Source organism: Lithobates pipiens, unplaced genomic scaffold, assembly GCF_037356315.1.
Source record: "Lithobates pipiens isolate NorthernLeopardFrog02 unplaced genomic scaffold, aLitPip1_a1.2 Scaffold_23, whole genome shotgun sequence".
Taxonomy (NCBI): Eukaryota; Metazoa; Chordata; class Amphibia; order Anura; family Ranidae; genus Lithobates; species Lithobates pipiens.
Genome location: NW_027507785.1, coordinates 217,522,293 through 217,647,840, shown reverse-complemented (window position 1 = coordinate 217,647,840; position 125,548 = coordinate 217,522,293). Strand labels below are relative to the sequence as shown.

The 125,548-nt window shown below is 44.0% G+C and overlaps 1 protein-coding gene across 2 annotated transcripts; it reads left to right on the top strand.

Moving 5' to 3' along the window:
• Window positions 1-19,372: 19,372 nt before the first annotated feature.
• On the top strand, window positions 19,373-124,484 carry ALG14 (ALG14 UDP-N-acetylglucosaminyltransferase subunit). 2 transcript variants are annotated; one of them, XM_077452858.1, is made up of 4 exons: window positions 19,376-19,581; window positions 26,392-26,543; window positions 45,085-45,207; window positions 123,828-124,484. In XM_077452858.1, the coding sequence occupies exons 1-4, from the start codon at window positions 19,437-19,439 to the stop codon at window positions 124,056-124,058; spliced, it is 651 nt and encodes a 216-aa protein (XP_077308984.1). In that variant the 5' UTR covers window positions 19,376-19,436; the 3' UTR covers window positions 124,059-124,484. The 2 variants fall into 2 exon arrangements, with proteins under 2 accessions (XP_077308985.1, XP_077308984.1); XM_077452859.1 differs by lacking the exon at window positions 45,085-45,207 and having other exon boundaries at window positions 19,373-19,581.
• The last annotated feature ends 1,064 nt before the right edge of the window (window positions 124,485-125,548 follow it).

The following is a 125,548-nucleotide window of genomic DNA, read 5'->3' as shown; positions in this document are numbered from 1 at the left end:
AGCCCAGTCTTGCCACAAAGAGTTAATCCAGCTCTGAGCAATCCTCTTTTATTGTTCAGTGAGATAAATCTTGACAAACAGAGAAAAACTTTGCCACCCCCTCCCCCTTGCTGTGAGTGACAGGTGATTTGCATATCTTGTGCACTAGCCTAAAGAGATATAAGTTATTTTTTAATTCCCTCCCACTCCTTTCTTCAGCAGCCCTGCAAGGATTGGCTGTTCCACACCTCAGCATGATTTGGCATGCTGAAGTCATGTGGGGACTTTTCTGGGTTTTGACTGGATGTTAGTGATCATAGCAGAAGTTTAGTGTAAGAAATACACAGGAGAAAATGCATGTTGATAAGGGGAGTGTAGAGGTGGGCGGGGAGTCTACTGACATCACAACTCCACCCACTGAGCCCTGGAAAACAGACCCACCCACAAAATCTGCAGTTTTTCACGTCTCATAGCAGATAGAGGGGAGATATTTGACAGATAAGTATACATACAGGAGGCATGTATATCCTTCTAGATAACCAATATTGCAGTAGTTTAGAAAGGATGAGAGTGGGTTTACATCCACTTTAAGGCCTCATGTACACTGCTGCTGCTAAACAGACGTTTAGGAGCAGTTGGGCATTTTTTTCAACTGCCCTGAACTCTCCTCTATGTTATCTTATCTGTCCATGTACACAGGGTCTTGTGAAATGGAATGATGAAATGGTTCATGCTTTTGTATATCTTAAAACTGCTATGGTAATGGCTCCTGTTCCAGGATTACTGTAAAATGATTCTTTTGTTTGCAAGGGACAACTGTAAAACCATGGCTGGGTTCCATGCACAAGAGCATGGAGGAAAGCTGAGACCTGTAGCCTTTAGTTCTAGAGTAGTCCCAGTTCCGGTACAAGGCATGCCAGCCTCTTGTGCCATGGCTGTAGAAATGGCTACATCATTTACATTAGGTCACCCTATGGAAGCACACACACCGTACTGATGACATTTCAAAGAAAAATGCACTGGCCACCACCGCTGCTAAACAAGCTGCTTTGACGGTCCCAGCTTTTATTCAAATGTCCCCCTTACACCCCCAAATTTGCCCTGGGACCAGGTTTTGCAGCTCACAGTGGCATAGGACATAAAGGATGGTGTCAGGAAAGGTTCCCTCCGCTGGTAATATCAATCATTTGGCATGCAGTACTGCGATCCACCAGCAGGTGTCTCCTGCTGGAATTATGTAATCTTTGGTCCGCAGTACTGGTGTCCACCAGCGGAGGGATCCTGGCAGTGTGGAGCAGGTTTTGCCTTCTATAGTCAGGCATCACATGACTGACAGCAGCCATTATAAATACCCGGCAGGTGCACACACACCTCGCCTTGGTATTGTTCCTTGTGCCCTGACCTGCTGCTGGCGATCCTGAGTCTGAACCTATTCCTATTCCTATTCCTATTCCTATTCCTATTCCTATTCCTATTCCTATTCCTATTCCTATTCCTATTCCTATTCCTATTCCTATTCCTATTCCTATTCCTATTCCTATTCCTATTCCTATTCCCTGAACCTGTGACCCGTGGTTCTGATCCTGTTTCCCTGTCCTGGTCGCTACCCTGTCCCACCTGTTACCATTATCCCTGTCCTGCAGTCTGATCCGATCATCCTCTCCCTGTCCTGTGTTCCTTACCCCATTTGCTGATCTCCCCGTGTATGACCTTGGCCTGGCTTGTGACTCTGATTCTGGACTGCCCTTGTTTATTTGCTGATCCTCTGTGTATGACCCTGGCCTGCCTATTGTTTACGGTCCTTGCATTTCCCATTTATTGTACATATCTGTCTGTTGTTGTTTGGGGGTCTCTGTTGGTTGATTTATTGCACTGTGTGGTTGTATTTATATTATTCACTTTCTTTAATAAATCATATTTCACTGATACACGTTTGGGTTTCCTCTGTTGCAGTCCACACAGTTCTGGTCTTATCTGATACGTGACAGAATACCAAGACCATCCCTGACCAGAAGTGGCTACACAGAGGAACCATCTTGGTTCAGGTTGTTTACTGAAATTAATTTAGAAGTGATTCGTTATTATGCTTTGTTGGCTCTGAGAGTGGTGACTATCTCCGCCAGACACTGAAAGGGTGGACCAGTGATCAGCTGTTGGAAACCATTCGTTTAGCTCACTCCTGGGTTGATCAGGGCTGTATGTTGTTTGGGGATGTTCAGCCGTTAATTCAAATCTGCACAGAGCTGGCCCTGCCCTGCATCCCAGGGGGCCAGGATGATTTTTCTCCCCCTTTCAGTATTAATCAAGTCACATCACTGGTATGGCTTTTGGAAGATGATTCCCCTTACTTTTTTGAGCATTACACAGCCTGTTCCCAACAGATGATAATAGAATGTGTTGATTCCATACAATCCCTTGTTAGACAGGCAGTATGTAACCCGCAGTTTGTACAACCACTACTTTTAGCATGGTCTGGTATTTTGCAATCAGCCACAGCCAGCCCAAAACAAACCCTCTCTGCTACCAAACACCTGCCTGCCCAAGAGTCTCTTCCTCCATCACCTATGGCAACCTCCTTTTCAGCCCAATATACTCTACTCCCCACCAAATATCAATACCCTGTTTCTTCCTGCTGCACATATCCTGCCTTTAATCCAACTGCCTCTTTCCCATGGCCCATTATCCCTCAAGAACTTCCCCCAGCCACTGTTACCTCTTCCCTGCCATATTCCAACCCTTCTCTCCAGTCTGCTTCATCCCCTACCTATAGATCCTACCTACAGGCCTTCAGTAGCTAAATCTAAAAAGAGACGGAAGTTCTTTCCTACCCATTTGATCCTGCCAGTAACGCAACCTGCCTCCACATCAACCAACCTGCTCCAGTCTGCCTGCATGCCAGCTGAACCTGATCACCCACCTGATTCTGCCAATCATCTGCCTGCCTTCCAGCCAGACGCCTTGCAGCCTGATGTCCCTGCCTTCCGGCCAGACGCCTTGCAGCCTGATGTCCCTGCCTTCCGGCCAGACGCCTTGCAGCCTGATGTCCCGGCCTTCCGGCCAGACGCCTTGCAGCCTGATGTCCCGGCCTTCCGGCCAGACGCCTTGCAGCCTGATGTCCCGGCCTTCCGGCCAGACGCCTTGCATCCTGATGTCCCGGCCTTCCGGCCAGACGCCTTGCAGCCTGATGTCCCGGCCTTCCGGCCAGACGCCTTGCAGCCTGATGTCCCGGCCTTCCGGCCAGACGCCTTGCAGCCTGATGTCCCGGCCTTCCGGCCAGACGCCTTGCAGCCTGATGTCCCGGCCTTCCGGCCAGACGCCTTGCAGCCTGATGTCCCGGCCTTCCGGCCAGACGCCTTGCAGCCTGATGTCCCGGCCTTCCGGCCAGACGCCTTGCAGCCTGATGTCCCGGCCTTCCGGCCAGACGCCTTGCAGCCTGATGTCCCGGCCTTCCGGCCAGACGCCTTGCAGCCTGATGTCCCGGCCTTCCGGCCAGACGCCTTGCAGCCTGATGTCCCGGCCTTCCGGCCAGACGCCTTGCAGCCTGATGTCCCGGCCTTCCGGCCAGACGCCTTGCAGCCTGATGTCCCGGCCTTCCGGCCAGACGCCTTGCAGCCTGATGTCCCGGCCTTCCGGCCAGACGCCTTGCAGCCTGATGTCCCGGCCTTCCGGCCAGACGCCTTGCAGCCTGATGTCCCGGCCTTCCGGCCAGACGCCTTGCAGCCTGATGTCCCGGCCTTCCGGCCAGACGCCTTGCAGCCTGATGTCCCGGCCTTCCGGCCAGACGCCTTGCAGCCTGATGTCCCGGCCTTCCGGCCAGACGCCTTGCAGCCTGATGTCCCGGCCTTCCGGCCAGACGCCTTGCAGCCTGATCTTCCGGCCAGACGCCTTGCAGCCTGATGTCCCGGCCTTCCGGCCAGACGCCTTGCAGCCTGATGTCCCGGCCTTCCGGCCAGACGCCTTGCAGCCTGATGTCCCGGCCTTCCGGCCAGACGCCTTGCAGCCTGATGTCCCGGCCTTCCGGCCAGACGCCTTGCAGCCTGATGTCCCGGCCTTCCGGCCAGACGCCTTGCAGCCTGATGTCCCGGCCTTCCGGCCAGACGCCTTGCAGCCTGATGTCCCGGCCTTCCGGCCAGACGCCTTGCAGCCTGATGTCCCGGCCTTCCGGCCAGACGCCTTGCAGCCTGATGTCCCGGCCTTCCGGCCAGACGCCTTGCAGCCTGATGTCCCGGCCTTCCGGCCAGACGCCTTGCAGCCTGATGTCCCGGCCTTCCGGCCAGACGCCTTGCAGCCTGATGTCCCGGCCTTCCGGCCAGACGCCTTGCAGCCTGATGTCCCGGCCTTCCGGCCAGACGCCTTGCATCCTGATGTCCCGGCCTTCCGGCCAGACGCCTTGCAGCCTGATGTCCCGGCCTTCCGGCCAGACGCCTTGCAGCCTGATGTCCCGGCCTTCCGGCCAGACGCCTTGCAGCCTGATGTCCCGGCCTTCCGGCCAGACGCCTTGCAGCCTGATGTCCCGGCCTTCCGGCCAGACGCCTTGCAGCCTGATGTCCCGGCCTTCCGGCCAGACGCCTTGCAGCCTGATGTCCCGGCCTTCCGGCCAGACGCCTTGCAGCCTGATGTCCCGGCCTTCCGGCCAGACGCCTTGCAGCCTGATGTCCCGGCCTTCCGGCCAGACGCCTTGCAGCCTGATGTCCCGGCCTTCCGGCCAGACGCCTTGCAGCCTGATGTCCCGGCCTTCCGGCCAGACGCCTTGCAGCCTGATGTCCCGGCCTTCCGGCCAGACGCCTTGCAGCCTGATGTCCCGGCCTTCCGGCCAGACGCCTTGCAGCCTGATGTCCCGGCCTTCCGGCCAGACGCCTTGCAGCCTGATGTCCCGGCCTTCCGGCCAGACGCCTTGCAGCCTGATGTCCCGGCCTTCCGGCCAGACGCCTTGCAGCCTGATGTCCCGGCCTTCCGGCCAGACGCCTTGCAGCCTGATGTCCCGGCCTTCCGGCCAGACGCCTTGCAGCCTGATGTCCCGGCCTTCCGGCCAGACGCCTTGCAGCCTGATGTCCCGGCCTTCCGGCCAGACGCCTTGCAGCCTGATGTCCCGGCCTTCCGGCCAGACGCCTTGCAGCCTGATGTCCCGGCCTTCCGGCCAGACGCCTTCCAGTCTGATGTCCTGGTCTTCCAGTCTGATGTCCTGGTCTTCCAGTCTGATGTCCTGGTCTTCCAGTCTGATGTCCTGGTCTTCCAGTCTGATGTCCTGGTCTTCCAGTCTGATGTCCTGGTCTTCCAGTCTGATGTCCCGGCTTTGCAGTCTGATGCCTTCCAGTCTGATGTCCCGGCCTCGCAGTCTGATGTCCCGGCCTCGCAGTCTGATGTCCCGGCCTCGCAGTCTGATGTCCCGGCCTCGCAGTCCGACTCCTTCCAGTCTGATGTCCCGGCCTCGCAGTCCGACTCCTTCCAGTCTGATGTCCCGGCCTCGCAGTCCGACTCCTTCCAGTCTGATGTCCCGGCCTCGCAGTCCGACTCCTTCCAGTCTGATGTCCCGGCCTCGCAGTCCGACTCCTTCCAGTCTGATGTCCCGGCCTCGCAGTCCGACTCCTTCCAGTCTGATGTCCCGGCCTCGCAGTCCGACTCCTTCCAGTCTGATGTCCCGGCCTCGCAGTCCGACTCCTTCCAGTCTGATGTCCCGGCCTCGCAGTCCGACTCCTTCCAGTCTGATGTCCCGGCCTCGCAGTCCGACTCCTTCCAGTCTGATGTCCCGGCCTCGCAGTCCGACTCCTTCCAGTCTGATGTCCCGGCCTCGCAGTCCGACTCCTTCCAGTCTGATGTCCCGGCCTCGCAGTCCGACGCCTTCCAGTCTGATGTCCCGGCCTCGCAGTCCGACGCCTTCCAGTCTGATGTCCCGGCCTCGCAGTCCGACGCCTTCCAGTCTGATGTCCCGGCCTCGCAGTCCGACGCCTTCCAGTCTGATGTCCCGGCCTCGCAGTCCGACGCCTTCCAGTCTGATGTCCCGGCCTCGCAGTCCGACGCCTTCCAGTCTGATGTCCCGGCCTCGCAGTCCGACGCCTTCCAGTCTGATGTCCCGGCCTCGCAGTCCGACGCCTTCCAGTCTGATGTGCGTGCTGTCCAGCCTGATGTGCCTGACGTCCCAGTGCCTGACGTGCCGCTGCCCGCCTTCCAGCCTGACGTGCCGCTGCCCGCCTTCCAGCCTGACGTGCCGCTGCCCGCCTTCCAGCCTGACGTGCCGCTGCCCGCCTTCCAGCCTGATGTGCCAGCTTCCCGGTCCGATGTGCTTCTGTCTGCTGCCCTGCTTGAAGTGCCCATTACCCAACCTGATGTGACTTTGCTCATAGCCCAGCTTGACACAATGGACTTTCCCCAGCAACTGCTAGTTGGAGCGTCCGGAGGTCGCTCCTTTGAGGGGGGGTACTGTCAGGAAAGGTTCCCTCCGCTGGTAATATCAATCATTTGGCATGCAGTACTGCGATCCACCAGCAGGTGTCTCCTGCTGGAATAATGTAATCTTTGGTCCGCAGTACTGGTGTCCACCAGCGGAGGGATCCTGGCAGTGTGGAGCAGGTTTTGCCTTCTACAGTCAGGTGTCACATGACTGACAGCAGCCATTATAAATACCCGGCAGGTGCACACACACCTCGCCTTGGTATTGTTCCTTGTGCCCTGACCTGCTGCTGGCGATCCTGATTCTGAACCTATTCCTGTGACCCGTGGTTCTGATCCTGTTTCCCTGTCCTGGTCCCTACCCTGTCCCACCTGTTACCATTATCCCTGTCCTGCAGTCTGATCCGTCCATCCTCTCCCTGTCCTGTGTTCCTTACCCCATTTGCTGATCTCCCCGTGTATGACCTTGGCCTGGCTTGTGACTCTGATTCTGGACTACCCTTGTTTATTTGCTGATCCTCTGTGTATGACCCTGGCCTGCCTATCGTTTACGGTCCTTGCATTTCCCATTTATTGTACATATCTGTCTGTTGTTTGGGGGTCTCTGTTGGTTGATTTATTGCACTGTGTGGTTGTATTTATATTATTCACTTTCTTTAATAAATCATATTTCACTGATACACGTTTGGGTTTCCTCTGTTGCAGTCCACACAGTTCTGGTCTTATCTGATACATGACAGATGGAAAGCTACAGCTGAAATGTTAACACAAGACTTTGCAAATACAGTGAAAATTCCACATTCCATATCACCCACAGAGTTCAGGTATAGTGGAAAGAATGAATCGAATGATTAAAGATAAAATAAGGAAAGCTATGGGTGGCCCATTTGCCAAATGGAAAACTGTGCTGCCTTTTAGCAGAAATAAGAATGACCCCTTCCAAGACCAATCACTTGTCCCCTTTTGAGATTCTGATGGGTTGACCATTTCCCAAGCCCTGGATTAAGAAACCCTTGGTAATAGAGCAGGGAGATCTGAGTTTGATGCAGGAAGAATATTGTAGAAACTTGATAATGAAGTTGAATGGCATCTACGGTAAAGTATTCTCTTCCATTACCCTCACAGGGACCAACACATGAGTTCCAACCCAGAGATGTGGTCTTAATTCGCCAGCTGAACTGGACCAAGAAGCAAGATTACCCTTTTGGCCTGCCCACTTGCCTAGTTGCAGTGACCAGAACCGCTGTCCTCACAGAACAATCCGGAGCCTAGATCCACGAGGAGAGGATAGAGATAGTGCCACAAAGGACCCTGAAGCAAGACACAGATAAAGGAGGTCAAGCAGGTGATGCAAATCCTCGAAGAGTGAGTAAAACAGATGATAAAAGACTCTGAAAAAGATGACCTTACTTCTCTCACCACAGACTTTTGGGAAAGCTTTGTGCCTACTCTTTATGTTGACACCGATGGTGTTTCTGCCCACATGGCCTATCATTAACTGTATCTATCACCCTGAGGACTTGGGCACCCTAAAGGCCATATGCAGCCCCCTTCTAATGGAACAGTAACTAGACAAAGGAGGGAATCCAATGTGGAGGGCCCAAAGGACTTATGCCCCCTACTGATAAAAAGTTGTTACTTCAGTATAAATATTCTTATGTTCAGAAGTCAGGTTATGACAGATGTTGGGTATGTAGTAAATTGCATCCAAGCACACTCCAAATTCCTCTCTTAGCTGTCCCTGTAAATATAACCCAGAACTTAATACAAATTTAAATACCGTCTTGAATAGGGGAGCTGGTATGAACAACCCTGTGAGTTTCATTTTGAACCAGTAGACCATGGCTGTCGTTTCAGGATACTATAAGCCAACGATCATTTTCCCTAGGGAATAGTGTATATGTATGTTGCGGCAAAGAATGCTATCCATGGATACCGGTTGTTACCCATGGGTGGTGTTATTCGGCCTCATTGATTCCCGTTATGGGAATCATAGAGGATGAAAAAGGAAAGCACCAACATCTTTTGAAAGCTTGAGCATACCCCAGGTACCCCCTTAAACACATAGAGAAAAGAGAGTTGTTTTCTGATAAAGACCAAGCCTGGGCATGGTTTTCCTCATGGGCAGGATCCTGTGCACTTCACAGGCCCAATCCACTAGAGAGGGAAACACTGGTTGATGCCAAGATCTAGCAATAACTGGATGTGCAGCAGTCAGCAAATGGCGAATTAAGCTCTTCTTCATTTGTTTGTATTACCCCGGTAACATAGATAAGACCGTTAAGCGCCGTTCATTAGGATATTTTTCCCCAACAAGTTTGACATATAGCTGGAGAATCTTGTCCCAAAAGGGGGTAACACGCGGCCACATACCCCTAATGTGTGTCATGTTACCTGGGGCCTGCAAGCATCTCCAACATATGTCCGAAACATTAGGATCAAGCTTGTGAAGAATAGTGGGGCACCAATACTACCTAGAGAATATATGATAATTCCTTTCTTGGGCATGAGATTAGATAGATCATTTAAAATCATCCGGGACAAGTTCATCTCCCTCTCCCATTTTGAGAGGAATGTTGTGGGTTTAGATAAGAGACCTGAATCAGTATCGGATATATCAGGGATAGTGCATGCTCTGGTCTGTCCAACTGGGATAACAATGGCTCAAAGGTTGCATGTGGTCTTGTCAAATCGCCAATGTTCAGTAGTTTCTTTATAAGGTGCGTTAGTTGAGTGTGTTCAAGCCAAGCCATGGAAGGGTTGTGGCAGAAAGAGAGCATGTCAGGTAGGGAATAGGTTTTCCAGCACTGAGCGTATGTCTTAACAAAGGGGCCTCTGTCTTTTGCCAAACAAGAAATTTAGGTTTAGCACAAGTAATAAAGGAAAGGACAGAATTGATATCAAATAATGGAGTCAAGGGACTGGGTCTTGAGGACAATACACCTTTGGTAAGCTAGGAATTGCCTGAAAAAATGTATACAAATTTAGGCATAATGTCCATTTTGATGGCATTCATTCAGCCAAACCGTGAAATGTTTGGTTTATCATAAGATTCAAGACAGCATGTTCACAATGTTCTTATTAGGAGTGTTTAGTTTAAATCTGTCAGGGAGGGCAAGGAGGTAGAAATTTGGATCCCTAGGTATTTGACAGCTTTTTGTTGCCATTTAAATCCAATCCATGTGAATGCCTCGACAATGGCTGGTATAGAAGTGTGGGGCCTGGTGACGTATAATAAGATGGCCATTAGAAAGATCCTGAATGTTGGGGTTGTGTCGTATGGCCGTGGCAAGATATTCCATAGTGAGCATGTATAGTAATGGCGACTGGGGACATCCCTGGTGGGTTGCATTACAAATACATATTGGGTTGGATAGGAGGCAATTAGATTGTATCCTTGCCATAGGATTATTTTAGAGAGCCAGGATCTTGCATGGCATGTTGGGCCCCACTTGTTGATGTGTTCTCTCTAGAAATTGCCAGTGAACCTGGTTGAAAGCTGGGATTTGGCATTTTTGGGCATATGCCATCAGGGAAATGGTTTTAAAGATATTGTCCCTGGCCTCCCTCCTGGGGGTAAACCCCACTTTGTCCAGGTGTATCAGGTTGGGTATAGTTGGAAGAAGGCGATTGGGCATTAGTTTGGAGTATAAGTGAATGTCAATGTTGGTGAGGGAAATGGGGCGAAAGCTACCGCATAGTGTAGGATCTTTCCTGGGTTTAGGTACGACTATGATATGCACTTCCAGCGCTTGTCTCAGGAAAGGAGAGTCCCTGGAGATGTCATTCTACATTTTTATGAGAAGTGGTATAAGGGAGTCTCGGAAGGATTTATAGAAAAGGATCGAGTAGTCATCCGGGCCTGGGCTTTTGTTAGATTTGAGGGAGGATATAGCCAGAAAAAGTTTGTCCGTTGTAAATGGTTGCTCAAGATCCTGCACCATATCTGTAGGGATAGTCAGGAGTGCTGTGGTAGCAATATATTCATCAATTTTAGAATGAAAGTCCTCAGGCGACATGTTTGGAGGCCATGGTGGGAGGTTGTATAATGTGTCATAAAATGAACAAAACAATTCGTTAATGTCTTTTGGATGATGGGTGAGCTGTCCATCAGGTCGTTTGAGTTTAGGAATAAAAGCTATACTATTTTTAGCATGTAGGGCTCTGGCTAACATTCTACCTGATTTGTTAGCTTTGACATAAAGCAGTTTACGTGATTTGTCCTTAATGGACAGTGATTTCTGTTCGAACAAGTTCAACAATTTAAGTCTGGCATCGGATAAGGCAAGTTGGGTGGTCGGAGATCGGATACGTTTATGGGATCATTCCCGGTCATTAATCTGATGAGAAAGTTCCTGAATCTGGGCAAGACGGATTTGTTTGAGTCTAGAGCCGTGTTTAACCACTTCCCGACCAGCGCACGACGATGTACGTCGACAGAATGGCACGGGCAGGCATATTGGCGTACATGTACGTCCAATATTCATTGCCGCCGTGCCATCGGGAGCGCGCCGCCGGCGGCGCGCTCCCGCGCTGGTCGGGGCCCCCGTGAGTCCGGTCGCGGGACCCGCGGACTCGATCGCCGCGGGCATCCCCGCGATCGTCTCACGGAGCGGCCGAATGGAGGAAATGCTGTATAAACAACATTTTTCCATTCTGCCTAGCAACTAGTGACGCTGATCTCTGCTCCATGTGATTGGAGCAGAGATCAGTGTACACTAAATGAAAGCCCAACCCCCCCACAGTTAGTAACACACCCCTAGGAACACTTAACCCCTACACTGCCACCCACTGGTTAACCCTTTCACTGCCAGTGTCATTTACACAGGAATCACTGCATTTATATAGCAGTGATTACTGTATAAATGACAATGGTCCCAAAAATGTGTCAAAAATGTCCGATGGGTCCCCCACAATGTCGCAGTCACAATAAAAATCGCAGATCGCCGCCATTACTAGTAAAAAAAAAAATAATAAAAAATTATTAATAAAAATGCTATAAAACTATTCCTATTTTGTAAACGCTATAACATTTGCGCAAACCAATCAATAATCGCTTATTGCGATTTTTTTTTACCAAAAATATGTAGAAGAATACGTATCGGCCTAAACTGAGGGAAAAAAATGTTTTTTTATATATTTTTGGGGGATATTTATTATTACAAAAAGTAAAAAATAATGCGTTTTTTTCAAAATTATCGCTCTATTTTTGTTTATAGCGCAAAAAATAAAAACCGCAGGGGTGATCAAATACCACCAAAAGAAAGCTCTATTTGTGGGGAAAAAAGGACGTTAATTTTGTTTGGAAGCCACGTCGCACGACCGCGCAATTGTCAGTTAAAGCGACGCAGTGCCGAATCGCAAAAAGTGGTCTGGTCTTTGACCAGCAAATTGGTCCGGTCTGAAAGTGGTTAATAAAGACCCTGCGTAATACGCATTTCAATGCCTCCCATTGTATCGGGGCAGAGGTATCATAATTACCAAGGTCCAAGATGAGGTTGGATATAGTGGTCTTTATATCTGCAGAGCATATGTCGTCTTGTAATAGTGAGTCATTAAGACTCCAAGTACAGTCATGATGGGTAGACCATAATATGTTCCTGATCCTACTATGGGGATGATATGTCAGTGCATAGTGGCGGATAAGAAAAAAATCAATGCGGGAGTAGGAGCTAGGAGCTGCAGAAAAGAAGGAATAATCCCTATTTGTGGGTTGGAGGATGCGCCAGATATTTTATGCGATTCGCACTTTTTGAGATTCGGCACTGCGTCACTTTAACTGACAATTGCCCGGTCGTGCGACGCTGCACCCAAACAAAATTTAGATCCTTTTTTTCCCACAAATAGAGCTTTCTTTTGTTGGTATTTGATCACATCTGTGGTTTTTAAGTTTTGCACTCTAAACAAAAAAAGAGCGTCAATTTTGAAAAAAACTCAATATTTTTTACTTTTTGCTATAATAAATATCCCCCAAAAATATATAAAAATATATATTTTTGTTCCTCAGTTTTAACCGATATGTATTCTTCTACATATTTTGGTAAAAAAAAAAAAAATATATTGCATTAAGCGTATATTAACTGGTTTGCACAAAAATTATAGCGTCTACAATATAGGGGATAGTTTTATGGCATTTTTATTATTCATTTTTATGGGGACTGCGACATTATGGAGGATGCGTCAGACAATTTTGACACATTTTTGGGACCATTGGCATTTTTACAGCGATCAGTGCTATAAAAATGCATTGATTACTGTAAAAATGTCACTGGCAGTGAAGGAGTTAACCACTAGGGGGCGATCAAGGGGTTAATCTGTTCCCTAGTGTGTGTTCTAACTGAAGGGGGGAGGGGACTGTGTAGGGGAAAAGATAGCTTGCTGTTCATACTCTGTATGAACAGACAATCTGTCACTTCTCCCCTCTGAGAATTGGAAACTGTGTATTTAAAACACACAGATCCTGGTTTTCCACATGCCCCGAGCGATCAAAGGAGCCCATCAGTAATCGTGAATGCTGGGCACACACATCGGCTCCGGGGGGCAAGCAGCGGGTGCAGGTGCCCCTAGTAGCCACAGCACGAAGCGACCTTATATAACGTTGTTTTGCCCAGCCGTGCCATTCTGCCGCAGTACTACTATGGCGGCTGGTCAGCAATTGGTTAAGGAAGAGGACTCGCCACGATTACAGTGGCTAAGTCATTTAGAACCCTTTTACATTTAAGGAAACAAATACAATAGGTAAACATATCCCAGCTATGTGACTTGTCTTATTGGATTCACAAGAGGGGCATCCTGGTGAGAGGCAAAAATCCTATTATAGTTTTTTAACTTTGTTCTGTGAGTATTTGCTCAATACATTTACTATACACCAATACATGCTTTATTATGCGCTTTCTTACTTTCATTTTTGGGCACATTACCGCTATCTGAAAATCGAGTGGATCATTTTTGGATCCTGTGCAGAGATTTGTCATTTTATCCCAGAGAAAGAAAGGAGTTCCTGTGCCTGCAGTGTGGGAGAGCGTTTATGCTGGAGCTTGGAGACACCTCTAAGCCCTTGTACACACGGTCGGAAATTCCGACCACAAAATCCGTCTGATTTTTTTCTGACGGATTTTGTCCGAAACTGGTGTTGCATACACATGGTCTAACAAAGTTGTCGGAAAATCTGATCGTTCGGAACGTGATGACGTTCGTTCGTTCCGACGGGACTAGGTTCAGGCTAGTAGCCAATAGCTTTGGTCTCGTAATTTGATTTGAGCATGTGTGACACTTTGTCCGATCGTAATTCTCTACAAACGATAGGACAAAGTCCGATTGGATCATGTTGTCGGAAAATTTTATATCCAGCTCTCAAACTTTCTTGGTCGGACATTCCGATGGAAAAAGTCTGATGGAGCCCACACACGGTCAGATTATCCGACAACGCGGTCCGATTGGACATTTTCCGTTGGAATGTCCGACTGTGTGTACAAGGGCTAACATCTATGCCGACAGGTTTATGTTGATCTGCCTTCTAGTAAGAGTATTTTAGAAATGCACTATGGTGTGATGTGTTGCTGCATACACTGAAGCTGGTGCGAGGGTCTTGCCTTTTCTACTCATCGTCTCCCCTGGACTTCAACTTCTTCTGACATATTTCTACAGCGCTACATAGGAACTTTTTTGTATTTATGTCATATTGTCTTCAGCATTATTTATGCTAGCCACCAATGTGTATTCATACGCTGTTTATGTCTTTGTTTTCTATTTTGCTAGCGCGGATATTTTTACATTTGTTTATATGTTTTACTAAACAGTTTCCCAAATATTGTGCAACATAAAAAATTGCAACTACTATCTTTTTTATGCTACAGAGTCTCTGCTTTTAAAATACATATCATGTTCTGAGTGTTTTAAGAGCTTTTTAACCAAAAGTGCTGATTTTTACACATGGGCAGAAAATGAAAAAAATAGCTGTAGAGGCGAAGCGATTAAAGCAGAGTTCCGCCGACACTCAAAGCCGATCTGTCCCTCGGCTCTCGGGTGGAGGCATCGCCATCTTCGGTAAGGGGATCAGGAGGAGGCGCCAGATATAGCATAGATATCTGCGGATACTGCGGCTATCTATGCCCGGAAATGGGAGCAAATACCTGGATTATACAGGTATCTGCTCCCCCCAGGTGCCAAATGGGACTCCGGAAGGAGGGAGGATTCCAAAAAGCGGAAATTCAATTTTTGAGTGGAACTCCGCTTTAAGTCAGAGGATTACCATAGGTAAGTGAACAGGAGGTGCTGGATACACATTTGTATATTATTATTGCTATCTATGGAATGTCAATATTGTGCATTGGTTAATAAATAATGTATAAATATATATGAGCTACTTAATGCTGAATATACACATGCAGAAAAAGCCTTTTTTAGAACCAATTATTTTCATGTATAGGTAATAAAATATTTGTTTCAAAATAAAAGAATTTGAAATAATTGAGTTGTATTGATCTGTATCAGCCTAACTTTAACTTTGATATCTAAGTTTTATGTACAATTGTGATGCTAAACAAAAATGACATTTGGAATAAAACTCCTGAATCTGCCATCAGGCTCAGTCTATAAATGGGATGAATCAAAGCTGAGCTCTGGGCACAAAAATATTCATTTAACCACTTCAGCCCCAGAGGATTTGGCCGCTCAATGACCGGAGGACTTTTTATAATTTGTCACTGAGCTGCTTTAACTGGTAAATGCGCGGTCATGCAATGTTGTACCCAAACAAAAATGCATCCTTTTTTTCCCCAAAAATAGAGCTTTCTTTTGATGGTAGTTGATTGCCTTTTTTTTTTTTTTTTTTTTATGTGATATAAACGTAAAAAGACCGAAAATTTTGTAAAAAATAATATTTTCTACTTTTTGTTATAATTTTTTTTTAATAAACTCAATTTTAGTCATACATTTAGGCCAAAATGTATTCACCCACATGTCTTTGGTAAAAAAAAAATGTCAATAAGCGTATATTTATTGGTTCGCGCAAAAGTTATAGAGTCTACAAACTAGGGTACATTTTCTGTAATTTACCACATCTTTTAGTTTATGGCTGCCTATCTCATTTCTTGAGGTGCTAAAATGGCAGGACAGTACAACCCCCCCCCCCCCCCCATGAACCCATTTTGGAAAGTATACACCCCAAGGAAATTGCTAAAAGGCATGTTGAGCCCATTGAATATTTTTATTTTTTTGTCACAAGTAATTGATACTGATATATTGCTCACAGATGCCATGGTTATATGTGAAATTACACCCCAAAATACATTCTGCTGCTTCTCCTGAGTATGGGGATACCACAAGTGTGAGACTTTTTGGGAGCCTAGCCGCATACTGGGCTGAAAACCAATCACTACCTTCAGGATTTCTAAGGGTGTAAATTTTTGATTTCACTCCTCACTACCGATCAGTTTTGAAGGCCATAAAATGCCAAGATAGCACAAAACACCCCCAAATGACCCCGTTTTGGAAAGTTGTCACTAAATTATCTATTGCTCAAACATGCCATGGGCATATGTGAAATTATACCCTGAAATACATTCTGCTGCTTCTCATGAGTATGGGGATACCACATGTGTGGGACTTTTTGGGAGCCAACCGTATAAAGGACCCCGAAAACCAATCACTGACTTCAGGATTTCTAAGGGCGTAAAATGGTAATTTCACTTCCTCGCTATCTATCACAGTTTTGGAGGCCATGAAATGACAAGATAGCACAAACCCCCCCCAAATTACGGCATTTTGCAAAGAACACACTTCAAGCTATTTGCTGAGTGGCATGTTGAGTCCATGGAATATTTTATGTTTTGCCACAAGTTTTGGGAAAATTAAAACAGGGGCAGAAACAGGGGCAGAAACAGGGCAGAAACAGGGGCAGAAAAATTGGGCCTTAGACAGTGGTGGTGGTGCCATGAACCAAAAATATTCTTGAGAAAAAAAAAAAAAAAAGGAAGGCGCACTGACCTAGTGCATTACCATAAATAGAGCTTTATTGAAAACAGAACAAATAGCAAAATGGCTACTCACAAACGAGTATTGATAAAAGGCATAATCAATACAATTGGATCCATCGCACCGAACATCGACACTTCCAGATCTGATGTCAGATAAATTGATTAATGAATACCCCAACGTAAACGGCTGACACGTTTCAGGGGAGAACCCCTTTCCTCAGAGCCAAACCAGGCTATGGGCTATTTACCAAATGCACTAGGTCAGTGCGCCTTCCTTTTTTGTTTTGTTTTTCTCCAGTATTTGAATACCCAATATTCTAAGGAGGGCTGCAAGACCTTTTCGACACTACCATCTTAAACCGTCAGTATCACACTTTGAAGACCGAGACACCAGAGCGCAGGAGAAGTTGTCTTTTTCCAAAAATATTCTTACCGTAGAAGCTATCATGAAGATTGAGGAGGAATAGGATAGTCACTCAGCATAGGCAGTCTTTAAGGGATCCCACATCTGTTGCTTCTCCTGTGTATAGGGATACCACATGTGTGAGACTTTTTTGGAGCCTAGTTGTGTACAGGACCCCGAAAACCAATCACCGCTTTCTAAAGCCATAAAATTGTGATTTTACTCCGCACTACCTATCACAGTTACGGAGGCCCTGAAATGTCCAGATAGTAACAAAACCCCTTAAAATGACAGATAACAGATTCAACTTAAGAACAAACCTACAGTCCCTATCTTGTTTGCAACCCGGGGACTGCCTGTATACTGCTGTTCAGAGTATATAGGGCCTGGGGGCCCCACGGCTTTTTTTTTTTATTTGGGTGCGGGGTTCCTCTCAATATCCATACCAGACCCAAAGAGCCTGGTAATGGGCTGGGGGGGGGGGGGGGGGGACCCATGCCGTTTTAGTCAATATTTACATTCTCAATAAATATAAATATCCACAATAAATAACCCATACATTTATTATATTATTAGAAATAACATGCAGCAGCTCAACGGGTACACATATGTGGCTTGCACAGATACACAGGTGTTCTAGCTAGGGTTGCCACCTGTCCGGGATTCACCTGGACAGTTTGGGATTGGAATCATGCATCCGGGTTTAAGACTGCCTGAAACCCAGACACGTTATTCAGACTGGACTATGGCTTCCCAGTAGGGTTTCTGGCTGCAGTTTCTAAGCTGGGAGTGTCTGTTACACTCTCTTTCATGCTGCCCAAAGCCAGCACTAACAATCCCCCCCTCCCCCCACACCGATGGGAGAGGAGAGAGGGCTTGATCTGCACCTCTTCCTCTCATCCCCCACCGCTCTGTGTCTGCCCACACTCCTTAGAAAAGGAAAGTGTGGGCTGGAAATTTGAAGTTCAGCAGCCTCAGATACATCTGGATGAGAGGTGATGACTGCAAAGGGGTGAGTGAGCTCACCATCCATCTCTGTCTGCGACTGAATTCTCCCCCTTCTATCTCCTGCCTCTGAGTGAGTACACTAAGGTAAATCAGGGTTCTCCAGCACCCCTTACTTTAGAGTTTCCCTTTACACCAGAGGCCACAGGTGTTCCCCCTTCAGTCAGAGTCCTCTCCATACATCAGAGTTTTCAGTGTTCCCTCTTAAATCAGCGTTCCCCGCACATCCCTTATGTCAGAGTCCCCAGAGTTCTCCCTTACATCAGTCTGCAGAGTCCCCCCTTACAGTGAAAGGGAACTCTGTGAGTTCAGATGTAAAAGGGGAACTCTAGACTCTGATGTAAAGGGTGATTCTTGTTATTATTAGAGGACGAGAGGAAGAAGTGCAGATCAAGCCCTCCCTCCTCTCTCGTCTGTGTGGGGGGAGGGGGATTATTAGTGCTGGCTTTGGGCAGCATGAAAGAGAGCTTAAAGCGGAGGTCCACCCTAAAGTGGACCTTCCGCTCATTGGAATCCTCCCCCCCTCCGGCGCCACAATTGGCACCTTTCAGTACAGTACAGGTATCTACACCCACTTCCGGCATAGCTATCTGCGGAAAGGGGCGTAGATTCTCTACGCCCATTTACGAAAGTCCCCCGCTGCCTGCTGGGAAACACACAGATCCCAGAGGCAGCGGGACCATCCTTATTGCGCAGCGCGACTCGCGCAGTAGGGAACCGGGAAATGAAGCCGAAAGGCTCCACTTCCTGATTCCCATACCCAAGATGGCAGCGGCAGCACCCGAGAGACGATCGAGAGATCGGCTTCGGGTGCCGACATCGGGGGCACGCTGGGCGGGTAAGTGTCCTTATTTTAAAAGTCAGCAGCTGCAGTATTTGTAGCTGCTGGCTTTTAAAAAAAAAACGGTGGAACTCCCGGCGGACTCCCGCTTTAGAAACTGCAGCCAGTAACCCTGCTGGGAAGCCATAGTCCAGCCTGAATAATGTGTCTGGGTTTCAGGCAGTCTGAAACCCGGATACATGATTCCAAACCCGAACTGACTGGGTGAATCCCGGACAAGTGGCAACTCTACCGCCGTGTCTCACAGCTGCTTCCTGTCCTGAGATAGCTGGGCGCAGTCCATTGCAGGAGAGCCTCCTTGAGATATTTCCAGTGCCTAGAAACAGCAATGAGGGGCAGTGACTACATTTCTTTTGGTTGTTTTTTTTTTACTTTTGTTTCTTTGCAAAAAAAATTTTTGAGCAGGGGATGCTAGAAAGGAAGTGTACCTCCAATTTTCATGAAAGGTCTGCTAAGGTTTGTGTAGAAGAAAAAAAGTGGAAGTGTTGTCACTGGCAGTCAATAGCACACTTTCTCCCTCATGTTTATTTTGTGTATTAGGACCAGTGTTTTCATTATGTTGTACAGGTCTTTGTCTACTGTACTGAGTAAACAAGCAATTTTTAAAAGCGACAGTAGGGGTCAGCATTACACATGGCGATACACAAGAGTGATGAATGAAATGCACAATAGAGAGTGAGGAGAAACACTTCCGGGATAAATGAGGAGGCGTGTCCTATTGACCGTCACAGGCAATGGCTACCAATGAGAGCAGTCTTTGTCCCTATGGTAACATGCGTCTATGAAACGTCACTAATGCGGAAGTTTTCCGGTGAGCACGGCGGTGTGAGGATCCCGGAAGGCGATGGGTTTGCTCCTCCAGCTCATTGCGGGCTTAGTGCTCCTGTTGCTGGTATTAGTAGTCAGGATATGGCTGGTGCTGAGGAGCCCGGACACACACCGAGCTGCCAGGAAAGGCCATGTGAGCCTGCTGGTGGTGGCGGGTTCTGGTGAGTTGTGTGGAGATGGGTGCTCTCTATTCATCCAGCTGCTGTCTGCGTCTATAGCGTGGGAATGGCGGGGTGTAAAGGGGAGCTAAAGGCAAAACTTTGTTTTTTATTTTGAATAGAGTAAGAGAGGGTTATTACCCCTGTCAGGTTTTTTTGCCATCTGTGTCCCATTGGGAAGATTTCCCTTCACTTCCTGTCTCATAGACAAACAGGAAGTGAGAGGACATTTCTAAAAAGAGAGGGAATCCTGAGGTGTCACCAGAACTAGTGTCCCCATCGGAAGATTTCCCTCCTATTACTGTTCTGGTGACAACCCTGATTTTGGGATCTGCTTTCAGTTTTACTCTCTGTGGTAATGGTAAATGTGACAAAGCAGGTGATTTCTCCCAATGGGCTCTTTTACATGGGGTGGTAAAAAACAGATTGCCACCCACCAAAAGGCTAACGATACCTCTGGGCACTTTATAAGGCTAGTGTCGGGTTGGACCCCCCCCCCCCCCCTTTTGCCTTCAGAACTCGCTTAAAGTGGTTGTATAGTCAAATTTTTGGCTTTGACCTACAGGTAAGCCTATAATAAGGCTTACCTGTAGGTAAAAAAGAATATCTCATAAACCTGTACGGTTTAGGAGATATTCCCCTCGCGATGCGCCGCTGACTTCAGCGGCGCATGCGCACAGGGGATTCTCGGCTGAAAGTCTGGCAGACGCCGGACCCTGCTGGGAAGAAAACTCCCACGCATGTGCGGGAGTGACGACATCACGGCTCTGGCCACTCACAGCGCTGGGGCCGCGATACCCGGAAGACACGCCGAGGGAACATGTCAGCTCCCTTGGCGTGGACCGAGTGAGATGCCAGCGCCTCGTTCTAAGGTAAGTATTTCATAATGAGCTAGTATGCGGTGCATACTAGCTCATTATGCCTTTTCCCTTACAGGTGTAAAAAAAAAAAAGTCAGCGGGTTTACTCCCGCTTTAATTCTTCGTCGCAAAGATTCAACAAGGTGTTGGAAACCTTCCTCATAGATTCTGGTCCATATTGACATGATTGTATCGCTGCAGATTTGTCGGCTGCACATCCATGATGCAAATCTCCTGTTAACCACATCCCAAAGGTGCTCTATTGGATTGAGATCTGGTGACTGTTGAGGCCATTGGAATACAGTTTCTTGTCATGTTCAAGAAACCAGTGGTGAGATGATCTGAGCTTGGTCACATTGTGCATTATCCTGCTGGAAGTAGCCTTCAGAAGATGGCGTCATAAAAAGATGGTCAGCAACAATATTCAGGAAGGCAGTGGCATTTAAACAATGCAGAATTGGTACTAAGGGGGCCCAAAGTGTGCCAAGAAAAAAATTCCCCACACCATTGCATCACCACCAGCCTGAACCATTGATACAAGGCAGATTGGATCCATGCTTTCATGTTGTTTACACCAACTTCTGACCCTAACATCCGAATGTCATGGCTGAAATCAAAACTCATCAGACCAGGCAATGTAAACCTTAGAGATGGTTGTGTGTGTGTGAAAATCCCAGTAGATCAGCAGTTTTTGAAATACTCAGACCAGCCCGTCTGGCACCAACAACCATCTCACGTTCAAAGTCAATTAAATCCCCTTTCTTCCCCATTCTGATGCACAGTTTGAACTTCAGCAAGTTGTAGCTCATGAAGTGTCCGGTGAGTGTACATGCCACAGACACATTGCTTCATGGCTGCAGCATTTTTCACTCTCTGCAGAGTTTGTCCAGCAACACTACCTGTCAAACTCAACCAATGAGCCCCATGCATGCATGCATGTGATTGCAGCACAGTAATGCAGCATTACTGTTAAATCGGGCAGTAAGAAGGCGATACAGCACCCTCTTCCCTGCCTGTCAAATACTTTCTGAAATGAGATCTAATCATGGACCACTCTTCAGAGGGCAAGCAGACAGCAGTAAAAACCTGATGTGTGTTCCAATCCCTCTCTGTATCCCAAAGAAAAAAAAAAAAAAAAGTTTTGCCTTATAGTTGTATGTTAATGCAGGTCTTGTATGAGGGCAGAGATCTGTTTAGGGTCTTTAAAGAGGTTTGTAAACCCCTTCAAATACTCAAGTGACTGGCCTCAGGTGATGGAGATTAAACAAATCCTCCTACATAAGTTGTACCTGTTTGTCTGCAGCACAGCACTCCCTTCTCTACATCTGTTCAAAGTGCTGAATTATGAAGCTTGTCTGAGAGTTTAAAGGGGGGAGGGGCAGAGCTCAGTTTGGACAGCTCTGAGATCTGATTGGAGGTAAAGGACACCCCCCTTTACACAGGAACAGAGCTGAGGCTGTCTATCAGCTGGAGGTCCCTCCCGTCACCATTTTTCTCTTGGTGTCACGAAAACCTGTCAGAACTGACTTCTGTTGGTAGCAAAAGCATGAAGCAGTAGACAGGACACGTAGTGCTCCTAATAGAGACAAGTACACACTATTATTATTATTATACAGGATTTATATAACGCCAACAGTTTGCGCAGCGCTTTACAACACGAGGGCAGACACTACACTCCCAATACAAATCAATACATGAGGCATCAGAGGGCCCAGCTCATTAGAGCTTACAATCTAGGAGGGAGGGTCAAGTTGAAACAAAAGGTAATAACTGTGGGAGATGAGCTGATATAGAAAATGAAAATACAACTGTTAGGTGTGGGTAGGATGGTTTCTCTGAAGAGAGGGGTTTTCAGGGATCGTCTAATAGCTAATAAAGTAGGAGATAGGCAAACAGATTGGGGTAGGGCATTCCATAGAATTGGAGAGGCTTTGGAAAAGTCCTGGAGGCGAGCATGGAAGGAGGTGACAAGGGAGGTAGAGAGCAGAGGTCTTGAGAGGAACGAAGAGAATGAGTAGGTTGGTATTTAGAGACTAAGCTAGTGATTTGGATGGCTTTGTACGTAGTTGTTATATTGAATTTAATTCTTTAGCCAATCGGAAACCAGTGGAGGGCTTGACAGAGCGGAGTAGCAGACACAGAGCGATTGGTAAGGTGGATGAGTCTGGCAGCAGCATTCATGATGGATTGAAGAGGTGATAGACTATGTAGAGGTAAGCCAATGAGAAGGGAGTTGCAGTAGTCGAGGTGGGCGATGACAGCCAGTGAATTAAGAGCTTTGTTGTGTCATTGGTTAGAAAGGGGTGTATTTTGGAGATGTTGCTGAGGTTGAGGCGGCAGGATTTGGACAGTGATTGGATGTGTTGCTTGAAGGAGAGTTCAGAGTCCAGGACTACACCTAGAACCTTGGCATGTGGGGATGGGCTTATGGTTGTGCCATCGATTTATTGGTATTGGAAGTCATGGGAGGCTATCAAAAGCATGAAGCAGTAGACAGAAATAACACTTAGTGCTCCTAATGCCACGTACACACGACCGGACTTTTCGAGGGACTAGGTCCGACGGACTTTCGGCGGAGTTCTGACAGAGTTCTGACGGACTTTCCGAATGAACGGTCTTGGCCACACACAATCACACCAAAGTCCGACGGATTCGAACATGATGACGTACGACCGGACTAGAATAAGGAAGTTCATAGCCAATAGCTGCCCTAGTGTCAGTTTTTGTCCGTCGGACTAGCATACACACGAGCGGATTTCTCAGTAGGAACTGGGTCCGGCGGAAAAATTTGAAACATGTTCCATTTCTAAAGTCTGACGGATTTTTGCAAATCAAAAGTCCGCTGCAGCCCACACATGAACGAATGGTCTGCCGGAATCGTTCCGTCAGACCTTTGATGTCAAAGTCTGGTCGTGTGTACGCGGCATTATAGAGACAAGTACACACTATAGAGGGATATGCTTTGTTCATGTTTCACGTCTGAGGTTTACAAACACTTTTTAAGAGAACCTGTCATCAACTTACGGAGGAATTCTCCCTATCTAACCAAAATGAAATGGAAAATTCCCAACACTTCGCCATGTGTAAAATGAAAATAAAAAAACCCGACAATCTAGTCTGTGGAGCCCAGCATTGTCTTCCTTGCAGGTGAAGTACTTGCACTGCTTTGCTCCCATGTTGTCATCTTGAAACAAGATCCAGTGCATGTGCAGGCACACCATTGGTCTCTGCCAAGTGCCATAGACCTGTCAGAGATCCGCAGCATGTCTGAACTTACACAGCATTCGACAATCTACCGTCTAGGATTTGTGATATAGACATTCTCAGGAGGCAGTGGGTGGTCAGATATCTCATCCCTTCAGTGTGAGGATTAAGGAAGCAACGCTATAAAGAAAATGTAACACCCAACTTGATTCTTTTTGGGTCAGGTATGGATTTTAAGGGGAACCCCACCCCAATTAAAGAAAGAAAGGGACAAAAATAAAGCGTGAAGTCCCATCCAAAATCCATACCAGACCCTTATTTGAGCATACAACCCGGAAGGTCAGTAGGGGGGGGGAACAGAGTCTTCCCCCCCCCCCCCCCCCCCCTTGAAGCATACAACGCCGCATTCTGTCAACATAGGGGAGGCTTTGGGGCAGAGTGGTGCATGCTGGGTAGGTGATATCATGAGGGGTGGGGTCACCAGGTGGTCCTGTCCCTTACCTTTTTTAAGAACTGTCAAATGGCGGAGGAGGCATTCTGAGGTTTGCCTTCGAATGCGGAGCGTTGTTATTTTTTTATTTCGGGTCTGGTGGTCATCGGGCGTCAAGATTGACAATGGATCTACGTTGGGGGGCACTTAATTTTTTTTATTTTTATTTTTTTTCCTTTTCTTTTTTTTTTTTTTTTTTTAATGGTTTTTCAATAAAGGACTTGTCAAAAACCTGTGTACTGTATTTTTATTTATTTTTGATATTATTATTATTATTTTTTCTTCATTCAACTGCAGACACCCACAACCACCAGCCAGAGTTGTGGGAAAGAAGCCCTTGTCCCTATCAATATTGGGACATGGTGCTATGGGGTGGGGGCAGAGAAAAGCCCCCACCCCTCTATGCTGAGGGCATGTGGCCTGGTATAGTTCAGGAGGTAAGGGGGAGCGCTCACTCATTCCCTGCCCCCCCTTTCCTGCCCTGCCAGGGTGCATGCTCAGATTAGGGTCTGGTATGGGGGGGGGCCACAACGTGTTGTGTGTTTTTATTTTTTTTATTTTTTAAAGATTTTTGTATTGCCGGTAATTTTTTCAGCTGCCAGAGGGGAAGCTGACAGCTGATGACTCATTAATTTTTAAGGACACGGCGGCTGGCTGTGCTCTTGGCGGGTGATGGTCGGGCCAAACTTTTGCTCGACCAGAACAGTTTGCCCAACACTACTGTTTATTGGCGATTATTATCTTGACTGAAACTGCAACCACCAGATGTCTACTCAAATCGAAGGCCGTTAACTCACTCAGATCCACGCTATAGCCGAATGATGGCTACAGCGCGGATCTGCTTTGCCAGGAGGCTGTCAATAGACATCCTCCCCTTTGCATGCTGGCGGCGCCCCCTGAAGGGCATGCGTGGTACGGGCTCTGATCACCCGAGTTAATGAGACTCGGGTGATTGGAGTAAGTGGTTCGATCTCGACCCCTTACCATGTGATCAGCTGTCAGCCAATGACAGCTGAGCACGTGATGTAAACAGAAGATCGGTAATCGTGTTTTTTTTTTTTTTGTTTTTTTTTTTTTGTTTTTTTTTTTCAATTCTTTTTGTTCTTATTACGCTGACACCCTGAGGAGAGAAAAAAAGCCAACCACCAGCTTCTGTTGAAGGGACATCTGTTCCGAAGAGGTGAAGCCACCTCATATGTGCTCACCAGTACCGCCTGTCAGTGCCCACCAGTACATAAGTGCCAGCAATCAGTAGTGCCATCTAGCAGTGCTGCCCATCACTGCCACCCTTCAGTGCCCACCAGTACTGCCTATTAGTGCCCATCAGTGTTGCCTTATCAGTGCTCATCAATGCAGCCTATCGGTAACCATCAGTGTAGCTTCATCAGCGTACATCAATGAAGGAGAAAATTACCTGTTTGCAAAATGTATAAACACTTTTTTTTCTTTAAAAAAAATTTGGTCTCTTAATTTGTTTAGCAAAAAATAAAAAACCTGATCCGGACCCCTTACCACGTGATCAGCTGTCAGCCAATGACAGCTGATCACGTGATGAAAACAGAAGATCGGTAATCGCTTTCATTTTTTTTATTCTGTCAGCGTGAGGAGAAAAAAAAGCCGATAACCAGCTTTTATTGAAGGGGTATCGGTCCCGAAGAGGAAGAGGCAAGGCCGCCTCATATGTGCCCACCAGTACAGCCTGCCAGTGCCACCAATCAGTGCCACATATCGATGCCCACCAGTGGTGCCAATCAGTGCCATCTAGAAGTGTTGCCTATCGGTGTCGCCCATCAGTGCCACCTATTAGTACCCATCAGTGTCACCATATTAGTGCTCATCAATGCAGCCTATCGGTGCCCATCAGTGTAGCTTCATCAGCTTACATCAATGAAGGAGAAGAATTACCTTTTTGCAACATATAAAACGGTTTTATATTTAAAAAAAAAAAAAACATTTTTTAATTTGTTTAGCAAGAAATAAAAAACCCAGAGGTGATTAAATGCCTTCAAAAGAAAGCTTTATATGTGGGGGAAAAAAATGATAAAAATTTCATTTGGGTGCAATGTTGTATTACCGTGCAATTGTCATTTAGAGTGACAACGCTAAAAGCTGAAAATTGGTCTGGCCAGGAGGGGGGTTTAGGTGCCCAGTGTAAGCAAGTGGTTTAAAAAAAATAAATAAAAAAGGCACGTACTAATAATATATTGTAGAATGTCTGTATGCAAGTTTCTGCATCTGATATTTTTTGTCTACCCTTCAGGTGGTCACACTACTGAAATCCTGAGATTACTAAACAGTCTATCCACATCATATTCACCAATTCACTATGTACTTGCTGATACGGATAAGATGAGTGAAGACAAAATTCGCTCTTTTGAAAGTGCCAAAGTCAATGGGATCCCCAAGTCACTGGTGAGTATGCGGTTTCTTTTGGACTACATGATTCTCGAAGCTTAACCACTTCAGCCTCGGACCAATAAATACCTTAAGGACCAGAGGTCTTTTTGCAATTTCGCACTGCGCTGCTTTAACTGGTAATTGCGCGGTCATGCAATATTGCACCCAAACGAAATTTGCGTCCTTTTCTTCCCACAAATAGAGCTTTCTTTTGATGGTATTTGATTGCCTCTGCGATTTTTTTTTTTTGCGATATAAATGGAAAAAGAGCGAAAATTTTGAAAAAAAAAGATATTTTCTTCTTTTTGTTATAAGAAAAATCGAATAAACTAAATTTTAGTCATACATTGAGGGCAACATTTATTCAGCCACATGTCTTTAGTAAAAAAAATGTCAATAAGCGAATATTTTTTGGTTTGCGCAAAAGTTATAGCGTCTACAAACTAGAGTACATTTTCTGGAATTTACACAGCTTTTAATTTATGACTGCCGATCTCATTTCTTGAGGTGCTAAAATGGCAGGGCAGTACAAATCCCCCCCAAATGACCCCATTTTGGAAAGTAGACACCCCAAGGAAATTGCTGATGGGTATGTTGAGCCCATTGAATATTTATTTTTTTTGTCCTAAGGGATTGAATAATGACAAAAAAAAAAAAAAAAAATTTTTTTTACAAAAAGTTGTCACTAAATGATATATTGCTCACACATGCCATGGTTATATGTGGAATTGCACCCCAAAATACATTCTGCTGCTTCTCCCGAGTACGGGGATACCACATGTGTGGGACTTTTTGGGAGTCTAGTCGCGCACGGCACCCCGAAAACCAATCACCACCTTCAGGATTTCTAAGGGTGCAAATTTTTGATTTAACTCCTCACTACCTATCACAGTTTCGAAGGCCATAAAATGCCAAAATAGCACAAAACCCCCCCAAATGACCCCATTTTGGAAAGTAGACACCCCAAGCTATTTACTGAGAGGCATGTTGAGTCCATGGAATATTTTATATTTTGCCAAAAGTTGCGGGAATATTACAAACTTTTTTTTTTTTTGCACAAAGTTGTCACTAAATGATATATTGCTCACACATGCTATGGGCAGAAGTCAAATTACACCCCAAAATAAATTCTGCTGCTTCTCCCGAGTACGGGGATACCACATGTGGGGGACTTTTTGGGAGCCTAGCCACGTACGGGACCCCGAAAACCAAGCACTGCCTTCCGGATTTGAATATAAAATGCTATAAAAAACAAACTAACCAGAGTCACCCGTAACACTTATACGGTGATCAGTGGTGAAAGGGTTAACTAGGGGCAATCAGGTGGTTCAAATTTTTATTAGGTAGTATATGGGGGTCCCTGGCGCTATATAAAAACCTGACGGGGAACCTAAATAACTAACTGGCTAACCAGCGTCACCAGTGACACTTATACTGTGATCGCTGGTGAAAGGGGGTGAAAGGGTTAACTAGCAGCAATCAGGGGGTTAAAACCATTATTGGGTAGTATATCGGGGTACCTAGCGCTATAAAAACCTGGCGGTGAACCTAAAAAAATAACTAGCTACCTAGCGACACTAGCGACACTGATGCAGCGTTCAGAAAAATTATCGCTTAGTGACACTGGCAAAAGGGGGTGAAAGGGTTAACTAGCGGAAATCAGGGGGTTAAAACCATTATTGGGTAGTATATCGGGGTACCTAGCGCTATAAAAACCTGGCGGTGAACCTAAAAAAATAACTAGCTACCTAGCGACTGTAGCGACACTAATGCAGCGATCAGAAAAACGATCGCTTAGTGACACTGGCAAAAGGGGGTGAAAGGGTTAACTAGCGGCAATCAGGGGGTTAAAAACATTATTGGGTAGTATATCGGGGTACCTAGCGATATAAAAACCTGGCGGTGAACCTAAAAAAATAACTAGCTACCTAGCGACACATGCAGCGATCAGAAAAATGATCGCTTAGTGACACTGGCAAAAGGGGGTGAAAGGGTTAACTAGCGGCAATCGGGGTTAAAAACATTATTGGGTAGTATATCGGGGTACCTAGCGCTATAAAAACCTGGCGGTGATCCTAAAAAAATAACTAGCTACCTAGCGACTGTAGCGACACTAATGCAGCGATCAGAAAAACGATCGCTTAGTGACACTGGCAAAAGGGGGTGAAAGGGTTAACTAGCGGCAATCAGGGGGTTAAAAACATTATTGGGTAGTATATCGGGGTACCTAGCGATATAAAAACCTGGCGGTGAACCTAAAAAAATAACTAGCTACCTAGCGACACTAGCGACACATGCAGCGATCAGAAAAATGATCGCTTAGTGACACTGGCAAAAGGGGGTGAAAGGGTTAACTCTAGGGGCAATCAGGGGGTTAAATCTTTATTGGGGGGTGATAGGGGGCTACCCTGGACCTAACACTAACTGTCCTGACAGTTTTTACTGTCACAACTGACACTGAATGCATTGATCAGTAAAGAAATGATCAATGCAATCAGTGACACTGTGACTGGGGGGGGAGGGGGGGCGGGGGGGGATCGGGGGGGGGTTTGTGTGCCTGTGTGTACCTACATGTCAGTGTAGTGTTGGTGCACACTTACTTTTACTGTTCTCCTCGTAGTCCGGTCAAAAAGACCGCCCCGAGGAGAATGACATCACTTCCTCCTTCCTGTGTAAACAATACACAGGGGAGGAAGCTTTTCATTGGCCAGGAGCGATCCAGAGGGGGTGGCCGAAAACCAACGGCCATCCCCTCATCACGGAGCGCTCCTGGATCGAACCGGACCGCCGTATCCAGCGGGAGGGGGTCCGATCGGACCCCCCACCCGCTGGAAGGCAATCACGTAGATGTACGTGATTATGCCTGCCTGTGCCATTGTGCTGACGTACAATGGCAATACGGCGGTCCTCAAGTGGTTAAAGTGTTACTAAACCCACAACAGTAAAATGTGTATATCAACATAGCATGCTTGTTATACTCACTGTAGAACTTAAGGGGTTAATCCTCTGCATTATGTGAAAAGGCTGTTTTATCCAGTATGCATAGATCCTCCCCTCCTGCACTGTCTAGGCCAGCTAACACAGGCAGAGTAGCCGACCTGCATTTGCCGAAATATTTGTTATAACAGAAACACAGGAATTTATTTTTAATCATCTTCCTTTTTTTTTTTTTTTCCCCCATTAATGACTTTCAGCCCCAGGCACTTCTGATACTTCCCACATATATGTAAAAAATTAGCATTTCTTTTTTTTTTTTTTTTACAAAATTACTTACATCCCCCAAACATTAAGTGGATGCCCTAGAGAATAAAATGGGGGGGGGGGGTCCCAATCTATGTCACTTGGTATTTGCGCAGCGGTTTTTCAAACGAAAAAATACACCTTAAAGGGTAAATGCTCCCACCCTTTGCTCCCCTCCACCTGGCTGCAATCACCAATACTTTTTCAAGACACTGTGTGTGTGTGTGTGTGTGTATGTATATATATATATATATATATATATATATTGCATGTAATAGTTTGTCCCCTCATGTGCCCCCCTAAATATGAAAGCTAGAGATGCCACTAACTGTCACCACATTTCTGCATTTAAAAAAAGACTGCCATTACTGTGCAGGCGTGGGCAGCATTGAGATGACATCATTTCTTACTGCCCACCCTCACTCTGGGACAGCAGGGATACTGTCACTGGCAAGTGACAGTCCGCATCTGGTGACAGGCGACTGTGGCAAGTGACAAGCTGCATCTGGTGGCAGACAACAGGGGCAAGTGACAAGCTGCACCTGATGACAGGCGACATAGCAAGTGACAATCCCAATCTGGTGGCAGGTGACGATGGCAAGTGACACGTTCAGGGCTCCCACTGATTCTGCGTTATGATGATTTGAACTATTTCATTATACATTACAATGCAATATTAGAAATAATGCACTTCAATCATCCTGACACCATACAACCACAGTGTCGTAATGATTGAAGCGCCAACACCAGCCATTGCCCCGACAAATTGCCCACAACATTTTTGACAGTGCCCCTCCTGAGATTAGACTCTGGATCCACCCCTCCGTCCATGTGATGGTGCTTACCCATCAGAAACCCCAAAATCCATACTGGCTAAGCATTATGGACACAAGATTAAGCCACGGGGGTTTCAACTCCCTGGACTGGTGAAGCAGCTTGTCGGTGTCTGACGGCAATGAATCATGGCAATCTGGTACAACAGGACTGGGTGGGATAGGTAGGGGTCCAGTGCAAGGTCACCTTACAGATTTTCTGGAAAAAGTAAACTTCCACTTTAATGAATTTTAGTGCACACAAACAAAATTTTTTGTAAAATATGAAAGATTACATTACACCGAGTTAAAGTGGTTGTAAACCCTTACAACACACTTTGACCTATAGTTAAGCCTAGATTAAAGCTTACCTGTAGGTCCAAGAAATATCTCCTAAACCTACAGGGTTTAGGAGATATTTGCCAAAAGACAGACACCGCTGTCTATGGCGCACTGAGCGCAGCACCATCAACGGCGAATATGCCGCGCGTTGTGGCTCCCGTGCATATGCGCGGGGAGTGACGGCTTCGCCGAATGACAGCCGTGGAGCAGCGAGACCCACCGAGAAGATGGATGCGCCAGACTACAGGGAACAGCGGTGACATCGCTGGCTCTTGTGTCAGGTAAGTGACACATAATGGACTACTATGCAATGCATAGTAGTCCATTATGCTTTACCTTTGCAGGGAGACAAAGAGGAAGTAAACTCATCAGGGTTTACTTCCTCTTTAACAAATACCAAAAGTGTCATCCTTTAACCACTTCAATACTTGGCACTTTTACCCGCCCAGGCCAACTTTCCGCGCTGTTTCACTTTAAATGACAAATGCATGATCATACAACACTGTACCCAAACTAAATTTTTTGAATTTTGTTAACACAAATAGAGCTTTCTTTTGGTGGTATTTAATCACCGCTGTTTATTTTTATTTTTTTTGCTAAATAGTGTATATATACTAGTGTATATTATTTACTTTGGAGGAATAAAGCTATAAAGTCCACAAACTATGGTATATATGTGAAAATGGATCAATCCTGATGTAGTCTCATTTCTTGAGGCCCTAAAATGCCAGGACAGTAGACATACTTTTTGGAAAGTAGACAGTCCAAGGTATTTGGTAGGAGGCATGGTGGGTTTTTGGAAATTGTAATTTTTGGGCAAACAGAATATTTTTTTTTTTTTTTTTTTTTACTCTTTCTTTCTATTTGTTTATATACTGTAACCAGTGCAGTACAGCATCGTCATAGAACTGGGGTGGTGGTGTTCAGGGACACTGACTGGTGACCATACAAGAAAAAAGTTAAAATGTTTTTGTGTGTGTATATGTATGTGTGATATATATATATATAAAACCACTTGCCTACTGGGCACTTAATCCCCCCCCCCCTCCTGCCCAGACCAATTTTCAGGTTTCGGTGCTCTCACACTTTGAATGACAATTACACAGTCATGTAACACTGTACCCAAATGAATATTTTGTCTTTTCTTTTTTTTTTTTTTTTTTTTTTTTTTTTTTACATACAAATAGATCTTTCATTTGGTGGTATTTGATCACCTCCTGGGTTTTCTATTTTTTGAGCTATAAATAAAAAAAGACCGAAAATTTTGAAAAAGAAAAACGCATGTTTCTTTGTTTCTGTGATAAAATTTTGCAGATTATAAATTTTTTCTTTATGAATTTTGGCCACAATTTTTACTGCTACATAGCTTTGGTACAAATAACCCAAATTGGTGGATATTATTTGGTCTTTGTGAAAGTTAGAGAGTCTACAAGCTGTGGTGTAAATCGATCACACCTGATGTACTGGTGGCCAATCTCATTTATTGCGACCCGAACAACCCAGGAAAGTACAAATACCCCCCAAACTACCCCTTTTTTTAAAGTAGACATTCCAAGGTATATAGTAAGAGGCATGGTGAGCTTTTTGGTGTTGTCATTTTTTCCCACAATTCTTTGAAAAATGAAGATTTATTTTTTTTCCACAATATTGTCATTGTGATAGGTTATTTCTCTCACATGGCATGTGTATACCACAAATAATGTCCCAAAATACATTCTGCTACTCCTCCTGAGTATTGCGATACCACATGTGTGGGACTTTTCCACAGCCTAACCACTTAGAGAGGCCCAACATGCAGGGAGCACCATCACCTCTTCTAAGAGCATAAATGACACATCTAACTTATTGACTACCTATTACACTTTTGAAGGGCCTGGAGCACCAGGACAATGACACGTGGCACTGATGGCATGTGACACTGATGTGACACAGACAGATGGCACTGATAGGTGGCACTGGGGTCAGGTGGCACTGATGGGTGGTACTGGGGACAGGTGGCACTGATAGGTGGTACTGGGAGCAGATGGCACTGATAGGTGGCATTGGGGACAGGTGTGTGTGTGTGTGTGTGTGTGTGTGTGTGTTTTTTTTCACTGTGTGAGTGCTAACTTCTCACTGACGCTGCAGCATGGAAGATCTCCCTCCTCACACGCTGTCTCTGTGTGAGGAGGGAGAGCATCTCATATGTTTACATATGAGATTACCTCTCATTGGACATGCCGATCGAGTGCTAAACGGCCGCTGTGGTTGGCCATTTAGCATGATCTGTGATTGGCTGTGTCCAAGTAAACAGGAGGACGTCCACCTGGCAGTTGGTGTCCGTGCTGTAGCCGTCTTTTGGCTATATCGCCGGCATAAAGTGGTTAATTCAGTCTATTTTGCTGTGATTTGGTGAAAGCAAATCACATGGTACAAATGGGCTGTGATTGGCCCTGTTTGTACCATGTAATCGAATTGACCAATCACAGCTAGCAACACATTTGTACACATTGGAGGGCTTAAAAGGAAGTCAACCATTGTGTACAGCTGTCATATGACCTGCTGTGATTCAGCGAGCCGGTACTCAAATCGGTCATTGGTGGTGTAACATGGACACGGCCAGTGACAAATCTCACCGCTGCGTGGCCCTGCAATCAGCGCATCCTGACAGGACATATAACGCCCAGTCAGGATAACTAAACCACTGTCCAGCCCTTATTTTGTTATTTGCACATGTGGAACGATGACAAATGATGGTACATTAAATTATCCATAGGTGACGCTTTAAAAGCCTTTACAGGTTACCAATTTAGATTTACACAGGAGGTCTGGAGCTAGAATTATTGCTCTCAGTCTGATGTTCACCGTGATGCCTCACATGTGTGGCACGGAAGCTGTTTACGTACGCATGCAGGGCCGACATGTGTGTTCGTCTTTGTACGCGAGCATAGCGCAATGGGGGCACTTTTTAAATAAAAACCTTTCATTTAGTTTTTTAATTTATACACTTTTTTTTAATTAGTTTTTTTAAATTGGCTATATTGCTATAACAAGGGAAGTTGTTCATCCTTTGTCATAACATGGGCTGTGACAAGCTCTCTTAACTGAGAGATCTGGGGTCTGTTAGATCGGTTTGATCCAATGCTTTCACAGGCCGGTAACTGCCTCTTTACATGCTGGTGGAACCGCTGGCTTCAGTTCTGGGCTTCCCAGTGGGATGGTAGAACATGGAAGGCGGTGAGAGGACCCCCTTCTGCTGCCTGTAAAAGCAATCCAGCCCAAAAAAAAAGAAATCGGGATGATGCTTGTAGCTGCAGGCATTATCCTGGTATAACCCCCATCAACCTGACCACGTACGGGTACATCGCGAAGGCTGACGTGGTTACATTTTTTATTGCTGTCTTTTTCTGCCATTGTAATGTTTACTTTGAGCACTCTAACCTCTCCCTTTCCCTCCTCACTTCCATTTGCAAACTGTGGCCATGTGAACTGCTCTATGCACATTACAAATCCCATAGTTCATCTCAGGAGGAAATAAGAAAGGATGGCTACATTTCTATATACATGCATTTGGAAGCATCTGGGAGCAATGGAAGGCTCTTTTTAGAGTTAAGAACACATAATGGAATACTTCTCAACCAGAGTTTAGTGCCACTTTAAAGTGGTTGTAAACTCTCCCCCACAACTTTGTCCCATGTAAATCAGAAATAAAAAACCCTAATGAACACTGCTTGTAGATATATCCTTACTTAGTATTGTTGTAATCTTTTTTGTTCTTTAGAATGACGTCACTGAGCATGCCCAGATCTCCCCTGATTTACGGCCCACTCTCTATGTGTTTGTCTGTTATCAGGACTTCCTACTGCACAACACTGAAATCCCGGGAGGCTGCATAATCACTCAGAGCTTCCTCCTACACACCGTGTGGCATCACAGTCACAGTCTTACTGCAGTCTTGTCAGCTGAAGCTGATAAGACAGACACAGGCAAACATTAGACAATCTGCACAAGTAAATACTATGAAATAAAACAAGTTGGCTATGAACAGGGAAGCAGGGTTGCCATAGAAACGTTGGATTGAGAAGGAGGCTTGGTTAACAGTACAGGAAGTGCTCAATGTAAGAGCAGAAATACACTCCACTGTGGACTCCGAAAAACAATACTTAAGATGGCACTGCCTAACCCCTGGAAACAAGTTTTTTTTAAAGTTTCTTTAACCACTTGCCGCCCGCCCTATAGGCAATTGACGGTGGCAAAGTGGTTGCATAATCCTGATCGGACGTCATATGACGTGATCAGGATTTCGAGGCGCGCATCGCGGCGATCGTTGTTGCGGGGTGTCAGTCTGACACCCGGCAACTACGATCTCAGTAAAGAGTCTCCGACTGAGACTCATTACCATGTGATCAGCCGTGTCCAATCGCGGCTGATCACAGTGTAAATAGGAAGAGCTGGTGATCGGCTTTTCCTCACTCGCGTCTATCAGACATGAGTAGAGGAGAGCCAATCGGCTGCTCCTCTGATGGGGGGGGTGGGGTCTGTGCTGATCGATTATCAGCACAGCCCCCCCGAGGATGCCCACACTGGACCACCAGGGACTCCACCAGACCACCAGGGATGCCCAGCAAAAGGTAATCCTCCCTAGACCACCAGGGATGCCAGTCAGTGCCACAATGGATGCCAATCAGTGCCCATAATGGATGCCAATCAGTGCCCACAATGGGCATCACTGATTGGCATGCATTATTTGGCACTGGCATCCATTAGTACAGTATAACATAATACAATGCCGCCTATGAGTGTCCACCTGTGCCGCCTATCAGTGCCCACCCATGCCCATCTGTGCCGGCCATCCATGCCAATCCGTGCCAGCTATCAGTGCCCATCCGTGTCGCCCATCCGTGTCACCCATCCGTGCCACCTATCAGTGCCCATCAATGCCACATCTCAGTGTCCATCAATGCCACCTCATCAGTGCCACTTCATTGGTGCCCATCAGTGTAGCCCCATCAGTGAAGGAGAAAACGTACTTATTTACAAAGTTTTGAAACTGAAACAAAAAAAAACATATTTTTTTTTTTTAATTTTCAGTATTTTTTTATTTGTAGCGCAAAAAATAAAAACCGTAGAGGTGATCAAATACCACCAAAAGAAAGCTCTATTTGTGGGAAAAAAATGATAAAAATTTCATTTGGGTACAGTGTAGCATGACCGCGCAATTGTCATTCAAAGTGTGACAGCGCTGAAAGCTCAAAATTGGTCTGGGCAGGAAGGTGTTTAAGTGCCCAGTAGTGAAGTGGTTAAACAGTAAGTAATATGTGATTTGGGCTGGATTACAGTGGCTATAGTCTGATAATTACTTATTATAATGGACTAAATGAAAAGAAGCATCAGAGTGGGAGCTTTTACTTCCTCTTTTAAACCTTTCATAAGCAATGAAATGAATGAATCTTGTTAGTTTTACTAAGCATTTTGCATCTCTTTCAATTGATGAAAACATTGTCTCACTTCAATAGGGCTAATCGATTAATCGACAACTGATCGTTTACCAAAATTGTTGACAGCTATTTTGATAATCGATTAATCGGTCAGCCTGCATACAGAATGCATTATTTGTTTACATATCAGGAAATACAGTGCAGCACACATAAAGCTCAGTACACCATCTTTAGATGTCAGTAAGTGACTGAGAACATTTGAATGTGTGAGGAGCAATGCCTCATGGGACATGTAGTCCTGGGCAGGAAGTGAGTGGTTCTAAAGTCAGAAGTTTTTTACCTTGCCATAGGAGCACTGTATATTACACATTTCAGCTTGCTATTGGGGCACTCTGAGGGCAGGAGGAGCCAGAAGTGTCGGTGGGGGACCCCAGAAGAGGAGAGCCAGGGCTGCTCTGTGCAAAACCATTACACAGAGCAGGTAAGTATAACATGTTTGTTATTTAAAAAAAAAAAAACACTTTAAAGACTCTGTGCCTCCTCCCTCCTCTGGAAAGATCAGAATCTGAACCCAGATAAGGAGGAGGCTGATAGAATGAAGGTAATAAAAGGCAAATACATTTAAAGTGAACTTTTACCAGTATTGTGCTTTATATTTAAAATGATCATAGCCATACAAAAAAAACCTCTGCTTTTAATACTAATTTAACCACTTCAATACAGGGCAACCTACACACCCTTCCTGCCCAGACCAATTTTCAGCTTTCAGCGCTCTCACAATTTGAATGCCAATTAGTCATGCAACACTGTACCCAAGCAAAATTTTTATCATTTTTTTCATACAAATGGAGCTTTCTTTTGGTGATATTTAACCACCACTGGGTTTTTTATTTTTTTATTTTTTAGTTTCTATGATAAAAATTTTGCAATTTTAAGTTAGTTATTTTTGTTCATAAATTTGGGCCAACATTTATACTGCTACATCTCTTTGGTAAAAATAACCCAAATGAATGGATATTATTTAGTCTATGTGAAAGTTAGAGTCTACAAGCTATGGTGCAAATTATTGAAAATTGATCACACCACATCTCATTTCTTGAGGCCCTGAAATGTCAGGAAAGTGCACATACCCACCAAATGACCCCCTTTTACAAAGTAGACAGTCAAAGTTATTTAGTAAGAGGCATGGTGAGGTGTTTTTTTTTTTTTTTTTAAGTTGTAATTTTTTTCCCACAATTCTTGAAGAATTTTTATTTTTTTTCCACAAAATTGTCAAGTTATTTCTCACGCACAGCATATGCAAACTTACAATTGCACCCCAAAATACATTCTGCTGCTCCTCTCGAGTAAGGCGATAGCACAGGTGTGTGACTTTTACACAGCCTCAGCACAGCACAGCACCATCAGGAGTTCTAGGAGCATAAATTACTCCTCTAATTTCCTAGCGACCTATTACATTTTTGAAGGCCCTGGAGCACAAGGACAATGGAATTACCCACAAAATAACCCCATTCTGGAAAGCAAATACCCCAACGTCTATTCTTTGAGACGTAATGAGTCTTTTGAAAGGTTAATTTTTCTTTTTTTTTTTTCCACAAGTCTTCGGAAAACGTGGAAAGAAAATTAAAACGTATTATTTTTATTTTTATTTTCTTTTACATAAAGTGGTCAGTTTATAAGATATTTCTAACTCAAGGTATGTATATAGCAAAAATTACAGCCCAAAACACAGTAGAGTCGGCTCGGTCTCTACTGTCCGACTATCCCCTAATCTATCCATCTTTAGGCGATCCCTGAAAACCCTCCTCTTCAAAGAAGCCTATCCTGCTTCTAACAAACACTGTTTTACTTCCTCCATCAGCTCATCCCCCACAGCTATTACCTCTTGTGCCAAATTGTAATGTAACTGTAATGTCTGCCCTCATGTTGTAAAGCACTTCACAAACTGTTGGCACTATATAAAACCTGTATAATAGTAATAATTTTATTTATAATATAATAATATATATACCCCTTTTATAGTAGCGATTATCTGCTCTTTTAGTACTATAAAGGGACAATTTTATTTTTTATTTTTTTCTGCCTAGCGGTGGTGGGACAGAGCAGAGTGGTTGCTGGTCAGGTTTGGTGACACAGGCATCTCCCTTTTGAAAACATTGTACTGTATAGCTATGATTAATAGCAGTTATTGTACTGTACTATACCCTAGCAAGTGAAACATTCTTTTGCTGGTAGTGCCTCTGCTTTGTGCTGTAAGTGGCAAAGGGGCACAACAAACTAAAACCCTGTCCAAAAGAATGTCATCCTCCTCTGAGAGTGTTGCGGCTGGTCAGATTGAGCCGTCAGGGGAAGCTGTTATTGCAGTCGCTCAAGATGCTTCAGCACCTGAGTATGTTACACGTGAAGTGTTGTCTTCTACCATTGCTGGTTTAGAGAAGAAACTTAATGCGATTTTATCCCTTCAGAGCGGGGTTAAACTCATCCGATCCCCATCAAGTGCTCAAGATCCTCCCCTGGAGGTTCAGGATGCCGGGGATCAGGCAGATCTTCCTAGAGATTTGGAAGATACTGCCTTATCCTCTTCTAAGGATGCTAACACGGAGGAAGTATCACCGCAAGAGATTTTGCTTGTGCATGCTCTCACTAAGTTGGTTCGCTCAACTTTTTTGCTACCTGCAGCGCAGGCTTCTGATGATCCCATCTCTAAATTAGGATTAAAACCTTCATTAAAAACTCCTCCGGCTGGGGATGTCTTTCCTATTCATGCGTGGCTTAGAAAGCTTATGTATGCAGAGTGGGAACATCCAGATAAACAGTTTTATCCCCCTAAGTGTTTCTCCAAACTGTATCCTATAGAAGAGGATTTCTATAAGAAATGGGAGGGTTCCAGCAGTTGATGCTGCGATTACCTCAGTAAATAAGAACTTCACGTCTGGTTGATGCGCTCATGTTAAGGGATCCAGCAGATAAGAAGCCGGGAACACCTTTCTAATGCCGCGTACACACGACCGGACTTTTCAAGGGACTAGGTCCGACGGACTTTCGGCAGAGTTCCGACGGACTTTCCAAATGAATGGACTTGGCCACACACCATCACACAAGTCCGACGGATTCGAACGTGATGACGTACGACCGGACTAGAATAAGGAAGTTCATAGCCAGTAGCCAATAGCTGCCCTAGCGTAGTTTTTTTTTTTGTCTGTCAGACTAGCATACACACGAACGGATTTCTCGGCCCGGCGGAGTTGTGGTGGAAAGATTTAAAACATGTTCTATTTCTAAATTCCGCCAGATTTTTGGCAAGCAAAGGTTCACACATGATCGAATTGTCCGACGGACTCGTTCCATGGGGCCTTTGCTGTAAAAAAGTCCAGTCGCATAAGAATCAGATGGCTTTAGCCAGTTCAGCAATGCCATTAAGGAACAGTTTGAGGAGATGCTTAAATTTTTGCCTGTTGAACAGGTCCAGCAGTACGCTGATTTAGCAGACGCACTGTGTTTCACAGTGGATGCTATGAGATGCGTCCATTCAGATCTCACGTCTTATGTTGGGACTGGTGCATTCTCGCAGAATTCTTTGGCTTAAGAGTTGGTCAGCCAAAGCACCGTGCAATAAGCTCTTAGCCAGTTTCCCTTTTCATGGTGAATGGCTATTTGAAGATTTGGATAAATACCTACAGAGAATTTCCAATGGCAAAAGCTCGCTGTTACCAGTAAAGAAGAAATTTAGACATTTCTCATTTAAGCGGGCCTCTTCTCCTATACCAGGAACATCAGCCTCTAGGCAGTCTCGACGACCTCAGCCATCAGGTTCCTTTCGCATGGAGTCAATCCAGTCAGTTGTAGCCATCCTCCAAGGAGGGGAATTGTTGGCTTCAATCTATATCAAGGATGCCTATCTTCATGTGTCGATATTTCCCGCTGACCAGAGGTTTCTGCGCTTTGAAGTAGAAAACCGTCATTTTCAGTTTGTGGCTCTGCTATTGAGTCTAGCCACAGCTCCTTGGGTGTTCTCAAAGATTCTGGCTCCTGCTTTAGCCAGATTAAGGGCTCAGGGCATGACAGTCCTAGCCTACTTGGACGATCTACTCTTAGTAGATCATTCGGTTTCAGGGTTAGACCACAGTCTGGTGACAACGGTAAACTACCTGGAATCTCTAGGCTGGGTCCTCAACCTAGAAATATCCTCCCAGAAGCCATCAAGGAGAGTACAGTACCTGGGACTAACCATAGATACCAGACAGAGACAGGTATTTTTACCTCCAAAGAGAATCAGTTTCATTTGTAGAACTAATCCATTTCATCAGGGCAAAGAAGAAGCCTTCCATTCAGTTGTGCATGAGATTGTTGGGAAAGATGGTGTCCTCCTTCGAGGCCATCCCTTACGCACATACGTACGTTTCATTCAAGATTGCTACAAAGCGCAATCCTGTCAGCCTGGAACAAGAAGGTTCAGGCCTTAGATTTTCCAATTCAGCTGGCTCCCGACGTACATCAGAGCCTAAATTGGTGGTTGATATCCAGCAACCTTCAAAAAAGGAAGGTCGTTTCTTCCTGCCACCTGGAAGGTAGTGAATACGGATGCCAGCCTTCTAGGCTGGGGAGCAGTCCTGGAAGAGGATTCTGTCCAGGGGAAGTGGTCCAGGTTAGAAAGGACCTTGCCTATCAATATTTTGGAAATTTGGGCAATCCGTCTGGCTCTAAAAGCCTGGACGGTCAGACTGAAGGGCTGTCCCGTCAGGATTCAGTCCAACAATGCCACGGCTGTGGCTTACATCAATCACCAGGGGGGGCACGAGGAGTCGTGCAGCCCAGAGAGAGGTGAATTACGTTCTGTCTTGGGCAGCACACAATGTTCCTTGCCTTTCGGCAATTTTCATTCCAGTGATAGAGAATTGGCAGGCGCCAACAATTATTTCCAGGAGATTGGTCTCTTCACCCCGACATCTTCCTTGTGATATGTCAAAGATGGGGTACTCCGAATGTGGACCTGTTTGCATACAGATTCAACAACAAGGTCGACAACTTTGTGTCAAGGACAAGGTATCCGCTATCTTGTGGAACAGACGCATTAGTCTTCCCGTGGGATCAGTTTTCACTAATCTATGCATTTCCTCCAGTTCAACTTCTTCCGCGTCTTCTTTGCAGGATCAGGCAGGAACAAAAGGAGTTGATTCTAGTGGCCCCAGCATGGTCCAGAAGGCCTTGGTTAACCTAAATCATAAAGACGGCAGTAGGAGTTCCCTGGACTCTTCTATTACGGCCAGACCTTCTTGCGCAGGGTCCGGTATTCCATCCTACCTTACAGCCACTGAATTTGACGGTGTGGCTATTGAGACCCACATTCTAAAGGATCGTGGGTTGTCTCCTTCAGTTATATCTACCTTGGTTAATGACAGGAAGCCAGCTTCCAGGATTATTTACTATAGAGTCTGGAGGGCATATGTTGCCTGGTGCGGATCCAGGGGTTGGCACCCCAGGAAATATGTTGGGTAGAACCCTTGATTTCCTGCAGATGGGATTGGAGATTAATCTGGCCTTGAATACCATCAAGGGCCAGATCTCGGCCTTGTCTGTGTTCTTTCTCACTCTTTAGAGCGTAGCTTTGTGCAGGGGGTAACACGAATTAGTCCTCCGATCAAGGCACCTCTAAATCCTTGGGATTTGAATTTGGTCCTGTCGGCTTTGCAAAAGCAGCCTTTTGAACCCTTACGGGAAATTCCCTTGGTTCTGTTGACTAAAAAGATATTGTTTCTGGTTGCCATTTCTTCTGCTAGAAGAGTTTCTGAACTAGCGGCTCTATCTTGTAAGTAGCTATATCTGATTATACATAAGGATAAGGTGGTTTTACGTCCTCATCCTGAATTCCTGCCAAAGGTAGTGACAGATTTTCACTTAAACCAAGATATTGTTCTTCTTTCATTCTTCCCAGAGCCTCGATCTAGGGAAGAGAGGGTGCTACATTCCCTTGATGTAGTAAGAGCGGTCAGAGTGTACTTAAAGGCGACCGCTTAGGTTCGTAAGACAGATATTTTGTTTATTCTGCCGGATGGTCCAAAGAGAGGACAGGCAGCGTCTAGATCCACTATTTCCAAGTGGATTCGTCAGGTCATTATTCAGGCTTATGGTTTAAAGAAGATTCCTCCTTTTCATATTAAGGCACACTCAACCAGGGCAATTAGTACCTCCTGGGCAGCGCATCATCGGGCCTCTGTGGTTCAGATCTGTAAGGCCACAACATGGTCTTCAGTTCATACATTTACCAGATTTTATCAAATCGGTGTTAAGGGTCAGGAGGATTCTGCCTTTGGGCGCAGCGTACTGCAGGCTGCAGGATAAGTCCTCTGACTACCTTTTTGTTGTGTTCCCCCCCCCCTTCAGTGGCCATTGCTATGGGACATCCAATGTAATAAATACTATAGCTCTGTGTCCCCTGATGTAAGAAAATAAAATAGGATTTTTAAAACGGCTTACCTGTAAAAAATCCTTTTCTTTTGATGTACATCAGGGGACACAGAGGTCCTTCCCTTCTTCTTATACACTTATATTGCTTGGCTACAAAACTGAGGACTGCCAATAGTGGGAGGGGTTATATGGGGGAAGTTTGCGCCTTAAGGGGCGTGCCAGTGTCCAGCACCTGATACGCCGATATAACCCATGTAGTAATTACTACGACTCTGTGTCCCCTGATGTACATCAAAGAAAAGGATTTTTACAGGTAATCTGTTTTAAAAATCCTATTATTTCTGAACGAAAACCAGCATATATTATATTTGTTCTGTCTGAAAATCGGCAAAACGGTCTTAAATTTTTTTTTTTCTTTACATAAAAAATTTGATCTCTGAGTCTGATATTTACCAGATTCAACCTCTAATAGTATATACAGTATATCTCTTCTGTCTGTTCTCAGAGTGGATTAGAGATTTTGCTCCCTAACCATATAGTTGGTTATATATATTTAGCACTGCATATAGATATTTTAAGAAAAAATAGCCTTTTTTTTTTATTTTTTAACTTGACGTATATTATACACCACACTTTTTCTTTTTTTATTTTTCTTTTTTTTTTTTTTTTAGGTTATTAGCCGATTAATTGAAACAATAACCGGCCAACTAATCGATTATGAAAATAATCATTAGTTGCAGCCCTACACTTCAGTTCAAAGGCATTTAGTTTGGGGCTTTTAAAATTTTCCCGCATGTAGGCGGCTGTAAAATTCTATATGCTGTGTATTTTTGGCACTCGCCACCCATTACAGCCTGTGATTACATCATTTTTTTTTTTTTTTTTTTTTTTTTTTAAGCCCAAGTTCCAGAAAGAGTGCATTACTGAGATCTTGTGACTTGCTTTTTTGTACTGAATGGAAGAAAATGCATGTTAAAAACAAAACAAAAAACAAAACAGAAAAACCCCTTGCAAAAAAAAAAAAAAAAAATGATCTTTTCACTATGTGCCACTAGGTGGAGTACCTCTGTAATAAATAAAATACATACTACGTGCAAAAGCTGTTGTTTCCAGTTTTAGTTTTGCAAGCTGGTAATATTTAGAAGGCAAACAATAACACAGTGTACCTAAATAATATAAATAAATATAAATTTTATAAATAAACTCTCAAGATGAAAAATTTCAACAAAGACCAAAATAGTAGCTGTTTATAGTGCACAATTCCTATTTAACTAGTCTATCTTCTGAACAATCTTTGATACAGAAGACTGTTCTACAAGTCCATGTTTGCAACAGACAAATATCTGGTACGTGTCTACGGGCGTGAGCGGGAACACTCTGCAGATATCCCCTTTTACTGGCCTAGCGTAAGGCCTGGTTCACACCTATGCATTTTTTTAGTGTGTTTTCCGTTTTGCAGAAACACTACAGTCCATTTAACATGGTTTCCTATGGATGTAGTTCACATCTGCATTTTATGGAAAGGGCCAATGTTTTATTTTATTTTATTGTTTTCTGTTTTTTGGTTCCATAGATTTCAGTGGTTTAAAGATGTGTATTGAAAAAACGCAAAATGCATCTGCAATATGCAAACTGCACAAGTGTGAATCAGGCCTAAAACCATCACTATCGGCCATGAAAGTCCAACCTGACAGTTTTTCTGTCCAAAAAGATGAAGACATCTTTGTTTGTGCATCATCCTGGGTCAGCAACAATTTTCCAGGCTGGTGCTTGCCCACTTTTTGTTTATATAATATCTGCTACTAGTAATTTCCAGTATTTATGGTAGCCTACTCTACTCTGTCTAAATAGCTTTGACTCTAGAAAGCTTACTTAAAGCCCTGCTGGGGGCAGTTAAATAACCCCTCACAGAAGGGCTGTGCCCGTGCTACAAAGGTTCAAAGCTTGTTTTGTCAATTGGAAAGGAGAAACAGTTCTGCTTACCTGATCCTCGGCTCCCTCATCAAGCAGTACATACATTTTTAGTCATATCTACTTAACGAACTTGCATAATCAGTTCCAGCGTTCTGACAAGAGAAAAATTGCTGAGAAATGCAGTGAACCAACTGTATTTCAAGGAGTACACACTACACTGATCATCCCCAGTATTGTTATGGTTATACTAATCAATATTTCTTATACTGTGAATTGAAATTGGTGATTTTACTATAAATATACAATATATTTCACAGGTATACTGTGGCAATGCATATGTTATGTAAATTGATATGAAGGTGGTTTTTTTCACTGAAAGAAAACTGCTGTCATCACTTACTTGGTGTGCATTTTGTTTTTGTGCAGTACACAATCCACCGCATTCCCAGGAGCCGAGAAGTCAGACAGTCCTGGAGTTCCTCTGTCGTAACCACCATACAGTCCTTCCTATACTCCTTTCCATTAACTGTCCATCTGAAGCCAGACTTGGTAGGTCATTCATATTTTGCTCTGCTGTGTTGTAATATAACTACAGTACATCTCTGAAGATGGCTTACATTTAGGCTCCAATGCAAGCTCGTAAAAAGCCGCTTTTGGGTGTTTTTTTTTTTTATTTTTTGTTTTTTTTAAACAGCCCATAAACTTCCCTCTGTTATCCTGTGTGTCCATGCACAAGTGAAAGTTTTTGGACGTTTATCAGCAGTGGGGTTTATGGGCTGTTGTCTGAATGCCCTAATATCGCATTGAGGAGCTGTTTTTCTGACCACAAAGAAAGGCTTAAAGATGTTAAACAGATAAACACTCAATAACGTGGCTCATCAGCGTTTAACGTTTTTGATCCGTTGAAGGAAAAAAAAAAAAAACAGCTAACACACAAAAACATTAAATGTTGAAAAACTCACTGCAAAGCTGCTGTCGTTTTTATAACACTATTTTAACGTCCAGTGTGCATGAGGCCTTAGCTGTTCTTCTGGTTCTTACGGAACTGTTTGTTTTGCGTACATGTGCCTATACACAACAGCTCCATGTTTATTTATTTTTCCCCAATCGTCTTTCAGGACAGCCACCTTAGAGAGACACCGGCTCCTCCCCTCTGAGGAAACACCGCCTTCATTTTCATGATTTAAGCCTCCTCCTCCCTTCGTTCCTCAGTTATGGTGTTTCCTCCGGCGGGGAGACATCGCCAGGGAACCTGAAAGCTGAATTCGGTTGGTGAAACTGAAGCTATCCGAGCGGAGCCCCGGCCCCGTTCGGCAATCCGACCATTTATCGGTCGGTCCGGGACAGTCCTATCGGCGGGGAGCTGAAGTGTTCGTACTGTCCATATACCCTAAACTTCGCTTGGGGAAGCAGGAAGTTTATGGGGTCGTCCGTTCGTTCACCCGTGGGTGTTTCAACGGAGCAAACAGTCCGGTCGGCTGGGGAAGCTGAACACTCGACTGACCTTTACACGCACTCCAATCTTCGCTTGGGGAAAGCAAGAAGTTTTGGGGAGGTTCATCCCTGCGTTTCGCCCAGTGGGGCGCTAAACGAAGGCGTCCAGGGCCCCCCTGTGTATACAGCCGGCTGGGAGCTGGAAGCCGGACCGGTAGGCGGGCGACGTCAGTTCCGGTGGGGGCGGACCCCTTCGTTCGATCCGCGTCTTCCGGTTCCGGACGCGGCACGTGAAGGGGAACCTAGCGTTCGGCTGGTGCAGCCTCTCTTTCTACAGTTGCACAGGTAGCTGTTGGAGGCACGTTCGTACCACGCTTCCTCAACGGGAGAATGTCCGAAGCAGAGGCTTCAAGAACTCCTGGAGATAACAGCACCAGCCACTCAAAGGTAATAGCCCTGGAGAGGGGTTCCCTTACCTTATAACCAGTAGCTCCACTGGTGTGTTTTTCCCCTAGGTGGTCGGGGGGAAGGGCAGTGCGTCGGGGATCCAGGCGGAGTTTGATCCTGGGCACTCCCGGTGGTCCTCTTAAGTAGTGCTGGTGTTTCTTTTCTTTTTAAAGTTTATGCTGCTCTCTCTCTTTTGCTTCGGTATCTCAGAAAGACTTAAGCAGGTCCCCCCTTGGTTCTTGGAGGAAGTGTCCTTCATGTAGAGCCTCTTTGGGGAATTCCTGGTTCAAGGCACTTTGTTAGGAGTGTATTAAAGGCCTGGATAGCTCAGTCCGTAGCTCTGTTTGGGTGCCATTAGAAAGCAGGCAGCAGAACAGGGTGCAGATCTGGCGGCTTCTGTGAAGTTTTCAATGCCCTCAGCTCCAGAGCACTCTTTTCACCAGCACAGCAGAGTGTTCCACCTAACCCAATGGTTGTTCCTCCCACAGGTTAGGGAGAATCCAGAGGGAAGTTGAGGAAGAAGTTGACAGGGCCGTCTCAGACTCCCAGAGGGAGACTGAGGGTGAGGACTTGGATGGGGAACCCAAAAGAACCTCACGGTATAAACTTCCCCTGGATGAGATGGAAAGGCTCTTGAGGGCTTTCCAAGTCACTTAGGAGGCACTGTCACCCCACGATCAGATGTACTAGGGCCTAGAGGGAGCGGGTGTTCCCGGGTCATGACGTCTTGATCGATGCCATCAAGGATGGCAGGATCCAGATAGAAAGCTTTTCTTTTCTGGTACATTAAAGCAGGGTTCCTTGGGCGGAAGAGGAGGCTCTCATCTGGAATAAAATCCCCCAGATTAGATGCGGCCTTTTCTCAGATGTCCAGGCATACTGACCTGTCCCTGGGGACATGGGGGTACTTTCAGACCCTATGGTTTGAAGATTTACCATAAGGAAATCTCTAAGCCTGCCATAGCAGCCACAGTGGTGGCTCGTAGTACAAAGTATTGGCTTATCCAGATGAAGCAATGACGGCAGAGGAGTCTTTCTATCCTCCTTTTCCCGTGCTGCTTTAGGCGTTGGCATACTCTGCGGATGCTTCGGCTCAATCCATTCGATTGTATGCAAGGTCCTCGACTCTGACCAACTCAGCCTGGAGAGCCTTAAGGCTGTAGACATGGCAGAGGGACAGGGCGTCCAGATCAAAGCTCGGTGGAATTCCTCTTTAGGGGAGACCTGCTGTTTGGGCCAGGTATTGAAGCAGTGCTATCGCACGGCTTATAAGAAAGAGGCCTTTCCCCTTGAGATAAAATAGGCGGAGCAGTTAAAAAGGGTCCTTCCTCCCCAAGTGGGAGACGATCACCTCCAATCAGTTTGTGTTGGGGATCATCAAAAGAGGTTACCGTGTGGAGTTTTCAGAGCTTCCCCCTTTTGAGACTCCTTGTCACTGAGCTGACAAGATGTGCCTTTCTTTCCTCTGCAGGAGTTAGAGGAATAGGAAGTGGTAACAAAGGTCCCAGCAGGTTAAACAGGCAAGGCTTCTATCCTCTCTTTTATGGTTTACAAGCCTTCGGAAAAGTTCAGGCTCATCCTGAACCTGAATAATCTGGGTGTCTTGGTCACCTACAGAAGCTTTTGGTTGGTTTTAGTCACGGGGTGAGGGCACCTCTTCCACCAAAACTGTTTCAGGGCATCGATAGTAAGGATGCATACCTGCATATTTCCATCGCAGAGAACCACCAGCGTTTCCTCATGCTGGCAGTAATAACCTCTGTAGGGGTGCTACACCTTCAGTTTAAAGCACTCCCCCTTGGGCTATCCCCTTCTCCCTCGTATCTTCACCAAAGCGATGGTAGAGGTTCTGTCCTTCCTGCGTCTCAGGGTAGTCTCTGTGATCGTGTATCTCGTCGATCTTCTCCTGTTTGTCCCTTCTCTGGCGCAGTTGAACGGGGATCCATAGCTTACAAGGGACCTATTAGTGAGCTTGGGTTGGCCTCTGAACCTAGGGAAACTCATCTTAAACTTCTTCCCAAGGGGTCACCTTCCTGGGTGAAGAGGGTCAGGTTGAGCTTTCTGACATCCACGCTCCTAGCTGTTCAGTGGACGGGGTTGCGTTACCGTCCTCTGCAAACTATTCATCTTGAAGGTTTGGGGCCACAGTAGAGGGTCTTAGGACTCTTTGGTTTTCGGTTCTAACTCAGGTAAAGAAGCCAGGAGCGGTGGCGTGTGACAATGCGCGCCGTCTCCCAAAGGCGCAGTCTGCGGTTGGATTGCGTATGTCTGAGTTCTAGTCCACCCTGTGCCAAATCACGAGGGTGTCCATTGCTAGCTTTAGCACGGTGGCTCACGACTGATCACCGAATGGCAAAGGTCACAGCTGACAGTCCTGTGCTGTCAAGGTAGCAGTGAATAGCCGACTTAGACCATTGAGATAATACTGCACAGCCCGTATTTTAAAGTCCCTTTGGTGGGATAGGGGAGCATGTTTGTCACAAGGCCTAGAGTGGATTTGGCCAATATCCAGGGAGGAAGGAGTCAAAGAGACCCTCAAAATTGGAGGGAGAACGCGGGGAGAGAGCAACCAGGTTCTCAAACAGGACGTTTTCGAAGTGATCACCCGGTGGAGGGGGATTCCTTCGATAGACTTCTTTTGCCCCAAGGGAGAAGCCATCTCCTGTTCTATGAGCAGGGGAGATGGGATGTCGGAAGCAGACGCACTAAGCACAGACTTAGGGTTTCTCTAGGTGCTATGCTTTCCCCCTTCCCATCCTGATTCCTGCAGAGTTAAGGAAGTTTCAGGTGGAGATTACCATCTCTGTCTAATCGCACCTCATTGGCCCAGGAGGCCGTGGTTCTCCATTCTGAAGGGCCTGTCGGTGGAACTCCCCGGGGTTTTTTCCCGGTGTCCAATCTGCTGTCCCCAGGTGGAACCTTGCAGCTTGGCTACTGAGGAATTACCGAACGGCAAAGGGGTCTCAGACTGTTAGTAGCCACTCTTTTGAATTGCAGGTAAATGGAAGCTCAGACCATTTTCCTGAAGGTATAGAAGCGGTTCAATAACTGGTGCTCAGAGAACTCCTTCAATGAGCACAGCTCGGGGGCCGTTCTAGAGGTCCTGCAGTCAGGGGCAGATAAAAGGTTAGCCCCGAAACATTGGAGAGTCAGGTATCCGTTTCAAGCGTATTTCTGCATAGACATCTAATGTCAGTCCTTGGTATAGTAAGGTTCTTCAGAACCTTAAGTAGGCGAAGACCAAGCCTTTGGTCGCCCCCTTCCTAGTCGGGATGTGGCTTTGGTTTTACAGGTTCTCACAGGGGAACCTTTTGAGCCGTTAGAACCTTGCTCGTTAAAATTGATCACTCTCAAAACTGTATTTTTGGTGGCAATCACTACAGCAAGGAGAGTAAGTGAACTCGAAGCCCTTTCTATTAGGGCACCTTTTTTTTTTTTACCTAAGGTAGCCTCTAGTTTCCATAAGAATACAGGAGATTGTGCTACCTACTTTCTGTTCGAATCCAGTAAGAGAACAGGAACACATGTTTCACAGATTAGATGTTAAAAGATGTGTTCTTCATTATTTGGATTGCACAAGGTCAGTTCAAGAAATCTGATTCACTTTTTGTGTTGTTTTCTGGGGCTAGGAAGGGTTCCAAAGCCTCTAAACGTACGATAGCTAGATGGTTAAGGTTAGCCATTGGACAGGCTTACGTGACAGGGGGGTTAGATCCTCCAGTTGGGGTTAGAGCACACTCAGCCGGGGCAGTAGCATCTTCTCAGGCAGAGTGGGCTAGGGCATCTCCTGCACAGATCTGTAGTGCTGCAACGTGGTCCAGTGTTTCTACGTTTGTGAAACATTATAGACTGGATCTTCTGTCAGCCAAAGACCAAGCCTTTGGCCGTATAGTACTGCAGGCAGTGGTCCCACCCTAAGGTAATATACTCGCTTATCCTCTCTAAGGTGGCTGTCCTGAAAGACGATTGGGGAAAAATGGAATTACGTACCGGTAATGTCCTTTTCCAGGAGTCTTTCAGGACAGCACCGGTTCCCACCCAAATTGTTTGCAGATCATCGGGAACTCATTACATGAGGCCGTCAGGTAAGACTTAAAAAGTTTATTTGTTTGACGTGTTCTTGTGTCTCCCCAGTTGGCCGGAGGTACTCTGGAAGAACTGAGGAACGAAGGGAGGAGGAGGCTTAAATCATGAAAATGAAGGCGGTGTTTCCTCAGAGGGGAGGAGCCGGTGTCTCTCTAAGGTGGCTGTCCTGAAAGACTCCTGGAAAAGGACATTACCGGTACGTAATTCCATTTTTTTTTTTTTTTTTCTATAGGCCCTTATGTACTGCAGTGCTCTACCACTTATCTATGAAGCATGCAAATCCTTAATATACAGTATATACTGGGGAAAAGGGTTTGTGACAACATCACATCACTGGAGCTATCATCCCTACAATGCCATACCAAAATGCATATATTGGGACTTTAAATATACTTCCATTGGTAAAACACAATACAAATGAGGAGTAAAAAATATATAGCTTTATTGTAACAAATTTATCACATACAGGTTAAAAGACTTTAAAATACCATTGTTACCATCTAACAATTGTATTTTAATGTCTTTTAACCTGTATGTGATACATTTGTTACAATAAAGCTATATATTTTTTACTCATTTGTATTGTGTTTTACCAGTGGAGGTATATTTTATATTCCCAATATATGTATTTTTATTCTTATGAGACTAGACTCTCCTCTTACCACTGGCAAGCCTCTTAATCTGGCTATATACAGTTTGTATTGAAACTGGTCAAATTTAAATCTGTGTGTTCCTCTTTGTTCAACCGGAACACACAAAAGTGTGTATCCATTGTGCCCAGCCCCCTTATAGATTGACATGTGGGAACAGGGGTCCCTGCTTTTACAGAAGAGCAGTAATGAATTGCACAGGGGTCCTCCTTTAAAACAGTCAGTTTGCACAAAAGTGTTATTTTATTCTTTTATTAAGAAATGGAAAATAGCTTTTTCTCTCCTTTTTAATTTTACTGACTATAGTGGGGATCTTTTTCAAGTTATCCATAACATTTCATTATAATGATGGCTCAACAATGACAATAGATCTAGATCACCAGATAAACATAGCAAATGTTAATTTAGCAGCCACAACTGCTAAATATTTTTATACCCCTTCCTTGGTTAAGCAAAATTAAACTAAGAGCTATGCATTAATATGCATGACATGCCTAAAGTAACACCAGGGCATATTGTTACATGGATTTTCCATTTTATACATAACTGGATCCTTGATTTTCATTAGAGATGGTAGTCTAGGGAAAGCAGCATTATGGCCCATCTTTTCAAATTTATTGGCTGCTCGAGTGTCATTGTATCTGCAGACTAATGCTGGCCTTACATTATAGAATTTTCTTATTCAATTTCCTTTCAGATTTACTTTCAACTATGTAGTACAAATGCCTGCCTGATTGCATACAAATTGAAAAGTGTTTTAGGTTTAACCTATTATTATATGGTCTTGGTACATCTAAAGGAAATTTGTATAATGTATGGCCAGCCTTAGGCTTGATTCTACCACTCTAGGTTGACAGTCTAGTGTGGTGCATAGGCAAGGACAGTTTTTAAGGCTACCATATGAGATGTTAGTGAGCACTTGTGACATTGGAATCGATCATTATCAACCATTATACAACATGATGATTGATAAGAAAATGTTTACTGCATGTGTATCATTGCTGTCTAAAATATGAGTGGGTCTGCAGCCTGAAGGATATTCTACGTTCTTTACATTCTTATGTTTCTCAGAATAAATTCATCAGTATTTCAGCTTCTGTTTCTATTTCTACTTTTGCAGTCAAATTTGGGAAACCCCCTCTATATGTTTTTATGTGTTTCCATTCATGCAGTATACCCAAAACACAGTGGCTTAGTGGTGCCTTGCACCACTATGGTCATTTTGATTCCCAACCACGACACTGCATGCATAAAGTTTGCATGTTCTCCTGTGCTTGCGTGGGTTTCCTCTAGGTGCCCATGTTTCCTCCCATGCTCTAAAGTCTGAACACGTGCTGGTAGGTTAAAAGAGAAGTATGGCCAAGGTTTTTTGGCCATACTTCTCTTCTGGGTCTCAGGAGTGCATATGCTCTTCAGCTGACAAAGTACAAAGACAAATGTGTATTGCCTATAGTCAAGCATGGTGGTGGGAGTGTCCTGGTCTGGGGCTGCATGAGTGCTGCCGGAACTGGGGAGCTACAGTTCATTGAGGGAACCATGAATGCCAACATGTACTGTGACATACTGAAGCAGAGTATGATCCGTTCCTTTCGGACTGGGCTGCATGGCAGTATTCCAACATAATGACCTCAAACACACCTCCAAGACGACCACTGCCTTGCTAAAGAAGCTGAGGGTAAAGGTGATGGACTGGCCAAGCATGTCTCCAGACCTAAAGCCTCTTGAGCATCTGTGGGGCATCCTCAAATGGAAGGTGGAGAAGCACAAGGTCTCTAACATCCACCAGCTCCGTGATGTCGTCATGGAGGAGTGGAAGAGGACTCCAGTGGCAACCTGTGAAGCTCTGGTGAACTTGATGCCCAAGAGGGTTAAGGCAGTGCTGGAAAATAATGGCCAAACAAAATATTGATACTTTGGGCTCAATTTGGATATTTTCACTTTGGGGTGTACTCACTTTTGTTTAGACATTAATGGATGTGTATTGAGTTATTTTGAGGGGACAGGAAATTTACACTGTTATACAAGCTGCACACTCACTACTTTGTAGAAAAGTGTCATTTCCACAGTGTTGTCACATAAAAAGATTGAATAAAATATTTACAAAGATGTTTACATTCCTTGTAATAGGAATAAAAGTGACTTTTTTTTATATATAAAGAACAGTGTAAAAAAATAAAAAAATGTAAAAGAAAAAAATGTTTCTTCTTTTAAACGTACCCCGTCCCGCCGAGCTTGCATGCAGAAGTGAATGCATACGTGAGCAGCGCCCACATATGAAAACGGTAGTCAAACCACTCGTGAGGTATCGCTGTGACCGGTAGATCAAGAGCAACAATTCTAGACCTGGACCTCTCTAACTCAAAACATGCAACCTGTAGAATTTTTTTTGATGTCGCCTATAGAGATTTTTTTAAAGTTTGTTGCCATTCCACGAGCGGCCGCAATTTTGAAGCATGACATGTTGGGTATCAATTTACTCGGCAAAACATGATCTTACACAATACAAAAAAAACTGGGCTAGCATTACCGTTTTCTTTATTTTTTAATTAAAAAAAAGTGTATTTTTTCCAAAAATGTGCGCTTGTAAGACCGCTGCGCAAATACAGTGTGACAAAGTATTGCAACTACCGGCATTTTATTCTCTAGGGTGTTAGAAAAAAATGTATAATGTTTGGGGATTCCAAGTAATTTTCTAGCAAAAAAAAAAACAGTTTTTAACTTGTAAACAACAAATCTCAGAAAGAGGCCCTGGGTCCTTAACTACTTCCCACCCGGCCAATGTACATATACGGCCGGGTGGGAGCTCTCTACTTCAGAGTGGGCGTTCCTGAACGTCCATCAGAAGTAGGGGGATCGCACGCACGCGCGCGTGCGTGCCCGCACAGCGGCGCGATACCGATGCGCCTGTGTCACCCGGACACGGCGCATCTCGGATCTGCAGGAGGGCTCTGTGATTGGCCCTCCTGATCACATGACGGCCGTGTCCAATCACGGCCGTCATGTGATGTAAACAAAAAGCCGGTTGCTAGGCAATCGGCTCCTCCTCTCCTCACACAGAAGTCATTGCTGAGGAGAGGAGAGCAGATCGCTGCAGCCGGCTGATGATCAGTGAGTATGAGCTGTTTTTACAGCTTTTTACTCACTGATCACCAGTCTAGTGAAAACACAATGTCCCCACACAGTATAAACACAATGTTCCCACACAGTATAAACACAATGTCCCCATAACACATGTCCCCAAATAATAAAAACACCTGTCCCCCACATAAGTCCCACTAAAATCACATGTGCCATTGATTATCTGCACACATATGTCCGTGATCACCTGCACATATATGTACATGATCATTTGCGTACATATGTCCGTGATCACACAAACCAATTATTATACACTTAAACAATTTTTTTTTACCAAAGACATGTAGTAGATTACATTTTGGCTTAAATTTATGACAAAATTTCGATTTTGTTGGACTTCTTTTAAAATAGAAAGAAGAAAATATTGGGTTTTTTTTTCAAAATTTCCGCTCTTTTTTTTTTTTTTTTGCTTATATCGCAAAAAATAAAAATCTGAGTCGTTAATAAATAACACCAAAATAAAGCTCTATTTGTGCAAACAAAATGATAACAATTTAATTTAGGTACAGTGTAGCATGACCGCGCAATTGTCACTGAAAGCGCTAGAGCGATGAAAGCTGAAAATTGGGCTGGGAAGGAAGGGGGCGAAAGTGCCCTGTATTGTAGTGGTTAAGGTGGAAAAAGTTCTGAAATGATTTATCTTTGTCTCATTTTTATTTTTTTTTCTACATCACAGAAACCTGACATTTTACCAGGGGTGTGTAGACTTCTTATATCCACTGTATGTATGTATGTGTATAATATCTATCACAGTGTAAATATTTGATGCCATATAAATACCCTGTAATAAATACAGGTTTTAAATTTATTTCTTGCCCTTGTAATTTTTCCTTTTGGCGCTGGTTTATACCTATGGCTCTATAGCAGGGCTCGACAAAACCCGGGCGCCAGGTCGCATTTGCGACTAGAATTAGCTAACTGGCGCCTGGGGCAGCACAGCTGGGGGTATGCTGTCTCCGCGGACCCCCCCGGCGCGATCGCGTCGGGCCGCGCGGCCGGTAATTTAGCCCCCGGCTTTGAGGCCTTCTACGATCCTATGGTTCCTTCTGGAATCTGGCGCCCTCTTGTGGTGGCCGTTGGAATTACAACCAGCAATGCTAATGGATGCAATGCTAATTTTCCCTGCCTGCCAGCCTATCTTCCTTCCCTTTACTCAGAACCCCTAAAAATTATATATATATTTTATTCTAACACCCTAAAGAATAAAATGGTGGTCGTTGCAATACTGTCTGTCACACCGTATTTGCACAGCGGACTTACAAGCGCACTTTTTTGGGGAAAATGTATTTAATAAAAAAGAAAATAAGACAACAGTAAAGTTAGCCCAATTTTTTTTAATATTGTGAAAGATAATGTTGCGTCGAGTAAATCGATACCAAACATGTCATGCTTCAAAATTGCGCCCGCTCATGGAATGGCGACAAACTTTTACCCTTTAATATCTCCATAGGCGACATTTAAAAAATTCTACAGGTTGCACTTTTTAAGTTACAGAGGAGGTCTGGGGCTAGAATTATTGCTCTCACTCTACCGATCGCAGCGATGCCTCACATGTGTGATTTGAACACCGCTTTCATATATGCGTTCGCTTCTGCACGCAAGCTTGGCGGGACAGGGCGCGTTTAAAATATATATTTTTTTTATTTTAACTTTTATTTTTATTTTTTTCACTGTTCTTTAAAAAAAAAAAAAAAAAAAAATGTGTGTCACTTTTATTCCTATTACAAGGAATGTAAAAATAGAAAAAAGCATGACAGGTCCTCTTGAATATGAGATCTGGGGTCAGAGAGACCTCACGTCTCATATTTACACTAAAATGCAATTTAAAAAAAATTTGTCATTTGAAAAAAATAAATAAAATGTCCCTCTAAGAGCTATGGGCAATGACTTGGAGACAGGTGGGGGGGGGGGGGGGTGGGGGGGGGCTGGGGGCTATCTTCCCCTCACTCGTCTCCATGTCAGGCCAGGGACAGGTCCAGATCGCCGTCACGGACCCGGCTCCTAACTTTTTTAGCTGGCTCCTAGATTCCAAGCAAATTTGTCAACCCCTGCTCTATAGACAGCTTATAAGCTATTCTGAACAATTTTAAAGTGCAGCTAGAGGGACAGAATTGGGGAGTGATGTAACATGCAATATACAACCCAAGCTTTAACCACTTGACCACTGGGCACTTAAACACCCTTAATAACCAGACCAATTTTCAGCTTTCGGTGCTCTCACATTTTGAATGACAATTACTCAGTCATGCAACACTGGACCTATATGAAATTTTTGTCCTTTTTTTCACACAAATGGAGCTTTCTTTTGGTGGTATTTAATCACCGCTGGGTTTTTTATTTTTTGTGCTATAAAAGAAAAAATACAGAAAATTCTGTAAAAAAAATGAATTTTTCTTCAGTTCTGTTATAAAATTTAGCAGATTAGTAATTTTTTCTTCATAAATTTTGGCCAAAATTTATACCACTACATATCTTTGGTAAAAATAAGTACAAATTGGTGGATATTATTTGGTCTTTGTGACAGTTATAGAGTCCACAAGCTATGGTGCCAATATCTGAAAATTGATCACACCTGAAGTACTGACGGCCTATTTAAATTCTTGAGACCCTAACATGCCAGAAAAGTACAAATACCCCCCAAATGACCCCTTTTTGGAAAGAAGACATTCCAAGGTATTTAGTAAGAGGCATGATGAGTTTTTTGAAGTTGTCATTTTTTCCCACAATTCTTTGCAAAATCAAGATTTTTTTTACTTTTTTTTTTTATTTTTTTTCACAAAATTGTCATATTATCAGTTTATTTCTCACACAGCATATGCATACCACAAATTACACCCCAAAACACATTCTGCTATTACTCCCGAGTACGGCGATACCACATGTGTGAGACTTTTACACAGTGCGGCCACATACAGAGGCCCAACATGCAGGGAGCGCCATCAGGCGTTCTGGAGCACCCAGGACAATTCTGACATTTCTCTCCTACATGTAAAAATCATCATTTATTTGCTAGAAAATTACATCGAATCCCAAAACATTATATATGTTTTTTTAGCAGACACCCTGGAGAATACAATGGTGGTCGTTGCAACTTTTTATCTCGCACGGTATTTGCGCAGCAATTTTTCGAATGCTTTTTTTTGGAAAAAAAACTGTTTTGTGCTTTAAAAAAAAAAAAAAACACAGTAAAGTTAGCCCAATTTTTGCATAATGTGAAAGATGAAGTTACGCTGAGTAAATCGATACCTAACATGTCACTCTTCAAAATTGCACAGGCTCGTGGAATGGCGCCAAACGTCGCTACTTAAAAATCCCCATAGGCGACGATTTAATTTTTTTTTTACTGGTTATATGTTTTGAGTTACAGAGGAGGTCTAGGGCTAGAATTATTGCTCTCGCTCCAACGTACGCAGCGATACCTCACATGTGTGGTTTGAACACCGTTTTCATATGTGGGCGGGACTTACGTATGCGTTCGCTTCTGCATGCGAGCACATGGGGACAGGGGCGCTTTAAAAAAAAATTTAAAAAATGTTATTGTTCATTTTACTTTATTTTAGTTTGACATTTTTTTCCCCAAAAATAAATTTTTTGATCACTTTTATTCCTATTACAAGGAATGTAAACATCCCTTGTAATAGGAATATGGCATGACAGGTCCTCTTTACAGTGAGATATGGGGTCAATAAGACCCCGCATCTCACCTCTAGGCTGGGAAGCCTGAAAAAAAAAAAAAAAAAAAAGATACTGGATTTGATAGTATTGGCGAGTCGGTAGAAGCACCGGAGGGCGGCGGGAGGGGGTGGGGGTGTCTATGGCTGGGTATTGCAGGGTATCACCGACTATGGCTGGGTATATCAGAGTATGGCTGGGTATCTCAGAGTATGGCGTTGCAGAGTATTGCGTTGCAGAGCATTTCAGGATATTGGAGGGTGTTGCAGAGCATTGCAGAGTGTTGCACGGTATTGGCGGGTGTTGCAGAGCATTGCAGAGTGTTGCAGGGTATTGGTGGGTGTTGCAGAGCATTGCAGAGTGTTGCAGGGTATTGGCGGGTGTTGCAGAGCATTGCAGAGTGTTGCAGGGTATTGGTGGGTGTTGCAGAGCATTGCAGAGTGTTGCAGGGTATTGGCGGGTGTTGTAGAGCGTTGCAGAGCATTGCAGGATATTGGAGGGTGTTGCAGAGCATTGCAGAGTGTTGCACGGTATTGGCGGGTGTTGCAGAGCATTGCAGAGTGTTGCAGGGTATTGGTGGGTGTTGCAGAGCATTGCAGGGTATTGCAGAGTAATGCAGGGTAATGCAGGGTAATGCAGGGTAATGCAGAGTATTTGCAGGGAATTGAGGGGTTAATTTTCGGTGAGCAGCGATGTGGGCACTGCAGATGCAGCCCACATCGCTGCTGACACCGATCTCCTCCCCCTCCGCTGTTCCGATCGGTACAGAGGGGGAGGGAGGAACCGGCGTCATAACATGACGCCGGTTTGTTTACAAGTGATCACTCCGTCATTTGATGGAGCGATCACGTGGTAAACGGCCGCGACGAGCATCAACGGCCGCGATGACCCGGCGGTCACGGATGCTCTCGAGTGCGCGCCCCAGGGCGGAATTCTGGGAGGACGTCATATGACGGCCTCCCACAGTTAAGAAACCGCCCTAAAGCCGTCATTCGGCTATAGGGCGGTTATTAAGTGGTTAAAGAGGAAGTAAATTCCGTGTTCCCAGCCCCCCTATTTTTCTTCCCTGCAAAATAAAGGCATAATGTGCTAGTATGCATCGCATACTAGCACATTATGTGACACCTGAAAACGAAGCCCGTGTCATCCCCGCTTTCTTCCGGGGGCGCAGACTCCAGCTCTGGGACTGGCCAAAGCCGCATGACATCACTCCTGCGCATGTGTGCGGGAGCTGCCGGTCACAGCACACGCTCATAAAGTTCCTTCAGAGCGCATGTGCTGATGACAGCGGCGCAGTATACAGTATATAGAGATATTTACAGTACTTATAGGTAAGCCTAGAATATGCCTATAGGTACAAATCATAAAGGAAGGTATACAGCCTCTTTAAACCCTTTGTTAGGGCAGACAAGGCTCAAGTCTAGTTTACAGCTGATAATGAGATCTGCCAACACACTACAGACCGCTGAAAGCTATGGTAAATAAGAAGTCACCGGGCCCCTCCTTAACAATACAGATAAAAGCTAGGTAGGCATTTTAAGCAAGTACAAAGGTAAGCAGCAATTTTAAAATATTTTTTTCAAGTTCTGTTTTGTGTGGGGGAGCATGTACCAGCTATGAGGTCTGTGCTGACTAAGAAAATGCACATTGCTTAGATTCTTTTGGAGAGCCTAATCTGTGTTACCAGATAGAGGAATATGATGTTTGTTAATAAACCTGTACAGCATTCTTTTTGTACAGCCATGCAGCAAACTGCTATGGAAGGAGAGTGAAACAGGCAGTGAGTGGCTTATTTGGCTAGAAGCTTGTACTTGTGCTCTGCTTCTGCACCCAGGAATGTCTATAATTGCTTCAAGTTTGTTACCATTTGCCTAGTGATTACAAGCAAATATAGGAAGGCACTTTTGACTAGGTTACCCTGCTTCACTTGATACAATTTACCACCAATATGCTTCCCTCATTTTCTAGTTGTGGAATATATATGATCACAGGGAGCGTGCCCACCGGTCCCGCGAACTCTGTTTGGCGGTGGCCCACGATTGTAAACAAGGCATTTCCCTGTTCTGCCTAGCAACATGACAGGGATCTACTGCTCCCTGTCATCGGGAGTAGTGATGTGTTGTAGTGAGCCCACCCCTACAGTTACAATCACTCCCTAGGACACACTTAACCCCTTGATCACCCCTAGTGTTTAACCCCTTCCCTGCCAGTGTCATTTTTACAGTAATCAGTGACTATTTGTAGCCTTGATCGCTGTATAAATGACAATGGTCCCAAAATAGTGACAAAAGTGTCCGATGTGTCCGCCATAACGCCGCAGTTCCGATAAAAAAAATCTCAGCTCGCCGCCATTACTAGTAAAAAAAAAGCCATAAATCTATCCCCTATTTTGTAGACACTATAACTTTTTGCGCAAACCAGTCAATATAAACGTATTGCAATTATTTATTTTTATTTTTTTACCAAAAATGTGTAGAAGAATATATCGGCCTAAACTGTGGAAGAAATTTTTTTTTTTTTTTTTATATATTTTTTTGGGGATATTTTATTATAGCAAAAAGTAAAAAAATGATTACCTTTTTTCCAAAACTGTCGCTCTTATTTTTTTGTTTATAGCACAAAAAATAAAAACCGCAAAGGTGATCAAATACCACCAAAAGAAAGCTCTATTTGTGGGGGAAAAAAAATTCAATTTTGTTGGGGTACAATGTCACACAACTGCGCAATTATCAGCTAAAGTGGCGCAGTGCAGAATTGCAAAAAATACTCTGGTCAGGACGGGGGAAAATCCTTCCGGGGGTGAAGTGATGAATGCTTAGTAATGAGCTTTTTAGATAGATTAAAGCAGTATTAGACCTAAAACCACAAATGTAATACATTGCAGCTTGCCACTCAGTAGATGTGGAAGCTGAATCCATTTTCTTTTTATTTTTCCCTTCTTTTCACTTTATGATATGGCCACTAACACACCTCATCTATTGGGGTACCTAAAGATTGGATGCCTACAAAAAAAAACAAATACTAATGTATAGCTGCAGTGGCGTAACTAGAACCTTCAGGGCCCCGATGCAAGAAACCATGAAGGGCCCCCTGAACCCCAGCCAGGGCCCTTCCCTCTGAGTCCGGCGGTGGAACTCCAGGGCGTGGTGACAGGTATGACCTTTGTGAGCCCTGTAGTTCCACCACTGGTATCAGTAGTTTTTCTTTTAGTATTTTTATTTTTAGGTGCCCCATTGGGGGGACTGTCCCTAGGCAGGATGGGGTCCCCGTCCCCAGAAGAGATGAGGTCCTTTTCTCCAGGGCAGATGAAGTTACTGCCCCCAGGTGAGAAGGGGTCCCTGTCCCCAGGGGAGGTGGGGGTCCCTGTCCCCACATGAGAAGGGGTCCCTGTCCCCAGGGGGAGATGGAGGGGGTATGTAATGGTGTGTGGGGGATGGGGTCCTCTCACTCACCATGACCAAGCTGTAGGCCGCGCACTCATCCATGTTGGCCTGGGCTCCATCCAGTGTGCTGGACGGGCAATTCGCATATCTCCCAGAAAGGCCTTTCATCATCTGTGTATGACGGGGGAGGAGGGGGGGCTAGCAGACAAGCCTGCAGTGTCCTCTGAGGAGCTCTCATAGGGCTGCACTGCATCTGTGTGCTTAAAGTTTGTTTACCCGGGAGAAGTATGCAGTGCAGTGTGGGCCGGACTCGGGGGAGGAGAGGGGTACTCTGAGGAGCCGGCCGAGGACACAGGTCATGCGAGGAATGCACAACTAAAGAGCAGCCAGTGCAATAGTCGAGCATGGAGCTCTGCTAGTCACCCTCCAGCTCCAGCCACCCATGTGCATGGTGCACTGGTACCCCTAGCTGCCTATGCTGCTGCCGGCCATATGTAGAGGGGGCTGCATGGGCCCCCTGCATCACAGGGCCCGGTTGCGGTCGCAACTGCTGCACCCCCTATAGTTACGCCCCTGTATAGCTGGTTGCAGAAAACTTCCAGCATACCATGAAATCGGTGTTACCTGCCTGTATATTCCGTATTCGTTGGTTAAGAAAAGGAAACAGTTCTTACATCTTTTCACCACTCTCCTTTGTTCGTGCTTTGTTGTATAAAAATGCAGAAATTGCCCAAAGGTTAAATGCATTTCATGCCATTCCTTTGTGGTGGTTCTCTAGTGATGTTTAGTCGTAAAGTCTCTAGATTTTCTTATTTATTTTGCACTTTCTACATAACTGTCTGATAATCTGTGAACTGTACACCAGGTTTAGTCTCAGACAATGCTATTTCTAGCAGGTTGATTTGAAATATTCTCTATATATATATTTAGAAAAGAATGATGCTATTTGGGGATCTGAAATGTGGAAAATCCTGTTCTCTTGCACTTTTTCAATAAAAAGAATGTAAATAAAGGTAACTTCTGGACAATAACACATTTTTGAAAGTAGATGTATGTTGCCCTCTAGTCATGGGACTGTGGCGTGACCCTTTTATTAAAGACTATGTTACTCCATAATTCCATATTCCTGATATGTGCCTGTTGTACCATGTACTTGTGTTTGGAAAAAAATAAAAATCATGTTCTCATCTGAGTGCAAGCATCTCAGCGTGGCAAGATTTCTGGCTGTGCTGGGAGAACAGCCTGCCTGTCCTCGAATGAGCAGACTGGTGCTGACATGCTCCCATGCATAGCCAGTCACTGGGAAGATCTGTGTACTTCTGCTCCCCCCTCTCTAAGCCCCTTATGATTATCCAATCACTAACAAAAAGAGAAAAAGGTATTTGTGTGTGTGATCTATATGTGCATACATGCATACAAATGTTTGCTATTTCTCTTTTAAACTCTGTGGGCTTGTTTTACAAGGTAAGGGTTCGCATATACTTTAATATCAAAAAAACACATCAGTCTGTGTACTCTGATGAATTCTAGTCACCTAAAGTGGGCCATTCCCTCCCAAAACTAAAGCTCCATGGTGCATGCAGCTTTGCATGCTGATCTCTAAACATCTTTAAGGCCCATGTAAAATCAATGATTTCGTTGTTTTACTTACACTTTTCTTTGTCACTTCCTGGGATTTCCAGACACTGGGGCTGTAGCCAGTGTTGCACAGTTTCCCTGGGGAGGACTTTGTCACCAGTGTCTTCCTGGGAGATTTTGTTTCAACGGATGAGTGCGATGTCATATGGCACATGCACAAGATCATTCATAGATGTTGTTAGTGGGCCGGCAGAGAATAAAGAAGAGGCCGCCACCAGTGGCTTTTTTTTTGATGGCTGTGTGAGATTATGACCTGTGAGGGGGGCAGAGAGCTGAGACTGAAAAAACATTACAAGGAGGAGGAAATGTACTACTTCTAACCATAATAGTTGTACTAAGGAGATTATATTAGTGTGGTAGGGGGAGGGCCACTTTAAATTGGAATTGGGCAATGCCAGATGCCAGCCACAGCCTTTTTCAGCTTTGGGGGCTGGCTTGGTGTGGAATGGTAGTTGGGATGGAGTTGGAGTTGGAGTGGTAGTTATTGGAATTTGCTTTCCTGTGCTACTTGTATGATGACAGACTAAATGCATACAGAATGGTTGATTGACTAAAGGAATAGAGCACTGAATCGCCTCTGTTTTATAGTTGCTGTGATTACTCCTCACTCTATATGTCCATGATATCAACAGGCTAGCCAGAGTTCAGATGAGCTGTTTCCTGCTTATCTCAATTTGTAAATTTCCATCTAATCACTCAGGATGCTGTAATGTCAATTCAGACTACAGCCTTGAAAAAGCCTTTAGCTGCCTTTAACAAACAGTGAGATTATGCATGCACAATCCAACTGTCTGTGTCTACAGCAGTCTTAATCTTTTTTTGCACTTGGAAGGACCCTTGAAATGACTTTCAGATCCTAGGATATCCCTACATATACTTACTATAGCTATACCTTAAAAATGCAGTTTAAGTCCCTAACACAGAGCTTCAGTCCATGGAGAGAAACCAGAACAGTGCATCATTATTTTCTGACAGTCCCCGCACTGGTTTATTTTGAGACATATTATAACAACTAGCTACAATTTTGTGAAGGTGCCTATATATCCAGATTTGATTACTGTCTAATATCATCCTGACTGTACCAAATAGGCTTCCTCAGGTTAGCAGATTCGATGGCCTTTACCATTCGCTGCCCACCCCCCAACAACCACACACACCTACCTAGGTAAACCACTGCCTCAATTATCTGACAACTCCCATTTCCCTTATTTCTAGCATTGCATAGGAATGGTCAAAGCATTCCTGTTAGGGGTTGAAATCTTCAGGGCACCCAAGAAAGTCCAGCAAGCGACTGGACCGTCTCCTACAGTTGATTCAGCTGCAGGTTCGGGGCACCACCAGAGCAGAGCTTGCTCAGGAATAGCAGCAGGTAGGTGTGAGAGAACTTGAGAACTTCTGGTCTATCCTCAAGAGGCAGAGGAACAAAAAAAAAACCCCCACAAATTCTAACAAACTCCTGAACTTTGATTATGCAAGAATTGGCTGCCATCAGTCAGGATGTGGCCCAGAAGTTGATTGACCTCATGTTAGGGCAAATTTCAGAGGTCTTGAAAAAGAAAGGTCAACACGGCAAATATTGACTCTGCATAAACTTAATCTAATTGTCAATAAAAGCCATTGACACTTATGAAATGCTTGTAATTTATATTTCAGCATACCATAGTAACCTCTAACAAAAATATCTAAAACCACTGAAGTAGCAGACTTTGTAAAAAATGAAATTAATATTTGTCATTCTTAAAACTTTTGGCCACAGCTGTATATACTTAGCTATGCTCCCCACTGTAGCATCCCAATCTGACTAAGCTGGTGTTTAGACCTGGCGATTGTCTACTCAGGCTCTAGCACAGTCACATGGGAAGGTAATGCCCCATTCTTGGTATCAGTGAATGAAAAATAGTGCCCCAAGGGCCAGATAAAAGAAAGCAAAAGGCTGCATATGGACCCTGGGCAACAGTTGAGACCACTGATTTAGTCCATGGTCTAAGACTTCGCCCCTGTACACATGGTCGGAAATTCAGACAGAAAAGGTCCGATCGGACCATGTTGTTGGATAATCCGACCGTGTGTGGGCTACATCAGACTTTTTCCGTCGGAATGTCCGACCAACAAAATTTGAGAGCTGGATATAAAATTTTCCGACATCATGATCCGATTGGACTTTGTCCGATCGTTTGTAGAGAATTCCGATCGGACAAAGTGCCACGCATGCTCAGATCAAATTACGAGACCAAAGCTATTGGCTACTAGCCTGAACGTAGTTCCCATCGTAACGAACGAACGTCATCATGTTCCGAACGATTGGATTTTGTGACAACTTTGTGCGACCGTGTGTATGCAACACCAGTTTTGAACAAAATCCAACGGATTTTGTTGTTGGAATGTCCGACCGTGTGTACAAGGGCTTAACGTGTTACTAACCCCAGGATCCTCCATTCACTATATCTGGTCTCCCACAGTACACAGAACATGGAAATGTAATTATTTTAGTAAATAAATACTGCTAAATACCTTTTCTCATCAGCAGTATATAGCAGTTTTGTGACTTCCATCAGTATCCAGCCGAGCACTGGTTAAAGCTTGTAGGAGAAGTTTTCATTCTTCTCTGACTTTGCTATGAGGCTGCATGACTCCTGCCCTTCTTGTCTGGACAGTACCGATTGGCCCTGTGCCAATCGCATGCACCCTCCAAAGAGAAAAAAAAAAAAAAAAAACCTCTAGCAATACACATCAAACAAAGCATGTGCAGAATGCCCAGCAGGCCCTGTCAGGTGACGATTGGGGGCTGTGGAAAAAGAGGGGGGGGGGGTTAAGAAAAGACAGGATCAATCAGCCCTTTTTCACAATGCAGAGGATTAACCCCCTTAATGAGTATAATGAGCATGCTTTACTGCATATACAGACTGATTTTACTGTTGTGGGTTTAGTAACACTTTAAGTCCTCTGTCCTTTACTGTATGATTAAGATATAAAGTATTTTCTGAATTTGATTATTTTGGCAGGAGAGAATCAAAGGGGGGCTGGTTTCCTGCATGTATGTGTGACAGGATTGCCTCTCCCCTTTAACTGGTTCAAGAGCTTGCACAGTTGTCACCTTCTAATTTTTTTCTTCGCCAGTTAAACCCATTCAGTATTGAAATACAGTACTAGGCTCTCTTCAATAACAGCTTGTTCTTGATGACCTTTTAAGATGCCAGCCTAAGCAAGAATTCTAAAGCCTGAAAACAAAAGCCAAAGAGTTCCAGAGACTCGGAAAACTTCAACCCCTCTCAACTTGTTTACAAGGGAGTGGCCGATTTTAACATGAACCGTTCTGTATCTGTAACCTTAAGAGCTTCATCTTTACAGAATAAAAGTACAAAGGTGTCCACTGATGACCTGCTCCCGATTCTTCTGTTCGGATAGGGTAATATCTGATGCACTCTCAGACTTTCCTGCACAACCAATTCTTGGAGGATAATGTGAATCCACAGATTAAAAGGAACACTTTTGGACTTGCTTGCTATTCAGGATGAAGCGACAGGGTATGCAGATAGCTTACCCCCCAGGCCTACTGAGCCATGCCGCCTCTCCATAACAACGCCAGAGGCATTGCTAATGATCCAGGGCCTTCAGAAATTAGGAGAGATGTCCAATTGGTCAAGAGATGTCACGAGAAGCAGTCCTCAGAACCAACCAACTTGTCAGACCAAATCCTTTCAAGTGTTCAAAATAGCATGACCGAAAAAAGGAAATACTCATGATATTTCTGTGAAAGCCAATCAATGTGCTTCTAGAGTTGGTTTAACTGCAGAGACTGATGGAAGCTGCCCATGGTCACGCTATTTTGAACACTTGAGGGAATTTGGACTGATAAGGTGGTTGCTTCTGAGGACTGCTTCTCAGTGAAGTCTCTTGACCAATTGGATTGTCCTACAACTTGATCTGGAGCCTAGATGTGGAGGACCCATATTTTGGTGGTTGCACCATAAGCCTTGTTGACTCACTGAGCATATGCCCATTTGAGTCCTCTGATTCCGGTAAGCCTCCTCACTAACCGGTGATGGTTCTTTTGTCTGTATCTTCACCTCAACATCAATGTCACGTGGCATCCCACTTCTAGTTACACAATTTGTTTTCACCGTCTACTCAAGGACTGTTATGTTTGTTTTAAAAAAACCTTTATATGATGGCACATGAACTTTAGTTTGGGGGTGAATACCACATCTTTTTTCATTATTATTAATTTTTGTGGTCATTGCAAAGTGTATATTAGTTTGTATATACATGAATTTTTTTTTTTTTTTTTTTTTTTTTAAGCGCTGCACAAAATTTTACCTTTAACATATACCTTGATTTACACTTGTCTTAGTGTTGTGCTGGCTGCTATTTGATATATGTCAGCACGATAGACAACAATTGTTCAACCCTTTTTTAATATGACCTTTTAAGATATAGAGGTCAAAAATCTGTTTTTCCCTCTAAGGGTTAAATGAACTTCTCAGCTGTACCCCTACCCCTTATCCAGAGGATAACATTCAGGCCAAGATCAAATAACATATTCATATTGTTTTCCATAAAAAGTATGTTTATTAACCACTTCAGCTTCCGGAAGGTTTTACCCACTTTCTGACCAGGCAATTTTTTGCGATACAATACTGTGTCGCTTTAACTGAAAATTGCACGGTTGTGCGATGCTGTACTCAACATTGATGTCCTTTTATTGCCACATATAGAGCTTTCTTTTGGTGGTATTTGATTGCCTCTAAGTTTTTTATTTTTTGCGCTATAAACAAAAAAAAAAAAAAAAAGCCTGACAATTTTGAAAAAAAAACAACAATATTTTTTACTTTCTGCTGTAATACATATCCAAAAAAAAAAAAAGTCAAACGAATTTCTTTATAAATTTAGCCCAATATGTATCCTTCCACATATTTTTGGTAAAAAAAATGCCAATAAGCGTATATTGATTGGTTTACGCAAAAGTTATAGCATCTACAAACTACGGGATAGATTTAGGGACTTTTTATTTATAATTTTTTATTTTTTTTACTGGTAATGGCGGCAATCTGCGATTTGTAGCGAGACTGCGACCTTGCGGACAAATCTGACACTGAGTGACGCTTTTTGGGGGACCAGTGACACCAAGTGATCAGTGCTATAAAAATGCACTGATTACTGTATAAATGGCACTGGCAGGGAAGGGGTTAACATCAGGGGTGATCAAAGGGATAAATGTTTCCTAGGGAGATGCTTGCTAACCATGTGGGACAGTGTCACACTGAAGGAAAAGGGAGATCCTTGATTTAGCTTGGCTGAACCGCAAGATCTCGCTTTCCCTTCCTGTCAGATCCACCGTTTGCCTTGTTTACACAGGCAGACGGCTGGTTCATCTTTCCTGCGAACGATCAGCCGCGGTGGCTGGACCTGCTCATTGGCTCCTGCTGTCTCCAATTACAGTGGGAGCAGCGCGCCCCCTAAACCGCGTGCACGAAATTGCGTACAGATATGTGATTTTGCGCAGCCAGGCCGCTGTGCAGCAGTAAATGTATGTGGGGATGTTCGGAAGCGCTTAAAATAATAAAAACCCATAAAACTCATATGGGTATATGCATGCATATATATTAAAAAAAATATATATATTTATATTTATATATATATATATATATATATATATATATATATATGTATATAATGTGTGTGTATTATATATAGTCTGATCCATAAATATTGGGACATTGACACAATTCTAATCTTTTTGCCTCTATACACCACCACAATGGATTTGAAATGAAACAAACAAACAAGATGTGCTTTAACTGCAGACTTTCAGCCTTAATTTGAGGGTATTTGCATCCAAATCAGATGACCGGTGTAGGAATTACAACAGTTTGTATATGTGCCTCCCACTTTTTAAGGGACCAAAAGTAATGGGACAATTAGCTGCTCAGATGTTCCGTGGCCAGGTGTGTGTTTTTCCCTCATTATCCCATTTACAAGGAGCAGATAAAAGGTCCAGCGTTCATTTCAAGTGTGCTATTTGTATTTGGAATCTGTTGCTGTCAACTCTCAATATGAGATCCAAAGAGCTGTCACTATCTGTGAAGCAAGCCATCATTAGGCTGAAAAAACAAAACAAACCCATCAGAGAGATAGCAAAAACATTAGGTGTGGCCAAATCAACTGTTTGGAACATCCTTAAAAAGAAAGAACACACCGGTGAGCTCAGAGCCAAAAAAATTAGAATTGGGTCGATGTCCCAATATTTATGGACCTGACCTTAGGTCCATCCATTCATGGCAGACCCTCCACCTCTAAGCCTCTATTGGTGGGGGGACATCTACTGACATTTGCTCCAGTTTAGAGCAGAATCATCCTGGCGCTTTATATCATTCTATCTTTCAGAAAGGTTCACAAAGAGTCTCTATTTCTGTCCTCTCTGTTTTCTACTACCTGTTGCTACGTCACAAAAAGTAAACCAGTTTCCCTACACTTCCTTACAGCATCTCCAGGGGTGGTCATCTTCTTTCCTTTTTCCCTTGTTCGTTTAGGGACACATGTTCCATCATGCCCTTAAAGTAATACTAAAGGCTTGTTTTTTTTTTTTTTTTTAAATAACAAACCTTGTTTAAACTTACCATTGCACAGAGCAGCCCCAATCCTCTGCTTTTTGGGTCCCCTCCCGGTGGTTCTGGCTCCTCACCCCCGGCAATTGCCCCCAATAGCAAGCCTTCAAAGGGCCTCCCGAGAAGGCTCACCCCCCCCCCCCCCCCAAAGCGCGCTCCTGTAAATGGACACAGAGCATGGCTTGCATCCCCCCCCCACTCTCTCTGCATTGCCACACTGGCTCTGATTGACAGCAGCAGGAGCCAATGGCTCCTGCTGCTGGTAAGCCAATGAGGGGAGAGAGACCTGGGGGAGAGCTGCTCTCTCTGGATTGGGAAGTATAAGGAGGTTGGAGCTGCACCCGGAAGGGTTTTTTACCTTAAAGGTAGAGAAAAAACCTTCTGCCTTTTTTTAGAACCCCTTTAAAACATGTCCTAATTTCTGCAGTAGCTCAGCTTCTGCCTGTCTCCTGTAGACCTGTCACTATGTCTTTCATATGACTGTTTGTTTTTCTACCATTAATAGTAAATGCAACATAATGGGTTATGCTCTATTCCCACAGTTATGTAGTCCTTGCATTGCTGACAAAATCGCCACCTTTTACTAGACCCTTATTTACATCCCGAGCAGCCACATCCCTGGGTGACTTGGAGACCCTTTTACTGCAAGGCTCTTGAGCCTAGTCCTTTGAACCATTTGGCCAAATGCTAATGCACACCCTTCTTCCTTTAGGTTCATACTGCAACCTTCTCGGGCTCTTCCCTTGATGTTGTTCCGGTCTGGGGTACCTGGGTCTAAGCCTGACATCGGTTGCCAATATGATATGTTATTCCTCTTGCCTCTGTTTTTTGAATCTGTGATTTGGAACATTTTGGGTCTCTGATTCAAAGCATTGGTGCAAGTGGGCCAGCGTGATAGCCAGGCAGCTAGCATTTTTAGTAGGGGTCAGTATTTCCTAGCCTCAATGTTTCTCTCATTACAGGTTTCCTTTTAATTTGACACTGTAGGCACCAAGGGAAAGCTACAAATTCTCTAGGTCCCTGAGAGTTCAGCACTTGTACTGTATGCCTTAAAGAGGAAGTAAACCCTCCTAAACATGTTTAGCTTGTTAGATAATACTTTTCTCAGGCAGCTGATCGCTGCCTGAGAAAGTGAACTTACTTGTCACATTTTCGTAAAAACCGCCGTTTACATTTCCGTGACGTCAGCCGCGCTTGCGCAGTGTGGTCGTGCGAATGCGGCGTATACTGTATTGCCGACTTTCATCTTCCTGCCTCTCTGCCTTTTTTTAATACGAGGCATTCTCCTCATTGCGGCAGAGGAGAAGTCTTGCGTTGTAAAGCTATCCCTGCTCTTCCTGACACTCCCCCTTGTGACTGAAGACGTCACGCAGGGGAATGAATCATAGAGCAGAGGAGAGGAGAGCAGAGCAGAGCAGAGCTTGTTGTGACTGTTTACTATATTGGTCACATGCTTTGTTGCCTTAGTAACGGCAACCAAGATCGAGGCTTGGTTAGGATTTCTATTGACGCTACGGCGCATGCGCGAGATTTCCGGAGTGAAATCTAACTAAGGGCGGAAATGACGTCCGGAAAGGACGTCAAAGCCAGAATTTGAAATGGCGCGGGCGATACCCGGAAGGGAGATAGTTTGGAAACGATAAAAAAAGGTATTTACAGCGCTCGTTTTGAGAAATAACATATATAGGATGAAGGCTGATGTACAGTATTAGAGTAACAGTAGAAAATTGGAATTTTTTTGGGCGGGTTTACTTCCTCTTTAAGAGCCCACAGACTTGAAAATGAAGGTGGGCTTCTGGCACTCACCTCTCCCTTTTTCCCTTACAGTAAGACACTTGTGATAATGGCCTATCAGAAGGTGTACAAATTGCTTTGTAAGAGGAGTAGGATTTGTGCCTGGCTAGCACTCACACTGTCATTATTCTAATCCTTAACCCTTTGCTTTCATTTGTCCAGCATTTTCTCCAATCATTGGCAGCATTCAAGCTCTAATGAAGGGAGAGTTGTGAGCCCCGGAAATGTGTTGGATACAATTGCTGATCTTTTTATTAAGATTAATAAATCTGTTATCCATATCCGACTATACTTACTGTTGGGTTCAGTGCTCCTCCATCGCTCATATTGCTCATTATCTGGTGGCAACCATAACATTTTGGATTGTGTCTCTCACTGGAACAAAGACTCCAGTGGGGATGCAGACCTAAAAACCGAACTCTAACTAGAACTACAGAAAATACAGATTTTGGCTGGAGTTGTATTTTAATTTTTATTAGCCTTTTGGCCTTTTTATGAGTTCACTTCAGAATTGTGTAGCAGGTTGTTTATCAATTCAATGTAGAAAATAAAGCAAGTTGATTGATTTTTTTGATTTTTTTTTTTGGTTGAGTGCTGCACAGCACATAGCATAGTTGTCTTTAAATAATGAATAATGTACTTTGTGCTTTTAGTAATTGATGAGATGATTGACAGTGATAGTACAAAATGCAGTACCCCATAAAAATCAATCCAATAACAGTTTACTGTAGTCAGTCAAATCTCAACTACTGCATTCTGCTTGTTGCTTTTTGCCTTTTTTTTTTTTTTTGTCATTCACCATGAGAAGTCCAGTCTATAAATACAGAATAGTTTGATTTCACCTACAAGCTTTGTTGACTCAAATTCCTTGGCCACCCACCAGGCTGATCTCTTGCAAATGAACTGATTTAAAATCCAGAGGACCCAATTAATCTGCTTCTGCATAGACAGTAGTGACCTAGCAGGGAAATGTAAAAGAAAACAATGGGCTGGCAGCCAGTGCAATCACTTCTTTTACAATTGGGCTAGGAGACTGTGATAGGATGGTTATTTGCATTCAGACCACAGTCTCCAGTATAGTTTACTGCGGATCTATGGCTTGTGACATTGAGATGTCCTTTCTAGGCTACTGTGAAAGTGACCCCATAAACCACCACCAACACCCCCCCCCCTCCCCCACCCGATACCTGAATCGGCATATAAATAATGCAGGGCTATAATACTTGCATACCTTTTTGGAAAATGGTGCACCAGGAACTTTCTCCAGATTAGAACAGGGGTAGGCAACCTTTTGAGCACAGTGTGCCGAAAAATGTTTTCAAAGAAATTGAGCGTGCCGATTTTATACCAAAAAAAAGTTAACTTCACTCTCTCTATCACAAAAAGGATTTTTTATAAAGTAAATGCTATAAACTACTTGAGTAATAGTGACTAACATCCTGTACTCTCATGCCTTAGATCAGCCCCAATTCCTGTACCTCCAGTCCTCAGATCAGCCCCAATTCCAGCACCTTCGCACCTCAGATCACTGTACCCCCTGTAAATCTGCCCCCCCCACCCCCCCACTGTGCTACCCTGCACATCTGTACCCCCTGCTCATCTGTCCCACCACTGTAACCCCCTGCTCATCTGTCCCACCACTGTAACCCCCTGCTCATCTGCCCCAACAATGTATCCCCTTTCTCATCTGCCCCACCACTGTATCTCCCTGCACATCTGGTCCACGCTGTATGCCCCATCCATATGGTACATTTATAATGAGCTGAGAACTCTCTGGATGAGCATGATGTTTCCTTCCTTTGGGTATGCTCACCCAGTGCACAGGTTGCATCTCAATGTGTATGTCTATTGATGTACTTTGTTTGGCCCAGGAGCAAAATCTGGTGCTGTGCATTCCACCCTGTAGATCTATTTTGATGGATTGTATTTGGACCCTTGCCTATTGTTTGTTTCTTGTTTCTTCCAATATTGACACTTGCACATTTATTTATTTTTCTTTGACATTATTCTTCTGTATAAAAGTTTCTCTCAAGTACTGTACAAGAAGTAACTGTACAGTATACTTTTTTTTTTTACTTGTAATTGGTCGCACTAAAAAAGTGTGGTGTATGATTTAATTAATATGCAGCGTTAAAAAAAATAAAATAAAAACAGTAATTTATGCTGAAATATCTCTATTTAGTGGTAAATATATATAACCAACTATATGGTTAGGGAGCATAATCTCTACTCCGCTCTGAGAAGAACAGACAGAAACGATATAGTATTAGAGGTTGAATCTGGTAAATATCATCAGACTTATTTAAAGAAAAATAAATTGGAGACGCTTTTGCGGATTTTTAAACAGAACTGTAATATATTATGTATGACAATCACCCTTGTCATAGGCGGGTGGTTTGATAAAAGCTCCCTGCGTCTGCAATCACTTATGCCGCATACACACGATCAGATTATCCGGCGGACTTAGTGTGGCGGATAAACCGCCGTAAAGTCCGCCGGACTGTCCGAACGAGCGGACTTGCCCACACATGGGACTCTTCCGGCAGTGATTTTTGCTGCAATTTGCATTTTGTATTTTTTTTTTTATACTCTTCTGGTTTATTTTTTTTTGGTTTTGTTTTTTTGGCCAATTTGTTTTTGGGCAAGATAAAAAAAACAACACAAAATTACACCCAGAAGTAGGATATATGGGCTTTTAACTAGGACATGACGCTATATGAAGGGTGAAAGGGAGATATAAATCTTTTATATTAAAGTATTCCTAAAATCTGAAACTATTTCTTTCATGGATTTAATAAATATATATATTGCACAATTCTGGTAAGAGTTTGTAATTCCATCTATTACCTCCAGTCTTTCAGCCTCCACCTTCTCTGTGTTTAGATGCTGATCTTCCCTGCACAGAGTCTTTAACCACTTCCCGCCTGGCCTATAGCAAAATAACGGCCAGGCGGTGGTTATCCTGACTGGGCGTCATATGACATCCAACAGGATAACATGCCAGCGTGCGCCTGCGTTGATCAGTGGTGCTGTGTGTCACTCTGACACACTGCATCTCTGATCATAGTAAGGAGCCTCTGACCGAGGCTCCTTACCATTACCACATGATCAGCTCTGACCAATCACAACGTGAACCACAAAGTGCCAGTAAACGGCTTTCATCGGTTACAGGGAGAGTCAATCGAAGTCTCTCCCTGTCGGGAGCACAGCCCCATCATATGTGCAACAACCATGCCAGTCAGTGCCCATCAAAGTGCCAATCATTGCTCATAAATAAAACTTGTCAGTACCTCATTGGTGCCAATCAGTGCTGCATATCAGTACCGCTTATCGGTGCCCATCAATACTACATATCAGTGCTGCCTCATTAGTGCCCGTCAGTGAAGAAGGAAACAAAATTTTGTAACAGAAACAAAATTAAAACCTCTTCTCTCCTTTTTGTTTTTTTAGTAAATAAAAACCCCAGAGGTGATCAAATACCACCAAAACAAATCTGTTTGTGGTGGGAAGAAAATGATAAAAATTTAGTTTGGGTACAGTGTTACATGACTGCGCAATTGTCATTCAAAATGTGACATTGCTGAAAGCTGAAAATTGTCCTAGGCAAGAAGGGGGGAAAATTTTATTTTTATTTTAACAACAAACATGTTCTACTTACCTGCTCTGCATACAGTTGCATTCACACCTGAGTGTTTTCAGCTTGTAAAACGCCCAACAAGAAAAATCCCATTAATTTTAATGACCCCTGTTCACATCTGAGCGTTTTGTAGCCTGAAGCTCAAAAAAAGTACATGAGCTTCTTTTTGGGCAGATTACAGGAGTTTTTCTGCTTTTTTCATTGGTGACCTTTTGACCTGTGCAAAAAACGTGGTAAAATTGCATTAAAACGCACTACTTTCTGCCTTAAAACAAAATTCTCAGGTGGGAATGCAGCCTAAAGGTTTTTACACAGAGCAGCCCTGATTCTCCTACTCTGGGGGCCCCCCACTGGCGCTTCTGGCTCCTCCTGCCTTTAGAGTGCCCCAATAGCAAGTTGCAAAGTATAGTATAGACTGCCACTATAGCAAAATAAGAACAAATTCTGCCTTTAGATCCACTCACTTCCTGCCCAGGACTACATGTCCCATGATGCATTGCTCCTTACACATTGACAAGTTCTGAGGCAGTTACTGACATGTATGGACAATATACTGAACTGTATGTGTGCTGCACTGTATTTCCGAATATTTAAACAAATAATGCGTTCTGTATGCAGGCCAACTAATCGGCTGACCGATTAATTGGTTATGAAAATAGTTGACCACTATTTTCAGAATCGATTAGTTGTTTCAGCCCTACCGGAGTCGTCACCGATTGGGTGCCCATAGGGAGTATGTTCATATGAGAAAATCCTTTCAAACTAGCTAAACAAGTGAATTAACATTTAACGTGATAAATTCTTTCTTTAAAAAAAATAAAATAAATGTATCATACCTACCTGCCCTGTGCAGTGGTTTTGCACAGAACAGCCCTGATCATCCTATTCTCGGGTCCCCCGCCAGCGCTCCTAGCCCCTGCCTCCTGCCAAGTGCCCCAGAACAAGCAGCTTGCAATGGGGGCACCAAAGCAGGCTCACTCCCAAGCTGCGGTTGGGTGTGTTCATTCTCACACACAGCTTCAGCTCGGGGCCCGCCCCTTCCGTGATTGGCTCTGAGGCTGTGATTGATAATAGCAGGAGCCAATGGCTCCCACTGCTGTCTCTGCCAATGAGGAGGCAGAGTCCACGGAGAGCTGAGGCACTCTGAGTGCACATTGCTAGATCAAGATGGATCTCAGGTAAGTATTATGGGAGCTGGGAGGGATGCTGTACAGAGAAGGTTTTTCTACCTTCATGCATAGAATGCATGAAGGTAAAAAACCTTGTGCCTTTACAACTACTTTTATATACAGGAAACCCGGCCACTGACCAAAATACAATTAACACACACTTCCACCTCAATTTTTTTTAAGCATAATTATAGGAATATCACTTGGATCTAGCCACTCATTCACACAAGCCAAATGCAAACAAAATTTGAATGGAGTAATCACTGCACAGTTTTCCTGTTAATGCAGAACATATCGGATGTTGACCAGCTGATCCACAGATGTGAGCTCTGAGGTGGGTTGAAGATGTGAAGCATGAGTGTGTCATATGTATTGGCATGTATAGTGGGGTGTGTCAAGTGTACATGTATGTATGGTGGGGTGTCCTCGCCATGCATTATACACAGCATACATTTCCTCTATACTGCAGATAGTAGTATTATTATTATTCACGATTTATATAGTGCCAACAGTTTACGCAGCGCTTTACAATTTATAGGGGGGACAGCACAATTACAGTACAGTTCAATACAAAAGGTACTGGAGGGCCCTGCTCGTAGAGCTTACATTCCAAAGGGAGGGGGTGGTACAAAAGATAAGCTGCAGAGAATGATTTGATGGGAGTGTGTTACACACTCCAAGCCCATCCTGCTGTGCTTAAAGTGGTTGTAAACCCTTACAAACCACTTTGACCTACAGGTTAGCCTAGATTAAGGCTTACCTGTAGGTCCAAGCAATATCTCCTAAACCTATATGGTTTAGGAGATATTTGCCCGAAAATGGGCACCGCTGTCTACGGCGCATGCGCCGTAGACAGCGGCGCGCAGGCGCACTGAGCGCGGCATTTCCAAGAATGGAGCTGCCGCGCGTGTCGACTCCCGTGCGCATGCGCGCGAGTGACGTCATCGCGGCTTCGCCGAATGACAGCAGCGGAGCTATGAGACGCCACCAGCAAGATGGATGCGGCGGACTACAGGGGACAGCGGCGACTTCGCTGGCTCCTGTGTCCGGTAAAGTGACATATAATGGGCTACTATGCGATGCATAGTAGTCCATTATGCTTTGCCTTTGCAGGGAATGAAAGAGGAAGTAAACTCATCAGGGTTTACTTCCTCTTTAAGTGCTGTGATTTGGCACATAATGCACACTGCTACCACTATTACTTTCAAAGTAATACAAATTAAGGGTCCGTTCACTCCAGATGTGGTGGGACTACGATGGACGGCTATTCTAGCCCAGGACCATTGCACAACAAAGCAAAATGCTTGTCTCCGGTGTGCTTGGTTCACACAACTGCCTTGGGTGTGGACATTCACTACTATTTTTTAGCCTGAGGCAGCGCCTTGCACTGCGCAGCAGCCAGTTGAAATGTTTGTGTGACATGTAAAATAAAGTTCATTTAAAAGAGAAAAAGGGAACAGTGTGTTAATGTGGTGATCCTGCTGGACCGCAGAGCACACAAGCCGCTGCATTGTAATGCTGCAGCTGGTGTAAATGGACCCTTATTTGTAATGGTGGGATATTTTAATTCCACACTATTCAACTAGTAGGCACCCTTTACAAAAATGCAGGCTGTAATGTATTCCTTAACTTTGTGTTTACAATATGTGTCCCATGCCCAGTGGTTTCGAACATGAATGCGTCACACATTGGGAATGTCAAACCTTCTGTAGAGGTCCTTTCTTCTATAGCTCTCTGTACTAGAGTTATTTTCCTAGTCATTTTGATCTAGTTGTGAGGCTGCGTTGCACAGTGATCTGATCTTTCTGCGGTTGTGCCAAGCAGATTGTAGACAATGCAGCTCATTTACAGTAGTACAGAGAAGAATAGCAGAAATAGCCATGACAACAAATTAGAAACCGTATCCCCGTTTTGGTACATCAACCCACTATCGCATATTTTGAGAACTTACCTTTTCCCAGCAAACCGCAAACCAAACAAATATGTAATTAATCTTAACTGGGCCTTGGACACTTGTCTCAAGGACAACAAGAATTCCACCAATTTATTAGTCTCCCTTTGGGAAGTTCTTACAGATGGAATACAGACTGTGCTAAAATATTCAGTGGCCCAGCTAGCTTGATGTGCGCTTATTCTGCACTGTATGAAACCTTTGTCCTAAAGAGCACACTGGAAAAATCTTGCTATTTCTGCAGCTCAATTGATAAAGGCAGCTTGTTTCTCTGTGCTGACATTTGGAAAAATCTTGTCCTCCGGTGTTGTGGATAATAATTATGTACTGTCATTCCCTGAATAGTAGTTTTCTGGAGGAGACAATTGTTATGTGGAAAATTTAAAGTGTATGCATGGTCTTCAAACTCTTTAAAGCGGAGGTCCGCCCAAAAAAAATGAAAAGCCAGCAGCTACACATACTGCAGCTGCTGGCTTTTAATAATAGGACACTTACCTGTCCTGGAGTCCAGCGATGTCGGCACCACAGCTGATGTTTCCATCAGCTGTCAGGTGCTGCCGCCACCATTGCGGGTAATGGAACCAGGTAGTGTAGCCTTGCGGCGTGAACCCAACTGAGCATGCGCGAGACCCCACTCCTCTCTCCTACTGGCCCGGCAACAGGGAGGAGGAGTGAGCCCTGTGACGGTGCGGACTCCCGGAAGTTGGAACGGGTCATGCAGTGCTGTACCCAAACAAAATTTGCATACTTTTTTTCCCACAAACAGGGCTTTCTTTTGATGGTATTTGGTTGGTTCTGCGATTTTTTTTTTTTTTTTTTTTTTTTCCAGATATAAACGGAAAAAGACCGAAAAATTTCGAAAAAAAATATTGTCTACTTTTGTTATAAAAAAATCCAATAAACTCAATTTTAGTAATACATTTAGGCCAAAATATATTCAGCCACGTCTTTGGTAAAAAAAAATTGTGTATATTTATTGGTTTGCGCAAAAGTTATAGCATCTACAAACTAGGGTACATTTTCTGGAATTTACACAGCTTTTAGTTTTGACTACCTATCTGAGGTGCTAAAATCGGAGGGCAGTATAAACCCCCCCCCCCCCCCCCCCAGATTACCCAATTTTGGAAAGTAGACGCCCCAAGGAAATTGCTGAGAGGCATGCTGAGCCCATTGAATATTTTATTTTTTGGCACAGGTATAATTTAATTATTTTTTGTCATTTTTCAAAGTTGTCACTAAATGCTATATTGCTCACACATGCCATGGTTATATGTGGAATTACACCCCAAAATGCATTCTGCTGCTTCTCCTGAGCACGGGGATACCACATGTGTGGGACTTTTTAGGAGCCTAGCTGTGTACAGGACCCCGAAAATCAATCACTGCCTTCATGCTTTCTAAAGGCGTAAAATGGTAATTTCACTTCCTCACTACCTATCACAGTTTCGGAGGCCATGGAATGACAAGATAGCACAACCCCCCCCCCCCCCAAATTACCCCATTTTGGAAAGACACCCAAAGCTATTTGCTGAGAGGCATGTTGAGTCCATGGAATATTTTCTATTTTGGCACAAGTTTCGGGAAAATAAAAAAAATTTATTTTTATTTTACACAAAGTTGTCACTAAATGATATATTGTTCAAACATGGCATGGTTATATGTGGAATTACACCCCCAAAATAAGACACCAGACCGACGCGTGCGTTCGCCATTTAATTATTTTTTATAACTTCTGTTATCTCATGGAATGTAAATATCCCCTGTGATAGCACTAGGTAGTGACAGGTACTCTTTTTTTTTTTTTTTTTTTTTTTTTTTAAAGTGCCCTTTGATCTCTTCTCTGCCCTCAAAGCATCTGGCCACACCAAGATAGGTGTAATAAAATACTTTCCCAATTTCCCAATGGCGCTGTTTATATTCTGTGAAACCTAAGTCATTAAATGCTTGTAGCGTCCAGTTTCTTAGACTATAGAGATGATTGGAGCCATTCTGGTCTCTGATCAGCTCTGTGGTCAGTTGGCGGAACCACCGGCTGCATTCTCGAGTTCCCTGTTGGGACAGGAGAGCCCGAGAAAACCATGGAAGACGTGGGGGGGGGACGTGCGTTCCCTCCCACTGCTTGTAAAAGCAGTCTAGAGGCTAATTAGCCGCTAGGATTGCTTTTACATGAAAACCGATCTCTGACTGAAAAGAATGATGCCAAGATGATGCCTACACCTGCAGACAGGCCAAGTTGGTCATATATTGGAATGTTAATTTTTTCATGCAGCCTTTGGGCTGAAAAAAAAAAAAAGATTGATCGAGGGGTATGCCCACCATTAGAATACCGCTCTTCATCCACCCAGTTCTAATGATACATGGACCATTATTTTTTATTTTTTTTAACTGTGGTGGTGAAATCACGCCCTACAGCTCTGGAGTCGCTGATTTACATATTGTGAGAGCAAATGCTGTCTACTTGATTTTTTAATGCAATCTGTGCCTAAAAAATATATGCCGAAGCATGGGCACAATCCACCCCTAATGTTAGGAGCAAATCTCTCCTCCACAACTGCCCCCATGCTTTGGCATATATGCTTTTTATTTAACTGGTGGTAAAATTACCTCCTACATCGCTGAAGTCATGGCTTTATGTATCATGAGAGCAAACGCTGTTGCTGTCAGAATAAACCCTTGCTGCAGCTGAATGGCATACCTGCTAAGCAAATAATGGTTAACAATAAAACAAAGTAACATTACAGTATACCAGTAAGACATATAGCCCCGAGGTTCAACATGAAGTTAGTCAACTTTCTGGCCAGAACAAGGAATCCACTCGGATGCGAAAAAGATGCGTTTGTGACCCCATGGGGTCAGTTCTCACTGATCTATGCATTTCCCCCTATTCAGTTGCTGCTTCGACTACTTTGCAGGATCAAGCTGGAAAGAAAGGCCGTAATTCTGGTGGCACCAGCATGGCCCAGAAGGTCATGGTATGCAGAAATCGTAAAGATGGCACTGGAAGGCTCATGGTCCCTCCCACTATGACCAGATCTGCTCTCACAGGGACCGATATTCCACCCTTCCTTACGGTCTCTTAATTTGGCACCCTCGGAGATATATCATAGGCAGAATTCTTGCCTTTCTACAATTGGGGGTAGAAATTAAATTGGCCTTGAGTACTATTAACCACTTCCCGACCAGCGCACGACGATGTACGTCGACAGAATGGCACGGGCAGGCATATTGGCGTACATGTACGTCAAATATTCGTTGCCGCCGTGCCATCGGGTGCGCGCCGCCGGCGGCGCGCTCCCGCGCTGGTCGGGACCCCCGTGAGTCCGGTCGCGGGACCCGCAGACTCGATCGCCGCGGGCATCCACCCGATCGTCTCACGGAGCGGCCGAATGGAGGAAATGCTGTATAAACAACATTTTCCCATTCTGCCTAGCAACTAGTGACGCTGATCTCTGCTCCATGTGATTGGAGCAGAGATCAGTGTACACTAAATGAAAGCCCAACCCCCCCACAGTTAGTAACACACCCCTAGGAACACTTAACCCCTACACTGCCACCCACAGGTTAACCCTTTCACTGCCAGTGTCATTTACACCGGAATCACTGCATTTATATAGCAGTGATTACTGTATAAATGACAATGGTCCCAAAAATGTGTCAAAAATGTCCGATGGGTCCCCGACAATGTCGCAGTCACAATAAAAATCGCAGATCGCCGCCATTATTAGTAAAAAAAAAAATAATAAAAAATTATTAATAAAAATGCTATAAAACTATCCCTATTTTGTAAACGCTATAACTTTTGCGCAAACCAATCAATAATCGCTTATTGCGATTTTTTTTACCAAAAATATGTAGAAGAATACGTATCGGCCTAAATTGAGGGAAAAAAATGTTTTTTTATATATTTTTGGGGGATATTTATTATAACAAAAAGTAAAAAATAATGCGTTTTTTTCAAAATTGTCGCTCTATTTTTGTTTATAGCGCAAAAAATAAAAACCGCAGGGGTGATCAAATACCACCAAAAGAAAGCTCTATTTGTGGGAAAAAAAGGACGTCAAAAAAAGGACGTCAATTTTGTTTGGGAGCCACGTCGCACGACCGCGCAATTGTCAGTTAAAGCGACGCAGTGCCGAATCGCAAAAAGTGGTCTGGTCTTTGACCAGCAAATTGGTCCGGTCTGAAAGTGGTTAAAGGCCAAGTCTCAGCTTTATCTGTCTTATTTCAAAGACCACTTGCTACACATTATTTAGTCTGGGGTTTTATACAAAGGGTAGCGCAGCTTAATCCGCCTGTCGAACCTCCCTTGAACCCTTGGGATTTTAACTTAGTTTTGTCTGTGTTACAAAAACAGTCATTTGAACTGATACAACATATTCCCTTAGTCCTTTTAACAAGGAAGTTGGTGTTTTTGGTTGCTATATCCTCAGCAAAGAGGGTTTTGGAATTGGCTGCTCTTTCTTGTAAAGAGCCATATTTGATTTTTTCATAAGGGCAGAGTGGTGTTACGCCCTCGTCCAGGCTTTTTGCCAAAAGTAGTTTCAGGTTTTCACATAACCCAAGATATTGTCCTGCCATAGTTTTTTCCAAAACCATGTTCCAGGGAAGAAAAGTCACTACATTATCTTGATGTGGTGAGAGCAGTGAAAATCTATTTAAAGGCAACTGCTCCGATTCGTAAGACTGATGTCTTATTTATTCTGCCAGAAGGCCCTAAGAAAGGACAGGCAGCGTCGAAATCCACTGTTGCTAGGTGGATTCGGCAAGTGATGACACAAACTTATGATTTAAGGGGTAAGAGTCCCCCTTTTCAAATTAAGGTGCACTCTACCAGGGCGGTTAGTGCTTTGTGGATATAGAGGGGTTTCTCCACAACACCAGTCGCCGTAGGAATTTGGACAGTCGTGTCTACGTGGAAGGACAGAACGAAAACATCCCGTGAATCCCTCCACTTCACAGCTAACAAATTATTACATTTCAAGCAGGCTTTCTCCCCATCTAAGTCAGGACTCAACAAGCCGTTGGGGAAAGCCCCGGTGATAAGATCACACATTGTCACATGTGCCAATTCCAAAATCAAAAAAGTGGCACCCTTATGTAATAATTGTCCACGTACAAGTAGTACCCCTTTCCGAATAAGGGTAAAACCAAGTCCCACACAATCTTACCAGCACTCCCTGTGTAGTCTGGGCAGTTCTCGGGTTCCATGTGACTATCTCTTCCCTCATAAACCATAAAACTATGTGTATAGCCTGTTGCCCTGTCACAGAGCTTATATATCTTAACCCCGTATCTGCCACGCTTGCTGGGAAGATACTGTTTGATAGACAAGTGGCCAGAAAACCTAGTTGGGGACTCGTCAATGCAGACAACTTTGATTGGGAGTAAACAAGGCTGCAAACTGTTGGTTTAAGTGGTTTACAAGGGGCCAAATTTTGTGGAGCCGATCGTATCCAGGGACAACAGCGTTTATTGTCATTGAAATGCATGAACCGTAACTCCTACTGGTTGGAGGATGAGATGCAGGGAGCATGCAGGACGGGCATCACTAACTATTGGAGAGAGAACCTGGGAAAGGTGAACCCCTCCACTGAATGGGATGCATTCAAGACAACTCTGAGGGGCACCTTCATGTACATCATGGGGGTCTTGCGCAAAAATAACCGGATGCTTACTGAGGAGCTTGATTCTGTTATGGTGTGTGCAGAGTCTGCTTATGCCTCTAACCCTGCCTCTGATACAAGGAAGGCATGGTTACAGAGCTCTAGGGAGTATGAACTCTGTCTGCTGGACCTCACGCAAAAAAGCATGCTGCATGCTACTCAAATCATTTGAACATGGTAATAAAGCCAGAACTCTCTTGGCATATCTGACTAGACCTGACCATTCTCCCATTTCCATCCCACGTATCATTACTGCCCAAGGCACCATCAGTGATAACCCAGGGGATATCTTAGACTCCTTTGTATGTTTTTACAAAGATCTGTACACCTCTAGGGTTGACTATGATGAATCTCAACTGAACGACTACTTGGCTGACATATCTCTCTTCTCCTTATTGAATGAGGGTCGTGATGTGCTGGAGGCACCTATCTCGGTTGAAAAGATTGCTGTGGCCATTTCACAAATGCCTGCACATAAGACTCCAGGGCCAGACGGCTTCTCGACTGAATGGTATACACAATTTAAAGACCTTTTATGCCCCTTTCTGTTGCGGACCTTTAACAAAGCCCTAGACGTTTGGGTCCTCCCACAAATGATGCGGGAGGTTCTGATTATACTGCTATTGAAACCCCGTAAGGACCCACTTAAATGTGTATCTTACCGCCCAATTTTGCTTATTAACCACTTACAGACCGGACCATTTTGCTGGTCAAAGACCAGACCGCTTTTTGCGATTCTGCACTGCGTCGCTTTAACTGACAATTGCGCGGTCATGCGACGTGGCTCCCAAACAAAATTGACGTCCTTTTTTCCCCACAAATAGAGCTTTCTTTTGGTGGTATTTGATCACCCCTGCGGTTTTTATTTTTTGCGCTATAAACAAAAATAGAGCGACAATTTTTTGAAAAAAAGCATTATTTTTTACTTTTTGTTATAATAAATATCCCCCAAAAATATATAAAAAACATTTTTTTTCGCTCAGTTTAGGCCGATACTTATTCTTCTACATATTTTTGATAACAAAAAATCGCAATAAGCGATTATTGGTTTGCGCAAAAGTTATAGCGTTTACAAAATAGGGATAGTTTTATGGCATTTTTATTAATAATTTTTTACTAGTAATGGTGGCGATCAGCGATTTTTTTTTTATTTTTTTTTAATTTATTTTTTATTGTGACTGCGACATTATGGCAGACACATCGGACATTTTTGACACTTTTTTGGGACCATTGTCATTTTATACAGCAAACACGGCTATATAAATGCAGTGATTCCTGTGTAAATGACACTGGCAGTGAAGGGGTTAACCAGTGGGTGGCAGTGTAGGGGTTAATTGTTCCTAGGGGTGTGTTACTAACTGTGGGGGGCTGGGCTTTCATTTAGTGAACACTGATCTCTGCTCCAATCACATAGAGCAGAAATCAGCATCACTAGTTGCTAGGCAGAATGAAGCCCCCCCGTGAGACGATCGCGGGTATGACCACGGCAATCGAGTCCACGGGACCCGCGACCGACCTCACGGGGGTCCTGACCGGCACGTGAGTGCGCCGCCGGCTGCACGCTGTCTATGGCAGGGCGGCATTAAAGATTGGATGTACCTGTACGCCAATATGCCTGCCTGTGCCATTCTTCCAACGTACATCGGCGTGCGCTGGTCGGGAACCGGTTAATGTGGACGTTAAGATTCTGGCCAAAATATTAGCAAACTGAACAATGTAGTCGCATCCTTGGTCAACAGTGACCAAGAGGGCTTTATTCCTGGTAGGTCCACCAGAATGAATATTCGCAGGCTGTTTCAAAACCTGCAATATTCACATGGCTGTCCTCCCACTCGTGCCATTGTTTTTGGGCGCTTGCAAGGCATTCGACAGTGTGGAATGGCCATACCTTTTTTGGGTGTTACAGATGTATGGCTTTGGGCTCTGTGTTGTAGCATGGATAGAACTCCTTTACACCTCCCCGGTTGCTCGGGTTCGGGTCAATTCCTCTATCACTGACCCCTTTACAATTACTAGGGGCACACAACAGGGGTGCCCACTGTCACTCCTCTTGCTCGCCCTGGCCATGGAACCGCTTGCAGTTCACATCCACCCGCCCCCCCCCCCCCCCCAATTAAAGGCCTTCCAATTGCTAATATAGAAGATTGTATTTCACTTTATGTGGATGACACATTGGTATATACTGAGTCGCTGTGAGCCCTGTTGGAGCCCTTTATCCTCATGTGTCGCCAACAACTTAGATCCTCTCTTGGTCCGCCTTCAGGAGCAGACAAGACAATGGATGGATTTGCCTCTGGACCTCATGGGGAGGGCCATTGTTCTTAAAATGATATATTTACTGAGATTGCTCTATATCCTTGCAAACTCCCCATGCAAAACACCTAAATCTATTTTTAAACGCATAGACACGATACGTACTACTTTCCTGTGGAAGGGTGGTTACCCCAGAGTGGCACTTGAAACGTTTCGGTTGCCAGCACACTTGGCAGGCTTGGCGTTTCCGAACTTCATCCTATATTATTTGGCATCCCAGCTGGTGCACATCCACGATTGGCTGTGCCCGGTCTAGGCGAATGCCTGTACCTCCACGGAGGTGGCCATTGCATCTTCCCTGGAAACCCTACATAATATCTACAGAGGCCAGGTCCCTGACCGCCCTGGAACCTCCATACTTGGCACTTCCCTTTCATCATTCCGCTATATTGTCACGAAGATATCCAAACACACTTGGCTGAAACCCCCAACAACCCCCTGTGGCTTAACCATAATCTGCAGGAACTGTACTCCCTTCCCGACCCCAGTCGCTGGTACTCCAAGGGGGTTAAATACTTATGACACCTGCCTGTACAATGCCCAGGGCTTTAAAACTTTCTCTAAGCTACATTTAGACTTTGACCTACCAAGATCATACCTATTTTTTTACTACCAGCTTAGGCATGCTATCCGTGCTCAGTTCGGCTCCCTGGATGACCCACTCACCTGCCTCCATTGGGAAAACTGCTCAGACAGCCAGCTCCCACTAAACTAGTCTCCACTTAATGACTGACTTTAACCCCATGTTTCACAAAGCTCAAGCAAGATGGACCTCTCTAGACATTTCCCTGGTGGACGATGACTGGTCAGAATTTAGTAACGTGTATAAATCTTCTGTTGTTTCTTCCCAGGACCGCATCATACAGGTAAAGATTTTTCATCATACCCACCTCACTCTGGCTAGGTTGCATAGGATGGGTCTCTTGCCCTCGGCTGATGGGCACTGGTGACACTGCATTGATGGGCACTGATCCGCCAGCACAAGTGAGCCCTCAGCCCAGACTCGGTATGCTGTCACTGAGGCCCGCTGGACAGCGCTAAAACAGGCCGCAGCCCAGCCAGGCAGCAGCCAGCAAGTGAGCCTAAACCCTCCCCCACAATGATGCTGGGCTTGGGCTGGACTTAATTTAAAATGGAGGGGTTATCAAATTTTGCCTTTGGGCTGAAGCCCCTGGTATTTTTCCCACCTAGCAACACCCCTGCCAGGAGAGTTTTAGCTCTTATAGTTGCAAAGGATGGGCCAACTCCATGTTGAACCCTACAGACTAAGACTGGGATGCCATTAAAGGAGAAGCCAAGCCTGAGCTTTTTAGGCTGGGCTTCTCCCAAGGGTCACAGGAGCACAATGCATTTTGCACTCCTGTGACCCGTTTACAGCGGAGAGCAGTCTGAAGTTCGCTCTCTGCTGATATCACTGCTATCAGTGGAGGCAGTGCGTCATCCCGACTTCCCAAGTCTGGATCCACCAGCTGCCTTGAATGATGGTTATCTCGGTGAGCCGCAGAGACTGCACCTCCCCCCCCCCCCCCCCTCTCCGCATCTCGGCATTCATCCTTCCGTAGAGAAGCGGAGGGGAGAGACGCTGACTGACAGTCAGCAGCTCTCCTCTCGGGATCTGTGAAAACCAAGCCATCAGTGAAATTCGATGGCTCAATTCTCAGTGCAGAGGGGGGACAGCTGCAGCATTGGTCTGATGCTCCATCCACATAGGTAAGTATGAATTAAAAAAAAAAAAAAAAAAAAAAAAAAAAAACATACTTCACTTTTAAAGTTCATGTGCATGTAGAGGCAGGTGTCCCAATACTTTTGACCAGTTATAGGCCAGTATTCACCTTATCTTGTACAGTATCATTAGACCTGTTTAATTGCCTGTCTGCATTGTTTAAATGTCCTATCTGTGTAACCAGCTGGAGGAGCAGGCTGAGCACTCCTGTGCCACTCTCCTATTCCTTCCCCCTCGTCGGTATATAGCCAGGTACTCGACAGAAGCACCAGGACTCCCATATTGTGTGCAGCTGCGGGCTTTCTCTCTTCTCCCTTCTGCTGCAGAGAGGTACAGAGTGGGTTATGTGTGTAATCCTCTGTGCTCCCCTCCCTCCTGCCAACAGCGATGCAGAGTCTGTAATGGATGACACAGAAGACGCATGGGACTCTGGAAGATGTACAGTGAGGGAAAAAAATATTTGATTCCCTGCTGATTTGGTTAGTTTGCCCACTGACAAAGAAATAATCAGTCTATAGTTTTAATGGTAGGTTTGTTACAGCGAGAGACAGAATAAAAACAATAAAAAATTCCAGAAAAACGCATTTCAAAAAAGTTATAAATTGATTTGCATTTTAATAAGTGAAATAAGTATTTGATCCCCTATCAATCAGCAAGATTTCTGGCTTCAAAGTGTCTCCTATACGGGTAACGAGCTATGAATAGGAGCACTCTCAAAGGGAGTGCTCCTAATTTCAGCTTGTTACTTGTATAAAAGACACCTGTCCACAGAAGCAATCAATCAGATTCCAATATCTTCACCATGGCCAAGACCAAAGAGCTGTCCATGGATGTCAAGGACAAGATTGTAGACCTACACAAGGCTGGAATGGGCTAAAAGACCATCGCCAAGCAGTTTGCTGAGAGAGTGACAACAGTGAAAAAAAATCAAAAAATAACTGTCACTCTTCCTTGGTCTGGGGATCCATGCAAGATCTAACCTTGTGGATTTTCATTGATCATGAGAATGGTGAGGAATTGGCCCAGAACTGCATGGGAGAATATTGTCAATGGTCTAAAGGCAGCTGGGAGCATAGTCACCAAGAAACAAAATTGGTAACACACTGCGCCATGAAGGAATGAAATCCTGCAGTGCCTGCAAGGTCCGCCTGCTCAAGAGAGGATATGTACCGGCCCATCTGAAGTTTTCAAATGAACATCTGAATGATTCAGAGGAGAACTCATCTCAACATAGGCAGCATTCCTATGACCCCAAGAACACCATCCCCACTGTCATATATAGAGGTGGAAACATTATGGTTTGGGGGTGTTCTGCTAAGGGGACAAGACAACTTCACTACATCAAAGTGACGATGGATGGGGCCATGTACTGTCAAATCTTGGGTGATAACCTCCTTTCCTTAGCCAGGGCAATGAAAATTGGTTGTGGATGGCTATTCCAGCATTACAATGATCCAAAACACCCAGCCAAGGCAACAAAGGAGTGGCTCAAGAAAAAGCGCATTAAGGTCCTGGAGTGGCCTAGCCAGTCTCCAGACCTTAATCCCATAGAAAATATGTGGAAGGAGCTGAAGGTTCAAGTTACCAAACATCAGCCTCAAAACCTTAATGACTTGGAAAGGATCTGCAAAGAGGAGTGGAACAAAATCCCTCCTATGTGTGCAAACCTGATGGCCAATGACAAATGTCTGACCTCTGATTGTCTACAAGGGTTTTGCCACCAAGTACCAAGTCATGTTTTGTGAAGGGGTCGAATACCTATTTCACTCATTAAAATGCAAATCAATTTATAACTTTTTTTGAAATGCATTCTGGATATTTTTGTCCCTCATTGTTAAAATAAACCTAACATTAAAATAATAGGCTGATCATTTCTTTGTCAGTAGGCAAACGTACAAAATCAGCAGGGAATCAAATACTTTTTTTTTCCTCTCTGTAGTCCACAAGCAGTGGGACATAATACGGATGGATGGGGCTGGGACTTTCAATACACAGAGTTCCTGGCAAACAGGAGGAGAGAGCGGGACTTTTACTGGTCTTTTTCATGGAGGAAACTGGGGCTTTTTTTGCAGGAGGAAGCTGAGCTGCATGGACCCTGTAGCTTTTGCTGAGCCTGTACAGAGACCATGTGCCATAGCAGAACAGTGTGGGAAGCCCGAGAGGGCAAACCTGTTGCTGTGGGTATCTTCACCAGAGTGACACCCACAGAGAGCTGGTGCATCAGGACTGGAACACGGGGTGCTGTGTTCATTGAGGTTGCAGAATGGGATACAGACCTGCTGCTCCTACTTGTCTGTACCCACAGTCAGAGAGTTTTAGCCTGAGGACTGAGCCACGGAAAGGTCTCACTGTGCTGGGACCAGAGCTGGAGAGACCTGTTACCATTTGAGTGCCTACACCAGCAAGGACCTCACAAGGACCAATGTCTTGGTCCTTGTGAGGACCAAGACACCTAAGATGACAGATTGCCAAGTGTTCAAGACTAGATCTGTTGGGTACCAGGAGTGGTGAGCGGAATCAAATCCCATTACTGTCCCTCAGCTGTCTTGACGGAAATGTGTTGACACATGCTGCACGAATAGCCTGTCGCCTATTTTGTCTGTACCTCTGGATTGATACTGAAGTTTTAATAAAGTGCATCTCTCTGGAAGAATCGGGTTGCTGCTGGAATTGACTCGCATCATATTAATAATTTACCCCAAACACATCTCCAAGACAACCACTGCCTTTCTAAAGAAGTTGAGGGAAAAGGTGATGGTCTGGCCAAGCAGGTCTCCAGACCTAAACCCTCTTGAGCATCTGTGGGGCATCCTCAAACAGAAGGTGGAAGAGCACAAGGTCTCCAACATCCACCAGCTCTGTGATGTCATCATGGAGGAGTGGAAGAGGACTCCAGTGGCAACCTGTAAAGCTTTGGTGAACTCCATGCCCAAGAGGCAGTGCTAGAAAATAATGGTGGCCACACAAAATATTGACACTTTTTTGGGTCCCAATTTGGACATTTTCACTTAGGGGTGTGTACTCCCTTTTGTTGCCAGCGCTTTTAACATTAATTGCTGAGTGTTGAGTTATTTTGAGGAGACAGCAAATTTACAACGTTGTAAAATCTGTACACTCACTACTTTACGTTGTAGCAAAGCGTAATTTCTTCAGTGTTGTCACATGAAAAGATATAATAAAATATTTACAAATGTGAGATGTCCTCATTTTTGTTAAATACTGTATATATACACATAAAATATACTACAAATATGTGAGCTATCAGCACACCTTCATTCATAGAACTTGGGGAAATTAGAACAATGTCGCTGCCACAGCAAGTATACTGTACATATGGCACATATACAGTTAGGCAGCCCATACATGGTGCGAGTTTCTTTTCTCCAACCACGGGTTGTAAGAAAGAAATTTGTACAATTTCCTTATTAACACAGTGTTAACAGAGGAAGCGGCAATTGTCTTCTCCCGGCAGCCACTAGCGATAATTGCAAGAGAATCTGGCAGGTTGGTTGTACCAAAGTTGATCGGTCAACTTGGTACATTCAGCTAGCCCATTAACAGTTTGAATCTCGGCTGGTTCCTGCTGAACCGGCCAAGATTTGAAAAGTGTATGACCGGCCTACATCGTAATGAAGGGGGATGCAATCAGTGTTGGCAGCAGTGAGAGGGGGCATGCGGTGGAACAGTGGAGGGATGAATTCAGTGCTTAGTATGAGGGGCTGACTGAGGTTGTGAGACTTATAGTCTCTGCATGGAGTGCGTTTGCATGTGTGCCAGCAAATGGGAAAGTTCAAAGTGCAGAATGAAATGTGGATAAAGGCATCAAGAAAATGTAACATACATACTGTAGTTCTCTGGAATTACAAGTAATTTATGGGATCAAAACGCACTTAGGATTTTAAATAAACAGAATGAAAAACTGCAGAATTTAAAGCTGGAGCAAATATGATCTTTATTTTTTTACTTTAGTATTACTTATGATTTCCAAACACAGTCCCTGATCTGGAACAAGTATACAAACCATAGTGACTTTTCTCTGCTTTCATTGGCTGCTTGCATGTTCCAGGTCAGTGAATCCAAAAGTATTGATGCTAGAGGATCAGCGTAGCTACCAAGCAACTAGCATTTTCAAAAGGTTACCAGGATTAGGTTTCTTGTAATTTTAAGGGTTGGAGATTTGGTAGTGGGGCTCTCAATTACCTTTCAGCTACAAAATGTACTTAAAGTGGTTGTATGGTCAATTATTTAACTTTTACCTACAGGAAAGCCTATAATAAGGCTTACCTGTAGGTAAAAAAAATATCTCCTAAACCTGTACGGTTTAGGAGATATTCCCCTCGGTATGCGCCGCTGACTGCAGCGGCGCATGCGCACAAGGGGGTTCTCGCCGTGAAAATCCGGCAGCGCTCGTCCGGCCGGACTGAAATCTCCCGCGCGCATGCGCGGGAGTGACGATATCGCGGCTCCGGCCACTCACAGCGCCGGAGCCGCGATACCCGGAAGAGACGCCGAGGGAGCATGTCAGCTTTCTTTTGTTAGTCAAGTCCATCTAAATCTGCTAGTGCATCTAAAGGTGGCTTCATACTGCTCTGCTGTGCTTTGGCCGCTGCGCGAGTGCAGTGCAGTGTACCTGCAGTTTTGGTGCGAGTTAGCTGTGCTTTGTCATAGAATTCTATAGTGTCCTGTTGTTTTGGTGCATTTTCTTGAGAGCACACCACAGTCCTACAGGCAAACAAATGTAGCCACCACTACGTAAGGATTCATATGCTGCAATATATTACATTTTTGTTTTGAGGTTTACTATTGCTTTAAGTAATGTTAAGGCGGAGTTCCACCCAAAAATGGAACTTCCGCTTTAAGTGATGGTGACCCCCCTACATGCCAATTTTGGCATGTCATTTTTTTTGGGGGGGGGGGGAGATGCCCTTTTTTTAAAGGCACCCAGCTCCCACTTCCTCTCGTGGCTCCACAGCACCAGAAGGAAGTTCACCTTTCCCCCCTCCCTCCCTGCAATCTTCTGGGACATGTCGCAGGTCCCAGAAGATTGCCCATCCATGCGCAGTGTGTGCCTGGCTGTGAAGCCACAGCCGGGCGCCCACAGTTACAATGCTGGCGCCACACAGAGGGCGGGGGAGAGGAGCGGGGCTTCGTTTTTTCGCATCACTGGACCGTGGAACAGGTAAGTGTCTGATTTATTAAAAGTCAGCAGCTACACTTTTTGTAGCTGCTGACTTTTAAATGGGTGGAACTCCACTTTAATAACAATACGTAGCAACCATAAATACAGTACATTTATCATGGTCTGTCATCACATTAAGTGAATTAGTCTTGGAATTATTCCTTATAACCTTTTAAGTGTTTTTCTGTATAATTTCTGTATCTTGTCTGCCTATGCATACTCCATAAACTAAATGCTATAGTCAGAAGTGTGAGATTTTGCTGGAAATACCATACACATCTTGCAACCCTTGCTAGTCTTTCTTGCATTTACAGCACTGAGAAATACATTTTCTGAGGGCTGAGATGTGCTTATCCTCATTCTCCACATCCAAAGTCAAACACATGGTTATCACAAGACCTGTTAGGAATATGCCATACAAGGCCTCATGTTAACATACAGATCATAACTCCAACTAAAAGAACATACTTATCACTTGTTCTACTTTATGATCTGTCCAAGATAAAACTTCAGTTTTCTAAATGCTTTTCAACTCTCCACATTCTGTGCGTTATCAGAGAACCTGAAAGTAAACAAGTTTACATTCCTTCAAATAGCACTGCCATATAACTGAACCTTTTGAATAATGCTTGCTTTACATATAAGGAAAAAACAATCCATCAATTGCTTCAGTGATCTTTGAAAATAACATTTTTTAACACCGCAAAGCAAATGAACAATTTATTTGATTGTGACTTAAAGTGGTTGTTACTAGGAATGCACCAAAATTTCGGCTGCTGAAAAAAGCTGCCGAAAATTGTGTTTTCGGCACATTGCCGAAAAGGAAAATTTTGCTAATAGAGCCAAAAATGGTTGGGGCCTGTGCGGGGCCACGCCCCCGGTGTCGCCCATTGCAGGGGTGTATCCCTGGCTCGCCCTAGTCCGCCCTCCTCCCTCCCACAGAGTGACGATCTCCGTGGATTATAGAGCTGAATTGCCTGAGCTGCAGTAACAGTGTCCCACCTCCTGTGAAAGATGGTGTTCTAAAAAAAATCCTTGACTTATGAAACTAGGGCACAGTGATCCAATGGTGGGACACTGAATCATTGTGATGTGATCACAGGAGACAGGACATTGTTACTGCGGCCCGGGCAATTCAATTCACAGCTCTGTAACACACTGAGATTGCTGCTCTGTTCCGGGCACTGTTAGGCTGCATGACAGGCATTGGGGAGGCTGCATCTACAGATACTGGCAGGCTGCACCTGACGGGCACAGGCAGGCTGCACCTGAAGGGCACTGGTAAAGCTGCATTGATCTCTTGTATTTTGTCTCCTGTACTATGTCTGCAGTCTCTGACCATCTCCTGCATCAGATGTTAGAGACTGGGGACATGATATATGAGATGGTTAGAGACTGCAGACTTCATTTTTCTTGAGATTTTCTTGCACTAAAGTGCCAATAATGGCCAACAATAAATTTATATTAATTCAAATTGATGATATTAATTAAAAGTCGAATATAATACAATTGTATTTAAAAGTATAAATATTTTTAAAAAACTGTCATTTTCGGTATCTGTTTTGGTTTTCAGCCTAGTGCATCCTTCATTTTCGGTTTCGTTTTTTTTAGGCACCAAAATTTCTATTCGGTGCACCCCTGGTTGTTACCTTTTTAAAGAAGATGTAAACCCTGATGGGTTTTATGTCCTTTTTTTTTTATTTTTTTTCCCCCCCTGCAAAGTAAAAGCATAATGGGCTAGTATGTATCGCATACTAGCCCATTATGTGGCACTTACCTGCAAATGAAGCCTGCGATGTCCCCTCTGGTGACCGCATCCATCTTCGGCCCTCTTCCTTCCCGGGCTGCTGACTCGGCTCTGTGACTGGTGACTGTGAAAGTTAGAATACTACATAAGGCCAATAATAAAAAAGGATTTTTAACCACTTAAGGACCAGAAGAATTTACCCTCTATTGACCAAGCCATTTTTAGCGATACGGCACTGCGCCGATTTAACTGACAATTGCGTGGTCATGTGACATTGTGCCCAAACAAAATGTATGTGCTTTTTTTCCCACAAATAGAGCCCACAAAACCCAAATTTTTAGCTTTTTTTTCTATAATAAATATCCCAAAAAATATATAAAAAACTAATTTCTTCATCAGTTTAGGCCAATATGTATTCTTCTATAGATTTGGGTAAACTAAAAAATTGCAATAAGTTCCCTTTCACACTGGGGCGGTTTTCAGGCGCTACAGCGCTAAAAATAGCACCTGTGTAGCGCCTGAAAAAACCGGCCCCTTTCACTCCAGTGTGAAAGCCTGAGGGCTTTCACACTGGAGCGGTGCGCTAGCAGGACGGTAAAAAAAAGTCCTGCTAGCCGCATCTTTGGAGCGGTGAAGGAGAGGTGTATTCACCGCTCCTAAACCGCTCCTACCAATTGAAATCAATGGGACAGTGCAGCTATACCGCCGGCAAAGCGCCACTGCAGCGGGGCTTTGCAGGTGGTTTTAACCCTTTTTCGGTTAAAACCACCACGCTAGTGCCCGCAGACCGCTGCTAAAACGACGGTAAAGCGCCGCTAAAAATAGCGGCGCTTTACCGCCGATGGCCGCACCTCCCCAGTGTGAAAGGGGCCTAAGCATATATTTATTGGTTTGTGCAAAAGGTTTATAGGGGATAGATTTATGGCATTTATATTATTATTATTATTATTAATATTATTATTGATTTTTTTTTTTTTTTTTTTTTTTTTTTTTTACTAGTAATGGCAGTGATCAGCAACTTTTAGCGGGCTGCGACATTGCGGCGTACAGGCAGATTTTGACACTTTTTTGGAACCAATGAATTTCTTACATTATACAGTAATCGGTGGCTAAAAAAATAGCCATTGATTACTGTATAAATGACACTAGGGGGCGATCAAGGTATTAAGTGTGTCCTAGGGAGGTGTTTCTAACTGTGGGGGACTGGACTGACTGGGAGTACAGAGAGATCGCTTTTCTCACCACTAGGAACAATCTTGCTGTACTCTCCTGTCAGAACAGGGATCTTCTTTTTTTACACTGGCAGATCCCCATTCTGCCTCTGAGGAGCGATCGCCGCTGGCCGTCACACATCACAGCCCCTGGACCCACGCATCGACTCCCCTGCCGTGCAACGTGCGCGCCCACAGTGGCTCGTGCATGAAACAACATCCGTATGTTGTTTTGCGCAATAGGGCCGTTCTGCCGGCCCATATATATGCGATGGGTGGTCCTTATGTGGATAATACCAAAAAGTATGTCCATGTACAGTATAGTATGCTGCACTCAATGCTTGGTCGAGGCTCCTTTTGCATGAATTACTGCATCAATGCGGTGTGGCATGGAAGGCGATCAGCCTGTGGCACTGCTGAGGTGTTATAGAAGCCCAGGTTGCTTTGATCCACAGTTGGTCCACTGTGTTTTATCAAGTCCAAAGTCAGTGCAGCCCTCTACCGGGAAATTCTAGAGCACTTCATGCTTCCCTCTGTTGACCAGCTTTATGGAGATACTGATTTAATTGTCCAGCAGGACTTGGCACCTGCCCACTGCCAAAAGTACCAATACCTGGTTTAATGATCATGGTATCACTGTGCTTGATTGAACAGCAAACTCGCCTGACCTAAACCCCATAGAAAATCTGTGGGGTATTGTCAAGTGGAAGATGAGACACCAGACCCAGCAATGCAGATGGGCTGAAGGCCACTATCAAAGCAACCTGGGCTGCCATGACACCTCAGTGGTGTCACAGGCTGATCACCTCCATGCCACACTGCTTTGATGCAGTAATTCATGCAAAAGGAGCCCCAGCCAAGTATTGAGTGCATTCTATAATCTACATGGACATACTTTTCAGTAAGCCAACATTTATGTATTCAAATCCTTTTTTTTTTTTTTTTTATTGGTCTTCTGTAATATTATAATTTTCTGAGATACAAAATTCTGGGTTTTCACTAGCCGTAAGCCATAATAATCAAAATTAAACATAAAAAAATGCTTGAAATATATCACTCTGTTTGTAACGCATCTATATGGGTTTTGCTTGTTTGAATTGAATTACTGAAATTAACTTTTTGATCTTCTAATTTTATGAGATGCACCTGTATATAGAACTTATTTTATCCAATGTAAAAGAAGCACAGCTTCAGATGGTCATGTAGACTTACTACTTCTCAGTGGAAATGGAATAATGGAGTGTTTGAAAACTTCCGCTTTGGATTCAACTTAATGCACATATTTTATTCATTGGTTTTGTTTTAGAATGTCAGCAGTTAAGAGTACTGGCATTAGATTTGTCCTGTCCTATAGAAAGTTATTTCACCACTCGGCAGAATGATGATTCATGGGTAATAGAACTACCAGAAGCTGCTCCACTTTTAGAAAAAACAAATGGTAAAATGGGAGAGGAATTGATGTTACTGTCATTTTTTTATCTTTGTTATTTTAGCACTGCAGGATCTTGGACATTGTACTAAGTGCATAAAAGATTCAAGCATCCCTTTAATTTGGCCTTTGTATGGAAGCGATGTGAAACCTTATGAGTTCTAGCATGCAAGAAAAATTCACTAGACCAATCGTCTTCATTTCTTCTTACACAGCAGAAAAAGAACACCATTCCCCTGTATAAAACAGAGTTAGAAAACTTGCCACAGTGGCATTGAGATAGTTTCAGGAATGCCCAGTACCTATTACTGCCAGTGAGCGGAGCTGTAACAAATATCGTTATCATACATTAACCGGTATTGAAAGTGTCAGTATTATTCCTTATATAGAAAGCAGAGCTTCTATTGGCCATGGAGACACTGAAACCTTTTTCTATGAGTTGGCCGACTGTATATAGAACAGACATATGGTTTTCATTAGAGAGATATTCTAAAAATGTAACAAAGCTTACTTTCTATTTCACAATTTTACCTGTTTCAAAATGTGTGTGTGTGTGTGTGTGTGTGTGTGTGTGTGTGTGTGTGTATATATATGTATATAAGTTTACAAATCCCTGTTAGAATGTCAGATTTCTGAGACGTAAAAAAAAAAAAAAAAGATACAAAGAAATAATTTCAGAACTTTTTCCACCTTTTTAATGTGATCTATAAACTGTACAACTTAATTGAAAAATAAACTGAAACCTTTTAAGGGGGTTGGTAAAAAAAAACTAAAATAATGTGGTTGCGTGAGCGTGCGCACCCTCTTAGAACTGGGGATGTAGCTGTGTTCATAATTGAGCAATCACATTTAAACTCATGTTAAATAGGAGTCCGTACACGCCTGCCATCATTTAAAGCACTTCTGAATAACCCCAAATAAAGTTCAGCTTTTCTAGTAGGTCTTTCCTGACATGATATACCATGGAACACAGTGAAGACAGTCATCAAGTGGAGAACATATGGCACAATAGTGACATTACCAAGAACTGGATGTCCCTCCAAAATTGATGAAAAGACGAGAAGAAAAATGGTCAGGGAAGTTGCCAAGAGGCTTACAGCAACATTAATGGAGCTGCAGGAATATCTGGCAAGTACTGGCTGTATGATTCATGTGACAAAAATCTCCCATATTCTTCATATGTCTGGCCTATGGGGTAGACTGGCAAGATGGATGCCTTTTTCTTATGAAGGAAAACATCCAAGCCTGGCTAAATTTTGCAAAAACACATCTGAAGTCTCCCAAAAACATGTGGGAAAATATGTTATGGTCTGATGAAACCAAGGTTGAACTTTTTGGCCATGATTCCAAAAGATATGTTTGGTGCAAAAACACTGCACATCACCAAAATAACACCATACCCACAGTGAAGCATGGTGGTGGCATCATGCTTTTGGGGCTGTTTTTGTTTAGCTGGAATAGGGGCCTTAGTCAAGGTAGAGGGAATTATGAACAGTTCAATATACCAGTCAATATTGGCACAAAACCTTCAGACTTCTGCTAGAAAGCTGAACATGAAGAGGAACTTCATCGTTCAGCATGACAATGACCCACAACATACACCCAAATCAACAAAGGAATGGTTTAGCCAGCAGAAGATTAAAGTTTTGGAATGGCCCAGTCAGAGCCCAGACCTGAATCCGATTTGAAAACCTGTAGGGTGATCTGAAGAGGGCCCTACCCTTGGAGTATTTTTGCAAAGAAGAGTGGGCAAATATTGCCAAGTCAAGATGTGCCATGCTGATAGACTTATACCCAAAAAGACTGAGTGTTGTAATAAAATCAAAAGGTGCTTCAACAAAGTATTAGTTTGGGGGGGGGGGGGCACACTTATGCAACTATATTATTTTAGTTTTTTATTTTTACTTCAATCCACCTAAAATATTTCAACGTGTTGTTCAAATGAGTTGTACAGTTTATAGGTCACATTAACATCTTCCCACCTGGCCACTGCATATAAGTGGCCAGATGGGCGTTTCGTCCTCCTGAGTGGACATTCCTGAACATCCCTCCGAATGAGCAGGATCGCACAGCCGTGCGATCCCAATGCGCTCTTGTCCCCTCCCCATGCAACATGGCTCCAATCATCAGGAGGGCTCTGTGATGGCCCTCCTGATCACATGATGGCTGTGTCCAATCACAGCCGTCATGTAATGCAAATAGAACCCTCGGCAGGCAACCGGCTCTTCTTCTGCTCACAGAGAGCCTGTCAGTGAGGAGGAGGAGAGCAGATCTGTGCTGCGAACTGGGGATCAGTGTGTATGAACTGTTTTTATAGATTTTTACACACTGATCACCCAGCTAGGGTCTCCAAAACAGTGTCCTGTTAGTGTCCCCACACAGTGAAAAACAGCTGTCCACACCTGACACAGCTGTCCCACACTTGACACAGCTGCCACAGCTGTCCCACACCTGACACAGCTGCCACAGCTGTCACACAGCTGCCACAGCTGTCCCACACCTGACACAGCTGCCACGGCAGTGTCCACACACCTGACACAGCTGTCCACACACCTGACACAGCTGTCCACACACCTGACACAGCTGTCCACACACCTGACACAGCTGTCCACACACCTGACACAGCTGTCCACACAGCTGTCACAGCTGTCCACACAGCTGTCACAGCTGTCCACACAGCTGTCACAGCTGTCCACACAGCTGTCACAGCTGTCCACACAGCTGTCACAGCTGTCCACACAGCTGTCACAGCTGTCCACACAGCTGTCACAGCTGTCCACACACCTGACACAGCTGTCACAGTAATCTGTCAAAATGGCTAAAAAAAATTCAGCAGCGAGGAGGCTTTCCATATACTCCAGAGTATGTCGGACGAGAGTAGCGGGGAACTTCGTCAGACTCAGATAGCGAGCATGACCCAGTAGAAAGCAGTCGCTCTGAAATGGAAACTGAGGAGGACAGTATCCTAACAAAGAAGCTCAGGAGCCTTCTGAGTACATTTCCTGACTACCTAATGTGATAGGTAGTAAGGAAATTAAATGTGTAATTTATGCCTTCAGAATGCCTCATGGCCCTACTTGAATGTAGGGCCTCTGTTTGTGGCCGGGCTGTGGAAAAGTCTCACACATCTGGTATCGCCATACTCAGGAGGGGTAGAAGAATGTATTTGGGGTGAATTGTTTGCTATGTGCATGCTATGTTTTAGAAATAATAAAGAAAAAATGACCAGCGCTAACAACAAATTTGGGGACACAATATTGGAAACACAGACCGCAGCAGCTGATTTTTTTTGGGCAAAACCAAAAACCTATACTTGATAAAGAAATGGCAGCGCTGGTCCTAAATTGCTGGTAAGATTATAAACCAGCAATTGCGCCTTTGAATAATCTCCTAAAGACCTTCACTCCAATACTTCAGATTGTCATCTCCAAGTAGTTACACAGGTCCCACATGAAAAACTCTTATGCCGCGTACACGCGATCCAATTGTCCGGCGGACTCGGTCCGCCGGACCACAGTACGCCAGACAATTCGATCATGTGTGGGCTCCAGCGGACTTTTTCATCGTAAAGTCCAGCAGACTTAGAAAGTAGTTTTGACTCAAAATTTGTCCGCCGGACTTGGCTTTCAGAGGACAATCCATTCGTCAGTGTGCTAGTCCGGCGGACTAAGAATGACGCATGCTCTGAAGCAAGTATGATACTGAGGCTACTGGCTATTAAACTTCCTTTTTCTAGTCCCGTCGTACGTGCTGTACGTCATCGCGTTAGAAATCGCCGGACTTTCGGAGCGTCCATGTGTGGACGTTATAAAGCGTCCATGTGTGGACGTTATAAAGTCCGGCGGATTGTTTGCCAGACAATTCGATCGTGTGTATGCGGCATTAGTGTAATAATATATTAAAAATACTTTATTTAAAAGAAAGATCATCAGTACACTCACATCTTCTAAGTGTCCCACCTGACACTATGGAATACACACTTTTATCGTAAATTATCTCCGGCCACTACTCCTGCGACTATGATCTTGATATTTTGCGCATCAAATGTTTTATCATTAATAGTATTTAGAAGATAAGTGTTATTAATTTATGTGTATACACAGAATTTTTTATTTGTGTTGTGGCTGGAGGAATTTAAGACCAGTGCTGCTATTTCTTTGTGAGGTATATGTTTTATAAATAGCTTTATAATTTGACTTTTTATTTTATTTATTTCTTTATTTTTTTTTACAGTTTTTTTTTTTTCATTTTCTTTCCACATGTTCCATAAACTTGTGAAAAAAAATGACATGTTCAAATGACTCATTATGCCTCTTAGAATATACATTAGGGTGTTTGCTCTCCAAAATGAGGTAATTTTTGTGGGTTATTCTGTTGTCCTGGTGCTCCAGGGCCTTCAAAAATGTGATGGGTTGTCACTAAATGAAATTTGTAATTAATGCCTTTAGAATACCTGACGGTGCTTCTTGAATGTTGGACCTCTGTATGTGGCCAGGCTGTGGAAAAGTCTCACATATGGTATTGCCATACACAGAAGGAGTAGCAGAATGTATTTGGGGGTGTAATTTTTGCTATGCACATGCTATGCGTTAGAAACATCTTATAAATTGACAACTTTGTGCAAAAAAAAAAAAAGGGTTTTCATTTTCTTTCCACATTTTCCAAAAGCTTGTGGGAAAAAAAAATGACCTGTTCAAAAGACTCATTATGCCTCATAGAATATACATTGGTTTGTTTGCTTTCCAAAATGGGGTCATTTTGTGGGTAATTCCACTGTCCTGGTGCTCCAGGGCCTTCAATTTTGTGATAGGTTGTCGGGATATTGTGTGTATGTGTGTGTGTGTGTGTATATATTTAATTTATTACTATACGGTGTATATATAATCATTTCCGTACCAGTGACATGCCCGTAATGTCACTGGACTTTGGTTGTACTGGGATGACGCCTGCAACCGCAGGCATCACCCCAGTACTGTTTTTTTAGAGCTGACGGATGGCTCTCTTGTAAAATCAATGTGGCTAAATAGCTACTAAACTGTTTTTACAAGGAGATGGCTGCCACCTTCCACATCTTGCTCAGGCTCTCCCATCCCACTGGGAAACGCGAGCAACCAGCCGGCGTGTCCACCGTCTGGTCGGAAAGCCAAACAAAGCTGCGATCTGCTTTAATTGGCTCTCTACTATGTTAAGCTGGAAGCCATGACGTCACTTCTGGTTTACCCAATGTCAATGGCACCATTTAAAAAAAATCAAAAGTATTCAATAACCCCGATTTGGTGTTTTCAATGCTTTTAAAGTGTTACTAAACCCAGAACCCTGCATTCATTATATCTGGTCTCACACAGAAAATAGAAATGTAATTATTTTGGTAAATATAAACTGCTAAATAACTATTTTCATCAGCAGTATATAGCAGTCTTGTGATTATCGGTGTCCAGCTGAGCACTGGTCAAAGCTTGTAGGAGGAGTTTTCACTCTGCTCTGACTGTCCAATGAGGCTGCAGGACCCCCAACTTTCTGTCTGGAGAGTGCTGATTGGCTCTGTGCTGATCTCATGAACCCTCCCAAAAAAAAACTCTTTAGCAAAACACGGTCTAATTTCACTATTGTGGGTTTAGTAACACTTTAAAAGCAAATCAGGGATTTGGGCTCTTATAAACTCCAGATCTCTTCATAAAGAGTACCTTCCACATACCTATTGCTGTCACAAGGATGTATACGTTCCTTATGACAGCAATAAAAATGCTAAAAAAAAAAAAATTAAATCAACAGTGTTAAACTAAAAATTAATTAATAAAAAAAAAATATTAAAGGGCCTGTCCCCCCCCCCCCCCCCCCGTGGGCGGCACAAAGACAAATGTGTGCATCGGTCCCACATGCACACAAGCAAGAATCACAGGTCTCTAGTTAGGCAATATTTTTCTTATTCTGGAGTTGAGCTATTGGGTTTGTTGTACTTCCTGTTTCCCATAAAAAGAACTATGCTATGCTTTGACTACTCTGACATTGGGGGGGCTGTCTCAACTGGCTAGTTTCTTCTTTTTTTGCAAATGAAAAGCCCACAAGACAAAATTCTTTAAAGTGATTGATTGTAAAGGCTTGTTTATTTTTTTATTTATTTAAAATAACAAACATATCATACTTACCTCCACTATGCAGCACGTTTTGCACAGAGTGGCCCCGATCCTTGATCTCTGGGGGCCCCTTGGCGGCGCTCCCGAGTCCAGCATTTGGTGTCCATAGACACGAATGCCAGCCTCGGCCCCGCATAGGATGCATTAAGGTGAAAAAAACACCAGGGTTTACAAGCCCTTTAAGCTTTTTTCACCAGATGCCTTTCATTAGGGGCAGTCCTGTATTCGTTTTGATTCTAAAAATAACATTGTGGGTCTTAGTGAACATTGACTTTCATCAGCACAGTGAAATATATTACCAACTCTCCCATGCTTTCCACATTCCTGAGAACTAGGGATGTAATAACTCATTCCGTGTGACCTGACGTCACTCCACAACTCCAGTACAAACTGCTTTCTTTGTTTGGAGATTGTGAAGTACTTGTGAACACCTTCTGTACTGCCTGTCCCTCTTACCATATATGGTAATGTGTCCCTGTGCTAAATCAATGGAGGTGATCCTGACAATCATGTTCATGGACATTTTCCTTTTGTTATTTTACCAGGTGTTTTTTATCTCTAGGGAATCTTAGATATTCAACAGTTTGTTACTGAGCTGCTGATATCGAAGTACTGTTTATTGTTAACAGAGCCTAATCGAGTATAAATGGTAAACTCCTTAAAGCAGTATTAAACCCAAAAGCAAGCATTTATTATTGCAGCTTACAAATTCTTAGTTGTGGTGGCTGCATTAGTTTTCTTTTTTTTAGGCTTTTTCTTCTATTTTCATCTGGTTATCCAGCCAATAAGCCAGTTAACACTGACCGTGGTGTTTAAAATTATCAGCTTTAATTTAGTTATGTAACACCTTCATCACAAAAGGAAAAAACCTAATGGGGTGGACTCCAATTAGATCAGCAGGGGATCTGTCTATTGATCACAGCAGAGTGGGCGGATGACGGGTCCATGTCTGCTCGAGCCCTTCAATCCGATCCGCCTAGACAGAGGGGGATGGATCCCCTTTGTTTTCTTTTTTTAATGGATCAGCTCAGATTGGAGTTAGGCTGATGTAAACAAACACAAGTCCCTGGGGTGAATAAAGGCCTGAAAAACTGAGCGGTACCTGATCAGACCCTTTGTGTGAAAGGAGCCTAATTGCTTATAAAGCTTAAGCTGGTGTTCAGCTTCAATTTGTTAGTGTATTTAAATTTTCTAGTACTTTTAACACTCCCCTCCTCTCAGACTGACAATCCTGCTGTTCAAATGTGCCCCCTGTGCGCATTCATCCAGAGCGGGGACGCCAATGCAGAAGATGTGTTGCTGGCCAGATCACGAGGGGAAAAGAGCAATACAATAAGAAAACGAATACAGCCACCACTTCTAATGATTGGTAAGCTGAAATATACTACATTCTTGGTTTATGGTTTAATACCGCTTTAAATATGTCCAGTAGAAGAGATGGCGCTAAGTTGCCACTCGGCATGCTATCCACTACTGTGACTTAATGGATCTTTGCCTTTTGGATTATCTTATGCTAACAAATTTCAGGGGATTCACCATAGCAAATCTGTCATGTCAGTGAAAATCAAGGTGTTGTAAAGCAGTCTGAAAATATAAAAAGATTCTCTTGGTGACTGCACTTTACTTTCCCTGTAGAGTGACATTATCATATAAGCCAATAGTCATATAGAGGAGAATGATAAATATTGCATTTATAGTCATAAGATATTTTTCATGTGTTTTACTCCCCATATGCTCCCCATACTTGTGCTGTCTGAAAATCAGTAGTGCTCTGATCAGCTGCCGGTCTGTTATCCACAGGCCTAAACCCTGAGTGTTTGGTTTATTTATTTCAGGTACTTATATAGCACTGTCAATATACTCAGCGCTTTAAATATACAGAAACAAAAAGAGGGAGTTGTTACCACACTGGGAGGTAAAGAAACCCACCATGGGTAACCCAGCGGTTATTGTGGTGGAAAACCTGACGAAGCTAAGCAAGTACCTGGTGACATGCGTTGATGTCACTATCGTGTCACAGAACCTCTTGAATGGAAAGCCCCTAACAGCAGCCATGAAGTTCCGGGATTCCCCGTGTGATGGAATTACAAGTGTGCACACTCCAAGGGGACCGTGCAGTGGCATCAGCTGGAGACTTAAAACCCTACGATACCCTGCGGGGAGGTAATGTATCGGTGATATTGTCCTCATAGGGTGCCACATCCAAATAATTTAACTGAGATGGAAATAACCCCTGAGTGGACTTTTTAGGCACTGCAAGTGACATTTACTTAAAGTATATTTTATTAAACATATTGAGTCAAAGTAAAAACACATATAAAAAATGGAATGGTTACATAACTGTGTACAAAATCACCACCTATATGGTACTACAATGAAATTGTCTGAATTTACCCAACGCGTTTCAGAGTGTCAATGTCTCCTTCAGGGGTGCCATGAGGCGGTCAATCATATATATTGTGGTGGTTTCACAAGTGAAGCATTCTATAGAACTATTAAAAACAAAGAACATAGGATCGCGTCTCACAGCTTTCTTGCTTTCATTTTCAAAGTGGCTGAATTTATCACTGTATATTGTCATAAAGCAGGGGTTCCACCCTAAAGTGGAACTTCCGCTCATCGGAACCCCCCCCCAGTGTCACAGTTGCCACCTTTCAGGGGGAGGGGGGTGCAGATACCTGTCTGACAGGTATTTGCACCCACTTCCGGGCATAGACTCCCACAGGAGTCTATGCTGTTTCCTGCCTCGGCGTGCTGTCTGCTAGGACACACACGGGTCCCAGAGACAGGGCGGACCATTCCCATTGCGCTGCGCGACGCGCATGCGCAGTAGGAAACTGAAGCCGCATCGCTTTACTTCCTGATTCCCTCACCGAGAATGGTGACGGCAGCAGCCGAGAGCCGAGCGATCGATCGGACTGGGCTGCTGACATCGCTGGACCCTGGGACAGGTGAGTGTCCATTTATTAAAAGTCAGCAGCTGTAGTATTTATAGCTGCTGGCTTTAAAAAAAAAAAATTTGTAGGTGGAATCCCTCTTAAGAAACAAATTTAGAAAGTCCCGGGCTTCCCAGAAGGGCATTAGCCGGCCAGGGATGCTGAGACCAAAGGTGGACGTTGCCCTTTGCACTAAGAAAACAAGTATTGAAGAAGATGGTTGGAAAGTATCAAGGTGGAATATACTGAAAGTAGGTTTCAGCTGCGTGGTGACATGTCCTGGCATGCAAACCCCAAAGGTGGATCCACCTTTGGGGTTTGGATGCCAGGACTGGTCTCCATTCCATGGAGTGTTTCACTTGTGACATCACCACAATATATATAATTGACCTCCTCATGACACCCCTGGAGAAGGTGACATTGACACTCTGAAATTCAGAGGATCTCATTGTAATACCATGTATGATTTTGTACACAGATATGTAACAATTCCATTTTTTTTTTTTTTTTTCAAATATGAATTTTATTCAACTCTAAATGGGGTGGGGCCCCACATTACAAATATAAAAGTGTACAATACCATGACTACAGGTTATGCAGGTGATGAAAACATACAGAACCATTCACAGGCTGTCTTCGACCAAAGACACACATTCGCTCAAGTCAAAGCTCGCTCAGGTGTTGCAGTGTCGGGGCGCTCTCCCCCCACTCCTCCCACCTTTCATGAGAGGGGGAAACCCAGAGTTTGTTGAGGTGGGGGCCGGGGGAGGGGGGTAAGGAATGTGACGGGGGAGGGGGGCAGAGAGAGCAAGAAAAGGGAAGTAAAGAAGACATGGCGGTAACCGAAATTTGCGTATTCTCAAAAGAGATGGGATTGGGTTAGGACCCCATCAAGCGCTGACCTTCATCTGAGAATATAAAGATGTTCTATATATCCCTGGTCTTTTTATAGGCCTCTTGTTTATGTTGTGCAGTGAGGATTAGATCCCCTCCATTTTCTTCACCTCCTCCACCCTCTCCAGCCAGTGTACAACGGCTGGGGGAGAGTTGTTTCCAACGGAGGGAGATGCACGCTTTTGCTGCACACGAGACCTATATGTTTTAATAGAGATCTTTGAGTGATGCAGTAGGAAAAATGTGGCGTCATCCGGAATGACATAGTCCGTGAACTTCTGAGTGATACGATGGACATCTCCCCAGAATTCTCTCCTGGGGCAAGACCAGAAGATATGGATCAAAGTTCCCTCCTCCTTGGCACAGCGCCAGCACTGGCTCGAGGAGGAGGGAAAGCATCTTTGTAGCCTGGAAGGTGTCCAGTACCAGCGGGTGAGTAGCTTGAAATTCGTTTCTTGCATTTTAGTTCAAAGAGAGGATTTAAGGGCCAAAGTGATAATGTGTTGCTTTTGTTTTGCTGAAAACGTATAGTTTAGGTCTCCTTCCCATTTTGTCAGACAGGGTAAATGTGGTTGTTCTTTTGGATTGATTAACAGTGAGTATGTTTGGGATAATATGTGGGCTAGTGGGTTGGTTTCTGAACATAGGTCTTCAAATGAAGTATGCATAGTCTTGGGGTCTAGGGAGGAAATGGAGAAAATGGTGTAATTGTATTGCTTTCCAGAAGGGGAGTTGGTAAGTTCCTGTCCGGTCATTGAGATCTGAGATAGATGGCCACTTCCCCTCAGTGATTAATTTGGCTGCATGGTCGTGGTCAGAGTCTCTGAGAGTAGTGTATTACGCAGGGTGTAGGCCCGGTTCAAAATTTGGGTGGTCAAGCATTGGGAGTAGTGGCGAGTTTGTGCATGTGAGGGAAGCGTGGGTGGTAATTTGATGGCTATGTCTTAAAGTAGTACCTTTTGGGGGGTGTGTCTTCAGACCTGGAGGGAGATCACTGTAGCACCACAGTGTGCTTTTAAAGGTATGCGAGTTTGGGACTGTTCAATTTGTACCCACAGTTTGGAAATCTTATTCCGTCTCCATTCAAGTATTCGCCCCAGATCAGAGGCTAGGCAGTATTGACGTATGTCCGGTAATGCTAGCCCCCCATATTGTTTGGGAAGCGTCAGTTGCGAACGGTGCAGTCTGGGTTTCTTATGTGCCCATACGAATCTGGTAAAGAGGGCGGTACATGAATAGGCAGGGCTTGGATGAGATAAATTAATTTGGGTAGAATACTCTTTTTAAGGAGGTTGCACCTTCCAAACCAGGAATGGAAACCTGTGTGCCACTTCCCCAGCAGGAATCGGGTCTTGGTCAATAGGGGTGGGAAGTTAAGGTCAACCGTCTGTGATATGTCAGAGGGGATCTTCGTACCTAGGTATGTCAGGGCAGTGTCGGTCCACTTAAAACTAAAGTTGGATTGTAGGTCAAATAAGGTATGAGGTGGGACTGCTACACCCATAGCCTTGGATTTAGAGAAATTTATTTTTAGATGGGAGATTTCCCCGTATAGCTTAAATTCTCGAAGAAGGTTTGGTAGAGAGATTCTAGGGTTTGTTAGAGAAAATAATAGGTCATCTGCGTACGCTGAAATTTTGCAGTGAGAATTGCCCATTTGGAGCCCTGAAATATCTGGATTAAGCCTGATGGTACAAAGGAACGGTTCTAGGGAAAGGGCAAAGAGAAGGGGGGGTAAGGGACATCCCTGTCTTGTCCCATTTCCTATGGGGAATGAGCCAGAGAGAACTCCGTTCACCTTCACCTGAGCGGAGGGGACTGAATAGATGTTGCTAATCCATCTCAACATTTTTTCACCTAAGCCTACATGACGGAGAACATATAGTTCCAATTCACTCTATCAAATGCCTTCACAGCATCAGCGCTCACGAATATGCAGGGGATCTTATTGGCATCTGCTACTTGAAGGATATTTCGTACCTTAATAGTGTTGTCCCTTGCTTCTCTAGTTGGTATGAACCTGACCTGGTCAAGATGTACAAGGGACTGGAGATGCTGTGCCAGTCTAGATGCTATTATTTTCTAAAACAGTTTTGGGTCCATGTTTAATAGGTAGATAGGTCTGTAGCTTCCACATAGGCCTGGGTACTTCCCTTCTTTATGGATCAGGGAGATATGGGCTCTCAAGGTATCTCTAGGGAAGTTTGCATCTGATCCCAGGGCATTAAAGAATGTCACCAAACTCAGACCCAATATTGGGAAGAAGGTCTTGTAATATTGGGCAGTAAAACCGTCCGGGCCAGGGGCTTTACCCACCTTCATAGAATTTACCGCCACTTGTAGTTCCTCTAAAGCAGGGGTGCTCAACCTGTGGCTCTCCAGCTGTTGCGGAACTACAAGTCCCATGAGGCATAGCAAGACTCCGACAGCCACAAGCATGACACCCAGAGGCGGAGGCATGATGGGACTTGTAGTTTTGCAACAGCTGGAGAGCCACAGGTTGAGCACCCCTGCTCAAAAGTTATCGGTTCATCAAGTATTTCCTGGGTCTCTAACGGAAATAAGGGAAGTTGGGAGTCTGTGATATATTTGTCTATATTCACTTGAATGGAGGTGGAGCTCGGCAGAGTATATAAATCTGAGTAAAAGTCGCCAAATGTTTTTGAGATTTGTGATAGAGTTGTGGCTTTCTGACCATCTGGGCCTGTTATCTGCGGAATATAGGACGCAGATTTGATGTCCTTTACTGATCTGGCTAGCATTTTCCCACATTTATCTCCTGATTCATAGGAGATCTTATGACGAACTGTAACGCCGCCTTGGCTTTGTATTGTAATATATCCGTTATTTGTGTATGAAGGGCCCTCAACTCTGTCTCAAGATTCTGTGTGGGGGCATGTTTATGTTATGCTTCTACAGAGGCTAGTTTGGAAAGTAAGCAAACAATGTGTTTCTTTTCTTTTTGATAGACGCCCCATGTTTAACCTCGGAGAACAGACTTGTGGGCCACCCATAGTATTCCAGGGTCACAATCCTGTGTGTTGTTCTCTTGAAAGTAGAGTTTCAGCTCTCTGGTCACATCCACAAGTACTTTAGGTATTTGTAACAGGCTCTCGTTCAAGCGCCAAAATGGGGATCTAGGCGAGGGCCTCTCGGTGAGAGTGTATGTAAGGGAAATGGGGGCATGGTCTGACCATGTGATCTGACCTATTGATGTGGAGGTCACTAGGTGCAGTTGGACGTGGGGTACAAGGAAGAGGAGTACAAAGTATAATCCCTCTCTCCTGAGTGTTGGAGGCGCCACACATCAGTTGGGCATTGTGGAGGTTTGTGCTATCCGTTTCCTGCATGTGGGGGTATAGAGGAGCTACCTGTTGACGTGTCAGATGAGGGAATCAGTGGAACATTAAAATTGCCCCCCAGAAGTAGCGGTCCTTTATATTCCATCAGCCTGTCCAGTGTATGTCTAAGAAATCTGTCCCGGTGTTCGTTAGGGGCCTATAGTGTTGCTAGTGTGAGTTGGATGTCACCGATTAGCTCTTTCAGGATTAAGAAGCGCCCTTCTGGGTCCGCTGACACCTCCCAGCATTGCCAAGGCAGTTTGCTGGAAATCAGTATGGACACTCCCCTGGATTTGGAAGTGGGGTTAGTAGAGTGATCTACTTGGGAAAAGGACCTATTGCTTTATAGCAAAGGGAGTTTATCATTTTTAAAGTGTCTCTCTTGTATGAAGGCAATATCAGCGTGCGTTTTTTTGTTTTTGTTTTTTGTTTTTTAAGGCATGTAGCAGCATACGTCTGTTCTCAGGGGTATTCAATCCCTTAGTATTTAGGGAGATCACTTTAATGGAATCTACCGCTATGGCTTGGAAGGGAAGAGGTAAGTGGAGAAGAGCCACGCAAAGATTGAGAAAAAGGAGGAGCATAGAGTGGGTTAGAAAGAGAAAAAAAGCATGGGGGGGGGGGGGTGTTATGTGGGCAGGTGTTGGCGGTGTCCCATCACTCTGACACCACTGGAAAAGTAAAGTAAATGTCTAAGATTAAGATTTGAAGTCTTCAATAGTATACAATGGCCTACGTGGTGTGTGGGTGGTCAATAACCAGTAGGGAAGGACCCCGGGTCTCCCACCCACCCCGGCAGTGTTTAGTAAAAAAAAAGGCACCAAGAAAAACAAAATAAAACCAAATGAACAGCCAACATTTTATGTAAACATTTGTAATCAATTATTCAGTGAGAATCAGCCTGGTGTTTGACACATCGCGCCGAACCCGCAGGTAATATTCGGTGGCACGTAGCACCAACCGAGTCTCTTATTAACCCTGTAACAGGATAAACTAGTCCCCCTCCCTGCTCCAGACAACTGTCACCTCCTGCAAAGTAGTGCGCTGGGACTCGCAGTCCAGTGGTCGGCAGGAAGAGGGGACCCCCCAGCCAGACCCCCGTTTTCAAAATGCGAGGGTGAAGGGGGTGCACCTACAGTCCAAAAAGAATATACGTGGTAGCTGTGTTAAAAGACAGATATCCTGCCGGGTCAACCCCTTGGGATCTTTGGGTCTGCTTCAATTGGGGACAAGTATTAGTATGGCGAGAGGAGGCAGGAAAACAGGGACATATCGCATTTTGTCCCTCTCCCGACTCCCGGTCTCCTCCTCAAAGTTCTCCGAGGATAGTTTCTAGGACCCATTTCTTCAGAGGAGGCCGTGCAGGACCTCAATTGGTCTTCTTAAATTTTTTGTTGCCCCTTTGGTGGGTCTCCCACCGAACCATATGGCTGACCGTGCATTACATTGCCCCATCAAGATAGCCTGCGTTCCTCTGTGCAAAGTAGCAGGTCACCACCGGCTAGAGGGGACAGCCCGTCAGGGGCACCGCACATGTTCAAGTGTCCCCCATGTCCGCAGGGAGCCGCCGGGAGGAGAGGGTGGGGCAGCAAATGGAAATACAAAGTATAGGATTCCGTCTTGCCTCTCTGGCCGATCTGGTCAGCGGTCCAGGCGAGGGTCTTAATGCCTCGGGTGTGCGAGGGAATGTGGAAACGGGCTCAGCAGAGCGAGGGTAAGCAGCAGGTTGTATCTTGTCAATGGGAGTTAAGTCGGGTCGGGAGACTGCGGAGCGTCGGCTGTGACACAGGGTAACTGCACGTGAGTGCCAGTCTCTGGTCACATCATGAGGTCGCTCACAGGGGGGGCACACATGGGTTTCCCGGGCCGCAAAGTGGGAGCAGGGGGATCAGGGTGTACAAACCAGATCAATAATGTCAGGGTAGTGTTATAAAAAATGCAGACAAAGCTACTCATGCTTCCCGAAATCTCTTCTTGGGAGAGAGTACGGGGCCGGCGCCCATTCCTCTGTTGTCTTTGCGGCTGTGGAGCCTTACCTCTCGCTGTGTTCAGGCGACCCTGTGCGCGTGGCAGGTAGCTCAGCCAGTTGGGAATGGCGATAGGCTCCACTCCGAGGAAGTCGAAAAGCGCAGGAAGAGCCTTCGGGGATCTCTGGTCTTTAATGAAGGTAACTGACAGGGGGCAGCCCCATCGATAGGTTGCATTACATCGCCTGGCCAGGTCTAGGAGAGCTTTTAGGAGGGCTCAGTGGTGTAACGTTGATCTGGAGATGTCAGGAAGGAGCTTTACAGATGCCCCAAACCAACTCCAGGTCGCCCGTCTCCTAGGCCCTGCGGGAAACGGCTTCCTTATAAATGTAATGATGCAACCGGCAGATTACATCTCAAGGTCTGGATGAGTCAGGCGATCTAGGACCCAGGGCCCTATGCATCTGATCCACCTCTATCTGCTCCGGTAGGTGTTCGCACGCTACACGCTTAAAGATGTCGACGACTGTGGCCAGTAGATCCGCCTGGCCCATGGCCCCCTGAAGACCCTGGAGCCTCAGGTTATTCCTTCGGCTCCGGTCCTCCATGTGCAGCTGGAGTTCCACTGCAGAAATGGAGTGGTCTCTTTGTTGAAATTCCAAGGACGAGACCCTCTGTTCTAAGGATGCCACCGATGGTTCCCCTGCTGACAGGCGGGTGTTCAGGTATTGTACCTGCTACTGGACCGCTCAGATCTCCTTTTTGTGTGCGGCCTCCACTCTCCCCACTGTGGCCTCAATATCCACTTTGGTCGGGAGAGCCTGCAGAATAGCCATCAGCTTGGTAGATAAGCGGCAGGTGTGGAGCGTTTCCCGGGTCCGTAGATGGAGCTGCTGGGGAGTTGGGATACAACACCGGCTCTGTGATCTCTCTGGGTATGTTGGGTCCTTCACGAGGTCCGGAGCCGGCGAATCCAAGCCACGAGGCCCTGCCATCTTGGGGCCTGGGGAGCCGGAGCCTGAGCATTCGAAAAGTCTCTGGCTAACACCAGCAACCGGGGTATTGTTAGCCGGGCTGGTTCTTTGTTTATTGTGTTTGTTAATCCGCTTCTTGGCTGAGATCATTCTGATTTAAGAGATCGATTCGTGCCAGTATGGGTGAAAGGTGGCCGGGAGCTCCGTGTAAGCACTTCTCTACTTGGCCATGTCCAGACCACGCCCCCAACCATTCCATTTTTCATATGTTTTTACTTTGACTCAATATGTTTAATAAACTATACTTTTTTTAAAGTAATTTTCAATTGTAGTGCCTAAAAAGTCCACTCAGGAGTTATTTCCGTCTCAGTACCATACCCTGCAATTCATCTCTATCAGGAAGTAGGTGCCCACCCAGATGATTCCTCCGCTAACGATCTTCAGGAGCTGGAGCCACGAGGACCGCAGGTGTCCTCCCACCCCTTCCCTGATTCAGACGGAGAGGTGATCGCAGTCTCGTAAACCGAGAAGACTTTACCAGTTAAGTTAGTTTGGCTTGCTCCTCATTTGCCAGGATTCATCCACACTGCGGGACTGCCTTTACGAACTCCATAGCCTTCCTTGTTTAGTGGAGGACCCTGCTTCTGCAAGCGCTGCTTCCCCAACAATCCAATGCAGTTAAGTCATACCTGTCCCCTAAGGAAGTATTCAGGTAATATTTGACTAATGCCGGCCATACACGGTTCGAATTTCGAAAGAATTTTCTTTCGAAAATCGTATCTAAGAATTTTCGTATGAATTTCGCACCATTAGTGGGCTGCAGCAACAGCCGATTTTTGTGCGGAAATAAAATTTGAGGAATCGGACATGTTGGAAATTTTTAGAAAAACTAACGATTTTCTAATCGATGATGGGAGAATCGTGCGAGAAACGTAATAAGAAAAGAAAATGTACGGCGATAAAAGAAAATTTACGGAGAGAAAAGAAGATTCCCAGCCAAGAAAATTCTTTTCTTTGGCAACATGAGGTGAAATTGAAGGCTTGGTCGGCCGAATTTCGAAAATCAATGGTGGCGTCATTGGATCACAAAAAAACGAATTTTCTGATTTTGAAAAGAAAATTTGTTCGAAATTCGCCCGTGTATGGCCTGCATAAGACTAACAGACTTCATTGGATTAGTCATGGACCATACGTTGCAGAATCACTAGGTATACAGTAACACTAACCATGGCATGTAAACATCTGCATAATGCTAGAGATATTTCTCCAACAATAGTCTGAGAGGAAGCCCCGGGGGCCCATGTGTGCTGCTTACCCTGTGCTTTGAGCTACCCATATGGGAGCTGTACAGATGGATGCGCCACGCATGGTTTTTATGGCCTAAATGCAATAATCAAGTGTTTTTGTTTTCATGATGTGGTGAAGGAACTGTATAGATAATCTGTACCGTGTGAATTTTATTTCCCTTGGAAAAAACTTTTTGGATACCATTAAAGTGCATATTATACCATTCCAGCAAGTCCAGTTTTCCACCACAATAACCGCTGGGTTACCCATGGTGGGGGGTCTACCTCCTAGTGTGGTAACCACTCCCTCTTTTTGTCTCCGATATGCTTCTGGTTACAAGGTGGAACATCCCAATTGTACATGGACACTAGTAAGGTGATCTTATTTACTACGTTGTTTCCCCATTCTTTCATTTTTTGTACACTTTACATATACAGTACAGTATACTACTGTACATTCACATCAGTCCCTGCCCTGAAGTGTTCAGACTTGATATTTTTTCAGACAAATGTCACTTTATCCTTTGAGTTATGTACCTGGTTCTATCACACATACCTGTAATCTGCACAATCAGAAGTTGGATTATGTAGAATTTTTTCAGAATTGAGAGATTTCAGTTGAAGGTGAAACATTTGCCTTTCAAACTAAACAGATTCTTGGAGCGAGAGAGTCAGGAGGGTTGGCTTGTGCTACATTACCAGGGAGAAATGGTAGATTTTTATAATAAAGGTATTCTTATAACACACGTTCATACACTGATACAAACAGACATGGTTAGTAGTAGTGTGATGTGTATATATACTTTATTTATTCAATAGGGTTTCATGCGCATCAGGCTTAAAAAACAAATGCCATATAGAATGTTTTTGTACAGATGTTTAGGAGAGTTTAACATTTTTTCTGCCAGAAAACTCCTCTCAAAAATGCAAGCCAGAAGGGTTTTTTTCCCCTGCCTCTAACTGCTGAGCTTAAAATGCTTCTCTAAACATCTTAATGTGCATGAACACATAGAATAATACTGAGCTGCTTCTACAGACAAAACTCCTGTAGAAGCAGCGATTTTAAAGCACTGTGTGCATGGACCTTAAGACCCCTTTCACACCACGCCGCCCATAGCGTCGGCGGTAAAACACCGCTATTTTTAGCGGCGTTTTACTGTCGGATTAGCGGCGCCTTTTGAATGCTAGCGGGATGCTTTTACCCCCCGCTAGCGGACTAGAAAGGGTTAAAACCTCCGGCAATACGCCGTAATAGTTTTGCCAGCGGTATTACAGCGCTGCCCTATTGATTTCAATGGGGAGCAGCGGTGGAGGAGCGGTAAACACACCTCCTTCACCGCTCCAAAGAAGCTGCTGGCAGGACTTTTCCCTGACGTCCTGCCAGCGCACCGCTGTAGTGTGAAAGCCCTTGGGCTTTCACACTACAGACAATGGTGCAGCTTTTTTAGGGTGGATTGCAGGCGCTTTTTCTAACGCTATAGCGCCTGCAAAACGCCCTGGTTTGAAAGAGGTCTAAATGTTTATAGAGAGAAACTTCAGTTCTTGAAATGTCTGACACTGACATACAAGGCCACATTGGTGATCATGTGGTTGCTGGGAGCTTTTTTCTTTATCGGCCTAATTTCCCTAAGACCCCTTTCACACTGAGGCGGTTTTCAGTGCTAGAAATAGCTTTTAAATAACGCCTCCCATTCGTTTCAGTGTGACTTTTCACACTGGGCCGGTGCGATTGCGGGATGTTAGGAAAAGTCCTGCAAGCAGCAGCTTTGGGACAGTTTTGGAGAGCTGTATACAGCGCTTCCAAAACACACTGCCCATTAAAATGAATGGGCAGCGCTTCCAAAGTGCCTGAAAATCAATTTGGAAGCACGCAAAACGGGCACTTTTAACCCCTTCTTTGTGGTTAAAAGTAACAAGCGGCCCTTTAGCACTAACGGCTGGGCACTGCAGTGTGAAAGTGGTCTTATGCCCTGTACACACGGTTGGACTTTCCGACGGAAAATGTGCGATCGAATCATGTTGTCGGAAAATCCGATCGTGTGTGGGCTCCATCTGATTTTTTCCGTCTGAATTTCTGACACGCAAAGTTTGAGAGCCGGGTCTAAAATTTTCCGACAACAAAATCCGATTGTTTAAATTCCGGTCGTGTGTAGACAATTCCGACGAACAAAGTGCCATGCATGCCCAGAATAAATTACTAGACGAAAGCTATTGGCTACTGGCCTTTCTATAGTCTCGTTGTACGTGTTGTACGTCACCTCATTCAGAATGATCGGATTTTACAACAACTTTGTGCGACCATGTGTATGCAAGACAAGTTTGGGCCAAAATCCGCCGGAAAAAATCAGACGGATTTTGTCGTTGGAATGTCCGACCGTGTGTATGGGGCATTGGGGCATTAGTAATGCTATCCTTGAATTTCATAGCTAGCTGGGTTTAACTAATAATTTCAATAATTAGAGGTAATCTTATATAGCACATCATATAATATCTACCTCCTCACCATACCATAGCCTGCTCAAAGAGGTTATGCAAAGGAGAAGAACAGGTAGCTGCTTGAAGGTCTTTTTTTTTTTTTTTCTACAGAAATATTTTTAATGTTTCTGTGATTTTGTTTGGGGAAAGCGGCCATTTTGGAAGTAAATGCTGTAGTGTGTGCAATTCTATGATGGCATTTACAAGGACAGGAGTTGCTCTGAACTCTTGATCCCGATGCAGCTTGTCTGAGTTTAGTCTCTAATAAATTAGATTTTCATCTCAGCAAAATTGCCCAGCCTGCCATTTAAATGGTACAAGAGAATGCTCTTGGGAAATCTTTTAAGCAGTTTAATCTCTTGAGCTATTTCTGTAGTTGGTGTAATTGCAACTATTATTACAGCAGATAAAGGTAACTCTGCTTTAGAAATTTGTTTTTGAACACAATACAGCTGCATCTTCCTGGGTTAGCTCAGTGTTGCTCACCTTTTAGACATTAAAAAAAACGTTAAGAGTTCTGAAGGGTTTTTACCTTAAAGCGCTTCTTTGCCCTGTTTGAAAAAAAAAATACAAATACTGTAGCTACTGATTTTTAATAAAAGAAAACTTTTACACTGTCCAGGGTCTAGTGCCGTTCTCACCCACACCACTTCTTGCACCTCCAGCCTCCTAAACTGTCAAATGTGCATATTCAAAAGGAAACCGTTAACCACTTAAGGACCAAGCATCTTTTTTGAGATTTGTTGTTTACAAGTTTAAAAACATGTTTTTTTTCTAGAATTATTATTATTACTTATAACCACCAAACTTTATGCACAGTGGTGTAGTGGGTAGCACTTTTGCCTAGCAGTAAGAAGGGTCGCTGGTTCGAATCCCGACCACTACACTACCTGCCTGGAGTTTGCATGTTCTCCCTGTGCCTGCGTGGGTTTCCTCCGGTTTCCTCCCACACTCCAAAGACATGCTGGTAGGTTAATTGGATCCTGTGTAAAATTGTCCCTAGTATGTATGAACAGCCGAACAAGAAGATACTGGGATTATGGCAGCTAGCTGCTGCCATAACAACGATATTCCTCTTCAAAGTAAGGACATATATCGGCGTGCAGTGGTCTGGAAGTGGTTAAAATGCACAGATGCAAATCAACAGTTTACTCACGCAGGGGGAACAGGTGAGAGAAATAGTTACATAAAACATCAAGGAATAAACTAAGATCAGGTCTATTTTACCAAAATCCCCCCCCCCCCTTCCCGGCGACAGTAGGCAGAGGCCCTCCCCCCCAGCTGCTTTCACATTTTAAAATGCTGCTGCTGTGTGGGGCTCCGCCTTTACAATCTGTGAATGAATAAACTACAAGTCCTAACTGCCACTGCATTTATTAAATTTTTTCCTCAAAGGTGAACTTAGGCTTTATTGAATTATTAGCATGGCTGCCCCACTGTCCTGACATGAGAAATAATCCTTTTTTTTGCTGGATATGTGGGACATTCTGTTTTAGGAAGAATGTACTGTGCTATATAATGATTTGAGTCAAGGGTCTGTTTGATTACTTTAATCCCTTCTTCCAATACCCTATAACAGTGATGGCAAACCTCGGCACCCCAGATGTTTTGGAACTACATTTCCCATGATGCTCTTGCACTCTGAAGTGTAGTTGAGCATCATGGGAAATGTAGTTTCAAAACATCTGGAGTGCCAAGGTTCGCCATCACTGCCCTATAAGGTTATACTGTCTTGTCAGTTGCATCGGTAAAGAGAGTGGAATCAAAGAGATTCTTATAGCAATACGGAGAAAGCTCCTCACAAGGTTGGCCGGCCTTCGCCTGCAGTAAGCACCTCCTCCACATTTACACTAATAACTACCAATAATTGCTGAAGTTAAGACTGATATTAATTACACTGATTTTTGCAGGGTTCATAGAAGGAGCAACTCTACAAACACTCATTTCACTTTGGCTACTTTAACGCTGGGGCGGGCGGGCGCCGGCGGTAAAGCCGTCGTTTAGCGGTGATATTTGGGTTAAAACTGCCCGTAAAGCACCGCCCGGTTTGCAGCGCTGCCCCATTGTTTTCAATGGGAAGGGGCGCTTTAGGAGCGGTGAATATCGCTGCAAAGATGCGGCTTGCAGAACTTTTTTGACTGTCCTGCAAGTGCACCGCTCCAGCGTGAAAGCCTTCAGGGCTTACACATTGGAGTGAATTGAGCGGTTCTTCCAGGGCGGTTTGCAGGTGCTATTTTTAGCACTGTAGCGCCTGCAAAGCTCCTCAGTGTGAAAGTGGCCTTTAGCTAAACCTACTGAGGTTGATTTACTAAAATTGGAGAGTGCAACATCTGGTGCAGCTGTGCATAGAAACCAATCCGCTTCCAGGTTTTTTGTCAAAGCGTAATTGAACAAGAGAAGTTAGAAATTGATTGGCTGCCATGCACATGTGCACCAGATTTTGCACTCCAGTTTTAGTAAATCAACCCCACAATGCCATATCCAGCTGACCACCTTTTGCAACACTCATCCATGATGATTGGCAGGCTAACCTTTTCGGATTTTCTGTTTAAACAGAATTCAGCTATAATCAAATTGTATGTGCTCGCCCAATATTTAAAGAAAAATGATTGGAGTGGAATGTACAACTCTCAAGAGCAGCTAGTCTTTCCTTTATTGTATCAACAGTCCTCCACAACCTGGAATTTCAGATTTACACGTTAATCTATAATTGTGAATGAATTCCTATATGTCTGCCTATATAAAGTACAGGGCACACCGTGCGCATCAGTATGTAGGAAATTAATGAAATGGAGCAAGACCAACCTTGTTTTTCAAGATAATTCTAATGCAAATAACTTCTGGGAAGCTGGCAACATGTAATTATCCTGTCACGAGACACATGTTCACAAGTCAATCAATCCAAGGGAAAATCTGCTCAGTCATTCTTATCTGAATTGGAAATATCACAGGAACTGCATGCAAATTACATTACTAGTAGGGTTTATAGCTAGTAATATAGAAGATTAGCGTAATTGGCAATGATCAATAGTGTTGTCACTTTGATTCTGTGTACATATAGGTCACCTTATGACCTTGCTTTATGTAAATAATCTGAGAATTAGCTGAAGCATGAAGTAGATCAGCATTGCAAAGCTGAAATGATTATGTAAACTGACCCCTCATGTCGATGTCACTGTAGTATCTGGCCGGGATGTATTTGTATGAAGAGTAATCTGTCCTAAGGAAGATAAAAACAATAAGATTGAGTTATTTCTATTGTGTAATTCGTATTTTTACAGAGCCTGCAGATCTCTTTGTGAACAGGTAAATTTAAGCTGGTCATACATGAGTCAAAATTCAGCTGGTTCGGCAGTGACTGGGCGAATTTTGATGCATGTATGGGCAGGCTGTTTGTACCCAAGTCGATCCATCGATCAGCTTGAGTAGAATCTGCCTGTTGGATTTTTTTACATGCAATTACTGCCAGTAGCTATAGCTGCTAGCAGTAATCGTTGAGTTCTGCTTGCCTGGGAAGGCTCCCCATGTGTTTTAATATGTTGGGGATCTCAGGTTTCTTACAGCGTCTAGAATCTGTCCTTCTGGAAGGACCACCACCTGTTTTCCTGTTCACATTTTCAAAACCTTCTTTTTTTTTTTTTTTTTTTTTTTCAGGTAGCTGTTCAAGCCCCTTCTGATCCATGTTTGGTTACTGCTGCTTCTGCTCCCAACTGTCTGCTTGGGTCTGTTAACCCTTAATGATGTTTCCAGTGAGCCTGTTGCCATCGTTTTGGCAGTTTTTTTGCCGGTCTCTTAGTTATTGCTTGGGAACCTCCCATGGCCTAAAGCTGGACACACACTATACAACTTTTGTTGTTTGATTTTCCTTAAACTATGCCTGATCACATGCAAATTGTGTTTAGGATTTAAGTCATATTATATGGTTTTGGTAAATCCAGAGGAAAAAAATCTGAAGAAAATTGTATAGTGTGTATCCAGCTTAATCCCTTCCCGCCGAGTGTACGCAGATGTGCGTACTCTGCTTTCGGCGGTTATACCGGGATAATGCCCACAGCTGCAGGCATCATCCTGGTCCCGTTGTTTAGATCGGGCGATCGGCTTTACGGGGGTAACAACTGATGCAGCTAAAATCCGCTCCATTGTTATCCCGCCGTTTTTCCAGAGCCTTCCATCCCACCAGAAGACCCGATCAAAGATCCATGGCTTCCAGCGGCTAGTGACAGACTGGAATGAAGCCGGAAACCGCCTTGTTCCAGTCTCCTGGAACCACAGTGTCACTTCCTATTTACTCGGCTGCCAATTGCGCTGGTTTTTAAAAAGTATACAGTATTCAAATACACTGTTTTCAGTGATCTGAATACTTCAAAGTGCAAAGGAGGGATTTGAGGTCTTTTAGACCACCGATCCCTCCATAAAGAGTACCTGTCACCACCTATTACTGTCACAAGGGATGTTTGCATTCCTTGTGACAGCAATAAAAGTGATCACATTAAAAAAAAAAAAAAAAAAACACAATTTAATAATATAAAAATGAAATAAAGAAGTAAATAAAAAAAAATTTCAAAGCACCCCCGTCACTGCGAGCTTGCGCAGCAAAGAAAACACATACGGGAATCGCACCCGCATATGTAAACGTTGTTCAAATCACACGTGAGGTATCGCTGTGATCGTCAGAGTGAGAGCAATAATTCTAGCATTAGACCTCCTCTGTAACTCTAATGTGGTAACTGTAAAATATAATTAAAGCGTTGCCTATGGAGATTTTTAGGTACCAAATTTTGTCGCCATTCCACGAGTGCACGCAATTATAAAGCGTGACATGTTTGGTATCTGTTTACTCGGCCTAATATCATCTTTCACATTTTATACTAAAAAAATTGTGATAACTGTACTTTTTTTTGTTTTTTTTTTAATTCATGAAAGTGTCCCTTGTATATATGTATGTGTGTGTATATGTGTATGTGTGTGTGTGTATATATATATATATATATATATATATATATATATATATATATATATATATATATATATATATATATATATATACGGATTTTAACTTGTAAATACCAAATGTCAGAAATAGGCTTAGTTATTAAAGGGTTAAGAATCAATTCTTGTGTCTAAAATGAAGTGTCCTATACTGTACTCAAGATATGGAATTTACAGGTATATCAACATTCCTATTTGTCACAAAATCCTGCCTCGGACTACTTCTTTCTGTAAGCCCCCATTCACACCTTTGAACGGCTTTGAAATCGCGCTACTTCAGCACTATTTCAAACCTGCACATTCATGCAATTTGCACTGCTGATTTCATTGCCATTTCTTTTAGCAGACGTTTATGCAAGTGTACCTTTTTTTTATTTTTATTTTTTTATATATGTATAGTTGCCTTTACAGGCAGGAAGTCTGTTCCTAAATCAACAAAAACTGTGAATTTTTTTATTATAGGATTAATCTATTTTTATTGGATTTTTATAGTGGTGGGAAGCAGAAAACAACAATGGAGGGGTAAATATGACCATATTTACAAGTATGATGAGTGATTGGTGTGATGTCTAGCTGTTTATGCAGCTTAAAAATGGCCGCACATTCACACCAGCCTTAGTTGTGCCAGAGCTTTCCACACTACTAGTAATTTAGTTTTGGAAGAGTATGGGGATTGGCTCTGAGTATGAGAATTATTTTTGTCCTGCCTTATATTCTTATAAGGTTTGCCTGCAAATCTCCTTTTTGTTGCTGCTAGATTACTGCAGCCTGCAAGGACCTCCTTTGACCTCAGCAAGGAATGATGTGCCACAGGTAGGTGCAGTAGGTGGAGGAACATTGTACTATTGGCTTTTCACATCTACATTGAAAAGGTTTTACACTTTGCTTTTCTCCATTATTCTCTGCCTTCGAAAGTTTTGGGTGGGGATCTTCATCACAGTGAATTGTCAAAATAAATACATGCTTATTAACTCTGTAATAGGGTGTTTGCTATTTATGTTGTTTGTATTGCATACATCTTTTGCTGAAAACACCCAGATTATTAGTACTATCTGAACTCTTAAGTGCCACTTAGCTATTGCACAGTAATATATGGCTTCTCTTTACTGTTGAGTGGCAAGTGGCCCTGGGTGTTACATGATTAATGGCATCAGAAGTGTTGTGCCACTTGTACAGAAATGCATTTAACTGATGTAAAGCACCACAAATGTATTTTAATTGCTGGTGTGACTAATGGATAAATTGCTTGTCATCCTCCGTAATTATTTGTATTATTTGTGACTATGTATCATTCATCTTTCTAGATCTTATGTAATGGTCCAGGCACATGTATTCCTGTGTGCTTATCTGCTCTTCTGCTGGGGATATTGGGAATAAAGAAGATCATCGTTGTCTATGTGGAAAGTCTCTGTCGAGTGGAATCCCTCTCCTTATCTGGGAAACTTTTGTATTACATTGCGGACTATTTTATTGTCCAATGGCCTCTTCTAAAGGACAAGTACCCAAAATCCATGTATCTGGGAAGAATAGTTTAATACAAAAATGTGCTGTGCACACGACACCACTGTAAATTTAAATTATGTTCTGGATTAAAGTTTCATGTTGTGCCGTATTGTCTGACAATGTTTCTCTCTGTCTGATCTGTTGGAGATTTCCTATAGACCTCTATAATTCCATGGTGGACACAGGTCAGCGGAATAGGCTATCCAGTCACCAATGTGCTCCATGCAAGAACACCTACGAAAAGATAGGATGGAAAGGCCACCGCTTTTTATTGGGCTTCAAACATGGACCTGTCCTTTTTATTAAGCAAAAAATTTACCATTACAATTTTATATTTCATTTTTTCTGGCTGCTGTAAAGTGTGGAACTCTGGTTGCCAATTAGCAGTGTTCTTTACACTACTGTATTTTTCAAATCAAGCAATATTGTCTGCAGTATGATTAAAATGCTTAGAATTCTTTTATTTTTTTATTTATTTAGGAAATGTAAGATTTAATTTCTGTATTCTATATTGTAAACTTTCCCGTGGCCTGTAAAATTGTTTAATCAATGTGAGGCCTCCCAAAACAAAGTGTTTCTTTAGGATGGTTATCTTTACTTCTGCAAAGATGCAGTTGCTGGAAGATCTTTTGGTTTTCACCCAACACCAATGTCGACATAGATATCCATAATTTTTAACGTAAAAAGGCTATAAAACATGCCTGCTGTCTGCGTGAAGGACCACAAGCAGTCATTAAAAATGATTAACGCTGACTACTTACAATTCTTTCAGCATCTGTGTACCGAGGGTATCCAAGTCTGTATCCCACACACATTATGATTCGAATTTCTTGAAAATATACAGTACATATGGGTCAGAGGAAGCAAAAATATTTTTTTCATAAATTTAGGCCAAAATGTACAGTATTCTGCTACATGTCTTTGGTAAAAAAAAATCCCAATAAGTGTATATTGATTGGTTTGTGTGAAAGTTATAGCATTTACAAACTATGGGATATACAGTATCCCACAAAAGCGAGTACACCCCTCACATTTTTGTAAATATTTTATTATATCTTTTCATGTGACAACACTGACGAAAGGACACTTTGCTACAATGTAAAGTAGTGCATGTATAACAGTGTAAATTTGCTGTCCCCTCAAAATAACTCAACACACACAGCCATTAATGTCCAAACCACTGGTAACAAAAGTGAATATACCCCTAAGTGAAAATGTCCAAATTGGGAACAATTAGCTATTTTCCCTCCCCGGTGTCTTGTGAATCATTAGTATTACAAGGTCTCAGGTGTGTTAAATGTGGTGTTCTCGCTCTGACTTTTATACTAGTCACTGGACTTTCAACACGCACCATGCACCTCATGGCAAAGAACTCTGAGGATCTGAAAAAAAGAATTGTTGCTCTACATAAAGATGATCTAGGCTATAAGAAGATTGCCAAGACCCTGAAACTGAGCTGCGGCATGGTGGCCAAGACCATACAGCAGTTTAACAGTACATGTTCCACTCAGAACAGGCCTCG

Coding starts and splice junctions, on each gene's coding strand:
- ALG14 (XM_077452858.1), top strand. CDS start 19,437: ATGGGTTTGCTCCTCCAGCTCATTGCGGGCTTAGTGCTCCTGTTGCTG. Junction 19,582..26,391: donor GCTGGTGGTGGCGGGTTCTG/GTGAGTTGTGTG, acceptor TCTACCCTTCAG/GTGGTCACACTACTGAAATC. Junction 45,208..123,827: donor TCCATCTGAAGCCAGACTTG/GTAGGTCATTCA, acceptor TCATCTTTCTAG/ATCTTATGTAATGGTCCAGG.